Below are 139,851 nucleotides of genomic sequence, written 5' to 3' on the forward strand. Positions count from 1 at the left end.
GTTCTTAAGTTAATGCAAGTTTATGCGGTTTAATTAGTATTTAAGTATTTTTAATCAGCCCTGATTTAACGATCAATCCCAAAAGACCAGGAAGAAAGACCTAAGCGATAAAGTAAAAACGATTAGTAAAAACTATCTGTAGTTGCTCCATATGACACAGTATTACGAATGGATATATATATATATATATATATATATTATATATATATATATATATATATATATATATATATATATATATATATATATATATATACATTATCAAAAACATTTGAAGCATCATCACATTACTAATTCGACTTAAAGATCATAAGAGCAAATTTACTAGCCGCTTATCATCAGTAGGCATCAGGGTCATCCCAGGTTAGTGTTGACTCTTAACTGACAGCTGTCATTTGTTGCATCGTTAATCAAAGCGTGGATAATGCTGATTCGACAATCTGTCTGCGCGCGCAGAGGCAACAGAACAATATTCCCAACCCGTCGCGCTCTTTTAAGCTTTACAAAGCGTGCTGTTTTTGATAAATGGATGCCGTTTCAGTTTTTTTTTTGCGATTTTAGTGAAGAAAGCGCGCGCTCACGGGGAAATATTAGACTGCAATCAACAGAAGTTGAAGGCATTGCTAAATTTTCATGGTCTCCCCAACACTGAAAGAGAATTTCCTCCTAGGGAAACCCCATTAGCTCGTTACAGTAGAGTGATGCATCGCGCACCGAGGGTTATAGTAGGCTATATGAGGAAAGCTCACCTCACTCATGCTGGATGATGAGTATGATGATGAAGGGTGGATTCGGCAGAAGAGCAGCAGTGATGCAGTCCTTCAGTCCGCGCGCTGCGTGGGTTTGTGCGCCTGCTGGAGTTTTATACTTGGAGCTCCAACTCCCTTTCATGTCATCACGTTTGCACTAAACCAATGGAAAGCTGCCGGTGTCAACGCTTCTGATGTCACCGCTTTAATCTTCTGAATAATCACCGAAGCGCACAATTGCAGCCTTTACGAATCCTATAGAAATGTACAGCACGATAAATTACATATTTTGATGCAACTAAGTGCATTCAAAATAAAGCTTTTAGTATATATTTCTATCAAAATATTTCACTTCAGTTCACTTAACGCACACTCATTGCATATTATTTATATACGCCTTATACATGTGTATGTGCTTGTGGGTTAAAGGATTAAAAAAAATATTTATTAAAAAAAATTATCCAGCATGATAGCAAAAATGTTGAATTTCTACTACATAATAGTAAAAATATTAATTAAAAATATAATTAAAAATAAAAACAAGTATAATACTAATAATATAAATAAAATAATAGTAATATTCAAAATATGCTTGCAATACATTTACATATACAACCAAGTAGCTATGCCCACTAAATGTATTCAGTTTGCGTTACAATTAGCAGAAATTAGATTCTTTTAAGACTCCCTCCACAACCTGACCGCAAATGTGCTTGTACACCTCCTTCCTAGAGAGTCAGCATGCAGCCCTCGCCTCGCATAGATTCAGATGAATGCCAGTGCAAAAGCTTCACTGCAGCAGCGGTTCTTGGCATAAATGAAGTTTGGATCAATGTAATCTTTAAAACAGCAGCAGGGAGAAGCCTCACCAGCAAAAGACCCAGAGCCAGCCCCGTTGAAGAGAATGGTCCTTAATAGGGGGATATCTTAATAAATCATTTGCGTATTAGCATATACATTGATTGTGCAGTGGAGGGGGAAAATGTGCAGTTTTCTCCTTTGCTGCAGCATGTGAGCTTGGGGAGAATTCCTGTTTGCATGCTGCCACCCACAAACTAACACAATTTCAAATCGTTTTGGGGCTTGGTGCATCGGATTCACATACGGTCTTTATAATCGCTGAGCAGCGGGTTTGGTTATCGCAGATGTTATCATCTCTCTCAACAGATGAGCTCCATTAAACACGAGCTATTCCTCTGGTGCCGTGCAGGATAAAACCAGTTAGAGCGACGCAACTACAGCCAGATCAAGAATTGTGTGACATCTCTGTCTTTGTTCCTTGAATTCCCATTATATTTTTTTTATATGCTGGCTTGTTAAATGACAATCGATCGCCTTCCATTAATGCAAGTTGGAAGACCAGCTTTAACAGAGACATTTTAATGGAGAGTGGAAATTTAAAGGCAGTCTGTGGTGTTCTCTATTGACTCACACTTGGCCAAACAGGCCTTACAGGGCACTTGTCACCATGAATTTTCTGATGATCCCTGTATAAATGGAAGAAAACCATTTATAGAAAGAAAAGCCTTTTAACTTCTTGATTTTGCATTTCCAGCACTTTAAAGAAATAGCGTTCCCATAAATGAACATTTGCTGAAAGTGTACTCATCCTCAGGCCATCCAAGATGTAGATGATCATTTTAATCTTCGGAACAGATTTGGCTAAATTTAGCATTTAATCACTAGCTCATCAATTGCAGTGAATGGGTGCCGTCAGAATGAAAGTCTGAAAAGCTAATCCACAAGTAATCCACACCACACCAACCCGTCAATTAATGCAGTGTGAAGTGAAAAGCTGTGTTTGTATAAAACAAATCCATTATTAAAAATTTTACTGACTTCCAGCCATCACTACCAACTGAAATACAAGTTCAAAATCCATAATGCTTCTTTCAGTGAAAAGTCCATCCCCTGTTGACCTCACACATTCAAATCCACTGGCATGTTTGTTTGTAACTGTTTTGAAGTGTTTGTCACTTTTAACCGATGCTTGATCTGTGCATGTTTCTCTCTGGAATCAGACAAATCGACTTTTTCACTGGTCAAAGAAATATTATGGATAGGACTTGTACTTTGGTGGGAAGCAATGGTGTTTGACGTTCAAAAGACCTCAACGAAGGATTTGGTGATTGTTCGGACTTTCATTCTGACGGCACCCATACGCGTTGGTGATCAAGCAATGTAATGTTAAATCTGTCCAAATCCTTTCCAACAATAAACAAATTCATCTACATCTCGGATGACCTGAGGGTGTGTAAATTTCTACCAAACTGTAATGTTTGTCTGAACTATTTCTTTAATTCAAATCATAGCCCTGCAGAGGGTCACTGCTCTTTTCTTTACATAAGAGAATCGTGCTCGGGTCTCTGTATTTTTGGTCTTTCTTGAGTAAACAGTGCCGCAGACAGTCCCTGTTTAATGGCGCTGCCTGGTGTCATATAATGTCTCTGCTGCCCCCGAGCTCTGAATTTGATAATGACCCACACTGCAACACTTTAGTAAGATCCGCAGAAACAACCGACCGTGTTTTGCAGTCTCTAGAATTTTCCTGCTTGATGTTGAGTATTTGACGATCCGTAATCGTCACCCAGCCAAACCTGACAGCAATAGCACATTACTGTACATATTCAAGCAAATGCTTAATTAAAGTCTACTTCTCGTGATTACTTTTCAGCTATTCATTATACTGACAAGGCTTTGAGAATGGTTAAGCCTTAATTAAGGCCATTCCTGATAGACTATCAATGACCATTAGCAAAATCCTATGAATCATCTCCAATGCACTGCTGGCACAGAAACTGCCTACACTAAAGAGAGCACAGGAGATAACGGAGGAGGAGGAGGGGAAACGTTCATTGGCATTGATACGGCTTTGCTTATATTATAGTGAACCTACTTCCTGTAAGTACAGAGGAAACCCCTCTCAGATCTTCTGCACAGTGTTACGCTGTCATTGCTTGTGCATATGCAATCTTATGGCAGTTCATAACTGTAAACACATTTACGGTCAAAAACTGTAATTTACTGTAATTGTCATTAAACAACTGGAGATTGTACATAAAGGCCGAATGTATATAAACGATAACAAAAACTATTAAAAAACATGATGATTTAAGCTAAATACTTTCAAAAGTGGAGCGTCACGCAGGGAATTCTGGGAATATCACTTTACAGTTTTTATTTGTAAATTTTACATTTAATTTGTTCTAAATACTTCTAAAAACTGGAATTAACAACATTTTACATGAACACTGGCACATTTTAATTCTGTTGATAGGTATGTATTGTGGCGATTCAGAATTGTCGCTAAAAGCTAATAATTAATCGTGCCTCAAATATGTTCTTCACGAAATCCAACCCTAATCCCTAAACCGATAGCGCTGACAAAAGCAAAACCAATATAAAATACGCATTTGTTGATGCAACCGGGCCATTTTAACTTCCTTTTACACAGATTTGAACAGATTTTGTCAAACCGTAGTGATATGTACTTGTTGATACATATTTCATGTCTCGCTAAAAAGTGTATGTTTGTGCCATGATACCAGGTAGTTTCTAATGTGTATATACACTCTAAAAAAAAACTTATTTTTATATTTTTGTATGATCTGCTTACACCCCCAGAGACAGTTATGGTTAGAGGTGGATCTTCATAAATAGTCATAAATAGTTATGTTTTTAGACTTAATTCATGCAGTGCTGTTATGTGCGTATTTACATACTCTCTGCGTCTTTATCTTAACAACCAGCCTGCATAGCAATGCACTAAAAAGAACATGTTAGCAACCACATAACACCCTGGCATCATGATGGTGAGTTTTGCATTGCCAAACACACTTATTGTCTTCATAAAATATATCAATTTTGTTATGCCTTATAATTAATAATGATCCTATTCAGTGAAGACTCTATAGTGACCTCCGCACATATCATATTGTCTGTCATGCACCTCACTTTGACTTTCATTAGCTGTGTGCTGTAATGAAGTGTTCGATTCACTGCGGGCTCATTTGAAGTAAATGGCTCTCTGCCACTGAATCACACTGAATTATTACTGGCCTCCCGGAAAACCTGAACATTTAGTTGGAAAAGCAAGAATTTATCCTATTCCACGTTACTTCATAGAAACATGTCCAATACGGTTTTTAATAGGCACTTACCAGTGGTGCAAATTATTGATTGGGCAAAATGGTGGAGTTGTGTACATGGATGTTCAATGCTGGTGAGAGAAAGATCTTGATTACAGCATGCCTGTGTGTTTATTGGACTAGAAAATTTAGATTAAAACATAAGGGTTTACGTGATGCACTGCATGAATGCTAATCTCAGCCCAGTGAGATCAGTGCAATTCAGAAATGTATTTTTTTATACCTCAAATGAGCCAATAACATAAAAGCTGAAATCTACCTGACTTTTCATTTAATACATTTGGTTATATACCAAATGTCAATACACTAAACTAGAGCGAATAGAGCTTATAAAAATGGATGGCGGGCTGTAGGATGATTTAGTGAATTATAGGATGAGAGCCCACCATTATGGGTCAAATCCCAGCTACATAAGGCTTAGCATTAAACCTTAAAGGAAAATTTCAATGTGAAGAATTTGTAAAATTATGCATTGTATCACTTGCTCATCAATGGATCCTCTGCAGTGAATGGGTAACATCAGAATGAATTATTCAGATTTTTTTATCAGCTGTTTGGACTGCAAAGGATCAATTATAGAGATTATACAAAAGGCATAATGCTAAATTCCACCAAATCTGTTCATATGAAGAAACAAATTCATTCACCTACATTCCTACCTGTATTCTTTTAAGGTATACTATGAAAAAATTTGTCATTGACATAATTTCTCGAACTGCATTGGTCTGCTGATCAGCATTGCTTTTCCTAAATATAGGCAGAAAGAAATGGGTCTCAAGCCAGTATGCACCATGCAACCACAACAGAAGCATTTCCATCGACTTGTTGGGGTATATATAAAGAGAACAGAAAGTTTTGCTACTCTCTGGAGGTTTTATTGTGAGAAAGTGATACATCTTTAAGAGCAAGGTTGTGAGCAAAGGTGATAATATTTCCTTTTCAATCATTAGCTCCTAAATTTTGCCTTCTAGCAAGACCACCCTGGTGTATCAGTTTTAGACATGCTGCATTTCTGTCTGGTTTTTCAGAAACACAACAGTGGTTCATTAACTCTCGGAAGCGCCTTTAGCAAAAGATCCAACTAGATTGTGTGGACAAATAAACTGTGGAGTCTGGCTGACCTTTACGCTTTTCACATCCATGATCATTTGCTTAAGGAGAAGACAGTCATTCAGACCAACTGAATTAAGCAGCTATTCTGAGAGGTTGTTAATAGTGAGCCAAGATCTATGGAGAACTTTACAGCTGCTCACTCTCTGAATATTTCATAACAGTAACTTTGAAGGTCCATGTTCTTGAATTGAAAATGCTTTGGGGAAAAAAGTTAGACTTTAATGGCCATTTTATGACTGAACAAGACGATTTCTGACAGTTATTTTAGTGCACGGCGAATTAAGTGTAGAAAATTCATGAGAAACTCTAAATGCAAGAAAAAAAATCATTTTATTAATCACTTAATATATTTAAAATTAATTATTAATTATCCGATAGACTCACAAATTATGCCGTACCCGATGTACCAAAAAGTAAATTTTCATGTGGTAGCTAAATAAAAGTAGTGGCCTTGAAGAAAAAGCAAATGAAAGCTACCATGAATTCCAGACCTTCAGCTATCAATTTGAAGCAAGGCTACTTAAAATGCATTTATTATAGCAAAGAGTCAATAACAATGGGTTAAAATAAAGCACCAAAAGCAAGTAATCATATGGTTTTATCACATTTTTATTAAAATACATAATGCGTCGTAGAACTAATGTACATTATGCATTATACAGTCTAATGCCTGTTCAATATTTACTTTTAATTCAAATGTCCACTGCAGTCTAATGACAGTTCTAATCCAAAACATTAACCTAAACAAGGCATTAAACCTTTAGAAATGTTGAGAAATATATATATATTGTGTTTAATTTTGTTCATAATTATTAGGTTTATACAGATTGGATGAAGGTTTCCAGATGAATCAAACGCAGAGATGCAGTTGGAGATGCTCCACACATATAAATTATATAAATGATAACAGTTTATGTGGAGCAGCATTTACTGTGAACAGAGCCGCACTGACACGGATGTGCTATAGCTTATCTGAAAAAATACCTTGGCGTATCATAAATATCATGCTATATAGCATGGTACAGTATATATCGCAGTATTCTTTGACATTACCAACTGATACCATCACTAGAGCAGCGCTTCACCACAGGGTTGTCCATGATATTTTGCTTCACATTAGAATGAAACTGGAAATACTCCTTATCTGTGTCTTGGAGGTACACAGTGCTGGTTACATAACAGGAAGTTTCTTTGGTGTGGTTGTAATGAGTGGGAGAATATCAGCTGCTCGGCCAGCTCAGAGCTGGGTGGAGTGAGGCGTGAGGAAGAGGAAGACTCCGCAGCTCATAACAAGCCACGGGGGAATAGATGCCAGCCTACAGCTGGCCATTAACCCAGCTTTATTTATTTATTTATAAGCATTCATTATTTTTTAAGGGAAAAGATGAAAGAGGGCTAATATTCACACACACTGACTGCAGAGCGCTTGGATGAGAATGTCAGATGCACACTGCAGCGAGATGTTCTGTTATCTATATGTCCGTTCTTTGATTTAAAAATTTCTCCAGCTTTGCGGCTTCTGAAAGCATTTTTGGAATATCTTGAAAACGGAATAATAAGGTCAACCACGACGGTTGGATGGATTAAAAAAAAAAGAGAGATTTGTACAAAAAGTACAAGTAGCTAGATAAATATCCTTGCCTATCTGACAAAAAAAAAAAAAAGAAAATTCTCTTTTTTTCCCAAATTGAAATACATAGAAACATTCTTAAAATGCCAAATTGAATTGAGTAGCAAAATAAAATATATGAGGAATTAGAAGTATTGAAATAAGAAGAAGTATAATACATTCTTCTTATTTCACTGGCATATTTTTCTTGTTTTAAACATAAAAAATGAGGTTCGTACTTGAAAAAAATGTACAAAACATTTAATAAAGATGCAAAGAAAAATAAAAAGCCAATTTTGCTATAATACACAGTTTTAAAAACATTTGTTCAAACTTCTTATAATCCATTTTATGGATTTTAGTGCCATTAAGTGAGAACTACACACAAGGACTTTATAAGTTTAATATTAATGATTAAGTGATTGATTGATGTATCAATAAGGATCACATAATTCCAGTTCATTTCATGACACTTTACTCTATAATGTAATTTTGGTATACTATAATCTTATTCCTTTCATCATTTTTAAACAAGATGCATTTAAAAAAGTCTGAGACCACCAAGAAAATCCTTCTGTGCTTCAATAAATAATCCAGTGGAGGTGAAACAGACCGGCATAAGTGCTAATATGAAGTCCTTCAAGTTATCTTTCTTCTGTAATTAAACCTAAAATCATGAATGTATGTACAAGAGAGAAGAAGAGAACCAGAAAACCTGCTATTTGTCCAGCATCTAGTCAGTCTCTAGACGATGGTCATGTGCCTGTGGTTTCTGTGACCATCATCAAAAAAGCCATCAGGCATCTGAAAAACCAAAGATCTGCATTAGATCTGGAGTCTTAAATCCAAGTTTCTGCAGACAAATATCCAAGCTTTTGAAGTGTATTGAAATATTAAGTTCAACATGAAAAGTGCTCCCAACCCATTTTACTTCCATTATGAAACATCTGACACGAGTGAAAAAAAAACATCTTAGTGTTGGCTGTAAGCTTGATTTGAGGCATCACCTGATTTTTGTTCGAGTGGTTTATGTACCAGACTCCATTGCTGTGTCCTGCAGTAAAGAGAAGCACATGATAGTTAATAGTACAAAGTTCATTTATGCTTTCCTCAATCATTACATTAGAATAGATGTCAGTAAAAAAAAGAAAAATTTAGCTTCTCTTATAAAAAAAACAGATTTTTGACACAGATGTTTATATATTTGAAGTTTTGGCATATCTATGTCGCTATTATCCTCAAGTACAGCTTAGGACAAAAAAAAAAAAAAAAAAAAAAAAATATATATATATATATATATATATATATATATATATATATATATATATATATATATATAAAAATTTATACATTTCAGTAGTAACATTTGCTTATGCATACACACCATCATGCGTGTCTCTAGTATATCCTCGGTTGTCCCGTCCTCGCACATTTTCTGTGGCAGGCGTCCTGCTATGGGACTGGGCTCGGGCCCTGAAACAGATTTTTAAAGAAATGTTTCCTCACTTTCACGTTGCAATGACTCTAAAAAGTAAAAGACACACTAGAGCTCATTTCTCACCTCCTGATCTCCTCCTGGTAGCTTGACTCTGTAGAAAAGAGACAATGAAAAGAGCAGTTTACAATTTAACACCAGAAATACATCAATAATTTAAGAAGCTTGGCTAGTTAGCAAGGTCCAGTACTCTCAACAACACAATCTGGCCGCGAAAAGCACTTTTTGTGAGATGCACAAATGCAAATAATGTGGTTTGCAATAAGAAAATTAGGGTACACCCCCACAATTACTTACTTTTCTTCCTTCTCTTGCAGAAGAAAATAATGCCATAGATAATTAGAAACAACAGAGCTGCAGCACTGAAGGCCACAGTGACAGCGATCAACACCGTCTGGTCTCTTTTAGCGAGCTTTTCTTGAACAGAAAGAGATAAGGGAATCATGCACGCTCTTCATCTTGTGCCAAACAGGACAGAAAAGTTACATGGTTAGCTTTGATGATAAAATGAATCTTCATGTGGCTGGATTGGTGCTTGCAACGCCCTCTAGCTGCTGCTGAAACCAATTAAAAATGAACCCATTTATATCGCTGTGCTATGTTTAGAATTCCGGTATTCTGTTTGTGTTTATCTTAAAACAGACATTTGAATTTGCGATCTTCTGTATTTGCTGATCACTTAAAGCACGTTTAATATACTTACCAACGGTCAGGAAGACCGTGCTGCTGTCCGCAGCGCTCAGAGCTGGTATCTTGACCAGACACTGGACAGAAGAGTTTTTGACGGCGGAGACCGCCAGCACGCAGCTGGAGTTAAACAGGTTTCCCTGTGTTACAGAGCTCGTGTTGCAGAAATACGCCACTCCGTTAACAGACCAGGATATATTGGGTTCAGGAAACCAGCCCACGGCCCGGCACTGGAACGTCGTCTGAGCTCCTTCCGTTTTGGTCTGATTCCCACCTACGATCTCCACGCTGCCACGTTCTGGAAAAGAACAGAGAGGAATTATCTCTTCGAACACACACGCACAACACACCGAACTAATCACTATGGATTCGAGAGTTTGCTTTAATGACGGCCGGGCCTGTCGTGAAACACGGGCCCGCTTTAATTAAGAAGTAGATTATTATTGATTATCTGCACTTTGAGATGTAATCTGATCATTTCCCACGGGATGGCAGGACAGGTGAAAGCAGTGACTCACAGGTGTGACTGATAACATCTCGGCTTTGTTTTGCTTTGTGTTGCACTTTGTACTTTTTGTGGGCCATCATAAAAGCACTCACAGATCTTGTAAGGTAAAACTCCATTCACTTACAATGCATCAAAGAACGAAGAAAACATTTAAATATACGCTACTCTGCTATCTGTGGTTATTTTGGCCTTCTGCTGATACATTTTCAAGCTGAAATGTTTGAATATGTATATTAAAAAGTATATATTTAAGATTTTTTTAAGTTAAACAAGCAGTATTCACAATATAATCTCTCGCAGTTACAGTAAACCTTGTGAAAGGGTGTAAAGATTTGAAGAAAACATGGCTCATCATGCATCAGAAATAAATTAGCAAAATCAAATAAAATTACTTGTTTTATTTAGAAATTAATTTAAGGATAAATATACATATATTTTAAATATATATTTAAATGTAGGTATCAAATGATTAATCACATCCAAAATAAAAGTTTTTGTTTACAAAATATGTGTGCGTGCTGTGTATGTTTATAATGTACATATAAAAACAAACGCATGCATGTATATATTTAAGAACAAAAATTAGATATTAAATATAATATTTTCAAAATATAAAATGTATGTGTTTGTATTTATATATACATAATAAGTATACACAGTATATACACATATATTATGTAAACAAAAACTTTTATTTTGGATGCAATTAATCATTTGACAGCACTATATATATATATATATATATATATATATATATATATATATATATATATATATATATAAAAAAATCAAAGATAGAAATAATAAAAAGAAATACAAATATAATTTTAAATGTACATTTGATTTTAGAATGAAATTAATATAAAGATATAAAGGAACTTAGTTTTGTTTTATTTAGGAATCGATTTAAGGAGAAACAGAAATAAATATACATATAGAGCTATAAAATAATACTGAATTGGGAAGAATTTGCTGAGAAATATTTACACTCCTTTTGAGATCTTTATTTATTTTGGCAAATCTGAGCACAGTTTGCGACATTGTTGAGATCTTCTGAAACGTGAAATTACTAGAGAGTGTGTATTTTGTATTTGTCTTGTTTTAATTTCATTGTTGTCTAGGAGGAACAATGACTTCTGTTATTTAGCTGATAGATGCTTATTTGATCCACAAAAGGTTATTTTAGTGCTGATGAGGGCATTAGTGCAGATGTATTTAAGGAGACAGTGCCTGGGAATGTTCTAGCTGAATTTTACGCTCTGTCGTGCATAAAATTGCTGAGTAATGCTTAAAGGTTGTAAAACAGATCAGCATATGGATGTAGGTGCTGGAACTCACTTAGGCTCAAAGATAAAGCCTGAAGCAAAAAGGTAGGCGCTGTTGAAAAGTGTAATTTAACATTCAAACTATGACAAAAATCATTAAGAATGCAGCTTTGCATCGGAGAAGCAGTAGTTTCAACACAGAGCCTTTTAATAAACTGACTGTAAACCCAAAGGCAACCTGTATAAAATGCAACCCAAGAATAAACAAGAGTTGAACTGAGAGTAAAAAAAACCCTTAAAGGAATGGCTCACTCAAAAATGAAAATTATGGCATATTTTATGACTTTCTTCTTTCAGGCGAACACAGTTTTTTCTTTTTAAATGTATCAATAATTCTAGTCGTGAATTAGAATGTAAATAACAGACTTCCATTTTTATCGGCGAGAGCGTTTAGTTCCAGCTTCTTGGCTGACTTCTGACTCGACGTACGTAGGTCAAAGGTCAGCCAAGAAGAAGGTAAAGGAAAGAAAGGAAATCAGGTATTTACATTCTAATGTGAAAACTAGAATTATTTTTGTTGGAAAGCTCACGAGCTCTGCTTTAAATTAAATCGACCAATCAGAACAAATTGTTTGGGAGTTATTAAACAAATAAGGTCAAGTGTTTTTTTAAAACCTTGCTTGCTTGTCAACCTGTTGTTTGGCACGTTATGAACATTTCATAATCCATAACGTGGGCGCTTTAATTTGTTAGCTTTGATGACTTTCTTCTCATGCACTCTCACGATCAGTCCAAACGTTTTACGTCATGCGGCATGAATCACGGTTGAACTTCAAACAACGCTCACCTTGCACAGACAGACTGGCCATTATAGGCGCTCCACCCAAAACCTGACAGGTGACTTCACCCGCATCGCTTCTCTGCACGTTGCTAATTACAAACTCCCATCTGTAATCTCCAGGCGTGGTGAAATTTGTGGCAGAAAAGCGATCCGTGCTGTTCAGCACCCCAGATGATTCCAGAATGGTGATAACCAAGCGTCCGTTGACCATCACGGTCATGACGGATGGGGGCTGAGTTGTGCTGCAGTTGAACCGGGCCTTGGACCCACGGAGCACCGCTGCATTCAGAGGCTGGAGCTGCACCTGAGCGGACACCACTGCAGTCAACAAGTAACAAATGATTCCAAACAGCTGCTTTACGTACAGTTTTTTAAAGCACGTTTTCTAGCTTTTTGTTATAATGATCACATGTCAGCATTATTTTATTTAAAATTAATATAGTATAATATATCTGTATTATACGCGTATAGTATATTTTTCCTCCTTTTTTGAAATAAAGCAAAAAAGCATTAACAGAGCTGAGCAAAACTATATAAATACAGAGGGGCTAGTTGTCACAGAAATTGGAAAATAATTAAAGCTAAAAAAAATATAATTATATTTTCGTACCGTTCTTAAATGAAAAGTCGCCCACATTAAATGTTACAAATGTGCACAATTAATTAATTACAACTTTTTTGTGTGGCAATCAAATATAAAACTGAGAAATACTGACTGTGACAACTTGCCCCGATCTAAAACCCCATAAAAATGTCTATTACTTTAAGTGACTTTTCCAAGCCTGCAAATCACAACTTTAAAATTCTCTGATACTTCCACACGCCAAAAAAATTTTTTTACTTTAATTTACTTTTAGAATACATTAGGTTAATTATTAAAGAAAAAGACCAAATAATTTGTCAGCGGTTGAAAAAGTCAAAACTAAAATGCTAAAAACGCTCTTTTGATTTGTGCGGATGCTGTGGGCACCCACCCTGAAAAAGTGAATATGAAAATTTACCCGTAGTGATCAGAAGAAAAAGACCCAGTCTAAAAACATGCATGTTTCCTCAGTTGCCGTCACTCCAGCATCTACAGAAAATAAATGCACATCAATGTGAAACAGGCAGGGCAACTGATGGGACACAGCCCTGAAATGATCAGTATGCTCACACAATTGTCTTCAAGCATCAGGAATTTCTCTTTTGTTTTTGTAGGTGTGTTTTTGACATGAAAACTATCTTATTCTCTTGGTAAACACTCATTTTTAACATCTTTCCAGACATTCCAGTCATTCAGTCATGAGTCATTCAAACTTTTTCTATTTGATAATCAAACTTATTATTAGGCTTTTCTAACATTACTAATCTTACCCCAAATAGAAAATATTAATTCAAAATCTGAATACAATATACAGTAATATATTATTATAATATTATTAAGTTAGAGGAACTTAATGTATCTACTTTATTTATTTTGAATCAATATTCTAATTTAAATGATATATTATTAGAACATTTATAAATTTCTTATTATGTTATGTTCTACAAAACATTAAACATTAATCCAGATAAAAAACTAATTAATCGTTTTTTGGACCAATAAATCCATATGTTAGCATGATTTCTGAAAGTTTATGTGACTATGCTATTTCATTGTAACTATATTATCTATACGTATACACGGCTTGTTTAATACACAGCTGGTAAGATAGGAGCTGACTTTCAGATTTTAACACGTATGTTCATTTTTTATCTTTAACGTTATTATAATAAGAGCCTGAGCAACAACATACCTCATAACACTTCATTGATTCAGTCAAATCCAGAAACTCTTCCAGTCTTCCTTCGCGTTAACCTACAGAGAGGCCAAAGTTCAGCTGGCTTCCGGTCATGTTATCAAAGCGAGAGAGCCATCTATTACATCTCCGCGCAGTCGAAACCCATCGAGCCTGTCTGCTTTGCATCTGCAGATCTCGTGAGGATCTGACGTCACACTAACATGTCAAAAAAAAGTGGCCTGTCTATCCGAAAGATTCATTTTGATGCATGTAACCCATGATCCATCTGTTAAGGTTAATGCAAGGCTGTGCTTGAACGGAGCTGATTCAAATCTGAAAGACACACCCAGTTTCACTGAAAAAAAAAAAGAGAGTGGCAGTGTCAACAAAAGTCATTCAGCTGATCTGTATATAAAATCTTTATCGCTGTATCGTTACAAAGATACTTCTACAGGTGAAGTTTGCTTACCTTCAGGTGTACCGACATAAAAAAAGCCTTCGAGAAAATGCAGGTTATTGAGCAACTCTGTCTGCTTAGTTATCTATTGTTGCCAGGGCATCAACTGCAGGTATACTGTACACAGAAGGACATATGCAAACAGGTTACGATGACGTCAGGCCTGAAACACATTCTGTTTATATACAACACTGCATGCCCTGTGGCTCCTGGAGACTCTGTATTTGGTTTCTTTTCATACTGCAAAGGAGACAACTGTTAATAAATCAGCTTTGACATGACAGGGTTTGTGCTACCAGCTACTCAATCACGGGAGTAAAAACAAACCGAACCTTTAAATGGAATGCACAAATGTGAGGAAAATGTACACGTTTGACAAAGGCTTTATTCAGAGTAACTTGCAAAGAGAATCCAACGTTACAGATTGCCTTATGTTTAAAAAATGCATTTGTGCAAATGAAAATAAAGAAAGTAGCATCTAAAGGATACATGGAAGCAAAACTGGGTAAAACATACAACTTAAATATCAGGATGCAACAAAATGTATGCTTAAAACAAGAACATTTGCTGGTGAGTTAAATCGGGTAAATATAAGGACCATTTATATTTGCGGTGCCAAAATCAATGACATGGACAAAACAGATTAATGTTATGATATTTTTAAGATATCGTGTGTTTACCTTGTCAGATTCGGTGGCCCTGCTGTGTCTGCTCGAGTCAGATGAAACTGGTTTCTAGAGAGTTAAAAAACATCATCGGAGTGAAGTAATTCTGTGCAAAAACAAGGAGGATAAAAGATTTCTGTAACCTTTAATGCTGTGTTCTCGTGTTTGGTGACACTGCTGTCTGTTCGCATCAGGCCTAAATGCATTGTAAGATATAAAACACAAAAAGTTAGAAATCACCAGAGGGAGTGTGGGTAATATTAAAGCCATTCTGAGGCAAAACAGAGGAATGCAACAGATTTTGGTGCCCTCTAATGCCATGTTGTTGGATTTGTTGACCCTGCTCTATAACTGCAGCCGTTCACATCAGACCAAAATATTTTCTATATTAAGTAGACGCGGATAGACATTACCAGAGTGAATCAGGGTAACGTTAAAGCCGTTCATTGTGAAACAGAGAGCGAGAACAGATATGGTATGCTCCCCTGCTGTATATTTGTGTCTGTTCATCAGACCAAATGTTTTTTAGAATATACAAGAGGTAGTCAGACATCACCACCAGAGCGAATCTGGGTAACATTAAAGCCATTGCGCGTGGTTAAACAGATGTAGGTAACAGATTCTGCTATCCATAATGCCGTGTCAAAGGCTGCAGGACATCTGCGTCTGTTCACATGACAGACCAGAATATTTTCTAGGACACGAAATAGAAGTTGCAATACATCGCAAGAGTGAATCTACATTACAACCATTATCTGTGTCAAATAGAGGAGGGGTAATAGATTTCAGTAACCTTTAATGCTGCGTTGTTGGATTTGGTGACCTGTTGTATCTATGTCTGTTGACATCAGACGAAAATGCTTTATAGAGCATGAAATAGAGGAGGTTAGACATCGCCAGAGTGAATTTGGGTAACATTACAACCAATCTTTGTGAAATAGAGTGGCGTAACGAACTTTGGTAACCTGTTATGCTGCCTTGACGGATTCGGTGACACGTCTGTATGTATGCAGCTGTTTACATCAGGCCAAAATACGCTCCTTTGTCTGATTTGGTGACCCTGCTGCAGATATCTGCTGCTGTTCGTGTGTCCCCTAAGATGAAAGGAAGTTAGACATCACAGGAGTGAATGTGGGTAACATTCAAGCCATTCTGTGTGAAAATACATGATAAAAAAATGATGTAACGCTGCCTCGATGGCTCTGCTGTATCAGACCAAAACGCTTTCTAGGATATAATATAGAGGTACGACATCCCCAGAAAGAATATGGTTAACATTACAGCCATTATGAATGAAATACAGGGGCGGTTTGTCTAAAAAGATTAAGTGAATGAACCTGTTCTACAGCACCGCTTACTTAACGAGGCCGTTTCTCCGCAGCACTTCAGCGATAATATCAAAGTATTCGATCAGATGAACACCAAACGCGTTTTAGCACGAACATTTAAAGGAAAACTACTTGTAGTCGCAGATTTAGGCACAATAGCTGCGATTCTGAATTATCACAAAATAAGTCTATATGACTCTTGTTCTATATTACGCCTCATTGGAAGCCACACGATAGCTTTGTGAGAAGAACAGAAACTGGATGATTCAACACATTAAATAAGACGTGATGTTTCCGCGGAACAGTTTTATTATTATGTCGCGAGAAGATTTACTGTATGTGGTGATGCAGAGTCTGAGGCAACATGCAGGGGGCGGGAGTGAGTTAATGCGGAGGGGGCAGGTGCGCGTCCGCCAGCAGGGGGCAGGGCTGAGACTCTTTCTTTATTAGTATTGAGTGTGAACTGCACCTGTGGAGAGCCAGAGATGGCAGGTCACACATTTGATTAGAGTCAATGGGAGGGAGAGAAACTGCACAAAGTCAAAGACAAAGGTGCACAACTGGCAGACAAGGGACTATAATGGCGACATGGATTTATCATTTTTTTAGACATTTCCCATTAGTTCTCTTTAGTTTTAGAAAGAATATAATGCAACCTGAATGTAACGCTTTGCACACTTAATTGCTTTTTTCAATTAAATTATACTTAAAATGTATATTTAATACAGTTAGTTGAACTTGAGAACTTTTGGCCCATGTAGAACTAAAGTAGGCCTAGCTATATCTTTAGCCTATATTTAATTTAGCTTCTTTTGTCTCTGAAATATGGCTGAAGTGTAATGCTGACAACATGAAGTAGCCTAAAAACATTTAGAACATTTAAAATGTTAAATTATATTAAATCTAATGTTAAATCTAATATCAAATAACTAACACCGCTGAAATTATAATCCGGTACACATGCTTTAGTGCATACTTCTTGAAAGTGTGACAAAATATTAAAACATGGCGTAAAATGTAAAATTTTTAATTTTAAGTGTGTTTAAGGAACTCAAGTTAAAGTGTGTTAATGGTCATTAAAATTTACTCTCTTTAAGTACACTTAAGTGGTCTTTTATTTGATTATATAGCATTATAAAGTATTATGTTATCTGCAAGTACAGTCTAGTACACAAGTACGCTAAGTGCATATTCAATTCAGTTAAGTGTACTTAATTTTCCACAAGAGATGGTAATGCCAAGTATCCCTTGTTATTGTACATTATATATATTACATTGAAGCATGGTTTTAATTGTATTATATTTGGAAACGGTGGGAAAATAATTTTACATGGTATATGCATTTGATACCATCACATGCCACATTGCAAAATATATTTGATCACATAATGATTTTTTCAGGAAGCTGCGTAATAAGAAAACTAAATAGTGAACTGCGAAACCTTGCTGTTGCACTGCAGATTTTCCTCTTGAGCTCCTCGGTTTTCCTGCACCAGTGAATTGAGCTGCTTCATTCAGCAAAACAGAAGCAGTTTTGGCACAGGGACCCCAGTGGAGGTGTCATGGGGTTTGAGGTGTTACAGGTCTGGGAAACTGTGACCTTCAAAAAAAAACTTCTCAAAAAACTTCTGGATTGCAAATTTTGTTTTTCTCCTGCATGTGATCTTTAGCCTAGGAATTCATTTGTATTTAAAAATATAAAAGTATTTATTTTGATGTTATATTAGTGTTGTTGTTGTTGTCAACTGATTTTGCTTGACTTATTTGCATTATTTTAAGATCTACACTAATATTAAATGCCCATAATGCTCACTTGGTGTGTTGATTAAATGAAAGGCAACATAATATCAAATAAAATAATATATTTTTAATTTCCATTTTAATTGTCCATTTTCATGAACTTTCTGAAGAAATAAATATTAATGATAATAATATTTTGGCATATAACAACATACACAGGGCATGTCTTAGATTGTGACATAGTGCTTTTTATATGAGATTACTTGAATATTTTAAATGTTTTTTCATGACTATTTTTATGTTTATCACCAGAATTTTAAACCAACCTACAGTTTTAGATCATCACCAGAAAGTTTTTTTTTTAATGCATGTGGATATTTTTAATGCAATTTTTTTTGGTCGAATACAATCTCAGTTACTAAATCCTGTAACGTTACTTAGAATTGCATCAATCTTTCAAATTAACACGTAAAGTCCAAACACAAAGTTCCTTGCAAAATATTTACCTTTGTCGCCTTCTAGTGGTGGAATGCGCCAATGCGTGTAAAAAAAATGAGTAAATAAAACATTAGAAAATGGCGCTTTTCTGTGCCTTTCGGGCAAAAGGCAGTTTTAATTAAGCACTAGGGCAATGAAATTCAAAATAAAAAAAAGGAAGGAGAAATAACGAAGTCAGTTCAAGGGGTCTTCGTGAGATTTGCCCTTCATGACTGTCGTCTGTATTTGAGGATTATTGTGAAATTAGCCGTATATTTATTAGGATATATAATTAAATCACTTTTGTATGTCGACTGGGGGATGCTGCGGGGTCTAATAAACAAACAGCAGCATTGTAAGCAATAAAGACCCTGCAACCAGGAAATATTGTATGGGATGGGGAAGGGGACTGAGCCCTCTAGACTCTCTCTGGCCCTGACCATGTTTTAAGACCACTACCGGGTCTTTAAATCCACTGCGCTGTACCTCATTATCATCTAAAGTTAGTGACTTTAAAAAGTCCCATGGTAATCACTTTACTTCACCCTTGATTAAACCAATTGTGTTTTCACTGCAGCTTGAGACAATAAGCTTCATCACAAAAGAAAAGTTGTTCAGCCATGATGTCATTGTCTAAGACGTACCGCTAGGAAATCTGTTAAGCGAGTCAGCCGGTCAGTTAAAGCGATACTTGGTCGCAGCAGGTTCCTGGGCTTCACTGTACATCAATCTCCAACACGTGGCCTCTGTTGACAACAGTAGTATTATGTGTAGTGTGATGTGTTTTCGTATGATTTTTAACTGACTGTATTATATGCATAGAAAGATTACTAATAAACTGTGTGTTTTATAAGCTTACTCATATGAGCATTTGTGAGGTTTATTTCCAATAAAGAATGCACTGCAGGAAAGCATCTGCTAAATGTGCTGTATACTAAACATTAGTGTTCCATTGAAAGTATAATGTAGTATTCCACTAGAAAATTTAATATATATATATATATGAAGGTGCATATACAGAAAAAAACAACACTTTGATCCCAAAATATCAATGAAACACATTGTCTATTTCCAGATAACAAGTCCGTACCAGACTGGCGAGCAGCTCTGTCTGCTCCCCTCTCACTGACCCCTGCTGCATCACCATTACTCTGTGTAATCTGGGCTTTACGTGCACGTCCAGATGGGCAGGCAGCCATTCGCTCGAGGAGAAATCCACTTACTGATCCATATAGTCACTGGGTTACACTTGCACTTCCAAAATGAGTCAGTTCACTAGAGCCGTCTGTGCTTGTAGCCAATCCTGCAAGAGCACATCAGTGAAGCTTTTCTCAACCAGTTTAATCTCGATGTCCGCATAATAACATCGCTGTATGTTTTATCAAGCCTGATCACATCGCATCAACCCCTGCTAAAACCTTTCTTAGTCAACTATGGCAGGATTTTAGATTGCACCACAATTATTATGTTTTACATTTTTAGCATTCACCATCAGCATCTTCTGCGTGCCTGTGCAGGTCTGGGTTTGACTGGAGCCCAACAGATATGTTCAAACCAAATCAAAGCTGAAGTCTGGTAGATTTACTATGAAATGGGTCTTAATTAAATGACTGTGCACAGATTATATAATGATCGAGAGGGTAAAATGAAGGCGGTCGAGTGAGTAAGATGTTGTGGCAGATGGTTGGATAGAACCACAGGAAGTGCTGCCCCTCAAAGAGGCTTTTGTTCAAGCTACTGGAAATACCTCAAGGTGACCTGGGTATCTTAATCTCACTCATCAAACGCATCCCACTGTAAACCTATTCATGCTGATCCTTGCAATGCATCTTTCAACTTTACAGAATAACAAATGACTTCCTTGCAAAAATGTAAAGTACCATGAAAACATTTTTTTTTTTACAAAACATAGTTATGTGGTGATGTAGCACTGGTCACCACAACATCATTTAAAATGAAAGAAAGAAAGAGAAAGGAGAGACCCAACTGACTTGGGCGTCAACTCTTTTGACTTGGGTTTGTCTGCAACCACTGAAAAACACCCTAGCAAGCACATAGCAATGCGCACAAGCACACACACACACACACACACAAAACACCTTAGAAAACACCTTATTAAATAAATAGCAATACCCTAAAAATCACATCGCAAAACACTTAACCCACAAGCAAATGCGTAACAACGCCACAGTAACTGCATAGAAACACAAAACATTCAGAATATTTCAAATGCATAGCAAAACCATTGAACCACCCAGAACATCATAAAAGCCACATAACAACATGATATACTGAACTCATTCTGAATGCAAACAATGCCCTAGCAGCCAGCCAAACCACCCTAGCAACCACAGAGCAACACATTAAAAATGACTTAGAATAGCAGTGCTCAAAAAAATCACGGAAAACACCTTAGCAAATGTATAGTAACAACCTAGAGGACATGCAGAACACCCTAGAAACCACTCAGAGCATCTTAGCTAGCACATAGCAACCCACTGAGAAAATCTATGAATCTATGAATCTATATGAACCACCCAAAACATGATATCAACTGCATAGCAGTGCACTACAGCTACTCAGAATGCCCTACCAAAGCCATAGCAATAAATCACATAGAAACATAGTAAACTCAAACCCAAAAATGCAAAGCACTCAAACTCTAGCAAATGCATAGTGGCGCCCTAAACCACCCAGAACACATCGGCAACCACACAGCAACACACTAAAAACACTCACACCCTAGAAAATACGTAGTGACAACCTAGACACCACTAAGAACATCTCAACAACCACATAACACACTAAAAACACTCACACTGGCAAATGTATAGCAACACCCAACAACCACACATCAACTAGCAAATGCATAGCAACACACTAGAAACCACCCAACAACCACTTAACACACTAAAAACACTCAAACTCTAGCAATTGCATAGCAACACCCTAGAAACCATTGAGAGCACCTCACAAACTTCATATCAAGACACTAAAAACACTCAAACTCTTGCAAATGCTTAGCAACACCCTAGAAACCGACCAGAACACTCTACATACCACACAGAAAAATCCATTCAGAATACCACTGTGAATGCACAACAACATCATGCAGCATTTTCAGTTATGTACACATATAATAAGCTATAAAAAGTCTATAGTTTATTGTCTTTAGAAACATTACAATCTTCTAGAATTCTTTGCAAACAAATGCAAAGATTTGCAGTATGTAGGTGTTTAGCACGTGAACTAAACCAAACACTGAGGACATTTAGATGAGTTGTAAGGAGCTTATTGTACACTTGTGTTGTTTGTTTTCTCAGTGACGTGATCACACATGCACAATGATCTCACTCCCACATGTATGTTTGGTTAGTGGTTTTGTAATCATGTGCGGCACAGATGACTTCAGTGCCCCTTTCCTTCCTGTCTCAACTGAAGTTTAGGATTGCAACAGTCCTCAAATGTGACTCATTATCTGAAACTCGGCAGCCACACCTACTACACCCATCCCCAGCCCAGTCCTGCAGGAACATACGGACGCGGGAGAACTTCACGAGCACGACTTTCCCACCTGAAGGAGCTGCCCGTAGAAGGGGGTTTAATGTTTTTATGGGGGAGGGGACCAGCGAGGAGGGACTTTCTATGATCTGGTTGTGAAATTGCAAGGGTCTGGATAAGGAGATAACAGTGCGGTTGAAGATATGGCTGATTTTCATAATGGGGACCAGGAACTGCTGGAGCCTTTGAGACGAGGACCTGAGACGTAACATTCCACTTGTAACTGAAAAGGGTTAATAGACTAATGCCATAGGAGCACTTTTTATGGTTCACAAACCCCTTTTTTATACTATATTTACTAACTATTTATGTACTGGTGCTGTAGAGAAACCAGGTCTTCACAAGACGATCCTGTAGCGTGACATAGACCTTTTTTTAAGCTTAAAAGAATTGTGAAGAACATCGTACAGCCAGTGTGCTTCATGGAACCATTTTTTTTAAGTGTATGATGCCGCCAAGCTGTTTAACACATGTTTTAGGTCATACGGTATGACAAATTTCACAACACCTTTTATTGAAAGGTGTCACCTTGGTTACGTGGGTGTTACACACACATCTCTCTCAAAGGAATTATTATATATGCACTGAGGTGTTTTGAACTGCATCTGTGTGTATGTTGGTAAACACGTTCTGCGCATTGCTATGCCCAAGTTACAGCAAAACATAACATCTGCATGTGATATTCACAATATGAATTTGTTTCAAACTAATCTACTTAATATGTAACTTATTAAATATACTACTACTACTTTATAATTAGCATGGCACTTAATAAATCTACACAGAAGTCAAATTAAATGTGACCTTTTTAAAACATTAACTATAGAAATATCCACAGATTTTTACAATTTACTACATTTCCATCACTTTCTAGTTTATGTATATGCGAATATTATTGCTGTTCTCCATATTTCATGTCAAAGCGATGTGTTCTGATTCTTTTATTCACTATTTAAGTTAGCTTTTTAAATTGGTTGTTTATTTCCACTTATCACTCATATTTAATATATATATATATATATCATATTATTTATCATATTATAATCATATTATTATATATTTAATCACACTTAAAGCAATAACAAAACACCTAAACAAAATATCCAAAAAATTATTAAAGGTTTTTTTTTCACTATTTTGCGCTGTCGATTAGGAAACGGTTACATTTTTTTTTTTTTTTTTTTGGTGAGACAGTGAAATGTTTTCTGAGCGCAGTCGCCATTTTCTCCTGCAAAACCTTCGCAAGCACACGGGGGCTTTAAAAGCCCAGCAGCTCCGAGGTCCGTTTCAAATCCGGCTCCTAAAATAACTCGCGCACATCTGGAAACCATAGAAGAAGAAAAAACTACAAAGCCTTAGATTGCGCAATATTTATGATATAACAGCATGGAAATTAAACATAGGAAATCCAAAGTCAGATTCCCAACATTTTAAATCGACAACAGAACCAACAAAATCTTCGCCAGCTCTAAGTCATTGCAAAAACAAATAATATTCCGACTGATTGGCATGCAAAAGTGTCCACACGGATATCTTGCTATGATTTGAAAATGTGCAGTGAGCCTCCGCAGGCCAATCACCGGGAGCAGGGGGCGGAGAGACGGATTTGATAATCCTACTATGGCGAAAACGTGGCTTATGTATATTAAATTACCAAAAGTGCGTTCACTCTGATTGGCTCACGGGCAGTCGTTGGCAAGGGGACGCTAGTCTGCTGGCCAATCAACGAGTCCTACTATCGCTATGGCATGGCTCATGAATATTAATCAATGTATGTGACTGGGCGCTCGAGGAAGGTTACCAAGGAACGTCATCGATGTCTAATTATTATTCATGAGATGCGGCTTCACCATAGTAGGAATCGAAAATTCGCTGTCAGGTCGGCCTGTGATGAATTGAATAGGGAAGAAGAAGGAGGAGGAGGAGAATCCAATCCGGTTTGAGCAGGTTTTTGTTTCGGACGAGCGTTAACGTCTTCCTATACTGTGCTCAAACCTACTGTGTGAATCTTTAACCGAGCTCAACACACAGAGTCGACTGTTTTTCAGCGTTAAATCAGTGCGCCTTTGCATTTTAAACCGCTTTTATTTTTGCGCGTTGTTCAAACCCACAGCCATGCCTAAAAGGAGCAAAGTAAGTAACGCACTGGTTTCCTAATTTATCGAGGCACCATCTTTAATATAACATGCAGTATTAAAAAAAAAGCAAAAGAGAAATGAAAAAATAGTGCATGTGCAATAGTGCACTTTGCATGCAAATGTACTTATTTTCATCCAATTGCAGCAGTATTCGTGCATTTTTCTGTTTGCATACTCGTGCGTTTTATTAAACCAGTGTTTTGATTTCAGAGCGCGCGGCTGAGATTTTTCCCCCCATCAGAGTTAATTAAACCCAAAAAATAATTGCATGAGCGGATGTGGAATATAAGTTGTGCAAAAAATATGTGTCGTGTTTTTGTTTACAAATAGATGAAGTCTCTGTCGACATGCATCAGACAAAGGGGGTGTAACGATATTAGTTTTCATTTATGTGCAGCTTATACAGTCGCGCGACCTAAAGGCTTTCCTGCGCAGGACATCAAATCAAATTGTTGCATGGGATATTTATGTATTGATCTATCACGTGCAGTTTTTATTTTAAGCGGGGTTTGCAATAATTGCACGTAAACGTCTTTGTAAATGCTCGGGGTTTTTAGTGTCATGGCTGCCCTTACAACCCCGATGATTTAAACTCACTGTCGGTCTGAAAACAGAGTGACAGACGGCGCAATATTTTATCCTGCAGCTCATCGTCGTGCATTAGGGATTTAATTCGTGCATTAGGGCTTTAGTGCACGATTGCGTCTCGATATATTTGATCGTGCAAGTGCCAGATTATGCAATGGCGGTATTCTTGCACATCATAGCGCCACTGTTTGGTGTTTCCTATTATTCTGGTATATTCTGTAGTGTTTTTTTCCCTCTCGGCTGTGCACCTCGGGATGTTGTGTTTGAAAGCGAATGGCGGGAATGTCATGGAGAGGGGTCGGTGGGGCGAGTGCAAATCTCCATTAATCAGCGCTGAATGAGTCGGTGTGCATGAAGGGGGCGGTGCGCGCGAGAGTGTAATAAAACGGACCGAGCTGCACAGCGTTGAAGAACGAAGACGGGACGTAAACATTGATGAATTGCTGGCTGTATGTTTAGGAATCGTTTTTTAAAGAAATAATCCACACACGGTACGAAACGTAGTTCAACCATGTCCGAATCCAGAGCGAATGACTCCTGATGATTCGAATCTTTACTGCAAACCGGGCTACGCTTATTTCCAGACTGAAGTGATCCGATTCTTTTTAATGTGTAGTCCAGTTCTCGAACAAATGATTCTACTGAACCGGATCTTTTTTCTTTTCTTTTTTTTTTAGTAAATCAATAATACACAGCTCTATTATTACAGTTCCCTAAGGAATGTTTTTTATTATACCCTTTTAATAAATCATATGAATCAGTTAAAGCCTTTACTAAATTAGCTGAAAATAAATCAAGAACTGTTTCTGCGGTATGGCGTTTAAAATTACTGACTGGGTTATTCGTGCCAACGTGGCTTTATTCACATTATCGCGTGATTTTTAATAAGTAATGTTTTATTAAAATAAATAAGTGAAGGAGATCTGTTACCACGTGTTTTGTTTGTTTTGGTATTTTAACCAATTACTGGCTAGCCTCTAAAGCTATAGGAGGTGATTAAAAAGTCTGTAAACATGTTATGCAGTTGTACTTAATTGATTTCTGTTTTGTTAAAATCTGAAATTAACACATTTGGAGATTTTTTTCCCCCTCAAAATATGTCAAAAGTAATTAAAGAATCGTTAAAGAGGAATCAGAACCAAAATATATTAAATGTGTATTTTTATGAACTAGACTGTTTTAGCTAATACTAATACCGACATTTTCTACATACAACATTGTAAAGATGCATCTGTTATAAATTACACTGATGGACTTGATAATAATACTTTTCTTTTCCCCCGTAGGCGAACAATGATGCTGAAGTCACTGAGGTAAGCAGATCCTTATTGCACATAAATAATGTTTAATAATACAATATGCATTTATTGCATCAAAATAAGGTGCGTGTTGTAAACTTGTTATTACTTTGCAGCCTAAAAGAAGGTCGGAGAGGTTGGTAAACGTGAGTATTCATGTTCTGCTATTATATACAGTACTCATTCTTTCAACAAATATGTAAATTATTTATATTCTCTGTTTATTAATTTATGTATTGTAACTTTTTCATTTTTAGAAACCTGCACCCCCAAAGGCAGAGCCCAAGCCAAAGGTGATAAAATAAGAAGAATGATAAAAACCTACATTCAATTCTAAATTATAACTTACCAATAATCAATTTGCCACATTGCAGAAGGCGGCTGCCAAACCTAAGAAAACAAAGGAACCCAAGGAGCCCAAGGAGGAGGAGAAGAAAGAGGAGGTGCCCGCAGAAAACGGAGAAACAAAAGCTGACGAAGAGGTAACAAAGTCATATACTGGCAGATCTTACATATAACACCCTAAAACGATTTGTGGTCTGTATATGTAATCTAATGTCCGTGATGATGTTTTATCAGGCATCGGCAACGGAAGACGCCGACAAGAAGGGAGAAGACGGGGAATAACTTTGCTGAGGTCTCATCTTTTACCAGCACTCCCTGTACCTCTTTTCTTGTACAATTCAGGGGAATATTTTTATCTACTATTTTCTAAAGGCAGGTTTTTTAGTAGTTTGATTGTAGAGACACATTTTTTATGGAAGAAAAGAAACATTTTGAAAGTGATCTCATCATATCCAGCATTTTTACATTGGGCAGAAAAAACTACCGTCATCGTAAATGTCATCAGGCGTTTTTTTTTTTGTTGTTTTTATTCCCCCCCCTCTCTCTGCTCTCGCTTTCAAAGCGTGAGGTAGAGGGGAAGGTTGTGGGCATGTCGTTTACACAGACAGCTGGACATCTTACTGAGCTTGTCCGAATGACTAACATTCCATTGGCTCTATGAGGGATTTTTTTTTTTTTTTTTTTTTTTTTTTGGTTTTGTTTTTTGTGTGTGTGTGTGTGTAACCTGTATTGTGTGTTTGGGGAGGGAGGGGTGGGCAAACAATTCATGGTTTATTGTTTATAATGCGAAAGATTACTTGTAGAACGTTTGTAAGCTGTGTTCCATATGTTAACTGCAGTTCTCCATAACCATTTCTGCTAAATAAACATATTCTCTAGTACTGGAGTTCATGTCAGGCCTGTGCTTCGTGTGTATTGATTTTGTCTCTTCTGTGATAGTACCGCAATAAATTTGTTGAAACTGCTGTGAAAAAGATTTTTGGGGTTTTAAGTCAAGTTTGTGTTATGGTACGGATGGCGGACGTGGGGTGAATATCTCTGCAAAGCCAGCGAATCTTTAATATCCAAACTGATTATTCAAATGGAAAATTTGAGACACAAGTCATTACGTGTAAAATCTCTTTAGTTGTAAAGCGTTCTGACCAGCAGTAGCATTATTTTTGTGGGACTTAGATATCGAGTATAAATGTACAGTTTCTTTTGATCATTGTTTATAGATGTATCTCTGTGTTATGGTTCGATAAAACAAGCCAATAAAAAATCAGTTGTGATACCCTGTTCTCCCATTGATTTTGAAGTTATATTCATTACTGTATGTTTAGTTGTGCCTGCAATATTTTAAAAGATTGGTACTGTATGATTATATGCTGTTATATTTCAAAATACCATTCTAGTAAGACTGTTACAGACACTGAAACTAAAACCATAAAGTTCTTGAATACACACATAGAACAGAAAACATACAAATATTAAAAAAATTACATGTTTAATTGATATTTAAATTATATTGGTATTATGGTACGTGTTGAAATATAAAACATGTTAACACTACACAACTTTCATTTCTTTTTTGTGCATAAATTGCATGCGTTTCTTCTTTTTCATGAGTAGATGTTTTAGTGGTTTCAGGTAAAATGTTTATTCAGCTGTGTGTAGCCTATAAACTCCAAAAGTAATGTTATTTTATGTCAAAAAAATTGAGTTAATCATTCCACAAGTAGGCCTGTTTGAAGATCGTTTTGTCAGTTCCTTTCAAGAACATTTCAGGTTGTTTTGATGGGTCTGACAGTTCTTATTATCAAGTAAAAGTAGTAAATGTGTAAAGATATAAATGCAGTGGCAGCAAGTATGACTGGTCTATTTCTTATCATTTAATATGACCTAAATATGGACACGTATAAACCCATTTACATGTTATTACTTGTACAGCCTTGTACTAACGTGAGTATGTTAAATTACCGAATTGGATGTGGGGCAGATGGAATCAAGCTCATAAACAGCACCTGTTGGCACAGGAAGTGACATCACCAGTCATTCTGTTCCCACACGAAAACAGAGAAACTGCCTAATAAGATAAAAGGATAAGCAGTTGCCCACCATATGTGATCTTAACCCCAGACCCCAGCCTAACTTTCTCTGATTGTGATGACTTGGAAAACGTTTGCCACAAATTTTATGTTTAAATCGTAACACATTTCAGTTTAAGGCAAGGGAGCTTTGTTTTTAGCGCCATATTCCTGCCATTTCTAATGATGGTTTGTGAAGTTAATGCTTTTGGCAAGGTTCCCTTATGAAAATTTGTCAAAGAGATTAAAAGCAAGTTTATCCGATCCATACGACTTGCAAAACAAAAAACATGAACAACTGAGGGAACTTGTTTGTTCTTGTTTGAATAATTTAATCGATGTTGTTTGTCCAGTACATGTGATGCATGTGATCATATTCAGATTTGAACCAACATCAAATCCACAGATGACCTTAGAAACCGGTCATTAACTTATTATTACCGGTTATTAAATAACAAAGCTTAATCTTCGTGTGAAACATTTTCGCCAGTGTATTACTGGAGAACAAGGCCAAGGCGACCTTTTGTTTGGTTCTTTAGATGGATTTACTTGCTCTGAGCTTTACGTCACACATCATTTACCCACTCTCCGCGTACTTTCGTTAATGTATGAAAAAAAAAAATCCCGAATTAACCATACCATTGCTAAACACAACATAACACATTTCTGAAATACAGAAATATTTAAAAGGTTCTGGGTAATATTTCCTTAACGCAGAATGTCGCGTTTTCATTGTTGATTAGAGAAAGTGCTGAAGTGAAACCCAACCGCGGTTTTCGCACGAGAGATGGAATCCCGAGCAGCTGATCTTCGCAGATTTACAAGCTGGGAAACTTTAGTTAGGCTAATTACTTATGTGTGCGCAATGCTTTGAAAGAGCCGGCCCGGTTGTTTCTCAGGAGCTTATGCTGTAATGTTAAATAGTGTTGCGTGTGATGGTGTTCAGTGATGCTCGGCTCGCGGCTCTTGCTGCAGCGCTCGCACGCGCTCTACGGACGCAGCGTCAACACATGGTCTGCTGTCGGAGCGGCGTTCAATGTTCAGCACCAACGATCTGAACATTTACAGAAAAATGTGGTGAGACTTTTATATCATATTGTTCAAGTGCTTTTGCTATAGTTTATAATAGATACATGTTTAACAGTAAAGTAATTTACGTCTATTTTTATTCGTTGTTGTTTTTAAAAAGCAATAATTTTATAAAGTGTTTTCATTTAAGTTTATAATTTTGTATATTTATTATTGTTTGTTGTATATGTTAATAATACATAATTTTGTACTGGCATGACAAATGCATGGTGGTGATTGCGACTTTTTAACTTACAATTCTGAATTCTTACCTTTTTATTTTACAGTTTACAGTACATTTTACAGTTAATATTTTAACATTTTTACTTTTTTTTTTTTTTTTTTTTTTTTTTTTTTTACGAAAACTGAGAATTGCTGAATATCAACTTTGTGAATTGTGAGATAAACTTGAAAATACAACTGGAAAATATATACTCGCAAGTCAGAATTCTGACATCGAAAAGTGACTTCCTTCACATTTTTTTTTTCACAAACTCTGAATTGTGAGGAAAAAAAAATCAGAGTACGGAGTTTGTATCTTGCACTATCTGACTTTTTCCTCAGCATTTGGGTTTATACCTGAAATATAAGATCAGCTTTTTAGATATAAACCCTGACTTCTGAGTTAATTCAATTAATTAAACAGTGACCTTTTTATTTTGTAAACTTTGGCGGAATCAAAAAAAGATGTAAAAACTAAGAATGATGTAAACTCAGAGTGATTAAAAATTTAATCTGAATTGCGAGATGCAAACTCAGAATTACAAAAAATGAATTCAATTTTGCAAGTTTATTTCTTACAGATTCAACATTTTTTCTCAGAATTGCAAGTGCATATCTCTAAATTGTGAAATATGAGCTCAGAGTTGTGAGATTATAAAAATAGTCTTTTTATTCCTCGGCGGAAACAGACTTCCATACAAATGACTACAGTTGCATTGATCTTGTCCTTTTGTGTAAAAAGAGTCTTTCCTCTCTGTTCTCAGGGTCTGTTTGGAGTATCAGAGCTCAGCAGTCCTGCCGGCTTCCAGATGGCTCAGCATCAGGCTCTCAGGGAAGCAGAGTTTCTGGTCCGCAAGGCTCGCACACATCCTCCTGGCGCCGTCACCGTGGAAACATTTGATCAGCTGTCCGACAGCTTATGCAGAGTCGCGGACCTGGTAATTGTGTTGGCGTAGCATAAACCGCGATTCTTTTTAAGGGTCCGTTAAATCTCACAAGTGTTTACTTACAGGCAGATTTCATCAAAGTGGCTCACCCGGATGCTGCGTTCCGGGAGGCGGCGGAAAGGACCTGCGTTGAAATCGGAACTGTTGTGGAAAAGTGCGTATCTGTCATCTGGTTATTCTGGCGGTACTAAAAAAATATTTGTGATTTATTTTTATTTGTTCGTGTTTATTACAGGCTCAATACAAATGTCGATTTGTGTCAGAGCCTGAAGAATTTACTGGAAAACGAGGCAGTTTTGGCCACTCTGGACTCAGACACAAGGTGGGTGGACTTTGAAATGGGATGACTGCATTCAGAACTGTTTGTTTAAACTGAGTTTAAAAATTTTGAATTGGTAGGAATTATCAGTAACACTTATTCACTATTAGCTGTGACTTTTTCTTCAATAAATATCTAATTTGCTGCCTAATAATTAGTAAGGTCAATTTAGGTATTGGGTAAGATTAGGAATGTAGAATAAGGCAATAATATGTGCTGAAATACTATTAATAAATGGCTAATATTCTAGTAATACCCATGATAATAAGCAACTAGGAAGTCTAAAATAAAGTGTGACTGAATTGTCAGTGTTTTTTGAAAGAATTGTCTTATGTTCTCAAAGGCTGCATTTATTGGATCAAAAGTACCTTAATAATGTCAAATTTTATTACAATTTAATATATTTCATCACTTAATTTGTACCTGTAATGATAGAGATCTTGCTGATTTGCTGCTTAAGAAACACTTTTTGTTATCGATGTTGAAAACAGTTGTGTAGCTACAAACATTAATATACAACGGTGATAATTATTTTGATTATTTGATGAATAGAAAGCTCAAAGGAATGGCATTTATTTCAGATAAAAAGCTTTGAAACTGTGTGAATGCCTTTACTGTCACTTTTGATTAATCAGCATCCTTTCTGAATAAACATATCTCTTTCACGTGGTTCCGTTTCTGATATAGGAGAGTGGCAGAGCTCTTCATGTTCGATTTTGAGATCAGCGGAATACATCTGGATGAATCCAAGGTGAGAAGAATACAAAATACAAAGCACTTTTTAAGCGTGCTGATTTCATATATATATATATATATTTCTTTATGAATCCTCTCAGAGGAGCAAAGCGGTTTCTCTGAATGTGAAGCTGCTGGATCTTTACCACGAGTTTCTGAGTGGCTCTCACCTTCCAAATGCCATAGATAAGCAAGTTCTTCCCGAACACATCCGCAACTGCTTTTCCATCGATGGGAACCGCATTCAGATCGCCGGGTTGCATGCTGACTCTCCGAACGAGCTGGTGCGTGATTCTGTTTATGTAGTTACCGTCTCCCTGTGTGTTGCTCGAGCTTAAAGGTGCACATACGTCCATTTAGACACGCTATTGGCTGCTTATGCAAGCTAGCTGGCGAGGTTCGCTTTCATCCGCATATTCCATAAGCGTCTTTTTTTTTCCTTCCCTCTGGTAGGTGCGGGAAGCTGCGTATAAAATCTTTCTGTACCCCAACTCTAGTCTCTTGCTTTGTCTGGATGAGCTTTTGGCTTGTAGACACGAGCTGGCAGCGTTAGTGGGCTATGAGTCGTTTGCACACAGGGCTTTGAAAGGAACGATGGCTAAAACCCCAGGTAAAAACAATCAGAGCATCAGTCGCTGCGAATGGAGTTGAAACGAACGCACTCGCGAACTAATTTGTTTGCTTTACAGAAACGGTGATGAAGTTTTTGAAGCTGCTTACCGAAAAGCTATCTGATAGGTAGGTCTCGCGCTAACCGATGTTTTTGAATGGGAGTTTTTGACGTGTTGTGAAGCTCACTCTGTTTGTTTGTCATGATGCAGAACATTAAGAGACTTCAAGATGATGAAGGAAATGAAGAAGAAAACGCACTCGACAAATCCTGTAAATGTTTGTTTTGTGAAGTCTGCTTTTTTTTCAGTTCGCGTCACAAATGCACAGATATCATAAACATTGTTTTTCGCACGTCAGGAAGTGATGGCGTGGGATCATGCGTACCTCAGCGGTGCCATACGAACGGAAAAGTAAGGTTTTCGTGTATATATCCCTCTGAATGTGCCGTCCACTTCCTGTTTATCCTCATCCACATTAATGTACTTGTAGGTTTAACATTGATCCCAGCGTCTACAGCCCATACTTCTCTCTGGGTGCCTGCATGGAGGGACTCAACCGTCTCTTCATACAGCTTCTGGGCGTTTCTTTTCAAGCGGAGCAGCCGAAGATGGGCGAACTGTGGAGCGAAGATGTCCGAAAGCTTGTGAGATTCTCTCCTCCATCTTTGTTTGCTTAGTTTTCAAGACCAACTGTCTGTTGATCACTCACAGATGTATTAATGCAGATGGGCAGCTGTGTTTACTGTTTCTTGTGCTGCCAACAGGCTGTGGTCCATGAAACAGAGGGGCTGCTGGGATACATCTACTGTGATTTCTTCCGCAGACCTGATAAACCTCACCAGGTATAGCTGTCCGTTCTTGATTGGTTCTGTACAATGCTAATATGTATTTAAATTGTGAAATTAAATGAACACATATAAGATAGAGGTTTGGGAACAGAAATTAATAGCTGTGTTCAGTAAAGATGCATGAAATGTATCAACAGTGACAGCAAACTGTTTTCAACAGTGATAAAATAAGAAAATATTTTGGGGTGGAAAATTAGCATATTTGAAGGATCCTGTGACACTCAGGTAATTACTTCTGAAAATTCGGCTTTGCATCACATGAATAAATTACATTGTAAAATATAGTACAACAGGAAACAGTTATTTTCACAATATTACTGTTTTATGTATATATTTATAAGAATGGAAGCAAATTGGGATATTTTATCTTAATTCTCACACGTTGTTCTAGCGATTCTGAGGAAAAAAACTATGAATTGTGAGACTTGCAGATATGAGTTTATATCTTACTATTGTGACTTTTTATTGGAATTGTTTTTGGAAAAATTGTATTGAAAAGTTATGAAGTATGAATTGTGAAAGTGAAAAAGTCGCTTAAAAAAAAAAAATCTAGGGAGTCCATATTTAAGAAACTTCTCTTTTAAACTTTGATGGATCATGTGTGTACATATATAGTTTGAAATGTTTATATATTTTGGGCAAATAAAAAAAAAAATGCTTTATTAATATCTTTTTTTATACATGGCAGGACTGTCACTTCACCATCCGCGGTGGGCGGCTGAGGGAAGATGGTGTTTACCAGCTTCCTGTTGTGGTGCTGATGCTGAGTTTACCTCCACCCAGCAGCAAAACCCCATCTCTGCTTACCCCCTCTATGGTGGAGAACCTCTTCCATGAGATGGGACATGCCATGCACTCCATGTTAGGCAGGACACAATATCAGCATGTCACAGGTCAGAACCCAATACTGATGGTTACTTGGTGTTTAAATTGAAATTACATGACCGATAACTGATCTGAATTTGATGCATCTATACAGGAACCAGGTGCTCCACAGACTTTGCTGAAGTCCCGTCTATTCTGATGGAGTATTTCGCCTCAGATTATCGAGTTGTGAGCCAGTTTGCAAAACATTATCAGACTGGAGAGGTGGGTTTGTACACATGCCTGCTTTAGAGATCACCGTCTGTGTATCTGAAACACCATTAAAAGGTGTCTTTTGTCCTCTATAGCCTCTTCCAGAGAGCCTAGTGTCCCGTTTATGTGAATCTAAGAGGGTTTGTAGTGCTGCTGACACTCAACTACAGGTACTAAAACACATATCTCTCATATTTCTCAGTAAAGAATTCACAGTAAAAAGATTGAGCCATGACCTGTTAAATAACATAACTATGTAACAAATAGGATACAGTAGACTTTGTATATATTAAGTTTACTTTAGATTTTTTGTGCATCTCTTCTCTTTACAGATATTCTATGCAGCTTTGGACCAGGTTTATCATGGAATACCACAAAACAGATCAACTACTGACATCCTCAGAGAAATACAGGCAAAATTTTACGGGTTACCATATGTTAATGACACGGTGAGTGGCAACATTGTAAACGCATCTAAGATTGTGCACTAAATATATATATACTTTTTCCTATGTTAATTTTACTTTTAATCTTATATACTCTCTGATGATGTAGGCTTGGCAGCTGAGATTTAGTCACCTGGTCGGCTATGGTGCTAAATATTACTCCTACCTCATGTCCAGGGCAGTTGCCTCGATGGTGTGGAGGCAGTGCTTTCTACAGGACCCCTTCAGCAGGTCAGTGAGGAGTTTAACTCAACTCTTGGCTATGTAGGACAGCTTTTAATGCATTTGCCGTTTTATCATGGAAAGTGCACAGATAATGGTACACAATGACTGGAAATTCTTTTTTTTTTTTATGCACTTTTTTTTGTATGTCTCAAAAAAAAAAACCCTGATAAAACCCATGTCATTTGCAGGGAGATGGGAGAGCGTTACTGCAGAGAGATGCTCGCTCATGGAGGCAGTAAAGAGCCTATGCTGATGGTCCAAGGTAAAAAAAATAAAAAATAAAATAAAATGCAGTACATTAACATTTACTGCAAGACCTCATTAACTGTTAAGTGTCAATTTTCTGAGTTTCTTATTTTTGATCCACAGGAATGCTGCAGAAAACCCCTACCATTGAAGACTTTGTTGATGCACTAGTGTTAGATCTTGATACAAATGTCAAATCCCATGCTTAGGTGAAACGAAAGATTATTATTCATTAAATCTCATACAGAGTGTAACCTCACTCTTTCCTTGAATTGCCGAATTTTAGCCTAATTAAAATGTGAAGACAACATGAAAATATTACTTGTCTTTTCTGTTGTTTCACATTTAGTACGTTGTCATAAGTTTCAGCACACTGAACTTCAATTACAGTAAGTGCTGATTTGAAGAGGTTTATCGAGGTGATATTTTTGCAATGATAATCTTGCTTAAACATCCTATCCCTTGTATTTCCACTTGTTTAAAAAAAAAAAAATAGCATGCAGAAAAGCTTTGGCATACATGCATCACTGTACAGTTTAAAAATGGCGTGCTTGTTTAAAATGACCATTTTAAATGAAACCATTTTTTCTTTGAAAAGCTCACAAAAAAGCAGTATGCTAAAGATTATGAACCGGTATATTTATTAATGAGTTGGGTTCTAAAGGTGTCAACCAACAGTCAAAACACAATATACATTCTCAATTGTGTGATGATGCGACAACATGGACACATTCACTTTGAAGAAAAGCAAAAACGCAAGTTTCATTTTGTGGTTGTTTATTTACCTATACAAAAGACCATAACTCAAGCCAAGGTGGGATCTAAAAGAAAGAGAGTAAACATTCAATACTGCAGAACCGAAGACAAAACAAGATTAGAAAAATTTGCTATTATGAGTTGATAATCACCATGTTATGCCTCCTTCTCTGGCGCTGCCTCATCTGAGCCCTTGGTGTTTCTGGTGTAGATCACCTGAGCTCTGTGTTTGGACACCAGCTTGATCAGACCTGACAACGAAAAACGTAAAATGTCACTCCATCACAGTCTCTAAATAAAATTCGAGGCCTTTCTGAATGTGTTAACCTAAACTGAAAGTTTACTGGAAGCTCTGTCATGCGAGATTTACACGAACACTTCAAAAAAAAAAATCGATCATAACTGTCAGAGCATCATATGATCACCTTTGCCAAGCAGCTCCAGCAGGGCAGCCCTGGCCAGCGAGCCCCTGATCTTCAGCCTCTCAGAGACCACAGCGGGTGTGATGAGCTTGTAGTTGGGAACTTCTTTGTACAGTTTGTCATATGTGGCCTTGTCAAAGAGGACCAGGTTGTTCAGCTTGTCCCTCACCTTTCCTTTGGACCACTTCTACTCAAGACCAAATACACGGAAAATTAAAACGCATGCATTTACAGCATTAAAACGACAGCTGGTGTTTGACAGGTATCTTAAATTATGTAAAACACGTATAAAGAGTTCCATGTACCTTCTTCTTTGCTTTGCCTCCGGATTTGTTAACGGGATCCTTGTCCTTTTTGGACTTGCCCGCATCTTTCTTCTGCTTAGTATCCTTGGGCGGCTAGACAGTTACAGGAAACTCATTTCAATCATATGCACAAATAAAAGCGTATTTTTAACAACTACGTGGCAAGAGTTTTAATCAAATGTGTGGTAATACGGTGCGCGTGCGTTCAGGCCTCGCGCACGATGCGACAACGCTTCATACAAAATAATCATACACAAACGCGGAAATGGCCCGCTAAAAATACATTATGTTATTCATCGTGCTTATAAACGTAAGGCAGGGTTGTTACATTACGGCTATTTTACGTAAAAGGTGGGTAAAAAGTGATATTTTCAAACATTACGGAACGGCTCGAGCACTCACCATGCTGAGGCGTTGCGAGCTGCGGAAGAGAAAGGAAGTAGCACACGCGCACGTCCGCTTTGTCCGCGTGCACTTCGACGTGCGCGGCGCGGGCTCTCTTTGAGCTCAGTAATTCAGGGTCGCCACCTTCAGGACTGGCGCAAGTGCGTCTCTCATGTAAAAACGCGAGGAACGTTTAGATAACTACTTTCCTCTAAATATAAAAATTGTGATTATTTACATGTTTTAAACATGTAGACCTGCCAAATATGTTGAGGTGTGGCTCAGTAACCTGTGCATGTGCTCTCTTTTTGTTTGTTTGGCAATTGTCTACAGATGAACCTCATCAAGGAAGTGTGCTACAGACGTTAAAAGAGCAGTGTGAACTTTATGATGTGATGTGATGTTAAGTTTTACTTTTACCTGGTTAGGTTATTTAGAATGCCCCCTGTTAGTTAGATGCTGTTTTGTTTGTTATTTTGGCCTGGCTCTCCCCTGCTTTTTGGGGCAGAAGACTGGAGTGATCTTTACACATTTTTTCCTTAAGTTTTAAGTTACTTTGTTACTCCCACTCCCACCTCTAGAATTGGGGAATGGGAACGTAACAAGTGGGGGCTCGTCCACTTGTCTGTTCGTCCGCTCATCTCTTAATTGGCTGGTGGTAAGTACTCTTTTCTCTCAATTGTTTGACTGTAGGTGGAGATGAAAGTATTGTAGACGTAGGCATTTCTTCCATATTGATTTTAAAAAAGATGTTACAAAGCAAGTGCTTAAGGAAGACCTGTTTAGGAAATTGATAGATGCAGGTATTCTGCCTGAAGAATCAGAGGGTGGCATTGAGGGTCAGTCTGAAGTTGCAGCTGATGTAAATCTTAGCTCCGTTACATCTCATGATCCTAGGATTGCCTTAAAATTAAAAGCAATGGATCTTTTGATTAAAAAAACAGGAATGTGAGGCAGAGATAAGACTTTGTGTAGTAGAGACACAAGCTGACAGATATCCAAATACGTAAACTGGATCTTGAATCAAAGCGTTTAGCTCAAAAGCCAGTTCCCTCACCACATACTAGGCCCCCATCAGTATCATCACCCTTAATTTCTGCTGGTAGTACTCGTACGCAGGATTTCTCGCTTGCCTTCTAGACTGTTTTGATGTTAGCAAATATATAAGACACCTCTGTTCAGAGAGACAGAGGTTGATTCTTATTTTGTTGCATTTGAAAGCATAGCGGGTAAGCTAAGGCCAAAAGATATGTGGGCTCCGTTACTCCAATGTAGTCTTACAGGGAAGGCACAGGAAGTTTGCTCTGCTCTCTCTATAGAAAGCTCTCTAGACTATGACATTGTTAAATCTGCAGTCTTGCGAGCATATGAACTTGTCCCAGAGGCCTATAGACAAAAATTCTGCACTCACTCGAAAACAGTCAACCAAACGTATGTTGAATTTGTGAGAGAGAAAAGAGTCCTTTTTGAAAAATGGTGCCTTTCTAGCAAGTTTACTTCCTTGGAGGACTTGCAGGAACTGATCTTGTTAGAGGACTTGTAATGACCTACAGAGATTGTTGTTCACCTAAACGAACAAAAAGTGATGTAATTCGCTAGTGCTTCAGTTTTGGCAGATGAGTTTAACGCAGAGAAATGTCTTCTCCCTCTGCCAAACCTCTATTGATAAATGTGGAAAGCATGGTAACTTCGCATACCGTGCACTCGTCTAAAAGTGAGACTCCCATCTAAATTTAGTTGCAAGTCTGTGAACAGTAGGGAAAAGCGAGTTTGTTTACTGTCTTTATCCAAATCATCTGATTGGAGACTGTAAGGCTTGGAAACAGAAAAGACTAGCTTCTAAGCTCAAAAATGTAGCGCTAGTAGACTCGGTGTACAAACCCTCTGAGTGATGAGTTACCAGCCTTTTATGTTTGAAGGTGCTGCTTCTCTATCTTCTGATTCCATTTTTTAAATTGGTAAGGATCACACGTGACACTGGGTCAGCCCAGTCCTTTTTATTGGCAAATGTTTTGCCCTTTTCATCCAACTCGTTTACAGGTAACAACGTTTTAATTTGTGGGATTAATATGCACTGTGTGAATATACCACTTCACATTGTGTATCTGAAATCTGACATTGTGAGCAGCCCGGTTAACTTAACTGTGCGCCCAGAGTTACCTATTGGGGGGTTGATCTGACCTAGCAGGTGGCACAGTCTTTCCTAGGCCAATTGTATCGTGCAAACCTAGAACTAAATGTAGACCTGATTTGGCAGAGAATTACCCATCTACATTTCCTGCTTGTGCAGTCACCCGTGCCCAGTCAAAGAAATTTGAGGAGGTGGTGGATCTCTCAAACTCCTTTTTGGCTAATAATTCTGACTCTGTGGAGTGCGTCCTGTCTGTAACTCCTGACCCTGCTGAGAGTGCAGATCCAACTGAGCTTTCCCAACTACCTTCCTCTGGTTTCACTGTGGAGGTAGTAGCAAACTACTCTTTAGAGGATGATGGTTTGGTGAACAAAAATAAGGTAAATTGGTTATTTTTTTTAATCTGGCCATAATTTGTATTGAAATATTTGTGTGCAGTGATTTTTGCTTTGTGCTGAGTTATGGTGACTGGAGTGATGCTGCTGAAAATTCAGTTTTGTCACCACAGGATTAAATTATATTTTAAAGACGACTTATTTTAAGTTGTAATAACACTATTCACAAAATGTCAGAACATTACAATATTATCATAACTTATCAGTTATCATTCTCAATGGTAAAAAAGTGACCCGGTATAACTGAATTCACATTTACTTTTAATTTAATGCAAATTAAATGTATAAAAACAAGGTATCTCACAGCACATGTAAAACTATACTAAAAAGATGAAATAGGCCAAATAAATGAAGCTCACAAAAATAAATAAAATAATAATGAAGATAGTAAAAAATATCAAGACCAATGTTTAAAATTATATAAAATGACACGTATGCAACAACTTGGTTACAATAAATTTTTATACTACATTTTGACACCTTTTGTACATCATAAAGGATACTGTTATTTTCATTAAGTATGAACTAGGTACAAATTTGCTGTAACACTGAAGGCAAAAGTACAGGTATTTAAAGTGCAAAAAAACAATATGTGTCTATGTAAGTCTGTAGACTGGAAAAAGATGATCCTCAATTCAGCACGTAACTTAAGCTCTAGTTGTTACTCAAAAAAAAAATTAACAAGCTGAAAAAGCTTGTGATAAGTTAAACCGTATTCATGTTAGTATTTACTAAGTAAACATACTAGTGTGTAAACATTTCTGTTCTTATAGTAATACAAATTCTGTTCTTAAAGATGTACAGTGGAGACGCTTAATCTCTGAAGTGTGTGAATGTTGTGATTATTGCAGATGAATAAGCTTAACAGACAACTCTAAAAATGTATATATAAAAAAAGGTATAACAGTAACACTGACATTACAGAAGTTAAAGACTGTCCAAAGAAAAAAAAAATCTTATGATTTACTCGCCCTTCCAAAACAAAAAATACAATGAAAACCAAAACTGTTTGATTATGACAAATTAATTTGTGTTTCACATGTTTCGAATGACATGAGGGTTGAGTAAATAATGACAGAAGGATTCATTTTGGGTGGGCTATCTGTGCTGTCACATTGGCTGGGCTGTCTGTTGTGATCACATTTAACTGGAGGTTTAATCCATCTTTTTAGCCACGTGGCCCATTTTTGTGCGCATGTTACGCACAAAGAAGAAACAAACTGTTGTTACAGCGCAGGTGATCTCTGCTACCCAGAATGCAGTGTCCCAGCTGTACCGCTTGGCAATGGTGCTGAACGGCAGGCCAGCAATAAATGCACCAACTGGAAAAAGAAAAGCAACAATGGGAATTTATGTTTACATAGAGCATTTTATCTCAATGCATTTTGTCATGAAACAGTTCCTGCAGATGTACCATTTGCCATCAGAGCTACAATGGCATGTGATGTCCCACAGAAATTGGAAGGGGCGCTTTCACTCGCAATCACCCCAAACAAGGCAATTGGTCCGTATGAGGAAAATCCAAATGCAGCACCAAGAATCAAAATCCAAAGCTGTAGAACACAAAATGTATTAGACACCATTACGGCAAACAAATGAAAAAAAAAAAAAGACAGTGAAGATGGCTAGTTAGGTTAAAATATCATTGTGTTAAATTTTTGGATATACCTCTTTCTCTGAGACGCCAGTGAGGACAGAAACTGGATGGAGTGCCAAAAGCCATAGAGGTGCTTCCTGAGAAACCACACATGATGATTCAACCAACACAATTAAGCAAAAATTGATGCAGGTATAAAAACAAAAAAATCACCTCTGGGGTTTCTACTGTGATGGTAACCCGGAAGAGATACATGGACACAGCCATGCCTGCCATCATCATCAGGAGTAGCCCATGGCGAGGATTACCATATGTACCCAGCCCTTGCTGTAAAACAGGAAGTCACTGTTTTAAAAGATGGCATGATCTCAATCATAAATTGCAAATGTATCCTATAATGTATATGTACCAATGCATCAATTAAGGGTGATTAGTTTGCCTATATGCAAGTATGAAGATTTGCTGAAGATAGAACCTGCTCACCGTCAGGCTATCCAAGATGTAGATGAGTTTGTTACAAAATGTAGCTTTTAACTGCACAAGACTGGACTGGAGGCGTATTACTGTGATGTTTTTAATCCGCTGTTTAGACACTTATTCTGACGGCACCCATTGACTGCTGAGGATCCATTGGTGAGCAAGTGATGTTATGCTAAACTTCTCCAAATATGTTCCCATGAAGAAACAAACTCATCTTCATCTCTGGCCTGAGAGTGAGTACATTTTCACTTTTAAGCGAACTATTTCTTCAATTTGTTTTACTGTAAACTGAACCCACCCTAGCCACAGCCCTGTCAGACAGATAGCCAGCTCCAATGCTTCCAAAAAACCCACCGACTTCCAGGGCACTCATGTACGAACTGCCTGTAGAAAACAAACAAGTTAACAACCTCACACAGGCCATAAACAACGCAGGAAACCAACAGAGAGTATCAGACTCACCCATCATCGCAGACTGGCCTTTTTCCTGCATGAGGAACAGCTGACCCCAGTCAGTGCAGGCGATCTTTACTCCAAACACAACCAGGTAGCTGGCAGACAGCACCCAAAGATAAGGAGACAGCAGGAACTCTTTTAGACTGCTTTCATCATTAGGGCCTGCAAATAGAGTGAAGCCAGTAAAAACATAAATAATTTAAATTGCATAATTGGAGAAATCTTACCAAGGTTGCACACGGTAAAAGCAGTAATATTTTTAAAGGATATGGCAATTTAAAACAACAGCTTTGCATTCCAATATATTTTAAAATGTAATGTATTACTGTGAAGTCTCTCTCCAGCCACAGACTAGAAAACAACTAGATGAAAAAAGACTGTCCAAATACTAGATGATACTCCGCTTTCTTACCTCCCTTTTTCCCTTTGCCCTTTTTAGAGCCAGGCTCAATATTGGGTAACCCCACATCGCTGGGTTCGTTCTTCACCGTCAGAAGGCAAGCGACAGCAACAGTCATGCAGATCACCCCAGACACGGACATGATGATTCTCCAATTATAGTACTGAACCAACACCGTAGTGATGATGGGTCCCAGACTACCTGCCAGGTTCATACTGCAGCACAGGATGGCCCACCACGTCCCAAACTGAGATGGTTCAAACCACTGAAACAAGGCCAGTACAAGGACATTTTAATAAAACGTTTCATGGAAAACCAAGAGCACAACGTCAATATAGGATCAAATGTAAAAAGGGTTATTTAGAAATGATCATTTACTGTTGTTTACTAGATTTCTAGAAAATGTTTTTAGTTTGTTTTATAAAATCCAGATTTCATGAACAAATTAGCTTGGTCAAAATTGCTTAATGTCGTAGAAAGCAAATAAAATCACCTTTTGGGAAGTTTGTGAAGGGAAAATAAAATGACATTTTAAAAAATTCTAAAATGCAAGGTTTTTCTTAGGGGTTTCTTCTAGGGTTTGGTGTAATCTACAATAATAATTACTAGTGTGGTCAAACAATTATGTATATTATAAATACAAACATGCAGCATATATTAAAAAAAATTTACATGTGTATATAGTTACATAAGCTTAATGTACAATTGTATTTTGCTTAAATGCATGCGTTTATATATAATATACACAGTACACACACATATATTGTGTAAATAAAACTTTATTTTGAATGAGATTAATGTGATTAATCTTTGACAGCGCTACTAATTACATTTTATTTTTCATTTAAAAAAAAGACAAAATATATTTTGTCCACAAATATATTTAAATCATACTTAATCTGAAATGCTAGTAAATGACATTTAGATCTTTAAAGCAACTTAAGAGCATTGCCTGTTAATGACAATTACGTATTTATATCAGCCACTGAAATTTATGTAATACTAAATGACATTTTTACTGCAGACCAACAAGTGCTTCCAGGTACCGGCACAGATAACTACTGCTGGCTGCTTTAATTAGATTTAAGTGTATCGTAATGCTCCCAGCTTGACTCCACAAGTATGTGGCCGGCATCAGCTGCTGCGTCTAGAACACAAGCTGCAATCCATCAGCGCGAGCCGTGAGGTCAGCAGTTAGTCTGCCTGTCACATTGCCAACCCTGGAAGACAGGTGCATATTTATACATTTAAAGGTAAAGGGTAAGCCTTACCTTCCGAAGCACCTTTCCACACGGTGGCCAGCCGAAACCCTGACCAAACCCGTTCACAAACCAAAACACGGTAAACAGCATGACGGTGGATGACCAGGAGAAGGCGATGTTTATTGCGCCTACAATGAAGAGCCCGATGGAGAAGAGCCAGCGTGCGCTGATCTGGTCCGAGAGCACTCCACTGATAAACTTACTGATGGCGTAGGCCAGAGTCTGGCTGCTGGTGATCAGCCCTGAATCACAAGAAACGGGAAAAAAACCGAGGCTGAAATCCCCTGGATGCTTTAAAGATTATTGAGAATCATACAGCAACCAAATAAATGCTGCATTGCATTTTACAAGATTTATAAAAAAGATTCGATAAAGATATACAGTTAAACCGTTATATTGTGAACTCTTTTTCTGTGTAATTTATTCCCGTGGTGCAAAGCTGTCACATGATCCTTTAGAAATGATTCTAATATGCTGTTTTGGTGGTCAAAAACATTTCTTTTTAATATCAATGTAAAAAAACTGCTTTTATATTTTTGTGGAAACTACGAAACATTTTTCAAGATTCTATGGTGAACAGGAAGTCCAAATGTTTTTTTAATTTTAACTTACTGTTCCCAAACGCTTGTTATACCTGCAGCACACGGCACTCACCAAGCTCTTCTTTATCCAGATCGATCTCCTCCATCACTGATGGCATCAGAAAGGAGAAAGTCTTCCGATTGAAGTAATATAGCATGTATCCCACAAACATTGAGATGAATATAACTGTGCGGTAATATCCATAACTTGCTGCTCCCATGATTGCAATAATATAATTATTTATAAATAAGCAAAAATGTGAGTTAAAAGGAGATTAAAAAGGAAAAAAAGCTAGACTATCAAGGCAAAAAAAAGCGTGCTGGATGAAAATCTTTCAGTTCTGATAGCCAGTTTCCTCCTGGTAAAACTTAAAAAAACTGATCCAAAGCTCTAATTCATTTTACTGGACTTCTAAGGAGGGTATTTTCAGCTTCTCTCCAGGTTGCTTAGACTTGAATGGGGGACAGACAGTGCCTCTTCAACCTGTATTCACTGATGATCCGCCTGGAAAACATCTCAGAGTCAGTTCACCTTAGTCTCTGTGCTTAGTATCTTGCTGTGAAATTGGCCTGCATCCAAACACATGTGAGAAAAATCAAAGCATGAACGCTATTGCGACTTTCAAAAAAAAAAAAAAAAAAAAAAAAAAACCTCAAAACAAAATCACCCCAGACTGGAGTTTCATGAAAAGGTTATCCACACTGTCCACAGACCTTGTGAAGTTGAAATGCTGAAGCAGCGATACAAATTTGAAACATGATGCAGGTGTCAAGGGAACATCTCTTGCAGGAATGCCAAGACACCAGATAAAAATAACACATGCTACACATGCATGCTTCACCTAACCCCGTGCACGCATGCGCTCTTTTTGTAAGAGCTGATTAAACCGATGACTGTTGTTAAATAATAATAATAATAATAATAATAATGAAGCTGGTGTAAATGAACTGGATGTGTTTGACCTGCCCAGCGCCTTGTGCTTGCGTTTAGAACGCCCTTGACATCGCGAGCGCACGCGGACACCCGCACGAGATCATAAAAACGCAAAACCGCGCGCTGACGTCACCGCATCAAAACAACGAATGTAGTAACAACACTGATTCAGACCTCTATAAACAAGCGACCTCAGTGCCAGCGTGCAGACTAGACGTATTGAGTTATTCTAAAACACACAGCGGTTATTCCCTGCACGTATATATGGTTTAGGCAGTTTAATGTTACTTTACTGTTTCGTGAATAAGGATAAGTGAATAAAATATACCTCCAACGGTCCGGGGTTTCGCGTTCAGGACACACGGTATTGCAGGAGCTCCTTCTCTAATCTCTTTTCTGATTGGCTACCAACCTGTCATTTATGGCGATGTGGGCGGGCCTTTTGGCTTTTCGCTGTCCTCAGTGACATATCTGCATTTACTCCAGCTGTAATATTGTGAATTATATTGCATTTGTGGAGTAGATTTAAATTTACCCGAAGTTACAGCGTTTCAAGAGAAGCATCAGAGAAGTACCAGCCGTATAGGGGTTTAATTATCTGACTTTTTTTGCGTTTGGGATAAGTAGGAGTTGGAACATTTGTGTTAATTTTCCGAATATTTTAGGAACAAGACATATATGTCCAGTGGTGCTAGGCGATAGAGCAAAGATGTGGCCCATCATTGCAATTCAACCACTAGATGGCGCACTTCGAATGCATTATGCCGTGTTTTGTCTTCATATTATAATGCATATATGGGCAGTTAATATGTTACGCTGATATATTTATTATTCTCTTTCAAACAATGGAAAAACTGATTAAAATCTTCAGAGACCATCCAGTTCAGAATAGATTAAATAATTAAAATCGTATATCGTAATATTGCACTATTTCCCATTTCTGTTCCATTTCTATTATTGAGTCAAATGATTGTCTTATGTTGCACAACTGCTTCACAGTGTACATTTCTGCTGAAAAGCGTATACTAAATAATTTAGTCATCTTAAATTATAATTAATTTAAATTTATTATAACCAGAAGCCAGAAGCTTCCCGTGTGCAGGGGTAAGGGGAATGTGAAAACAGTGGTTAGAAATCTATGTAAAGAATTTTTTTACCAAGATTTGGGTTGCTAAATATGATTAAAGGTAATTGAACACATTTTACCTCAAAGGTAACAGTGTTTGGCAAAAAAAAAAAAATTCTGCTTGGGTGAGATGGAGATGATCCTGGACCGGTCCTGATTTAAAGGTTTCATTCTACTAATGGTGATATTTTTCTTTCAGAAAACCCAATGAATCCATTTGTGCCCAAACCAACTGATCAGGGGACAGAAACCAGTGAAGGTAGGACAGCTGAAATATCTTGGTCCGGCAGCAGTGATAACAATTCTATCATGACAAGTCTCAGAAGATTTTAGCATAAGAAAGCTGTATTTTCCTAATTAAATTAATCTGATCCTTAAAGGGATAGCATCACGAAGCAACTATAATACTTTTTGTCCTATGTATTCGGGCCGTCGAGGATGAGTTAAGGGGTCGTAAGGTGTTTTTGCTAAATGATTTTGCTTATATCTTTATCAAGCTTGCTAATATTGCAAGGGTTCTGTCCCCTTGAAAACGACCTCAGCATATTATAGAGCGAATCTCATTCGTAAATGATTCAAGTGGCCATTGTTAATATCTCCTAACTATTAATCAGTACACACTTGTTTCTGATCAGTGGTTCTTAGTCCTGGTCCTCACGACCCCCGCTCTGCATATTTTGCATGCCTCTCCAGTTTAATTCAACTGATTCAAATTACCAGCCTGTCAGAAGAGAGCTCCAGGAATAGAATGTGTTCAGATTGACAACGTCGCTTCATAATGTCCCCTGCTCTCTACTTGTGCTACACCGCTACCTGCATTGTCTTTACACGAATACAAAACTTAGTACAGAAGTGTCAAGGGTTAACTAACTGTCTCATGCAAACTGACGCTTACACAGTCATGTCTCATGCACTTTAATGTCCTATACGTTTCCAGCCATTTCCAGCTGGAATCATGGCGGAATATTCTTTCTAGAATAATTACTTCTCAGGGCACTTGCAGTCGAACTGAACAAACATCTGAGGCGATAAGAGCAGGGGCCAGGATTAAGAACCGCTGCTCTAGATTAGGTTCACGTTGTATTTAAACCCTCACTTTCCCTCAGTTTCTTGTCAGGTATTGTTTGTATTGTTATCGGTTTCCTTTTACAGTTTCTCCCTGGATTTATTACGTTCAAACTTTTTTTTTCCATACTACTTGCATTAAATCAGGGTTTCCTTAATAAGGGTTAATGTAAGAAACAAAGTGGACAAAAAGCTAATTAATTAAGTCAGAAACTGTTAAATAAAAACATAGTGTTAAAACATAGAACTATCACAATAAGACATTTGAACACAAATTAAAACGTGTTTATCTGTAAGTCAATGTGAACATTAAATGATATTGAAGAATTGTTAATGAATATACGAATGTCTTATTATTAACTCAAAAAAATATTGTCATGGGGTTTAACTGAATTTTTTTGGGGAATCCCTGCATTGCATGAAACAATAAACATTAATAAACATAATCTTCTGGGTTCTGGATATAGTGTTTCACAGTTATAGTATTGTAATGATTGTTGTGTACATGGCCATTTTATTTTGTGAAAAAAAGACAAAGCTAAATTATATGACAGTAAGATTTTTTGATAAGAAATCATTAAAGTAATAGTTCACCCAAAAAGTGAAAATTCTGTCATCATTTACTCACCCAGTCTTTCTAATTCTTTTCATATTTAAAGAAAAAAAGAAGAATTTATGGAAAATGTATTATTATATAACCCAAAAATAAGTAACTAATCTGAGCATTTTAAAATGTAATATAATCCAGTTACGAGTGCTCAGTTTTTTGGAAACTGATTACATAATTAAATATAATAGCCAACATTAAAAATAAATGTATTTTAAAAGTTTCAGCAGTTATGTTTCAAAGGTTGTTAAATAACCCTCACTTCGCAGCACAAAGTTCACCAGCCTTTTGACATGGCAGATTTTCACAGTTAAATGTCATAGAAAATTGCATTTGACGTGACGGTATAATGCCTAATGTCTCTATAACGGCTCTGTCTACCCATGGAAATGTTCAGAAATCGACTTCTCCATGGTTCGACTCATTACGCATGTTTGTGCATGTGTGTGTAAGTGAGACAGACAGAGTGAGACAGACAGAGAGAGAAACGGAGAGAAGCAGCGCAGGATGCTTTACTCCTTGTCAGATGAGGTTATGTTAGAGTGTCCGTCTTGTTTGTGCCGAAACAAAATATTAGATTAGATTAAAGCGAACGACTACAGTTTAGTTCTTTTGCGTTCTCAGAAAGCATTTGCAGGAGCCACAGACTGGGAAAAAAAAAAAGAAACGAGTGAAGAGTCTGTACAGAGCGGGACTCGGAACACTTGACAGGCATTCAGGTACGATAATCTCTTTTTCAGCAATCGATAGACTGAACTATTATTAATTGATGCTCTATTCTCCTGCTATTTCTAATTACAGAATTACAGTAACATGGAAGTGCTGTGCTACAAGGCTGTTTTGATATGTCGTTCTGGGTTTCTTTTCTGGGTTTAATCTTTACAGCTCAGAAACTGTGATCACTGCAGCACGTGGACGTGACCGTGCCGTGTTATCTGTCTGCTTCACTCTGGTGCTGCAGGCTGAAGGCTTCGATTAGTACAGTTTTTAGAGGGTTTTTTTAAAACTAAACTGTGTCATATGCATGGACGGCAGCCAAAGCACCCCAGGAGCTCACAGCACTGTCCCGTGAAGTAAGGACTGCATTAACAGCTTGTTAATGACATGATTAAATTATTTTGAGGCAGATGCCTCTTAAAATGAACTCTCTAAAAGGGCTGGCGTTCTCTGCGCGATTTGTCAGTGAATTTTCAGCTTTGGTATTTGGCCATCTTTCAAAGCAGATTGGAGTAGGTAGAAAATCTCATATTGAAACAATACACATCAGTATGATGGAGAGAGGGAGAACAGTGCGAGCAAGAACTGCCTGTCGTTCGTACCAGCAATCTACTGCCAGATTTGTTCCCCCTGTTGCCATAGCAACAGTCATTATGCATAATTTTAAGATTGTAGAGTTAATATTTAGGAACTGGCACTGTGGCATCTGTTCCTGTATCATTGTAAACAATGGTTCACAATTATTCTTTATTTGTTTTTTTTGAATGGGACTATAATCTGGAAAGTGCAGGTATTCAAGGAAAATCTCACAGTCTTCTTTCCATCTTTGTTTATTTTCAGTGATTTTAACCTCAGTCTGATTTCACGCATTGGTTTCCATTCCAGTCTGATTTCACTTTCTGATATCCAGATTATTTATTTATATTGTCTGACAGTCTGATTTATGTCTTATCTCCAAGTATGATATTAGTATCTGATTTCCAGCCCAGTTTGACTTTACTCTCTGATATCAGTCTGTGTTCACTTGCAGTCTGATTTCAGCTTTTAAATTCCTTCTCAGTCTAATCGCCACATATGTTGGATTCTGTTGGATGATATCCAACTCACTTTGAGTCTTCTTTACATATTGGTCTGATTTCAGTGTTTTTTCTCCATTTTAGTTTGATTTGAATATCTTACTTCCCCCTCATTCTAATAACTCACTATGATCTACATCCCAGTCTGATTTCACCACCCGATCTTCCCTTCAGAAATTTAAATGTCGGATTTCCAGCTCAATTTGATTTTCCCTCTAATCTCCATCTCAGTCTGATTTTGCAGTCTGATCTCCTCTCATTTTGATTTTTACATTCAGACAGCCTGACTTCCCACTTTAATATCCACCCAGTTTGATTTCATTTGTCTGATTTGCATGTCAGTTTGATTTCACCGTCTGACAGTCTGATTTCATTGTGTCATCTCCATCTGAGTCTTATTTCACTTTCCCATCTCCACCGGACTCAGATTTCAATAATTTGTCTTCACCTTGAGCTGATAGCTAACTCTGATGTACACAGAAGTCTGTTTTGCTATGTGATATCCAGCTATAAAAGTTCATTGTCTACAGTTTGATTTCATGATCTGATCTCCATCTTGGTCTGATTTTATCGTCTGAATTCAAGCTCAATTCGAACTTGCTGTCTGATGTCAACCCTGAGTCTGATTTCACTTTCTGATATCCACCTCAGTCTTGTTTCACTCCCTTATTTCCACATAAGTCTGATTTCTTCACATGATCCCCAACCCCACCACCATCCATCTTAAGCCCGAATTTACTTACAAACAGTCTGACTCTACACCTTAATGTCCACGCTAGTTAGATTTCATTGTCATCTCAGTTTGACTTCTTGGCTGTCTGATATCTACCTCAGTCTGATTTCACTTGCTTATTTCCACCATTGTCTTGTCTTCACCTCGGTCTTAAATCTCACTCTGATCCACAGCCCAGTCTGATTCTGCTTTCTGAAGAGTTCACTGTCTAAAGTCTTACTTCACTATCTCAATCTCAGTCTGATTCTAATGCCCGATTTCCAGTTCAGTTTTACCTTACTGTCTGATATCAAACGGAGTCTGATTTCAGTCTCTGATATCCACTTCAATTTGATTTCACTGTCCGATTTCCACCTCTGTCTGATTTAACTCCAGTTCAGTCAGACTTTGCTGTCTCATAGCTGTGCCGTCTTTTAAACTCAGCCTCTCCACGGAGATTGAGACAGACGATCGCAGCTTTTCTCATATGGGATGAGAATTAAACAGGACAGACATTGTTGTGGAGGAAAACCCACACTTCACAGCATCTCAGAACGGTCTTAGAACACCAGTGGATGAAACAAAGCCTCATTCTTAAGGTAATATTATTGTATTGCTCATGTTTTGAGAATTTCAGTTGGTGACGTTGTTGATGAGTGCCCTTTGTCTCCGCTGCCATCTCCCATCAGCATCCACAATTGCAGTCTTTGTTGTCTGAATGAGAGGACACATTCTTCCAGAGGGATGACCTCTCTTCTCCCTACTGGCCCTGGCACTGCTGACACCAGCCCAGCAGCCTCTCTCTCCATCTCTTATTGTCTTTTCTTTCACGAAGGCCACCAGAAAGATATTTGACTGATAAACAGGGTGTCAAGGCAAGGAAGGAAAAATGGAAAAATGTAAGTATAGCTGGCTTTAAATCTTTTTCATTTGCTACAGAGCCGATGCTGATATGCTTTCCTCTTAAATGCGAAAAGGGTGAGATTTATGGTGTTTCATTATTAAACCGTCCCAAAAACTGGGAAGGATTCGGTTGCTTTTCATGCACACTTGAGTCTGTGCTGAATATATGGAGCTTCAGCTTCTCCGTCAGCCAATTTTAGCAACACAAAATATCTCCCTCTGGGACACACGCTCAATAAACAAGCTGAGACAAGTGCGAGGCACCAAGCAGCGCTGCCTTTTTATTGGTTGTTTAAATGTTTGTCTAAACAGTCAGAAGTTAATCTGGGGTGCCTTCGTAAGACACAGGGACAGACAAGCGAGTAGGGTGCTTAAGAAGATTCTTCAGAAAGACTGAATCATTGACCTTGAAGATAAAGTAAAGGATTCATCAATGTCTGTCTTGGTGTTTCTGTTATGTGGAGAAGAGTACGAATGAATCTCATTATAACATTTTGTATTTATTTATTATTTAAGATTAATAATTTCAAAAGCACATTCACCCACGCATTGATTTTGAATTAGTTTCATTTATATTCTATATTATTATTGATATAAAACTGTCCCAAACAAGCAAGCATATTATAATTTGTTAAATATTTTATATGTCATGCTGCTGATTTGGTGACTTAAGGGCAGATAAAATGCTTCACCTCGATTCGGTGGCTTATTTGGAATCCAGTCTAAATCCCTGGTGGTGCTCATTATTTTGTGACTTATTGAGGCACACAATGGTTTGACCTAAATCTAACAATCTGTGTGTGTGTGTTTATGTCTGGGTTTTCTGTTCATCTTCCTATTTGATGCACTGTATATCTTTAATGCCTGAAATCCTCATGGGCAGAATGACCTGCCAAACCAGAGATAATGTTCTGCATGAGTTGTCATGGAGTGATATGCTGACCAGGATTACATGCTTAATATAATATATTTGCTGTCCCTCCATAAACAGCAACGCAGCTGACATGATCAAGGACTGGAAGCGCAGAGACCGGTGAAATAGTCCGGATACGAGAATACTTTGTGTGCAAAGAAATCAAAAATAATGTTTTTATTGAACAATGATTCTCATCTTAGTCACCATCCTTCACCAATAAAGAGAGTACCAAGAAGCATGCGTATGCTTTTATGTGCATACCTGTTCTATGTCGATAACATGAAGAGAAGAACTGTTGAATAAAGTCGTTATTTTTGTGTTCTTTGTGAACAAAAAATATTCTCGTAGCTTCTAAGAGTTTCCACTGAACCGCTGACGTCACGTGAACCGCGTTTCTTTTGCTCGATCATGTCAGTTCATGTCAGTTAAGCATAATCATGTCTTTTTCTGTTCTTTCTATTTCAAAGTATTTCATTTTAGAGTTATTTAAGACACCCACAGCAAAAACATGTGAAAAAAGTATGTAAATATTACATCTAAGAACACTAGCAATTAAACTAGCAAAAAAACAACAATAAAAAGGACATAAACGAATATTATTTAGTTATTTAAAGTGCTTTTTAAATGTACCTCGTCCTCTTGTCTGATGTCTTTGTACTGTGGTTGACAATTGCCATTGTTGAGGTGCAGAAAAGTATGAAAGACGTCGTGTAAATGCTCAATCGGTGGTTCAACCATAATATTATGAAGTTATGAGAATATTTTTTGTACAGAAAGAAAACAAAAATAAGGAATTTATTCAAAATGTATGGAAAACTGCATTTAAACTGTTCATCCACTAATCAAACGTTTATGACTATGGCCTTGAAAAGATAAAATCTGCACAAAAATATGGCTTTCATGTCATTGTTCTTCAGGCAGTAACACTGTCATGATTTCCTGATGGCAAAGACAAAAAGTCTTTCTGTCTTTGAGTATGGCAGGATTGTTGATTGCCGAGGTTGAACTCCGTAAAACAATTATTCCACAATTCCTAAAAGATCCTGAGAGTGATGGGGCAAATCACTCATCAGGCGGTTGTTGTGAACTACAGTGTTGTTTTGTTGAAAGACTCATTCATTACTGCTCCGACAAGGTCCTCAGTCGAGAGCGATGTCCACATACTCCACCGGAACGATCTGTCACAGAAGCCGTCTTAGGGTTATTGGGCTGCAGTCAGCATCAGTGAGGGCCTTAATTTGGGTCAAGGATCAGCCTGTGTCTTCACAGACAGCCTGTTAGATCCTCCGGTGCAGAGCAGGTGATTTTAGGGGGGTCTACCACTTGACTTTTTTTGTCCCATAACTCTCAGAATCTTGTGAACTCGGCAGTGTCTTTGCCATCAGCAAATCATGACAGTGTTACTAAAGAACAATGACATGAAAGACACATTTTTGTGCAGATTTTAACATTTTAAGGCTATGGTCTTAAACTTTTGATCAGCTAATGAACAGACTGTTGGAGTTTAAATGCAGATTTTTCATAAATTGCTTATTTTCCATTTTTTGTCTTTCGGCCCTTTTCTTCTCTTGGCATTTTGAAACGGTGCTTACAACCTGGTTACCATCCGCCATTGTGAAAAATACTTGTAAAGTTTCCCCTGGTCTTAAGATTTTGTTCAGGAGTGTATTATACATCAATCTGGGTGAAAGACGTTGAAAAACTTGACTCATTGCTGTACATGATATCGGAATATAAATGTGATTATGTGTCTCAAATAATGATATTTTGCAGATCCTGTTACTCCTGTTACTCACTGACAGCTGAGGGGTTATGATGACAGAGGGATAAACACAGGTGAGCTCATTTTTAACATGCATTGAGTGTTGACTGAAGATATGAAACACAATGTTTTTTTCTGCTGTGCAACATATAAGACAGAATTTTTATTTTGGGGTAGACTATCTCTTTAAAGCTCATGCTGACCTATTTTCTGGAGAAAGAAGCTGGAGAGAATATCTTTTTTTTCAGTCACTTTTTCAAGCATGACTTAGTTCATCCTATATGCTACACATCATGCTGCAGTGTGTCCAGTAATAACACTACTTGTTGTCTGCTCGACTATGGCAAAAAACATCATAATTTATTTACAATCATATTTAATATTTGGTTTAATTTATTTTAATTTGGTACTGAGATCATGATTATTTAAGAGCTTACGTGCATTTGTTAACCTTTTTTTTACTTTGTCTTTTTAAAAGTGGATTTCCTTGAACTTTAAATATTCAACTGAAAAACATAAAAATAATATATTTTATTTATAATAATAAATAAAAATAAATGAGATCAACTAAAAGATGTGTAGAGCTGTCCAAAATAAAAAAGAAAACATCTTTCATTTTTCTCTCTCTCTCTTCTACTTTCATTTCCAAAATTATTATTATAAAATTATCTTTGACAATTCTATTCAACAGCCCAGAAGAGGGCGCAACTAATAAACACAAAGCAAAGAGCACCATGTTATTTCTTTTATTACAAAGAACGAACCTGTCTATTTATTTTGTTCATTTCTATCTTTGTTCATTATCTAAAATTTATTAAAATCTAAAATAAAAAGTTCTCAGGCCTGTTCTACTGGTAAATCTTAAATAATTGTGTCTTTTGACAAAAACTTTGGAAAAATTAAATTTCGGATGTCTTTTGTTATGTCAGGTGTATTCAGTTTTACTCTTAAAATGCCATTGAATATTTGCCAAACTTCTCTTGGGTTAAATTCAGTATTGCATTTATTAAAATCCACTTGTGTGAACTTATACGAGTATCATTAATATTTTAAAAAGATGCGAAGTAATCATTTTTAACTGAAAAATGTAAAAATAAGTTCGCGGGTATGACCTTGCTAAGAAACTAGTAGATATATGTATATTTATTAAAGAGCCATACAGGTAAACCATGGCATTACAAATATTATTCTTTTTAAAATTTTGCTCCTTTAAATTTAACACTTCTCTATATTTTAACCTTAAATACTACTTTAATTGTATTAAAAATAATAGTAATATTAGAAAAAACACACATAGCACAAATAGTATTTAGGACCTCAAAACTATCACTCTCCAGAATAAAATCAGACTGTAAATGTTGTAATAATCAATGCATGCTGTGCTGTAATGTTTACCAAATGTTGCTGCAAATACGTGAACGGAGAAGCGGCCATCTATTCTGCTTAAAAAATGTATAGACAGCACTGATTTGCTTGGAACTATTGACAAATCGCACCCTGACTACCAGCAACCACTCGTGAAACGCTTCATTTTACTGGTGTTCATTCAGTTACTATTATTTTACTTTATTCATAATTTTTTTGCCACAGGTAAGACATGCCGAAAAGAAGGGACATCCTGGCACTCTTTTTGATTCTGTTACCGTGGACTTTATTGATCACATTTTGGCACCAGCGCGCTGGCAGCTCCTTGATTCCAGTTCCTAAAGGTAAATAATCATTCATATCTTTAAATAGAATTTGTGCATTTAGTGAAATGCTACTTTTTGTGCCACTGGCACATGACATTAGTGGCACATCCGGTTGTTTATCTGGTTGAGACGGAAGCATGGCTTTATTACATTTCATTGTAAAGTTGCATAGAAGAAACAGCAATGTAGAATGCCACTTTTGTGCAATAATGGCACTGTATGCGCCACAAAAATATAAAAAACTAAATAAAAGTGCATAATAAATTGCATCCAATATGCACCAAAACTATAATGGTACAGATATACTGTTGGTCCCTGCTCTAAACTCTTGCAGAAATCTTTTTTGATGGACAGAGAACAGAACTAGAGCCAGTAAAGCTCACCAAAGAGGCTTTGGACTTCACGAGTCCTGTGTCACAGAGAAGAAGCGCAACCAGATGAAGTCCATCTACCATCGACCTCCACCCTGGTCTGACACACTGCCAACTCTTTACATAATAACACCAACCTACAGCAGACCCGTCCAGAAGGCCGAGTTGACCCGCCTCACTAACACCTTCCTACACGTCCCCAACCTTCACTGGCTGTTGGTGGAGGACTCTACGCAGAAGACGGCGCTGGTGTCCAAACTGCTGGAGAACACGGGAATGAATTACACCCACTTGAACGTAGAGACGCCTGAGAATCTCAAAACGCAAAAAAAGCCCAGAAACGTACGAATCCCTCGAGGCACCATGCAGAGGAACCTGGCTCTCCGCTGGCTCAGGGAGAACATCAACCCAAACTCCAGTCATAAAGGAGTCGTGTATTTTGCAGATGATGACAATACTTACAGCCTGGAGCTGTTCGAGGAGGTACGGTACGTTTGGTCCACCCTTCACAGTGTCCTTACGCTTAACCGATTCCATCTTCCTCATACTGCAGATGCGTTGGACTCGTAAAGCGTCTGTTTGGCCGGTCGCCTTCGTCGGAGGTCTCCGGTACGAATCGCCCAAAATCAACTCTCAAGGCAAAGTATTCGGCTGGAGGACGGTGTTTGACCCTCGTCGACCTTTCGCCATTGACATGGCCGGGTTTGCTGTGAACCTTCAGCTCATCCTCAGCAAACCTGAAGCCTACTTTAAGTTAAAAGGGGTAAAAGGTGGATACCAGGAAAGCAGTCTGCTACAGGATCTGGTCACCCTCAGTGATCTGGAACCCAAAGCCGCTAACTGTACAAAGGTCAGTCGTGAACGCGAATCTTCATACTTGATTTCTGGCAATCAAAAGGCTCTGCAATGTAAACAGAAAAATGTGTTCTTCGTCTTTTTCTCAGATACTGGTTTGGCACACCCGGACAGAAAGACCCTTGCTTGTGAACGAAGGAAAAAAGGGATTCACGAGTGGCAGCATGGAAGTATGATGAACTGCTTTTATGCTATTTTTGAAGTCGAGCAAAGCCTAAGTATCTGGAACAGTAACATATTGATTACTGCATTGAATGTAGACAATCAGAGACACAGTGATCTGACTTAAAGCTGGAATACACTACTTGACTATTGCCCAGATTTTTACCTTGATTTGCATTCTGGAGGAGTTGATGCAAGTCACAATCTAGATACTCTAGATACTAGATAAAAAAAAATATGAATTTATCTCTAAGATTTATGGAAAAAAACATCAGCTGAAGTTGCTAGAACCTTATTGCAAAAAATATAGTAAAGGTTTTACAAATTGAACTAATTTAGATAAATATTGCCATTGTTTTATAACGACAGTCTTGCAGTGTATTTCAGACTTAAAGACACTCTCATTGAAGAACAATTCTTAGTTAGAAAAGGATTTAAATGAAAATCCCACAGCGATTAATTCCAGAAAATGCTCTGGAAAATGTTGATTCTAAAAGAAGTTTACAAATTTTACAAATCAAAGTTGAGTTTTAGATACAGTTTGGATGGAAATAGTGTTTGGTGAAAGCCTGATTGCTGTCACACGATCACTAGTCTAACCATAGGTATGGCTCAGGTTGGATTTTTTTATTGTCTGCAACTGTTTTATTGTCCGCAAGATGAAATTTAGGCCAAAGTCTAAACATGTACAACGTGAGGTATCATGTATGTCTGTAGCGCAAACAGTGCTACAAATTCAATTTTACAGTTTACGTAATTTGTACAGTTTTTCTCAGTGACATGACGGCTGCCTGTGGAAATTACTGAAAGAAAAATCGGTAACATCCTGTTGCTTACATGGCCAATGCAACATTTACTTTTTCACATAAAAATAAGCAAAATATTGCACTAATATAATCAATTTCAGCCAGTAAACGGCACGAGACAATCTTGCTCAAATAATTGCTGTCATTCAATCACACACACATCCTCAACTGTGTTATAATATGCAGTTCCTCTCAAACATTTTCCATCTGAACACAAGTTTAATTCAAAATTGCACAGTCCCCAAAGAAACTGAACGTTTTCGTGAAAAAACTGAATGTTTAAATATTTCAGAAATATCATGGAATGCAAAGCCATGCTCTTAATACAAATATGCTATTAATGTTTTAACAAGCCAACAGTGACATACAACTTTTCATTGTATGTTTCATTTCTGTTCAGGTACATGGATGGTACAGTCCTGTCTTTAGCATTTTTTTAATTTTATTTATTAAATGTCAACTGTCATTCCCAGATCAGGAGACTCTTCAAACTGGATTTTAAAATCCGCTTCTGCTTCTTCAAACAAAATCACCTGTTGGATCAAAGAAAAACCGATTTGAACAGATTTAATTTGTTAATGGTCAGAATGTTCTTTGATTTGTTGCCATGGAAACAAATTCCACCACCAAAAATCCTAATATTTCGTTCAAGATTCTAATATTATATGTATATAAAAATGTACGTAGCATGTAAACTGACCTGGTTCATTCCACTGTTAAGAAAGGGTCCCGGTAGAAACAGAGCTTGTTGTGGTCCAGCATCCCAGTACCGTCCAATGTTTTGGCCGTTAATAAAGACTACACCCTTACTCCAACCCTGCATGGGGACATAATACTTTTAACCAAATTTTAAAGAATAGCTCACCCTAAAATGCACTCAGCCTCGGGGCATCTAAGATGTAGCGGAGTTCTTCATTGGAACAGATTTGGAAAAATGTAGGGTGCTGTCAGAATGAGAGTCTAAGCAGCTGATAAAAACATCATAATAATCCATAAGGAATCCACACCACTTTGTGCCACCAATTAATGTCTTGTAAAGAAAAAGCTGCATGTTGCATTAAACAAATTCATTATCAAATGTTTTCAAGCTATTGCTTTTCGGCAAAATACAATCAAACACCATTTTAAGAGAAAACAGGAGATATTAAAGCAATAGTTTGCTTTTTTTTACTACTGACTTATTCTCAAGTAGTTCCAAAGCTGTATGAATTTCTTTGTTCTGCCAAGCACAAAAGAAGATATTTTGAAAAAGGTTTGTAACCAGGCTGTTTTGGGTCACCATTGACTTAGTAGCAAACAAAAAAAGTCAATGGTGACCAAGCAGCCTGGTTACAAACTGAAGGATATGAGGATCCTGAAAGCCTGTGTGTGTTTTGCTTTAAGAGAGCAACCATACATTTGGGTTGTCGTTAATTTTCTTTGTTTTGTATTCATTTATTCATTAATTTATTCAATTTTAATAATTTATTTTTATAAATCAAAATAATTTATTATAGCAGCCATTTATATACTGGTCACCCTAGGCATGAATCTTTCTTCAAAGTATCTTTCTTTGTGTTCGTTAGAACAAAGAAACTCTTATAGTTTTGGAGCTACTGATAAATGAACAATTTCATTGTTGGGTGAACTATTCCTTTAAGATGAGGGATGAATGTTTTCACTGGAGGAAGTGCAAAGTGAAAACTTTGATGAATTAGTTTCTTACAAACTTTCACATCACAAGGACCGGAGGTGTGTGAGTTACTGGTGGATTGTTGTGATATTTTTATCAGCTGTTCGGGCTCTCGTTCTGACGGCACCCATTCACTTCAGAGATCACTTTTTTGAGCAAGTGATGTAACGCTAAATTTCTCCAAAATTGTTTGATGAAGAAACCTCAAACTCTTCTATATAGTGAATGGCCTGAGAGTGAGTAAATTGTCAGCAATTTTTTATATTTGGGCGAACTGCACCTTTAAGCGTTCTTATCCTAATTCATTAAACTCACTGGTAGCTTCATGAAGGTGTCACTGGGATATCCATTTACAAATAACCTTCCCTGGAAAAATCCTGGGAAGCTAGGTTTGTTAGGGACGGTCTTCCAAGGTGCTCTGTACAAGCTGAAATAAAAGAATCGATGATTACTCCGTTGTGTGTTTTTTTTTAATGGCCTGTCACATAGTAATATTTTACTGACCTGTCAATAAAGTCAGGAGTCATATCAAGGCTATATATTGTGAAGTCTCTAAGAGGTGTATGATTTAATAAAATATTCCCAACAATACCTGAAAACAGATTTGAAATAGATTAACGATAGTTATGATATGTTTTACAGAGAACACAAATCATTGGTTGTCATTAACTGTACCTTTGCGCTGGTTGTCCATGTCTTTACCGTAATGCACACGTCCACAGTTCTCCACCAGCAGACTCAAAGTGCGTTTCTCCTACAGATAATCAATAGTTCATTCATTTATTTGATCAAAAACACAGTCAAAACTGCAATGTTTTGAAATATTAAAATAACTATTTTCTAATTATATATTGTAGTGTAGTTTTATCCTATTTAAGTTCAATCATTACTACAGTTTTCAGTGTCACATGATCCTTCAGAAATCATTCTAATATGCTGATTTGCTGCTTAAGTAACAATGTTTATTATTAACAATATTGAAAACAGCTGAGCTGGTCTTTTTTGTGGATTAAAAAGATTAAATGTCTTTACTGTCGCTTTTGATCAATTAAATGCTTCCTTGCTTTTCTTGCTTTCAAAGAAAAATCTTACTGAACCTAAGCATTTTAAAGTGTAGTGTTTTTATGTTATGTTAATAGATAGAAAATTGGACAGATATCATTACAATTACAATGTTTTTTAATTGACCGGCTCAAAGTTAACGGAACAAAAATAAGACATAAAGATGTCAAAAATCGAATCATACCTTTCCATCAGGAACTGCTAATTCTACATTTCTTTGGTGAAAAATGCCAATGAAACTTTGGTTCACAAAAACCTAGGGGGAAAATCCTGATTAAAATTAAATTAGAGCAGATGCGTATTCATATCAAACGGCCTAGCTTAACTGTTTACCAGCACTAACCAGGGCTCTGTCTTGGATGTTGTGTCCTGATTTTAAAAAGCCTCCTTTGATGATGGTGGTCTCATAGAGTGTGTATCCATATGCCTGACCGTTACCGTTGTTCACAGGCAGATTCTCCATGTTGACCGGGAATTGAGATTTGAAAGACTTAAGTGTAAAGAAGTTGGATTTTGAGATTCAATTCTCAGAGTAAAGGTTTCTGTTTCTCAGGATAAATCATGGTCAAGTAGACTTCTTACCTCATGTGTGTATGGCAGAGCATCCCACAATGACAGGTGCTGGAACAATATGGCCGCCTCGTAATCTTCTTTCCAGCGGACACCAGGCATCTCAGGATGGATTTCACCTGAAGAGCATCATAGAAATCAGCACAGCTCAGAAAATATTGAACACAATGTAGTAACTTTTCAAAAAGGCTACATAGGTAAAATGAAAAAAATAAAAACTGATTTGTTGTAGAGTATCCAAAATGTTGAAAGAATCCAAGATGAATGGCTTGAGGTGCAAACAGGATATTTACATTTTTTTTAAACAAATTTGTTGGTGGATTTTGATGTGTGGGGACAATAGGGGATGGATTTTTACATTTGAGGAAGCATTATTATTTATCAGTTGTTTGGACTCATTCTGACGGCACCCATTCACTGCAATTGGTGACCGAGTGATGTAATGCAAAATTTCTCCAAATCAATTTTGACAAAGAAACAAACATGGATGGCCTGAGGGTGAGTACATTTGCAGCACATTTTCGTTTTTGGTTGACCATTATTTAAAGGATGTGATCACAGACCGTTGAAATTGCTGAGAAGATCTCTGAGAAGATGGTACTTTGGTGTGTAATCTCCTGCTTCTGACAGAGGTGCATCATAATCTAAAAGAAAGAGAGAAAGAAAGGCACATATTGTGAAGTACAACATCAGTTCACCAAAAATGAAGATTGCAATCATCAACACTCAACCGCATGTTGTTCCAAACCTGATGTCCTTTTTTTTCTAATATGATATTGTTTCTCTGTGCATTTATCATTACAGCTGTGGTGTGGGCTATGCTGTTCTTTAATATTAAGAGCGATTTTTACAACTATACGTTTATGATTTTTATAGTTATCGTCCTTGGTGTGAATGGGCCTTAACACAAACCATAGCTTGTAACCAGAGCTTTGTACGACGGGTTGGCCAACGCTCCATTCATGAAGCCAAAGTTTGTCCCTCCATGGAACATGTAGAGGTTGATGGACATTCCTCTTCTCAGTGTCTCTCTCACCACGGCAACCAAGTCTACATTAGAAAGGAAATTCCACATCGGTGCTTTGGCCCTTTGTGTTTATCATGTTCAACGGCAATAATTCATATAAATAACTACTAAATAAATGAAACATAATTTAAATTAATAATGTTTTAACTTTCTAGCATTCATTTACAAATATCAAAATATTATTTGTTTTATTCAAACTCATTTTTGTGTCATATGACATCATCTTACCCTCCGCAGGTAAACTATGGTGTAAACCGCCCCATCCATCAGACCTCCCTGTCCAGAGCTCCGTCACCAGCACAGGACTATTAGGCTTTATGCACATGCAAAGAAAGTAATGTTATACATTTCAAAGAACACTATTATTATTTTTAGATGCTAAAATACCTACCTGTACTGTTTCCAGATACTTGATGTCTTCATGATTCATTTTCTGTAGATTTAGAGTTCTTAAAGCTGCGATGGAGGGATGTTCAGTGATTCATGTGTTTTATGGCATATGTATTTTTTCTATGCAAAGAGGCTGGTCTAATAAGGTTGTTTTGAATTCTTTTTCAAAAAAACATAGCGTTACAGCAAATAATCATAGAATTTCTAGTTTAATTCTTGTGTTTTGTTTGTACCTCCTTGGACTCCACCATATTTTAGGCCATCATGATCGTCTGACGTGAGCAGAACTTCACTGATGCCTCTTTCTTGGAGAGCCTGGAAGACAACAAATTAAAATCCGGAAAAGAGCTTGACATCCGGGTTTGGAATGCTTATTCATACTTTACCTCTTTGATAAATGACAAGTAGTTTCCGTCTCTTGCATGTGATCCATATTTGTTCTCCACTTGAACGGCAATAATAGGCCCACCTTTCTTAAACTGACACCATATGAGGCCAACATCAAAGATCACTCAAGAGAATGTTTTTAGCACTTGTGTTTTAAAAAGAACTCTACCTGGAAAGGCACCACTTTGGGAATTAGCTTATTGAAGTACATGTTTACAGCCGCTATGAATCCTGGGTAAGTTGTACGCAGCATCATCTCTCTATCACGCAAAAGCCAGCTGTAGAAGGAAGTGGTTTGTTTGTGGTGAGAGGAACTGAACAAATTTCTCTTTCTATGTCATGTTATACTATACAAAAACAGTGAACTTTAAATATCCTGTGTGCGACTTTGTGATTAGATTAATAGTAGACTGGTAAATTAAAGTTAATAGAATAAGCTGACATGCACTCGTAAACTGAGTAGACTACTAACACTCTGGTAGTTCATATGTATTATGAATTATGTGTTTCAAATGTACAATGCCTAACGTGAACTACCAAAATAAAGTGTTACCCAGTTTAAAGACATGCCAGATACTTTATCTATGCTTTTTGGGTTTTTTTCATTCCCCTCATGACATGCATTACCAAAAAGTGCGGCACGTCGTTTCGGTTTGATGAAACCCTGCCTTTGCTTGCCGCCTCACAGCTTAATCACATTTTCTCTGGAATTTGCAGGGTTGCGACTTAAAAGTAATGCTACAGAAGAGCCGTTAAGATTTCATTTAATGGCACAAATCACCTGGGCAGTCCTCCAAGATCAAGATCGGAGCCTATGTACGGTCCTGGACGTAAAATTACCCAGAGTCCCACCTCTACAGCCAAGTGAAGGAAACTTCTGTGAAATGGATGGGCAAAAAAAATTAGATACCTAAAATGATCAGACAGAAGAAATTTGGTATTTTAATAATTAAAGCATTTAACAAAACAAATGAATACACAAATAAAATGTTTTTAATGAAAGTATTTTAAATAAATTATGTAAATATTGAATGAACATCTAAAATAAATAAATATGTGAAAGTTGGAATTTGCAAAGAACCACAGTTAATTATTAAAAAAATTACTTATTGCCATTTTAATAATTAAAGTATTTTATTAAATAAATCAGTCAATACTTGAAAGCTGGAATTTGTAAAGAAGCATGGTTATTTTTTTTTTTTTAATAAATTAATTATTGCCCTTTTAACAATTAAAGAATATATCTAACTAACTATCTAAAGAAATACATATTTGAAAATTGGAATTCGTAAAGAAGCACAGTTAACTACTTGGATGGATTGCTATGATTTTAATAGTTAAAGTATTTAACAAAAATAAATAAATCAATGCTTGAAAGTTAGGATTTGTAAAGAAGCATAATTCATTATTTAGAACTGAATTATTGTCATTTATTAATTTAAGCATTTAACATAAACGTCTTTAATTTTTGCAGTGATATTAGTCTTATTTGCCAGTAGAAGGGTTGTTTTGTTATGAAAGAGTGAGGATCTACATTAATGATGTATTCCCAGTGCTGTGCAGAGCCCAGATAATGATGCAGACCAGGATGAAACAAGAGCGAGAACAAAGTCCCTCCTGACAACAGCAGGCCGACAGTATTGTCAGAGGACCGGCAACAGGAGCTCTCGGAGATGTTTGTCTAACTACCGTAAGTGAAAGTCCAACAAGGCATTAAATAGAGGTGAGATCAAAATACGCCGATCACACATTATTTATTAGGTGATTAGGGAAAGGATTTCTTACTCTATGTCAAGGCCTCCCTGGAAACGTAGTTCTCCTTTCTCTGGCTGATGGAGAGACCATGGCACATCACTGCAAGATAAACACAGTCTGATTAGCGAATGCTTCTCAGCATCACTGGGATTCGCTGGGATTGTCCATTTCAGACCTACACCGTGAGAGTGTTGAGACCACAGGCTTTCATTTTCAACATCCGATCCTTCCAGTAAGCTCTGGGCAGGCGGAAGTAGTGTAAAGAGCCCCCCAGAATACGAAATGGCTTTCCTCCAAGAGTGAACTGGGACGAGTTCACCCTCAGACCCATCGATCGATTTATCTTTATCTTTACTGTCGGACCTCTGGACACACAACAGAAATAAATCAGCCTCCTCAGGAAATTTACATTGCCATTTCAGCAGCTCAATCACTGGGCAAAACAAATAAATACTTGCAAGTTGTTAAGAAGCACCGTTAATCGTTTCGAAGTTGTTTTTTTCCCGTTAATATTAATTCAGAATCGAATAATTATAAATAATTTCTCAAAAGAAAGAAGCACGGTTAGCTATTTTGAAATGCACTATTGCCATTTTAAAAAAGTATTTAACATAAGTAAATACATACACACTTGAAATCGTTAATAACTAATTAAATTATTTAAGGTAAACAAAGAAAAATAAATATTTGAAAACTGAAATTGGTAAAGCACAGGTCGGCCTAGTTATTTTGAAATAATACCATTTTAACAAACAAAGCATTTAACGTAAATAAATAAAAAATAAAAGAGATAAATAAAAAATAGAAGAGATAAACAGAAAATATGGAAAGTGAATTTAAATTTGATTACTGTCATTTTAATAATTAAAGCTTTCAAAATGTTAGAACAACTGAATTATAATGAATAATATGTCGATTTCAAAGAGAGGTTAAACACTACATGTCTCCTGTAAATACACTTCTGCAATATTGGTAACATTTTATTTTACAGTGTCCTTTTTCTACACGAAGGCCTACATGCTGTGCTGTGTAAACAGTGAACTGGTACTAAAGTGGAAATTATGCTACATCATAGTTAGTTAGCTAGCTTACATCAACTGTTCATGAACCTAGTACTCATCCTAAACATACAGAAAGTAGACTATTGGTAATTAATATTACTTAGCACTTAAATATACAAGTGCACTGCAAGGACACATTAAAATACAGTGAAACTAAATAATAATAATTATAATAAAAACCCTGCTAATACTGAGATGACTAGAGAATTACGCGTTTATTTTTATGCACCCTATTCATTCTGCGCAACTGCATGCAAAAGATTTTAAATATATAAAAAATAAACATTAAAGACTTTTTGGCTTATTAGAAACGTTGCCTTACCTGAAGTGTCGGTAAATAAGAAAGCACGCGAGACTCAAAAACAGAATAACATATCGCCTCCTATGATTATTTCTTACACTAAAAACAGCCATGTGTTCCTGATTTAAGAAAATGTTTCAAAAATATTCTGAAATAAAGTACCCAGCAGTATCTAGTAAAAGGCAGTGACATTTAGGCGGTAAGTTTCTAGCAACAAACAGAAAGCTTCTCTTGGGTATCTGCTTTGTAGTTCCTGTCAATGAGCCTGTCTAAAAACTACAAATCCCGTCATGTGTCAGACTGAACCGAGCATGCGCAGCTGCGCTGGCCTGATGCTGTTTTGTTGAGAGCTTGAGAAAAGAGAGTGAAACTTCAAGGCTTCAGGTGAAGAGAAGATTTTAGCCTAAATAGGCACATGAGGTACGATGTGCTGGATTGATATATTGACATGTTTTCTATGGTTATAGGTGCGCGGTAATATCTGTTAAAGTTGCTTTTGCTGTAGTTAGCTGCTCAGCTAATGATCTACTGGCTAATGCTGCTGTTTTTGTTGTTTACTAGAGAACTGGTTCATTAAACTGCTTCGTGACACTTTTTTTTTTTGATAATCGAAATGATGATGATAATCTTATTTGGGACGAAATAATGAAATTCGTTCTTTTTGAGATATAGAGTGTTTCATTTTATACACCAAGCTTTAGTTCTGGTCAAAATAACTTGCAAAAACATGATTGTTATTATATAACAATGGTCACATTGAGTTCCATTAGGGCATGAATTCAACAAGCACGTCAAGTCATTTCAGTTGTGGGCTTTTAAGTTCCCTTAAATAAAATTGAAGACCCATTATTAAATTTATTCCAGTTCATGAGTAATGTTTTTCAGTGTTGTTGTTTTGAAAGCTGCTGTATCAAATGGCTTAACGCAATAATTAAAGCATAGAAAAGTTCTAAAGAGTTGTCTTTCTCTGGACAGTTTGCAGGCGTGTCCTCCTCCTGTCATGAGATCTTGCCTGGCCCCTGGCTGTCCCTCCTGCAGTTGATGACTCTGCAGCCGGTGTGGAGATGACGGACAGTGTCAGAGCGTTTGTCCGCAATGTTGCGACGGTCAGGACCTAATTTTAATCTAATAAAACTTATGATTTAAGGTCTTATGACATGAAATCACATCTACATATCCTGCATTTTCTTGGTGTTGAGTCCTAACTGGAAACACAAGCTTGCCTTTTGATGTTTTTAATGCGTATCAGCATGTTAGAATGATTTCCGAAGAATCACGTGACACTGAGGACTGGAGTCACTATGTTGAAAATTCAGCTTTGCATCACAGGAATAAATATCTGTCTACAGTCAATTTGTAACGTCATTAACACAAATGGGCCTCAATCTCAATCTTCCGGTTTCATTTTAGGGGATCAAGGACTCCATCCTGGGCATTGGAACTATCTCCAAGCTCGATGCCCGAATTCAGCAGAAGAGGGAGGAGCAGAGAAGGCGCAGAACGAGCGGTGCTCTGGCGATGAGACGGGCTCAGAGCGAGGAACGGAAACAGGACAGGTATACGTGCCATCGGAATTCATTTATTCAGTTTATTATAATACTTCCAGCCATGATAAAATATTTCTTTGCTGCTTTTTTTTTAAATTTTTTTTTACAGTGAACCAAAACTAGCAAGTCGAATTTTTCAGTGCTGTGCCTGGAATGGAGGTGTATTTTGGGTACGTTTCTCAACCTATTCTAAATTATTCTTTGGCTAAACTATTATAATAACAAATCTCCTTTGTCTTCTCTCACAGCTAAGCCTGTTCCTGTTTTATCGGGTGTTCATCCCATTGCTGCAGTCCCTCACTGCTAGGATCATAGGTATGTGGTGCCTTTAAGGAACTTTCATGTCATATAGTCCAGATAAGTCTTTGTATTTATGCTTGTTCTGCTGATCTGGTTCCAGGTGACCCTTCGCTGCATGGTAACGTGTGGTCCTGGCTGGAGTTCATCCTCACATCTGTATTCAGCGCTCTCTGGGTTCTGCCTCTCTTTGTGCTTAGCAAGATAGTCAATGCCATTTGGTTCCAGGTGAGACTTTTTGTTGTACAGATCTTACAAATGGCTTGTTGCTGGTTTTATCGTGAAATCAGCATATAATTAATTGGAGCAAAAAAGCTTGTTTATTTCAGAAGCCTCTTATGCTCACCAAAACTGCGTTTAATTGATCAAAAAAATTGTTAAAGCATATGCGTACATTTATTGAGGGATTAAATAATTGTTTTCTATTTTTAATCTATTTTAGAATATCATATTATAATATATTCTTATGATGTCAGAGCTTATTTTTTATCAGCCCTTACTCCAGTCTTCACTGTCGCACGATCCTTCTTAAATGTTGATTTGGTGCTCAAGAGCGTCATGAGCTATATCTGTTTTGTAATATTTTAAATCTAAAGTTGTACGTTTTGTTCTGTCTTGCTGGGCAGGACATTGCTGATCTGGCGTTTGAAGTGTCTGGACGTAAAGCTCAGCCTTTTCCCAGCGTCAGCAAGATCATTGCAGACATGCTCTTCAATCTTTTGCTCCAGGCCCTCTTCCTCATTCAGGTAGCAGATTGCTGAAATCTTTACATCTCCGCTCAGCTTCTTCAACTCATCTTTTCAAACACGCCTAGTGTTTGTTTGTTCATGTCTGTTGTTTCTTTTCAGGGATGGATTGTGAGCCTCTTTCCCATTGATGCTATTGGCCAGTTGGTCAGTCTCCTGCACATGTCTCTGCTCTACTCACTTTACTGCTTTGAATATCGCTGGTTTAATCATGGTAAGAGTGTGACTCCTCTCATCAGTCAGTGTCAGAGTATCTTTCTTTTTTTTTTTAACTTTTCTTGATTGACATTGTGTCTCTTCTGAAGGGATTGAAATGCACCAAAGGCTGTCAAACATCGAGAGAAACTGGCCGTATTACTTTGGCTTCGGTTTGCCCATGGCACTACTGACTGCGCTGCCCTCGTCATACATCATTAGGTAGAATCTGTGTTTTTTTTTTTTATTAACTCTTACCACCTTTTGGTCTGATTGTTCTAAATAGAATGAAAATTGGTGACAACGACAGCAAAAGTTGTCATCATCATCTACTTGCTCTCAGTTCAAACCTGTTCTTTCTTGCTCTGAATGCATAAGATATTTTGTCCTTTTTTGTCCATAAATGGAAAGTTTATATTGAAAATGGGAATTAAAATTTCTTAATTCATAATTGGTGTTCCACTAAAGAAAGTCAGGTTTGGAGTGACAATAAGGGTTGAATTATTTTAATCTGACGCTGATGCATTCCTTATGTTTTCCTAGGCATATTTCAGCAGCGTTTATGATGATTAATTTATGTGTGACTGCTCTAATCTTGTACTCTTTCCTCCAGCGGCTGTTTATTCTCTATTCTCTTCCCGCTTTTCATCATCAGTGCTAATGAAGCAAAGACCCCAGTCAAACTCTAGTAAGTGTTTTTTTTTTTTTGTTATTTGTTAAATCTTAAAAGAGATTTTACGGCTGATAATATTGCTGTTTTTTTCCAATGTTGCAGTCACTTCCAGCTCCGCCTCTTTTCCCTGGTCGTCCTCATCAGTAACAAACTATTCCACAAGACGGTGCACCTTCAGAGCTCCCTCACGACCTCCACCTCCACAGAGAAGCTGCCTTCGCCTCACGTGTCCCCGACCCGCCAGCGACCTATGCCCCCCCAGTGACCTCTTTCAGGATTCCCACTTCGGTTCGGTTTGAAAGAGTCAGGTGGATTGGGAGAAAAAAGCGTTCTTCTGAGGGATGGATGAGATGGATTAGTAATGTGAATGGCCGGTGTTTTGGACAGGATCGTCCTGTTCCGATACACAAGGTTATGATTCTCTGTGTGATTTTTGTTGGACTATTTTTGTACCCATTATGTGCCATTTGGGTGATTTGTAGAGACAGCACAAAGACCTCAGCGTGCACATTTTTTGTGATCTGGCTTGCCTCCACTCTTAGGATCCGTAGTTTCCATCTGAACTCGTTTTATCTATTCATGGCCTTCTTTTTAATTTTACGTAATGGCTTTTTCTGCCTTCTGAGGCCCAGACATGTGACAGTTTGTTTCTCAGTTAACACTAAGCTCTGTGACATGACTTAAGGAATGGATGAGTAGGAAAAGGCCCCAGTGGTTTGTTTTTCTGCACTGGAATCTGAAATCAAATTGAAATGGCTCTTCGTGCAAGGGATGTTTCTTGACCTAAAATGTTGCGAATTGTCTGCTAGACTTTTTAAACTCATTGTTTTATTGGCTGCACATCGTCTTAAAGAAATATATTGGCTGAAAGTCATTTATTCGCCCTCAGGGTTTCTTTCATCTGTGGAACACAAAAGTAGAGATTTTGCAGAACGTTAAGTCCCTATACCCTTATATTTTATGAAAAACAGCAGTGTGGATATTTTTTAGAAATGTATCCTTTTGTGTTCTTTAGAAGAAATTCATGTTGGGAACGATTAAATGATGGCAGGATTTTCTAGAAGTTCTAGAAGTAACAACGTAAAAGTCAAAAGGGAGCTGCTTTTATTTGTCTCTTTTATAAATTTGTTTTTATTTTTGGAAATACCATGTCAACATGATCCAGTGTCATCTGTAATGGTTTGGGGATGATTTCCAACAGTATGCACAAGCTTTATAAATCTGCTGCTGTCAGGTGACACTGCCAAACTCTGTGACACGTGTGAAACTGTTCTTTAAATGATCATGGATCCAGTTTCCGGTGAATGCTGGCATGTCAAGTGGATGTCTACTGTGGTGTGTGTTCCTGGAGTACAGTCCCTGGAACGTGTTTAGAAACATTTGAAAATGAAGCACATATAATGTCATTGTATCCGTCGGTAGGGGGGGTTGTGTGTTATTTTAAAAAGGGGTTGTAATTATCGTCAGGAGTCAATAGTGTTACACCTGCAGATGGAAATTTGTGAGTGACATTTTGTAAAAGTATTACATTATTTCAATAAATTTGGTCTGTGTACAGTATTTGATCAGAATGGTCTTATTTTATGTTTACATTTATGTATTTGGCAAATCCAAAACCAACCAACGTTTCACTGAAGGTACGTTTTTGGGAAACACTAGTTAGTATGCGTTTTTACAAAATGTTGTTATTTTACTGCGACTCATTGACTATATTAAATAGTATTATTATGTATTGTAATATATATAGAACTAAATTAGCATATTTGAATGGTTTCTGAAGGAGCAGGTGACATTGAAGACTGGAGTAATAGCTTTGCCATTACTTATTATATTTTACACTATTACTGTTTTTATTGAATTTCAATTTCAATCAAATTAAGGCAGCCTTGGTGAGCATAGGAGACGACTTTCAAAAACAACTTTTTTTTTTTTTTTTTAAATCTACAGTATTTAAATTTCTTAATTATTTGACCTACAGTGTATGCATGTTTGTTTTTAAATCATGTGTATAATCATTTTATAGTATTATATATTAGCCATTATACATTAAATGACTCAAACTACTTTTTGGTGGAAAACAAAGCGGACAACTCTCCCAAATTAATACTTTGCTTTATAAATATATAATCCTTCACCAAAATATTATTTTCCTTCTTGACTTAAAAATTCCCTTACACGTTCATAATTATCATCTAACAATTAAAATGATATATAAATGATGTGATATTTAATAGTTAAAGTTTTAAAGTCGACTTCTGCATGGACTCAACAGTGCTGACTGTCTTTCTCCCTTTAGGACACGTCATATCTGGAGCGCCATGCGGAACTAGTCTTGACACGCTTGAATGACATCTCGAAAACCAATCAGCGAAGGCCGTTCTCACAGAGTCACGACGCTGAGCCAATTAGCGCCCTACCTACGTGGATGGGCGGGGCTTGATTCGCAGAGAGGGTTGTGTGTGAAAGTGTGGAAGGGCTGGAGTGGGTGAACCGCCGATGAATAAGACTGGTAATTTTGCACATTTATAATTTCTAATCTCATTTAATGCAACTGTACGGATTCGCTGTCATTACATTTGCTCCGGTGCGTTGAATAACACATTTACGTTTAATGAAAAAGCCTAGGAAGGTGTGAGATAGGGGTGATATTAGCTAGCAGCTAAGGAGCTAATCAAGACTTAAATAGTTTATTATCACGAATAGTGTTTTTTAGAAGAACACATAATTTATGTGCGTGTTTATAATTTCTGAAGTGATTTATCTGTAATGAGATATTAATGAGTATTGTTTTGTAAAGGAATTGTGCACAAACTGGCTCTTCCTGATTTTATAAAGAGTTGACTCTTCAACAGATGACATAAGATGCAGATTTATGCATTTCTTAACCTTTTTTTACCCTTTACAATTCAGATTTGATGATTAATTGATTTGAAAAACCCCTTTTAAACAAATCCAAAATAAATTATAGGGTTGCACAATCATGTTTAGAAGTTTAAATCTGCCAAAATTTGCTTACTTCTTATGCATAGTTTGTTGTTAAAGAAGCCCTGTCCTACATTTCTCTAACATTTAATTTTTTCCCCTAAAGCATGTGTATAGTTTAAATTGTATTCCAGTTGCAGTAACATGCTGTTGTTGTCCATTTTGTCAGGTATCAAGAGTTAGTCCTGCCTCTTGTGTGTAAAGATGACCAAGCTGGGCTTCCTGCGTCTGTCCTATGAGAAACAGGACACCCTGCTGAAGCTGCTCATCCTGTCTATGGCAGCCGTCCTGTGTGAGTGGATAAACATCCCTTTAAGTCAGACTCCCTGCGTGTCAACTGCCCTCTAAATCTGTCTGTCTTGTCATTTTCCTCCAGCGTTCTCCACCAGACTGTTTTCTGTGCTTCGATTCGAGAGCGTCATCCATGAGTTCGATCCGTAAGTGCAGCTTTCTCATCGTTATTGCAGTCCACCAGCATCCAGACGCCTGTTTAAATGGGTTTCTTGTTTGTTGTTGTTTCAGGTATTTCAATTACAGAACCACTCGCTTCTTGGCAGAAGAGGGCTTTTACAAATTCCATAACTGGTTTGATGATCGTGCTTGGTATCCACTTGGCAGGATTATAGGAGGCACCATCTACCCGGGTACATATTAATGACACTAATAACAATATTGTGGCTTTTTTTTTTTTTTTTTTTGCCACTTTTGGTCTGAAACCAAGCACAGAGGTTTGACATTATCATCTGATGGTTGATAGAACTGGCAGAGGTCTAAATGCAAACCATATTTAAAGACTACTTTCAGGCAAAACAGTATAGCAACCATCTGTTGTTGTTTTTTTTCCCGCTACAGGGTTAATGATCACATCTGCGGCTCTATATCATGTGCTACATTTCTTCCACATAACCATTGACATCCGCAATGTTTGTGTGTTCCTCGCTCCTCTCTTCTCGTCCTTCACTGCAATCGTCACCTACCACTTTACCAAAGAGCTCAAGGTGAGATGAACCTCAGCACTCATCCATCACTCGCACACGCTCATTATTTGTCTAGTTATCTTTCAGAACTGAAGTGACAATGCATGTTGCAGGATGCGGGCGCGGGGCTTCTGGCCGCTGCCATGATTGCAGTCGTCCCTGGATACATCTCCCGTTCTGTGGCAGGCTCTTATGATAATGAAGGTACAGTCTTGTCTCAAAGATGCGTGTTCATGATTGATATGGCAAAGGTTTTGATGCATTTAAAAAGGTCTCGTTAGGAAAAGTTTTAGAATTTGTCAAATATCAGATTTAAAAGGTATACACCTACTGATCAAAAAAAAATTTTTCTTTCTTTTGACAAAATAATTTTAATTCAGAGAGGACACTGAAAATTGCTGAAAAGTTTCAAATGAGCAAAGAATTATGTGAGAATTCTCAGCTTTTATTAAAAAAAAAACCTTTTCCACATTGATGGTTAATAAGATATAAAAAAATATTTAAAAAATATGTATTTATTTACATTTACTTTAAATCAAATTTTTTGAATGGTAGTGTGGATAAAAAAAATTATTCATGATATAGGCCTAGTTACTTCTATGTTGTTGTTTTTTTAAAATATGTGTTATGTATTTTTAAAATATGTAAAATTTTATTCATTGTTTTTTTTTGTGTGTGATTTAAAGGAATTGCCATTTTCTGCATGCTGTTGACGTACTACATGTGGATCAAAGCAGTGAAGACCGGCTCCATTTATTGGTCGTCCATGTGCGCCCTTGCATATTTTTACATGGTGAGCCACATTTGAGACACATTATCCCAGCAAAACAATAAATTATGTCATTTAAATGCACAAAATAGCGTAGTGTAAAATACATGGTTTCATTAACACATTAACTTTGTGTGTTGGCATCAGGTGTCCTCCTGGGGCGGTTACGTGTTTCTGATTAACCTCATTCCCCTGCACGTGCTGGTGTTGATGCTCACCGGCCGTTTCTCTCATCGCATCTATGTGGCGTACTGCACAGTCTACTGCCTGGGCACCATCCTCTCCATGCAGATCTCTTTTGTTGGATTCCAGGTAAGTAGCTGAACATCAGTTCCCAAATATGAGTAAATAACAACACGCATTTCTGAATGGACCTCTTTTCATTTTCTCTTCTTGTAGCCTGTCCAGTCCTCTGAACACATGGCTGCATTTGGGGTGTTTGGGCTGTGTCAGATTCATGCCTTTGTGGATTACCTGCGGAGCAAACTGAACGCGCAGCAGTTTGAAGTGTTGTTCAAGAGCGTCATTTCGCTGGTCGGTATCGTCCTGCTCTCTGTAGGTGCAGTTCTCATGCTGACAGGTGAGAGGAGATGCTCCCATTCCAATTAATTTAGGAAAAAAAAATTAAATAAAAATAGCATTTTATATAATATTTTTTCAAATATTATATATTTTTGTTCTTAAAATTTTAAGCATTCATTTCTTGTTTAAAATATGATTTTTAAAAAAATATATATTTCTAAACAGTTTTTCTTGTATTTGCAAATGTTAGGGAAAATCTCACCTTGGACTGGCCGTTTTTACTCTCTGCTGGATCCATCATATGCCAAAAACAACATCCCCATCATTGCCTCTGTGTCTGAGCACCAGCCCACCACCTGGTCCTCCTACTACTTTGACCTCCAGCTTCTGGTCTTCATGTTTCCAGGTACAGCGCCTTTTGTCTTTCAACCATCAGAGCATTTTCGTTATTATTAACTAAAATGATCTTTTCTTGAGTTCTCAGAAGTGGGAGCCGTCTTTGTTGTTTAAATGTCTAGAAGTGGTGAAAGGAACCTAAAATATATTTTTTGTGTTGTCATTTGCCTTAATAGCAAAAAAAAATCGAATTACTAAGTTAAGTAGTTTTATGTTTAAAATGTACGTAAAATTTTAAACTATAAAATGAAAATATATAAAACGTTGCTTGATTTATGATGAAAACATAAAACTGAAATAAAGCAAAAAATATATATATTTTCAGTTAAACCTAAATGAAAATTAGGAATAACAACTTGGGTACTAACTGAGATACAAGAATGCTACACTGAAGTAATAAATTGACTGAAACGGAAATAAAAATAAAAGCTTAAAGAAAAATGACAAGTACATAACGCAATCACTAAAACTTTAAATTAAAAAGATAAAAAAAAGTATATAAAAAATGATACAACAATTACAGTGCATCATGTGTAATAAATCTGCCATATCTTGTTTCTCCAGTTGGTCTTTATTACTGCTTCAACAACCTCTCCGATGCTACAATTTTCATCATCATGTATGGCGTCACCAGCATGTACTTCTCAGCTGTGATGGTAAAACTTTATATCACTCAATATTTGAAGTCAATCTATTAGCATTTCTTGTAAGAAAAGAATCTCTGACTCTTGTTTTCTCTGTTCTGCTCAGGTGCGTCTCATGCTGGTCCTGGCTCCCGTCATGTGCATCCTGTCTGGCATCGGTGTTTCTCAGGTCCTCACCACATACATGAAGAACCTGGATGTCAGCCGACAGGACAAAAAGTCCAAGAAGCAGCAGGACTCTACTTACCCAATCAAAAACGAGGTACGGTCAATGTTCTTGATGTTTCTTGGCTGTCCTTACATCGTTGGTTCCCTCTGTGATGCTGGGCTCTGATTGGTCCGTAGGTGGCGAGTGGGATGATTCTGGTTATGGCGTTCTTCCTCATCACGTACACCTTCCACTCCACCTGGGTGACCAGTGAGGCGTACTCCTCTCCGTCCATCGTGCTCTCCGCCCGCGGTGGTGACGGCAGCCGCATCATCTTCGATGACTTCAGAGAGGCGTATTACTGGCTCAGACACAACACACCAGAGGTCAGTGATGCTGACCTTCATGAACTTCCTGCTTCTTTTGATTTCAAGCGTATTTGCTCGTCTCACCTTACTTTTGTGTGTACAGGATGCTAAGGTCATGTCGTGGTGGGATTATGGGTATCAGATAACAGCAATGGCCAATCGAACGATTCTGGTTGACAACAACACTTGGAATAACACTCACATCTCCAGAGTGGGTCAGGTGAGGATGTGGTTTTCTATAGTTGTTTTGCTGTTAACAGTTTTAAACTTTGGACAATACTAAAAATTCCTCTTGTTCTTCACAGGCTATGGCCTCCACTGAGGAGAAAGCCTATGAGATTATGCGAGAACTTGATGTTAGTTACGTTCTGGTGATCTTTGGTGGACTGACGGGATATTCATCAGATGGTACGGGCTCAGATGCATTTTGACCCCCGGAAACAGCTTTGTGGCTCTGAATGTTTGAGTGCTAGTATATGGTTCGGATGGAACCTAAGTAACGTGTAAAGAATGAATACATTCATATGGATTTGTTTGTTTAGATATTAATAAGTTCCTGTGGATGGTCCGTATCGGGGGCAGCACAGACACAGGGAGGCACATAAAGGAACACGACTACTACACACCCACCGGAGAGTTCCGTGTAGACCGCGAGGGCTCCCCCGTCTTGCTCAACTGCCTCATGTACAAGATGTGTTACTATCGCTTCGGACAGGTCTACACCGAAGCCAGTAAGTATCTTCTGTGCTTTCTTTCTTTAAATGTTTACCCTTCTTGATCAGTTAGATGTATGTACCGTTAATGTAGTTTTACAATTTTTTTTTCTTTCATTTCTTATGAATATATTTTCTGTTTCTTTTTTTAAATAGAGACATATTACTTCTTCATATTCTAATTAAGGGATTTGATCTAGTTTAATTAAGAGTGATTTATATAATAAAAATATAATACTAAAATATTTTAGACATAAAATTACTCAGTTAATTAGATGATGAAAAATAGATATTTTCAGAAAATATTAGATTTTAATTTTAGTTTTGGCTATTTTTTTTTTTGTGATTTTGGTACTGTTATAACTGACATTTATGGAAAGTTAATTGAGTTGCAAATACGGTTTTATGTTGAGTTTAAGGGTTTAAACAAAAAGATGTTGTGTCTAGAATTAAACGCTACATTTACTTTTCTTTCCAGAGCGTCCTCCTGGTTACGACAGAGTTCGCAACGCTGAGATCGGCAACAAGGACTTTGAGCTGGATGTGCTGGAGGAAGCATATACAACAGAGCACTGGCTCGTCAGGATATACAAGGTACATCTGAACTCACCTGTGCATCTTTAACTCTTATTGTTCCTCTAAACTATTTTAACTTCCACTGATGATCTCCTGTTTTACCTCCAGGTCAAAGACCTTGACAACCGTGGCCTCTCAAGAACGTAAAACCCAGAATCTCAAAACCCCCCCCTCTGTCCTGAACACACAGCACTGAACGTCTGCAGCCCCCACACCATGATCTGAGGAGAAAGCGTGAAGATTTTTATACTTTTGTTGTAATTGCTGAAAGAGATTTTCTTTTCGTACCTTTTTTTTTTTTTCTTGGTTTGTTTTTTAAATTTGATTGTCAAATGTGATGTTTACTGGGGGCAGAAGGTGTTAAAGTCATTTCTGCAATCAACTGGCCAGATAACTGTTTGATTTGTCTTTCAATGGGTGAATAAAGGAGTGACTGGGATTCAGTTGATCTGTGTCTTTCTTTTTAACTATTAAAATCATATCCAGATCAGACCCACTACGATATAGACCCATGATCATCACTTGTTAGTCCAAAAACAAGCCACAGAGTTGTTTTTGTACATTAAAAAAATTATTTTGTGTACGATCAGAATTTACATGTTTTTTTTATATTCAGATTATTCTGTTTTTTCGTTCATTAATGAAATTAATCTTATATTGAACTGCGTACAGTTTATGTAACGGCTGGGCAAAATGACAATACGCATAATGCAAGTGGAAGTTAGTACATTTAAGCTTGCATGCCCTCTGCAGGACTCTAATGTAACTACAGCTGTGGGCTGGTCCTAGTGCAGCGTCATTGTGAGCATGCGCACTGTGTCAAACGAGCGTATGCTTCACAGTGAGCGGCGTGTCAGTGAGGAAGGTGATAAGAGTGGCTTCTTCTGCACACATAACTATAACTAATAGCAATGTGGCGCAAGCTGTTTACCTCCGTCCCTGCTTTCATAGCCCCGAAAGTGCCCTGTCGGAGCTTTAAAATCAGCAGCAGGGCAGCTGAAAAGGACTTCTTTAAAGGTACGACGACTCACTTAATATACGTTTATATATACGTTTAATATACGTGTATCCGTACGTTTATGTTAATGTGGGAGTCGAACCAACCAGGGTAAACTGTAAAGTCATCAAAGTCATCTTTGCCTTTCATTTCTCGCATTTCGAATACTACTATGACAGAAAGGTCAGCTCATTAATATCTATTTGTCCATGTTAGCTTTGTTTTGTAAACTTCCTTGGAGCGTCGAGGCGCGTAATCTAATTAATATTCATGAACCATGCCTTTCTCGCGGTAGCTGTTAGTTCATTCGCGTATCTGCGAAACACCCGCTTGATTTTCAGCAAATCGGTGAGCTCTACTGGTCGAACACAGTAAAGCGATGTATAATTAATATTCATAAGTGTTGCCTTTTCACTATAGTAGGATTTGAAAATTCCTTATGAAGTACGGTCTTTCGAAACTGCGTAGTTTATGCTTGGGGTTATCCCCTCCTTCCTAAACTTTACCGGCCAATGACACTCAAGCGTTCGAACTATGGGCGGAGCCACCTTCTATATAGGACGCCGTCATTACCCCCCGAATCTTCTTCACGAGGTAGAACAATAACTAGAAACCCACAAGGCCTTCAAAAATGGCCCAAAAGATGTGCATAGATTAAAAAGTAAAGGCTTGTAAATGTCTGCACACTGACAAACAAGAAATAAAAAAGCACACAAGTGAGATGGAAGTAATTTACTGCATTGAAAAAAAGGCAAACGTTTGTGGTCACATATTGACCCTTTTCAGTTGTTAAGGCCAACATGTGACCGGCCGGGCCCGCACAGAGGCTGTGCTGGATGGTCCTGACTGTCCTTTGTGCAAGCAAAGGACAGTCAAAGCCCTCTCCACAAGGATCTCCGTGATCCTAAACTGTGCACCTCAAAATCCATTGCTTTCGCCACCCGTGGCCATGATGCCACAGGAGAAAAGGCAGAGGCAGCCACATGCAATCGGCCCCTCTGATGAACGCATGTCAACTCTGCATGGCTCGAGCCCCACGCGTTTTCTCATTCTAAGAATGAATGTTCCCCTGGCTCATGTTGGTGGTCCAACTGGGGCAGGAGACATCTACGATGTTTCTCAGGTGACAGGCAGCTCCCCGTCATCAGATGATGAGCAATCTCAGATGCATTATGGAGCACTTCAATCCATCTCTCATTGTTTGGACCCGTGGCGCATGCTTCCAGGAGTGTCAGAGTGGGTGCTGAACATGGTCTTGAATAGGTATACACTTTAGTTTGCTGGCAGACCACCCCTCTTCAGTGACGTGATGATGTCAGATGTGCGGCACAGCGATGAACCAGTTTTACAAGAAGAAATTTGTTCTCTCCTTGCAAAACATGGAATAGAAGAAGTTTCCCTGGAAAATATGGAGTGTGGTCTTTACAGTCGCTACTTCCTTGTTCCCAAAAAAGGCGGAGGTCTTTGCCCTATTCTAGATTGCAGTGAAACATATCCTCGCGCACATTCAGCCTGGGTACTAGGGTAACCCAGAGCCTGGGTTTTCACATCCAAATAGCCCCTTGTATCAGGCACTTTCGAAGAATCGCATTAGAGGGCAAAGCTTACCAATTCAAGATTCTCCCATTTGGCTTGGACCTCGCCCCCAAGGACCTTTGCAAAGTGTATCAATGCAGCTCTGTCCCCTTTTAGGCAGAGTGGAATTTTCATTCTAAATTATCTGGATGACTGGCTTATTATCGTGGAATACACTAGAAAACCACTGATGTCAACTTCTAGACCATCTGAAGCATCTAGGACGGAAAATTAATGTGCAGAAGAGCAAGCTTCGCCCCATGCAGGTTATCACATTGTTAGGAATGGATTTGGACTTTTGCAATTGATGAGAGCACGTCTCTCCCGAGAACGAACACAGTCTTTGATCAGTGCCCTCATCTCGTTCAAACCAGGCAGAGTAGTGATTCTGAAATGTTTTCAAAGCCAGTTAGGGTGGATGGCAGTAGCAGCTGTAGTGTGTCAACTTTGGCTGAAATCCTGAGAGGCAAGCAACACATGGAAAAAAAGGTCAGTGGTGAGTCTTAATGACCCCACAAATGCATGCAGACGCTTGCCCCCTGGTCCAACATGAGGACATGAGCAAGCAAGTCTCGATGTGCAGAGTAGTTAGCAGAAAAATTGTCCCTTTGGATGTGTCATTGACTGGCTGGGGAACCCTTTTCGATGGCAGAACTGCTTATGACACTTGAATGAACGCATAAATTACCTAGAGCTAAAGGCTGGTAAAGGATCAACAAGTCCTGATTTGAACGGAAATCACAACTGTGGTATCCTATATCAATCATTTGTTTGCACTCACTTCAAAAGCTGGCTGAGTGCTTTCTCCTTTGGGCGGATAAAAACCTCCTTTGATTTGAGCAGTTAATATTCCCAGCAGTCAGAACTGAGGCACTGACATGCTGTCCAGGGCTGGTCCAGTCCACAGGGAGTGGAGGCTGCACCCTCAAACCATTCAGATGATTTGGAGCCTGTTCAGGAAGGCAAAGATTGATTTGTTTTACTCAGAGGAGAACACGCATTGTCGGTTGTTCTTCTTGATGACAAACCAGCCGTGGTTCCCGAAGTTGGTAGAGCTTCTGACAGCTCCCCCTGTGGTCAATCCTGTTACAAAGATCTCGTTTGGCAGGTCAGCGCAGAGGACAGACGCTAAATATATCTCAGCAACATTTGAATATGATTGCAGAAGCCAGATTTCCATCTACCAGGCATTTGTACAGTCTAAAACGGAAAGTATTTGTTTCAAGGTGCATGACAAAGAATGAGGGCCCAACCAGCTGTAATGTGTCTGTTATTTGGTGTTTTCTGCAAGACTATTTGGAGGCTGGAATCACGTCATCTACCCTAAAAGTGTATGTGGCCGCTGTTTCAGCTTTTCAGCTTGTCGGTAGCAAGCTTTTTAAGAGGCATGTGGAGGTTATGCCCCTTTCACCCAAATATGGTACCAAATATGGTTTGGTATCTGTCTTTGGTGCTAAGTGCACTTTCTGAGCCACCCTTTCAGCAGAGTTAAAGGTGGTCTTGTGCAAAATTGCGCTCTTGCTTGCTTTGGAATATGGTAAAAGAGTGGGACATTTACATGCACTGTCTAGGAATACTGTGTGTATGGAGTTTGGTAGGGATGACTGTATATTCAGACTACAAACCTAGATGGGGTATGCACCTTAAGTGCTTTACACGCAATTTTTGAAGCGCATGTCATCACGCTCCAGGCGTTTACACCTCATCGACACACCCACTGGGCAAAATGTATGTCGATTCAGGATATTTGTCTGGCAGCAGGCTGGTCTTCACACGAGGGAATGAGACACTACGCATAATGCTGTGTTGTAACCCTCAGAGTCTTGAACCATTATAAAATCATTATAAAGATTCTGAGGTAATGACACTGAGCACTGTCCTAGATAGAAGGTGGCTCTGCCCATAGTTTGAATGCTGAAGGATCATTGGCCAGTAAAGTTTACCGCCGCAATCCACTCAGGCTAACAGTCTAAACTGGGACGCCCAGACTTCCCTCTCTCCAGACACTTCCTCCTAGCTCTTCCGGGGGAACACCGAGGTGCTCCCAGGCCAGCCGAGAGACATTGTCCCTCCAGCGTGTCCTAGGTCTTCCCCGGGGCCTCCTCCCGCTTGTCACCTAGGACCTGTTTTCCTTGGCAGACCCTACCAGGGACATATAGTCCCAGACAACCTAGCTCCTAGGGTCATTCAGGCACTCAAACCCCTACACCATGTTAAGGTGGCGATTCTAGGAGGGGCTAGATTTAACAGTATTTCAGTAATTCATTTCAGTTCAAAAGTATTTATAGTTATAATAAATAACAGTTTGTATTCTTTTTTTATTACATTTGCTCCCTGAATAATCATAGTCTGTTTCTGTTTTTCTTTTGGGGGATAAACTACAATAACCAAATAAAAAAATGTTTTTTTTCTTTTAATATTTGTATGTATAAATTAGAAATTTACCACAAACCTGCATTACATTAACAAAATTACAAACAAAATATGGTTTCAAGAAAATGCAATTAATGATAAAACTTCTGCTGATAAAATATATACTTTCATATGTCATCTGTAACTCATTGCAGATCTGGACGCTCAGCTCAAGGCGTTTTGGGACAAAGCGTCCAAAGCGTTGCCCGGCAATGACTGGAGCCCGATTGAGTTGACCCCAGGCCTGCCTCCAGAGAGGGCTGATGTGGTGATTGTAGGAGGGGGAGTTGTAGGATGGTCCATCGCATACTGGCTAAAGATGAAGGCGCGATCAAGGGATGGTCTGAGGGTGCTGGTGGTGGAGAAAGACTCTACTGTAAGTTAATTCAAGGGCACTTGGGAGTATGTCTTAAAAACTAGTGAACACGATGCTACAAAGGAGATGTCTAGGTAGGGGCTCAATAAGTTTTGAGACACAGTGTTTGCTATATACTGTGTAATGCTAATAATCATGTATTGAGCCTGTTTTTTAAGGCCACTCACAAAAAGAAAAACTTCTTATGTTGTTCTGCTCCCGCCAGAGATCATATCAATGTCTCTGGGAAACAATTACATTTAGTAAAATTAAATTACAAGCGGCTGTCTGAATAAATTCAATTCAATTTGAAAGTTTGAGTGAATAAACAAAATGATCCTAGTATAATAATGATATCACCATTATGGTAACACAATCCTCTGTTCAGAAAATGCAAAGAAATAATTCATTTAAATATATATATAAAAAAATTGATTGTACCCATTTTGTCAGTATCATAATTTTTTTTAAATGATGAAACTAAATTAGATTTTCAATGGAAAGGTTTAATTCAGATGAAATTTAACTGACAGTCTACCCGACTGTTCTCCGATGAGAGAACAATCATGTTTGCTTGTAAACTATCCCATTTGCTCAACAAAAAACTTTTCTTACTTCTACACTTTTCTTATTTATTTATTTTTTTTTTAAAGGGGTCATATGATGCCAATTTCAGTTGTTACAGTTTCAGTTGCTATAAGCTCTTGGTGCATAAAGAAGATTTATAAACTAATGTCTTAAAACCAAAGAGATATTCTTTCTAAATGTTATGACTTACAGAACGGCTCATTTAAACATGCCCCCACTTTGTGATATCACAAGTTGGGGGCGTGTTTTCATAACACTGCCCAAATGCTTACACAAAGAAAGAAGGCGGAGCTATTATTTTAGCTGTAGTGCTGGATGTGTCATTGTGAAAGTGAAAATGCTTTTTTTGTGCTTCCAAAAGAAGACACAACTAGAAATCAGTGGTTAAGTTGTATTTACAGCACAGTTCCAGAACAGTTCAATACAAATATTAGAGTTTTATGGAGTTAATGCTGAACCTGGGAGCAGGCTGTGCTAGCTGTGCACAGAGACTATGGGGCAATTCTAGCTGTCCGGCATTTCTGACTTATAATCTTTCACGTTAAGTTACGTTTTTTATTAAAATAATGTACTTACTATTCAAATGCAAGTTTTGAGCAGTGAATGTTAGTGCTGTTGTCGCTTATCATTTCTCTGGACAGAAATGCAGACATGGTGTCATGTTTACGAGGCATGATGCAACGTGATTCGTAAAAAGACAGTACTAAGTCATAATAATTAGTTATTATGTCCCTACTGGATGCAACAAATGCCTCCTTTTGTAATGTGTTTTTTTGTTTTGTCATAGTGCTGGTACACATCATGTTATGATAAAGGGGCGTAACATTTCCACCAAACACTTCAACACAACACAATCACAACGCACTGGATACCTGGCCAATCAGAGCACCCCCTCACCTTTTAAAACTATGAGCTTTGTACAAATTGATCCGTTCGGTAGGTGGAGCTTAGGTGAGAAACAATAATATACAGTATCTGAATTTTTTTTTAAAGATAAATCACATAAATACATTGCATTACACCAAATACACACACAATGTTCTTTTTAGCAACATCATATGACCCCTTTAAAACAAACAAGACTTCTTCTTCTTTCATGTTCAACAAAAGATAAAGTTTTAGAAGACTTAAAACAGAGTAAATGATCTTGTTTTTTAGTGAACTATCCGTTTAATGGTTAAGATATTAAAATCATAACATCAAGTATTGCCCCAATATATAATAATATAATGAAGTTAAATTATATATGAACTGTTTATTTATCATTTTTTACATTTTGTAAGAATGTAATGCTAATATATTTTATGTACCTCTTTCTGCAGTATTCCCAGGCGTCGACTGTGCTGTCATGTGGTGGAATTCGGCAGCAGTTCTCTTTGAAAGAAAACATCCAGCTGTCACTGTTTTCTGCTCATTTCATGAAGAACATTAATGTAAAATCTTCTATATTGCAATATTAAAAGCTTTCTGAAATATTGTCCGCGATACAAATGCACTATAACATACATAAATTGTGATGTGAAGTCTAAATATCAGCTCATTTCTATAGACTTTAAATATTTAGTTGTAAATCTTTCTAAATGTTTTTCCCCAGGATCATTTAGGTGGGTATAGAGTTTAAGAATAAATGTTTGTAAACTAGTAATTCTGTTTTAATGCAACAGAATTATCTCGGTGTTATAAACGAAGACCCCGTTGATCTGCAGTTTAATCATTCCGGATATCTCTTCCTCGCCAGTGAAAAATCAGCTCATATTATGGAGGAAAACTACAATACTCAAAGGTAATACCAGACAGTTTATATTTCTTTTAGCTATACTAGGCGGTTTTATTATCAGGACTTTGTGTTAACTAAACCTTTCATAGTAGCTGATAAGCATCATCACAATGCAGAGTTAAAGATTAATAAAACTTTTTTTTTTTTTTTTTGTAGATGCTTGGGTGCAAAGGTCGCCCTCCTCTCACCGTCCCAGCTGAAGGAGCGATTCCCCTGGATGAACACAGAGGGGGTCGCTCTGGCTTCTCTTGGTTTGTGCCCATTTTCACGATCTTTGATACATGTCACATCCGAACTTCATTACTGAGTGACATTTATTCTTCACTAAGGACTGGAGAACGAGGGCTGGTTTGACCCCTGGTCTCTTCTGAACGCTTTCAGACGTAAAGCCGTGTCTATGGGTGTCTATGAGTGCTTTGGAGAGGTCACAGGTCAGAACTACAATTTGTTAAAGTTACTGAATTATCAACAAATTAACGCTTGTTGTCCTACATTTGGTACATCTTTAAACTAGCTTTTTTTTGTTAATATTGCATTCTTACTTTTAAAACGTAACTCAAGTTGATTCTCTTGAATTTTTTTTCAGCATTTAAATGCGCTGCAGATTTGGCCATAACCCCAGATGGAGATGTTGTTAATATCAAAAGGATAAAATATGTTAATGTAAGTTCATATGCGTTCTTAAAATGTCTCAGAACACGCCGGCTGTACAGCACACTGCTTTGAAATTAGTTTTCATTGTCTTGATTAATAGGTGCAGATGCCCAACAGTCTGGAGTATCAGCCCGTGGAGTGTACCATTGTGATAAATGCAGCAGGTGCAAACTCAGGAAAGATCGCCTCCATGCTAGGCATCGGATTAGACCCAAAAGAGTCCGTGTTTAATGCTGCGCTACCTGTGGAGCCTAGAAAGAGGTTAACACTCATGATCTTTCATATTTTGTGACTTTGTGTAGTAAATTTTAGATACTGTAATTTGAAATAATTTCTTATCTACTTAGAAAAATAAACAGTGCCACATATCCTAAAACAATGAATATTATATTATATTATTACCTTATGGTTTAATGAAATGTTATGATATTGATTTTTATAATAGTAGATTTTTACAATAATTAGCATTAGAATTCAATAAATATTAACCATTTATTGAATTCAACTATTCTAAAATAACTAATATATATATATATATATATATATATATATATATATATATATATATATATATATATCAAGATGATCTAGTCTAATTATTATTATTTAAAAAATATATGTAATATAATATAATGTTACATTATATTATATAATACAATATATAATATAATGTTTTTGCAAATAAACTCTTCATATTGTGATTAAATAATTTAAGTATGATTAGTATTTAATGTCAAATTTCTCATTATCTTCATCATCCCTATCACCTCCAGGTTTGTTTATGTGGTTCATTGTCCAGATGGACCAGGGCTGGACACTCCATTTCTGATTGACTACACAGGGGTTTACTGTAGACGAGAGGGACTGGGAGGAAATTACATCACAGGAATGTCGCCAGAAGAGGCATGGACACATCTTGACTTGCTCTCATATTAGCTTTATTATCTGCATGAATTTATACTTTTTTTCTTTATTATTTCTACCCTGTGCAGACAGAAGAACCAGATATCAGTAACCTTGATGTGGACCACGAGTTCTTTCAAGAGAAGGTCTGGCATCGTCTGGCCCACCGTGTTCCTGCATTCGAGCAACTGAAGGTGATTTTTATAATGTAGAATTGTTCTTCAAGTTAGCCACTGTGTAAAGAGGAGGCTTCTTGAGTTAAGACCTGGGACTAGTTTCTGATGGCAGTGTATTATATGGGTTTTTTGTCTACTAGATATTCTACCACTCTGTTTTCTCCAAATAAACCACATTGCTCTTGTCTCCGTCAGGTTTCGAGTGCGTGGGCTGGCTTTTACGACTACAACACTTTCGATCAGAACGGCATTGTTGGACTGCACCCTCTTGTGAACAACATGTACTTTGCCACAGGCTTCAGCGGTCACGGCCTGCAGCAGTCTCCTGCTGTCGGACTCGCCGTGGCTGAGCTTATTCTGGACGGAAGCTATAAGACCATCGACCTCCGAGCTTTTGACCTCAAACGGATCCTCCTGCAGGAGCCCATAATGGAGAGTAACATTGTGTGAGGAGCACAAAAACATACAGGGAAATGATGTATGCGTCCTCGAACGGATGCACTTGACATCGTAGTTCAGACTGGACACAGAGTTCAGTTTGGAAACAAAACGTGCTCAGATTATTAAGACATGAAAGACAAAAGTGATCAGTGCTGCTGGATTCAACAAAACATACTGTGCAAGATCAGGAAATTATGGTACAGATCAGGAAATTCAGATGTTTTGTTTATTTGTAATTGCATATATTTAAGTATGCTTATCAAACGGATCATGATATACAGTATATATACTATTTTTTATTATTATTATTATTATTTTTAAGTGTTTTTCTAGATCGTCACATTCATACTGTTTCAGAAATGAATACCAAAAATAAACATAAACTTTAAAAGTTTGTTTCTAAATCAGACACGATGGACTGAATTTTATAAAGGTGTACACCTTTAAATGTCTTAATATGGATATGAATACACATGCATATTGTGAAAGACAGAAATGTAGTGTTTTATTTTAATTCTGTATTTTTTTTTAAGTTAATTTCTGTATCTGTAAAAACTTTCACAAACACATTCATTTACAGACAGACACACAATGTCTCTATTATAAGTTAAATAGAAAACTGCACATTTTCGTACAGTCAGGTCCATAAATATTAGGACATCGACACAATTTTAGCATTTTTGGCTCTATGCACCACCACAATGGATTTGAAATTAAACAAACAAGATAGGCTTTAACTGCAGACTGTCAGCTTTAATTTGAGGGTATTTACATCCAAATCAGGTGAACAGTGTAGAAAAGCACACTTGAAATGAACTCTGGACCTTTTATCTGCTTATTGTAATTGGGATAATGAGGGAATAACACACCTGGCCATGGAATAGCTGAGAAACCAATTGTCCCATTACTTTTGGTCCCTTAACAAGTGGGAGGCACATATGCAAACTGTTGTAATTCCTACACCGTTCACTTAATTTGGATGTAAATACCCTCAAATTAAAGCTGACAGTCTGCAGTTAAAGCACATCTTGTTCGTTTCATTTCAAATCCATTGTGGTGGTGTATAGAACCAAAAATGATATAATTGTATCAATGTCCCAATATTTATGGACCTGACTGTACATCCAAGATGCTGTTGAAATTTAAAATGCTCTCTATTTAGCTTTTGAACTAATGAACAGGTTACTTTACTGCAAAACCATGATAGCTAAAAAATCCCAGCTAAAAATGAATACAAAAATGTACTGTATTATAAACACATTTATCAATGGTGTAAAGAAATGTGAAAAACCAAAACTGACCCATAGACAAACACAGTAGAAAAACAGTTTGAGAGAGAAAAACTATGCCTTTGCCTTCTTCTCTAACATATTCATTGTAGATGTTGCTTTGCGTTTTACACCTGGACAGGGAAAACAATCAATGGCCCGTCAAGAACTTCATAAGAATATATATTTTTCTGCATATATAAGTAATATTTTTAAGGTCTAAATAGTTACCTTTGGTGATGTGTTTTTCACCTTTGTCCTCTGGAGAGCGCTTTGCATATGCTGCTTTCATTCTCTGAATATTCTTTTTATGGACAACATCATGCTCCACAATAGGACAAGGGTAATCTCTTCCCACAATGCACCCTGCTCTCTCCTGAATGCTCCGAGGAGCTTTCCAGGGCTCATATATGTACTCGGCAGGGAATTTTTTCAGCACTGGAAGGTATTTCCTGAAAGACAAGTAAGCATTTTGTAAGTCCTTCTATCACAGATGCTGAACAGAATATTAAAAAAAAAACTAACTTAATGTAATCTCCATATTTGTCGGTTTTCTTTCCAAAGGCAATAGGAGAGTACACTCTGAAGTACTGATGGAAGAACGTGCTGGCTGAGAGCCACTGCCAGTTTCCTGCATTTAGCGACCAATCAGCATCAAGCAGCAGCTCCTCAAACACCTTCAGATGATCGTGAGCAGAAACGCAGCAGGTCAGTAATTATATCTCGAAACTGTCTGTAGTGTAGCATGTAAGTGGGCAAACCTTTTGGCCCTCCTCCCAGCTTATCCACAGATCTCCTCGGGTCAGAAAACAGGCGACTGCATGCCGAGCCAGATGATGGATCCAGCCCTCCTGACGTAATTGTGTCATGATGGCATCGATGAACGGAAATCCGGTCCGAGCCTGAATTCACACATGTACGTATTCTCTATTATTCTCATTTTAATATATTTAAAAAACACACAAACAAATGTACTTTACCTCTCTCCATGCAGCCAGGTGCTGGGGATTGTTGTCCCAGTCCACTTGCACACAGCGAGGGTTGCCCTCCATTCTGTTGAAGTTTGGGATCCCGACAGCAGCGGTGTAGAAGAACTCTCTCCACAGCAGCTGGCCATGCAGGGAGACCGGGGGATCAGAGTGCTTCTTCTGCAAAAGATCACACAGCTGTCAGCCACACCAGGATCTTGCACTGTTAGCAAACTGCTCGTGGCTCAAGTGATGAGTACCCCTCGATACACGTCTGTGAGCCTCCACCAGAAGGTGCGTGCAGACAAGCAGCCGAATCGGACGTAGGGGCTCAGGACGGTGGTGCTGGGGATAATGGAGTTGGGGGACGTCTGTGGTTTCTCAAACCTGCACACCCATGCCTGCAAAAAGAAAAAAAATGAAATATTTTCAGATAAAGAATAATGTTTTTGATTTAAACTAGTTAAATTTAGGCATTCAATTTATTGATGTAAAAATGGTGGAAAATGCATACAGCATGTATTAGCATATATTTTTATTTGCACCCATAGTATGCATTTTATGATGTATTGTGGCCACCTCAATTAAAATGATCAAATAATTGAATCTTTAAATTAATTAAAAACTGAAACAGCATTATACTAAGATATATTTAGAGTGAGAACATTTATTAATATGTAAATATATAACAGTAATACATTCATATAATAATTAGTGCTAGGCAGAAATTAATCACATCCAAAATAAGTTATAAGTAATAATATTTTTGTTTATGAATATATAGACAAACACTGTATATATTTAGAACACATTTTTTGTTTTTACATGTATATATTTACATGTAAAATTGTATTTATATTATGTATAAATATATTCAATATGCTTCTTAATATGGGTGTATTTATATATATACATAATAAATATACACTGTACAGACACATAAAATGTTCACCAAAACTTTTATTCTAGATCAGATCAGCACTAATAAATTTTTTTTTTAGAAAATGATATATATTGGGGCATGTACCGTTCTCTGCATGTGCTCATCCAGTCTGTGCAGAGCTTCCTGTTCACCACCTGGAAACAGATCTGGTCCTAAAGATGACGTATCCAGTCCAAGATCTTCAAGAACTGGAATCCCGAACTCCTCTTCATGATCCTCAGAAAGTGGAGTGGACACACCTTCCAAAGAAACAGAAAACATTATAATCTCATCTCATCTAGCATGTTGTCCAAAAAGATGCCTGGATACCTTTCATGTCCTCTTTGGTTGGAGCAGGAATAGGTTTTTTAGGAGGACCGATGTCCTTCAGCACACTCTGGAAGTGAACGTACGTCATGGGAGGCTTGCCGTTGTTCTCTTCGATAATCCTGTTTGAAAATGCAGGTGAGTATTTCTTTGTGTATATATTTATGAAAACATGATTTTCAAATGACCTGTGAATGTTGTGGAGAGTGTGAGAAATCTTCGGAATAACTTCCACACCATGTTCCTTGGCCAACTTCATGACCTCCTTGTCTCTGCTCTGACTGTACGGCTCTGTATCGACCTCGAAAGTCAACCGAGTGATCTTCCATTTCTCAAACAGCTTTGGAAGGACCTCTGTGGGCGGTCCGCTGACAACAAACAGCCTAGAGGTACAAGAAACAAAATATTACATAAAACATGTTGCATTAAGAACTAAATTTGACTCTTAGTACCCTCAGATCAAATCTCTGCATCATCTTCAGTTTCCATCTATACCTGGAGTTGAGTTTCTTCAGACTGGAGTCCAGGTCTCTGAGAGCTTCTATCAGAAATCTCCATCGATTAATGCCTATGCAGGTGTTGTTGGAGAACCAAGGGTCCAGCAGGAAGAGGGGGTAGATGTGTCTACAGTCTTTCAGGGCAGCGATCAGAGCAGGATTATCATGCAAACGCAGACCCTTGCGGAACCAGTGAATGGAGTTATGGCTCATTGTCCTTTTCGGTATAAGCAGACCTCCGTACGGTTGGACAGGAAAAAATGGCACTGGAAAAATGAGTATAAATAGTTTTTGCTGGCAGAGGTTTGGCATGATTGTGCCTAACCTGATTTAGAATCCATTTTCAAATTAATATCAATAATTTACTTTCTGCTTTATGTTTTGTTACAAATGTCTTTCTTTTTGTTGCATTTTTTAAAAATAGTTTTTGACAGTTTAAACTTAACTTTGTATAAAAAGTCATTATTTGATTCAAATAAATATCAAACTTAAATATCAAATTATTATCCGTCATTTCTCAAATTGGTATCTATAATTTTCACGTCAAAATCATCACACTTGTTTTTCAATTTATTCTGAAATATAATTCACTTAAAATGCTATTTCAGCTGCATTAATAGAGTTGGGATTCATTATAATCTAGAAACTGAATATTCGGAACTGCAACAAGTTACTAGAAATAATAAATGTAGTTTTAAAAGTGTAGCAATACATTTAAATAAACTTGAGTCTAATGTGCCTCATATTGTTGGTAAATTATGATGATGATGATGATTATTATTATTATTATTATTATTATTATTATTATTATTATTATACAATCATTCGGATGCAAAGCTTTGCCAATACGAAGAGTTTATACGAATATTCGTACCTCTGGTTGCAGCTAAAATCTCTGCAATCAAATACACACATTCTGAGATACTAGTGCAATATAATATAAATACTTTATGGGTATTTTAATCAATGAAATAATGATCAGTACTTACGGGTTTTCTGATTAAGTGTGTTCGGTCTTGTGTTTTGTAACAATTTCCCCAGCGTTACAAAAGATGAGCCATTCAGCAGCACGTGTCTTACAAGCTCAGCCAATCAGCGACTGTTTACATGCTACAGACTAGCCAATCAGGATGCGGCCGCCGAGACATGCGCAGTTTTTTTATCCCATGTGTCCAGCTCGGCGCATCCTGATTGGTTGTCGTTCAGCGGCTGAAACATGGCGGAAAACGAGAACGGGGGATCTGCGAAACGACTGAAAACCGACGCGGAGAATGATCGCGGAGACACGGGAGAGCCGTCGTGCGACAGCCTGGTCTCGGACTTCGAAGTCAGCCGAATTCTGCGCGACTGTGCGCGGGAGAAGAACATCTTCATCCATGGGAAGGTCCGTGTCCAGGAGAGAGCAGAAATCAGCTACTTACACCAAAGACCGTATAATATCCTTAAAGGAATTTTGCGTATATTCACTTGTATTATCAGTTTTTTTAAAATGTAATTCTTATAGGTAAATCAGTGACCATTGATATGTAACCCTGATCCAAGAAATCAGTCATAAGGGTCAATTTTGTAAAATTGAGATTTATAAATCACCAGAAAGTTGTATGAATAAGCTTTCCATTGATGTGTGGTGTGTTAGGACCGGATAATATTTGTCCAAGATACAACAATTAGAAAATCTGGAATCTAAAAGTGCAAAAAAATTTAATTATTGCAAAAGTCTCTTTAAAAGTTATCCAAATTAAGTTCTTAGCAATGCGTATTGCTGATCCAAACTAGATTTTGAGATATTTACCTTAGAAAATTTACAAAATATCTGCTTAATATCCTAATGATATTTTGAATGATATTGTTGGCTATTGCTACAAATATGCCTGAGCTGATTGTGACTGGCTTTGTGGCCCATGGTCACGTATGGAGTCATTTTGTGAAGTAAATGGTCCAGTTTTTCTAGTATCGCTAGTAAGATGACCTACTATTAATTAAAAGTCAGTACTATTATCATTTAAAAAAATATACAACTTTGTAGGAATACGTTACACAGTGACCTGTGATCGCTGATTTTTGCTATGTTTCCAGGTGAAGGATCAAGATGCTGTTGTGATCCTGGAGAAAACTCCCATCAGACAGGACACGCTGTCTGAGTTGCTGAAGAGCAGTCAAGTCAAGCTGGAGATGAAGAACGACGTGTACAGCACATACCAGCTGCGGGCACCTGCACACCTGAACGGTAGGATCGCAACACAGCCAGTTTTTCACCAGTTTCTCTCTCTATCCCGTTTGATAACATATACAGGACGAGTGGCTTGCTTGTACTACCATGCTCTATATATTATTTAATATGGCAGCATAATACATTATCTTTTGATATTTCATCACTGTACATTTTGATATATTATGTATGCTACTACTCAATGGTTTGGTGTTTTTTTTTTTTTTTTTTTTTTTAAGTCTCTTTAAGCTCAGCAAGACTGCATTTATTTATTATATTTTTTAAAAATCTGTGAAATATGAGTGAAATTTACAGTAGCTGTTTTGTATTGTATTATATACCTTATCTTTGTGACGTCAAAGCTGAATTTTCAGCATCACTACTATAGCCTTTAGTGTCACATGATCCTTCAGAAATCATTCTAATATGCAGATTTGCGGCTCAAGAAAAAAACATTTATAATATACATTATTAAAAACAATGCTGCCTCATGTATTTTAATATACAACAGTTGTGCTTTTTAGAAAATTCTAAAGAACAGCATTTACTTAAAATATTAATTGGTTTCCATTTGCCATTTAACATATGTTCCTAATTTTTACAATGATTTTAAAGACTTCTTTTAAGCATTCTAGGTTTAAATGTCATTGTCATTTTTAAGAGTGACATAGAAAAGTCTTCTATAATTTTTTGTGTGTGTGTGAAACTGTATTTGGAACTTTTTTTCCAATGAATCCTACGCGTCACAGAATACACAATTTCTCACTTTTGTAATAAAGAATCACTTCAATCCCCAGTACTGCTGTCATTACCTTCACAGCAAGTTTCTTCAAAAACGTTTACCGTTTGATTATTAAAAAACTTGCACAGCTGCTTATTGAAAGTCTGTTTCCTTATATGCACCATACAAAATCCACACCATCACACATCAAACCAAAAATAAAAAAACGTTTTTCATAACAGAAATCAAAACGACAGTGGTGTGCCCTGCGACAGAGAAACATGTTAAAAAGTATTTGCATCAGGAGGTTTTTCTAGTTGAAGAATCAGGAGAGGATTATCGTAAGCTCACCCTACCGTACATCAGCGGTCAGAGCTTCAGTGTGCAGGTGAGCCTTCAGCCTTCACGTTCCTGCCCCATCTGCCTCATTTCTGAATGAAGAATATAACCGTTCTGCCCATTTGGTTTCAGTGGGTGCACAACATATTGGAGAAGAAAGCGGAGGCTGATCGGATTGTTTTTGAGGATCCAGACCCTGATACTGGTTTTGTTCTGTTGCCTGATTTCAAGTGGGATCAAAAGCAGGTGAATCTTAGGTGAATCTTAATATTTAGGAGTGAATGAAAGGCCAGTGTAAAACTAGGAATATTTTCCTTTTCTCTCTAGCTACAAGACCTGTATTTGATTGCTATCGTCCACCGGAGAGATGTTAAAAGTTTAAGGGATCTTACGTCAGAGCACTTGCCATTACTGAAGAACATTCGCAGTAAAGGACAGGTGAGTTATGGATCATCTAAGTTCATCTATAAAATAATTAAAACGTGTAAAACAGGATTTTTCTAAGATGTAAATACAGCAGCCGACATTTGAAGTGGATCAGATTCTTTTATCAAAGTTGTCCTAAAGCCTAAAGCCAAAATATCTTTTTATCTTTGCACAACTTTTAAAAAATGTATTTTAAGTGTATACTATAGATTAAAGGTTTGTTCCACCACAAAAGAAAAATTGCTGTCATTTGTGTCATGTGCCATTTCTTGGAAGAATATGTACTGTCCGTTTCTGACTAAGAATAGTTTCTACATAATTTTTCTTTCACAATGAATAGTTGTGGTTCTGATGTCCACTAGATGTCACTATTGATCTGAGCAAGTGAACCACTTTTTTTGCACGTCCTCTGTGTCTGCTTTTTAAAAGCAGGCGTCGCAGTGGTTAACACATATGAACTAGATGTGTTGAACTGTGATCCTGTGGAAGACACCGGTTTGATTCCAGCCTGCGACATCTCAAAAGCCCTAAAGCACCATGACAATTGCAAAAAAAAAAGTACATTTGTGTGATGGAGCGTGGCTGCGTGCATCAAATTTAAATTCAAGTCTCGTCTATATCCACAGGACGCCATTCAGCGGCAGTACAGTGTCTCTCCGAGCAAACTGCGCGTGTATCTCCACTATCAGCCGTCGTACTATCACCTCCACATCCATTTTACCTCTGTGGAGTATGATGCTCCAGGTTGCAGAGTGGAAAGAGCCCACTTGCTTTCCGATGTCATTCAGAACTTGCAGGCAGATTCCAGTTACTATCAGAATCGCAGTCTGGCGTTTCCGCTGCGGGCCGATGATGGTTTGCTCCTCAAGTTCAAAGAGGCTGGGAAAGTCTAGAGACCAGATTTTTGGGAACCTTTTTTTATTTTTTTACTTAAGTATCTGCACTCTGCTTTTAAAAGATGCATTATTACAGTATCGTATTGTTAAAATGTCATGTTTTCACCTTTTTATTAGTTGTTTTATGTCAGTTCGATTTTGTCATCATCTGCATTTTTATTAAAGTACTCATTGTTTTTAAATTGTACTGTTTTTTTTTTTTCATGCTGTGGTGGATCGTGTGGACACAACCCAAATTGATCACCCAAAAACCCCATTGTTTTGTCATTCTGTGCACCTTTCTGTGCTGCGACCTGGAATTTTATTTTAAAGCAGAATTTGAGCCAGTGGGGCCCCAAGCCTTGTTCTTTGAGGTTTTAGGGGTCCTTTGAAGAGATTTGGCTGTGACTGACAGAGCAGCGGGCCTCAATGAAGCTCCTGTGCTGTTTTTAAACCTTTTGAAGAAATGAACAAAAACTACTGGTTTAATATTAGTCCAAAATGCGTTAGGAGTGAAATATTGTGAGTGCACACAACCGATGCTGAAACTTCCGCTGCAGTGAGGTGTATAGATTTTCTTAACAAACATAGTTCTACGGTTCAGAGCTCGTTGTAAATCCAGGGCTAGAGAGGCAGAAAAAAACCCAAAACTCCCCTGAAGAAAAAATATTGTTTCAAAGTTTGTTTGTGCCGTTTGTTTGTGTGGTTCTACAGTTTTTAAAGAAGATTTCACTGCTTTACCCAATCAAAGTCTTACAATGCCCTCTGTTCACAGGGAATCACAAAACACAATAGAACTGTTTTTGCTGGTCAGGTATATCTTCAGTTTTTTTTTTTTTAAGCAGTTCACTGCCAATTAAAAAATGTCTTAAGCTACTTGTCTTAATCTGACTTTTTTTCTTACAAAAATCCATTGTGTGGCTTCATAGACGACTTGGAATATAGCATTCAAATGGTATGGACTGGGTTTTTTTGGTCCATTTAGACCTCGACAGCCATTACTTACCAATCTTTTTTTTTTTTTTTAGTTATTTTTGTGTTCCACAGAAAGCTTTGCTTCTGACTCAAACGCGAGTCCTCTATCCTATTCCTTTCGCTAGTGAAAAAGTTGCCTCATTTGAATAAAATATTATGGAAAAATATTCACAGATCAAGCACCGTTTACAAGAGAAAACGGCTGTAAACAAAAGATGGGTTTTTTCACTACAGGAAGCGTTGTTATGGATTATGGACACATATCTTGGCCATAAGCAATAGTTTAAAGATAAATCACCTCGATGGATTTGTTTCCAACAAACTCTTGGATGGCTTGATAGTAAATTCATTTTCAGTTTGGATGAACTGTTCCTTTTAAAGCGTCACATTCACATCGACCTGCTTGATTTATATTGAGAGATGTCAAAGATGTAATCTTTGTGTTTTTCCTCATTAGCACCTGAAGCCAGTGGCAACAAATCCTTTAGAAATGGCACTGGTACAATAACTAATTGCTTTCTTTCCTTAAGGGTTTTATTGCATCTGGCCACTGCTAATTTCAGTGTTGTCACTATGACTAAATCACTTGTGTGCTCCTACTCATGTGGCTCCAGCTCATTGTTATATGTTCATTAATTCCAAGTAATTACCAGGTCTTATTACTTATCTGCTGTGACATGTTTGGCAGCAGGATTCAATATTTAGACAGAAAATTCCAGAGAAGAATGTAAAAGTCCTTAAGAGCTTTTAAAAAGCCTTACTGAGGCTCTCCAGAACAATTACATAATTATGCCAGACAAGTGCTGCTGTCAGACAGAGCCGCTCCATCTCCATATATCACTCCGCTCTGCTCTCCAGTTTGCTCTTTTTTTTTGTACTATTTTTTTTTATGTACTTTCTGAGTGCATTAAATGACTATATAATGTAATTGAAGTGTAATGATAATGTATGTTATATATATATATATATTTATGCATCAATGTGATGGAGCCTTACAACCTTTACAATGTTTAAAAGTTTAAGACCATTAGTGAAAAACTGCGTTCACACACACACACACACACACAGACACACAGACAGACAGACAGACAGACAGTACTGTACAAAAGGCAGGTGTGAAAATATGCTGTAAGCAAACAAAAAATGCTGTCAGAAATATAAATAATTATTAGCTTATAACCTTTTGCCAGCAGCTCAGAACTGGCAGAAACCAGTGGGACCGAAGTACACCCATCTACTGTCCGTCCACAAACATGCGCACATAAACAATCCTAGAGTTAAACAATTTTGAATTTTATGATATGTCATGCAAGCTTTTTTACAAATAAAAACGTATGGAATTACACAGGGGGTAATTGACAGAAGATATGATTCAAATGATCGACCATCTGATGTGTTTGTGAGAAATATCTTACTGCTACAGAAGCTTTAAGATGTTAAGTATCTGTAAAAGTAGTTGAAAAATCAAATTCCTTCGCTTTCATGAGGACTTAACGGCCACACTCCAGGGTTTTGTGTCCTGAGACAAATGAAAATGGAATGAATGAAAGACTTTTTGTCTATTGACAGATATGTAATGACAAACTAATTGCTTTAGATTAAAAGGTTTACAGTAACAGGTGAGGACACGAGTAGAAGTACATGAACTCATAATTTAGTGATTCTATGATATTAATCAAATTGACCGCAGTGAACTCTTCTTATCACTTTTTAAATGTTGAAAAACCGTATTGGTTTGTTATGCTTGTAGTTTGTAGTTATTCACAGCTTTCTCAGACCCCACACACTGCCAACAACATTCTTACATTTATTTGATCGTTTAGCCAGCTGAAATGCGGTAATGGAATTATTTTATACATTTTTTTTTCTCAGGACACAAAAAACCTGTGAGTGTGACCATTAATCCTTTATGAAAGCTAAAAAAGGTTAGTTTCAAACAGTTTTTTACAGATACTTAACATCTTAAAGCTTCTGTAGCGGTAAGATACAGACTTATCGATTATTTGGGTAATTTATTGAGTCAATTATTCGCTCAAATACCTATGTACTGTGGAAAAATAAATGTAAACACCGTGGTTAATCATCATTTTTTTTTAAGTGATCCTGTGAGACTTTTGCAGTACTTTAAGAACTACTTTTGTTGTAAACCACTCGTGACAACTAATTTACAGTCTTAAGATCTCTGTTTGAAAGACCTGGTTTTAACTCTACATGTTTAACTTTAGGTGTGTGTGTGTGTGTGTGTGTGTGTGTGTGTGTGTGTGTGTGCGCACATTGATAATGTACATTGATGTTTAGCCTGAACTTTTGGCAGAAAAGTTCACCGCCACCCGATGCATTCGCAGGTGCATGTTGTAAAAGAAAAAAAATGTAACTTTCTATCTAACACCTCGCCAGATCCCTCAAAACTCACTACATTACAAAACAGTCCCCAAAGCATCCCTAGATGTTTTATTTATTACATCCTTCGTCGATCTGATATCAACACGTTACAGTTCTGCATCCACGTTTAAACCATCTCTCTTTTCATTGTGGTGCATGCATTTTGTTTTAATATTGTAAAAGGTTAGACGTTTTAGTTCTGTTTTAACCGATAGATAGCACTAGTGCAACATTTACGTGAAAATCAAAGAGTTCTAAAAACTTCTGATTTCGTTCGTGTTTGATCTTTGTGCACTCCTTTGTATGTTTTAACTACCAAACCTAACAAGTTTTAAGATGTGAATAACTAAGTAAAATAAAATAACATTTTCTTGTGGACGTGTTTTGTGTGACGAGATAATGGATATCTAATAAGATATCTTTAAAATGAAAAGTTTTATTTTCTATTTTATTTAACTTTGTATCTGCAACAGACTCTACCTTTTTTTTAAATTGTTGTGTTAGACTACAACTATCTTATGCTGATGTTGTTTTAAAACATCTGGTACTATACTTTTTTTTTTGTTTTAGGATTTTTGGTTTATTTAACTTTTGTGTCCGTAACAAACTCTAACGTAGCATAGATTCATGTACAGTCATGTATCTTGCCGGTTAAACAAGCGTAGATGATACTTTGCTTTGGATGTTTCAGTCTCTTTTTATAAAATTGGTTAACACTTAAAAAATGTAAATATTTCATTCGCTGTTTAACAATTACATTACAATACATAGTTTCACATTTTGAAGTTTAAAGCACTTTTCGACGGGCCCCACACACAACAAAAAAACAAATTCCCAAACAGTCATAAATTCCTTACGATCACTAGAGTAAATAAACACCTGGCATATTAGATAGGTGGGAGGACATTTTTATGACCGGCTGTGAATCAAATTTTTTGACACAAAGGACGTGGGACTCTCTCTTATACGTATATGCACTATAACAAATTGCTGTAGTTTTTACACAGAAATTTACTGTATTTCCATTTTGCAATCTATTACTGTAATTTGCAATGATGGGTTTTACAAGTGTTAACTATAGTTCACTGTTAGCTGTAATTAATTTACAGGTCGGAGGTGCTTTCGTTGTAACTTGAATGTTTTTACAAGAACATACTGTGCTGTTGCTTTACGGTATTGCGCGGGATGATAAGGTTTGAAATATTATGGACTGAAACAGGACAACAGCTGAAGATAAACGGCATTATTCGATCGATTTTCACTTAAATTTCCGCCTATAATTATTGATTGTTTAATTTAATGTTGTTTAATTCATATTTTGAACATATAAGCCTATGCGTTTTATCAGGACATTTATCCAAATCGGAATCGCCCAACATTTTTCTTTCGTAAATCCTTGTTTTGTGCGTCTAATTCATGAATGCCGTTTTTTTTGGTTTTGTTCTCTCTATGCACTCTTCACTAATCATGCGACCCACACATGATCCATCATCCACTCTATCGGCTTCCGGATTCAACTGTCAGCAGAAGCAAGAAATATGGATATTTATCTTACAAAAACTCATGCATTTGCTACAGGAGGCCTTTATTCACCCCCAGCATGAGGGACATTTTTATTATGAATACGTGCACTAAATTTCAGGTCTTTTGAACTGTTGACGTGAAACAGCCGCTGTGGACCACTGAAAGGCTTAGAATATAATGTCATGAATTCCGACTGGATTCATCTGCTAGAAAGTCACTTAAATATTTGTTTCAATGCATTCATGTCAGAATAATGGTAAAGCGCACAGTGCAATTTACAGTTAAAGTAGTTATTTACAGGAATTTCATAGTAAAATGTTACAGCAACATCTTGGCTTTGTTGAATTTACAGATTTTATCTGCAATTTGTTGCCAGATTACCTGTAATTTAGAACTTTATTTTATTTTTAAAAGAAGTCCAAGATGATTGGGTGAATGAAAAATGTATTTTTACAAGTTTAATTTTGTAATCCTGTAATAAAAACTAAAAAATAAATAAAAAAAAATAAATATATATATACACACACACACACACACACACACACACACACACACACACACACACACACACACACAGTTTTAGTTAAAGTGCTGCATCTGACATTTTCATATTCCTGAAACTTGTTTCTGGGTTCGAGTATGTTTTTATCTGGATATATTCAAAAAGCTCATGAGTGTGGTTTGACACCATTTGTTAATCTGAGGTTTATCTAACTGCAGTGTTACAGAGGAAGTTAATGTGGTTGTGTGTGATACGTGGTATTTGTGTAGCCCGCTACCAGCGGCTCTACCTGAGTGGCTCTACGCGTTTGACTGCGGCATTTTAATTTTTGATTGCAGCTGAATTTGTGTTATTGTACTTGAGTTTACTGAAAACGTTCATATAATTTGTTCAGATTAACGCTAAGTAGGCAAAGAACATCCTGTGTGTTTTCCTGCTTTCTTTCGTAAATTCCCTGCAGTGTGGCTTTTGTTTACATTTAGCACTTGAACTAAATCTCCAATCCTACATTTCACTTAACAGAAACATAGAGATGCAAACTTCGCGAGGTGGACGTTTGCCCAAAAAACGTAGGAGTTAAACTTTGACCTTAACTGTAAATTTATTATCCAGCTCTCATTCACGTGGGTTTATTTAAATGCAAATGCGAGATGTGGGGAGTCAGAGGGGGTGAGGGGGCAAGGATCGGCGCGACGGGAAATGTGATTCAACTATTTCTTTGTGTTGTTCTTTGCAAAGCCTTTGCGTTCCCATGGGTACAAGCAGCGAGGAGCTCCACAGCTGAAGTTCCTCCTTTCAGATGGGGTTCCCTGATTACTGTGGAGGATCTGAAAAGGAATTTGGATAACTAGAACACTGACCCTCAATGCAAACCCATCCCGTATGCTGGAGTGCTGTCTCTTTAATTACTTTTCATGCGGTTTGCGTTGGTGTACGAACATGTGTACACTGATGTGAGGTTAGTTTTGGAACCATTTTCTAAGCTGTCTTTGCTTTATAGTGTGTAAACTGTGGCATGTGCCTGGGATTAGGACATTTCATTGAGGATTTTAGCAGCACCCCGATGGTTATATGCTTGGAAAGAGAACTTCATGGCCTGAACTTCGAGCAACACTTTGTTCGCTGGGACGTTTTCAGTTTGCAGGTATGAGGTGAATAATTTTTCACATTTATAGGCGATAAAGAAAGCAATCAGTGCTTTATTGGTTTGGTTTGTTGTTTGAGTGGATTATGAGCTGCAATAAATGCAATATTTATCTTTTATTGCCTACAGAGGTTTGGGTTTGTAAGTTTGTAAGCAACTTATGAATTTTAATGTGCTTTTCTTACAGAAGAAAAATGTGTTTTTTTTTGTTTTTTTACTTCGTGTAGAGCATCAAATTACTATTGCTCTATTCTACATTATTAAGAGGAGACAACGGGAAAATATATATATATATATATATATATATATATATATATATATATATATATATATATGTATATATATATATATATATGTATATATATATATATGTATATATATATATATATATATATAATATATACACATATATGTTTACATGATATGTGTGTACATATTTGTGTATATATAAATACACACACACACACACACACATATATATATATATAAGAAAAACATTTCTGTTAAGTACATTTATATAGAATATAAATTCTATAGATATATTTACATTTTTTCAAAATATACTCTTTTAGTGTGTTTTTATATATACATAATAAATATACACACTACACACACGTCATGCACACAAAAACCTTTATTTTAGATGTGACTAATCGTTTGACAGCACTATACATTGTGCATCTAAAATATATTTGTGTAGAAATGATATATTCTTTTTTTTCTGCTAGCTGAAAGATGTTCCAGTTCATCCGGAAACAAATTCACAATCACCTTGTGGAGCGGAAAATTAGGAAAACACGACTTGTTACAAAGGATGGCCACTGCAACATTAAATTTGGGACTAATGAGTATCACAACCATTTTGCTTTCCTCGTGGACTTCTGGACTACGTTTGTTGAGATTCGTTGGTGCTTTGTCATTTTTTTATTTGCCGCTGCCTTCACAGGAAGCTGGTTCATTTTCGGCTTGCTTTGGTATTCGCTTGCCAAAAGTAACGGAGACTTAGATGTTCTCCAGAACTCGTCCGAATCGCAGAGGATGAAATGTATAGATAACATTAATAGTCTCACGACCGCCTTCTTGTACTCTTTAGAAACCCAGACGACTATTGGCTATGGCGGTCGGGCTCTCACGGGTCACTGCCCGGGCACAGTCGCCCTGTTGATCATCCAGTCCCTCATGGGCGCCATCATAAACTGCTTTATGTGTGGACTCATTTTGGCAAAGATCTCTCTCCCGAAGAGAAGAGCAAAGACGGTAACCTTCAGCGAAACAGCGGTCATTTGTCTTTGGAAGGGGAATCTGTGCCTCCAGATACGTGTGGCCAACCTGCGAAAAACACTTCTTATTGGCAGCCACATTTACGGGAAGCTTCTCCGAACCACCATCACTCCAGAGGGAGAAACCATCATACTGGATCAGGTGAATATTGACTTTCTGGTGGATGCTGGGAAGGACAACCTGTTCTTCGTTTGTCCGCTCACCCTGTACCACGCGATTGACAAATCCAGCCCGTTTTCCGAAATGGCTGCGGACACTCTTCAGCAGCAGGACTTTGAGTTGGTAGTCTTCCTCGACGGTACGGCTGAATCAACCAGCTTGTCCTGCCAAGTCCGAACTTCCTACCTGCCTCGGGAGATCAAATGGGGTTACAACTTCCTGCCCGTCATATCTCGCACCAAGGGTGGAAAATACCGCGTCGACCTATCCAACTTTTCCAAAACAGAGCCAGCGGTGACCCCGCACTGCGCTTGCTGTTTCCGCAATGAAGAAAACAAGGAACTCATTCTCCACCGACACACACGTGAAGGCATCGATAATCTGGGATTTGATGTTATTGACCTTCAAGACTCTGTTGATGTAACCGAGAAGAGCGATTAAGAGTTTGCTGCATCAGCGACCGATTAAATACGCATTAAACATCCTGTGATATGGTGGCACTTTGTACTGTAAAAGTTAGATGCCACATAAAAGAGGAGAGAGGAAGAGGAGGACTCGCTGTGTTAAGTACCCTGACAGACGCATTGGCTGTGTTCCAGAACCTAGTGAGCTGCCTGTGTAGGCAGACTTTAAAGGAATCAGGCGTTTCTTACACAAAGCCTATTCCATAAGGTAGCGATTGTAAAAACAAGATGCCTTGTTTTGATCAAACTGTAATACCTGTCGAAAAGAAGACAACCAAGACGGTGGATTTTATCAGGATTCTTTGAATAGAAAGGTCAGAAAGGCAATAGAAATCTCGTGTAACATTAAAGAAGTATCTATCGGCATTCTTTTAAAAAACAAAGCAAAACTGACCAGTCACATTTGTATGTGTGTTTGTTTGTTTGTGTGCGTACATACATATATATGTATCATGTCAGTGGCAAACTACGCAGTACCATTTTCATGATGCAGACTTAGTGTCTATAAATACAGTTGCATTACCTGTGGGTAAAAACAAGCCCCGGTTACCATAGTGACCCATTCGCTTCTAAGGGGAAAATGAAGACAAATGCTGAAGACATGCACATTTTCAGATGTTTGATTGCATGTGCAGCTCACATCCTGTCGATGAATTGCTTTTAATCAGTTGCCTTTTACGCCATTTTAGTTATCTTGGAAAAAATAAGCATGTTTTTTCTAAATCGCATATTGATAGAGAAATCCATTGGATGTTTTTCCTTTGTTCCACACTTTCAGTGTATAACTCTAAACCCCCCCAGAGAGCGTTTCAAAACATTACTTAAGAGGTTTCTTTTGTTAAAATCCAACCTTAAAATGCAGATGTTTTTTAAGACATCAAGACAGCTCACTAGGTTTTGGAATAGGGCCAATATTTGCATATACGTATAAAATATTACTACATTTTCATTCTGTTACATAAAGATCTAACTTCAAACAGAATCAATTGAGAACAGTTTGGGGAGCTCTATTAGAAAAACTTCTTTAAATGCTCTTTGATTGCAGACATTGACAAGAGTCGCCTGCTGAGTGTTCATTGGAGGATTAGAGCACCAGCCAGATTAGATTAAGGAGAAGCACAACGAGGAGGAAGTGGAACCCAGTTCCCCTACTCCAACATATGTTACTAAATAATTAATATGATAACGTTATTAATGTATTGAAGCATTAAAATAATTCAGGACCAGAGAGAGTTCTTCATGTTGTGAACACAAGTAATTTCACGTAACTTTTAAGAATAGATGTGATTTTTTCTAATTGCCTTGTAAACATTTTTGCTGTGCAGATTAAAAAGGACTGACCTATAAAAGACTCGTTCACTCTGAACCGAGTGACTTTTAGAAGGTCATAACATTTTAGAGAGGCTGTAAAGGTTCGATTCCGCATAAATGCCACACGTTTTTTATCTTTATTCACTAACCGATCTCAATATTATTAATACAGTAAAGCTTCTTTTAATTAAACATTAAAGTGTTTTATTGCCATAATGTCCATTAAATTTTTCAGGAGGGTTATATATTTTGTCTTCCAGTGTATCTGACCTCTCCAGATGACCTACTGTAGTACAAAAAAAAACAAACAAACGTAAAACGAAAGAAAACTTAACATTTTACGGCAACCCGTTTAAGCAAATTTTTGAGTTTTCTCAACTAGTTACGACAAATTTCTTCATATTTTACACGGTGGCTAATTCATACAAATTCATACAGTGATATTTTTTTTTTTTTAATTTGTCTACCAGTGATGTGTAGGTGTAGGGGCGGGGTTTGGTGTAAGTAATTCGTACAAAATTGACACGTATAGGCAACTCATAAATTGTGTAAAATTTAAATACTTTACCTTACCTCGCAGATCGCATCTGAGCTTGTGTTCAGTTTTTGTTCTCCGTTGACATGCCACAACTGATATTTTTCTTTTAATTATTTATTTTAAACAAACATGAGATAGTTCAGGACTGACCAAGCAGCTCGCAGTCAGCCGTCTCGCTCAGAAAGATGATAACAGTCATATTTTCAAACTTAAAAAGGCACACGCAGTTTCATTGGCCAATTTCCTGGATGACCGATGGATTAGCCAATCATAATCAAGATTTAAGGCAGAAAAAATTTAACATTTAAATTTTAAAATGGGTTTCATAACCAAAATATTGCTAATAAAATGAAGATTATAATATAACTTGCAAAGCAGAAATTTCTTTTGTGTGCTGTTGAGGACAACATAAAGATCTTGTACAAAAAAGTTGATTCATAAATGTTTTTGTTAACCTTTTTCAATCCTTTAACATTATTGCAACACTGTTTTAACCGTATTTTGACTAAGCTTATAGGTGATATTCCAACTGTGCCCTATCTGTAAGGGCTTTTATCAGGCATAACATCATTTTAACCCAAACTGACAAGCATGGAAGAATAGCAAAAGTATTATTAAATGAAAAATTATTTCATATGTAATACATTCAAAACATTTTTGTAGTGATCTTAATAAACATCAGTTATTTATAATCACATTAAAACATTTGCCATTAAAAAAAAAATGTAAACATGAGTTGAAATAAATTATGCTTGCATGCAATTTTTTTTTTTTTTTTTTTTTTTAGACAAAAATCATTTTCCCTTTTTAAATCATTGTTGGTTCTAGTCCAGCCACCCTAAAACTATAATCAGCTCCCTGAAGGATCTTTTTCCTCAAGAAAGTTTATCATTCTCGCTCGTTTATCGATCTCACGAGCTGTAATAGAACGTTAATGTGCTCATGCATTTAAATGAAGCACACACGCAAGGCACCACACGGGCCGCGCACAAGCAGAAACAGAAAATCCTGCCGTTGAAACGCACTTTCAGGAGATCGGGTCATCCACTTCCCCAACATAATGCTGTCACAATGGCTGTCTTTAAGAGTAGGCCTAAAACAAACACTTATGAAAATATTGTATGTGTCTGTATGACGGATCCGTGCATTTCTTATATTAGGCTTATAATAATATACAATATTGCCAGAGCTTCTTGCTGTGGGAACGTTTGAATGAAGGCAGTAACTCACTAATCCTGCAACACCCATCCGCTTTTTTAGCTTTAACAGCATCAACACCTCAGTGTAAATGAGAGAGATGTTGGTAAAATCATCTCGAGTTTCATCTCAGATGTGCGACATGCTGGGGAACTAGATCAAGCTGTGTGCTTGGGGTTTTTTTTTTGCAAATGAACCGTCTCTGGTGAAAGTGCGTGTAAGTCTCGTCTCAGGATAGAGGTTTTATTTTTTCCTTCTTGAGTGATAATTGGGCACAAACTTTGATGTGCTCATTAGTGAACTTTGAGGTAGGATATTGTGAAGCGTTTCAGTGTAATTTCCCATGAACATTTTCAAGATAAATTGCTGTTTTGTTTACCACATTTAGCCATTACAACGGCACACAATTTGACATATGTCATTGTTTGATTTGTCCGCAATCTGGAACTCGGAAGCAGATTTAGTCCTTCTTTTTCTTTAATGATTGAAAGAGCAAGTGAACAAAACCATGCCGTCTGTTTAATTTAAGTGCATCTTTTGCTTCAGTGGAAGCGAAAAACATTGACTTATCTGATAAATATTACGTGATTCAGTTTTACGTCCTATTTTGTTTTCTTTTTAAATCTCTGAAAAATGTTTAAATGGAAAACAAATACAGATTTTTGCCTAGAAGTCTCAGACTTGGGGTTAGTTTGAGAGTTTAGTAATGGACATTTTACGAACCTTCGGTGAAGCGCATGTGACATTTAAAGCAAAATAAATAAATAAATGACAATAAAAAAACACCATTGCTCAATCCAAGTATTCATGCAAACTTTTGTTTAAAATGTAATTCAATATGTGTGCAAATGCAAAACCAGCTTTGAAAGAATAACACTGAATATAATATGGCAGAAGAATTTCAGAAAGTTAAAAAAGGGAGCAATTCTCTTTATCGATCTGGCGGCACTTCAACAGTTTGAGGAAAGTCTGCATCTTGTGCGCATCTTTCCTGAAGCAGTAGATAACACTGTAATCTCTTCTCACCGCTTCAAGCGTATTAGAAGACAAAAAGCGTTCAGATGTCTCTGCAGTTACCTCCAGTGCCAAACCATCTTCACCCATTATCTTGACCGAGAGAAAGAGAGGGAGAGATTTTCAAACACATCGGAACTTTCCAGATGAAATAAAAAAAAGGGTTTGAATAAGAGTTCGCACTCATCATTTTCAACAATTCATATTCACCTGTCTAATGAGAACCATTATACCCTGTTCAAGGCTCGTTAGTTTGGTAGACATCCATTTGCTTCTGGTAAGCAGGGCGCTTGGGACGTTCTCATAATTCTCAAGAGAAGCCTGTACTTCTACCAGAGGATCAATCCAGAACTGGGCAAGAATCAGGAGTGAGTGAAGGATCCATTTGTCCTGGAGGATAAAACAAAAAAAAAAGGGTTAGTTTATCTTAGCAGTTCTTCGCAGAAAGTTACTCTGTTACAATGAATTTCATCAGATGCCATTTAGAGAACTCACAGAAATCTGTTGGATTTCACTTTTAGACATAGGAACCGGCACCGTTTTCGGAGCACACATAGTCCCTTCGGGAACATGCAGATTCACGCCGTATGAAATGAGCATCTCATCCTGAAAAAGATTTAGGAATCTTTTTATACCGCTAGACTGTTTACCTGTTTTCATCAGGCATTTAGTGAGATTGAAATCTTGGTCAAATCTCTGAATCTTTGATGAGCTTAGCTTTAGATTTATTTCTCCGTTACTCACAAACAGCATCTTGGACTCCTCTGAGACGCGGTAAATGAGCTCTGCGTGTTGAACGGCTCGTTCCAGGAGCTTCTCTAGTGAGATGGTGCAGGACGTTCCTGCCGTATCTTGGTCTGGACAGTCCACGGGAGATCCTGTCCCGGCCTGTGGTGAGCACAGCACAAACACCACGCAGATCTGTAGAACTTCAGAACGGTAAAGGGACAAAAGGAAAGATTAGTTAGCGGATACATTCAATAACGTTGGCATTGGTTTTATAGCTTTATGTTTATTGTCAAAGCAACTTTATCGCATGCTGTAATTATTCCTTAGTGAGACTATACGCTATAAACATTTCTTATTAAGCGTTTCCTTTTTTATTTAATTTTCCATTCAGTCTCAGAGAGATTTGCTTCAGTTAGCCATCAAGTCTTTTGTGCAAAGACCACTCCGTAGGCTACCTGTAGTTTTCTTCATTTTTGTAGAACAAAAGAATAGCCTCGTTGGACTCTCTGACTGTAGCTGTCTCACAGTTATGTATACCTTATATGCTCTCCTAGATTCATGAATTAACCACGAAAACACTCGACCACGTGTGAATTTGTTTTTATGCATAATTTCAACTGAAAAGACACTTGAGATGCAACATTCGGCGTCCTGTTTTTGTTCTCCACTGTTTGTAATATTATATCCTCCATCTGACATGCAATATTTCATTTAAAAGTACTTTAAACAGCATTTCCATATAATAAAATGTATTAGTATGAATTATTATTTAAAAAAATTCCACGTCATATTAAACAAGAAACATTTAGACTAAACGGATATATCAATATTACTAACAGGCCTATTAAAGTGCAAAATTACTTGCAGAGCTCCAAACAAAAGTAAAAACCTCAACTTTAGCACTAGAAAATATTTTGCTCTTCTATTCTATGCATTCACACACACACAAATTACACTCTATATTATGTATTTAAAAAACACATCTGTTGTCTCTGGATATATCTGACTATCTAAAACCTTGTGCTTTTATTACTAAAGAATGGAAAGTGCTGAGCAAATATGACAAATAGTCCTGCCTTCTGAATAAAAAAGCCAAGCGCTAATTGCTAAAGACTTTGTGTCACACTTAGAAGCTCCGGTTGGCTTAGAAACAGCGTTCTATAGCAAACAGTAGTAAATCCACGGTAGTAAATTAACGGTTGTAAATCCAAAATTTAGTTGTAAAGTTGGTAATCAGTCCGGGAGAATTTTATGGAGGCAAAGTGCTTATATCACACAGCGAACGGGCGCTGTTGATTCAGAAAAAGAAACGATTTCCTTCCGTAAGAGGAGTTCACCATTAATATGTATTAGTATTTATTGCAGTGTTCGTCTTATTTCTTGGCTGCATGTTTTTTAGCCTATAGTTTATAATATAAAGGTAAAACTTATCTAAACCAAAATAACAGTGCAGTGATGTTTATGTATGAAGTGAAAAAAAAAAGGTTTTGTAAGAGTAGCACACCCTGTCTTTCACTGGTGACGAAGTCTGCAACTCCATCTTTTTATTATTCATAGTTTTCCATTTTCATGAGAGTGTCCAATGAGCGGTAAGATAAGCATAGAGAAAGTCTTAAGGTCTGTCCAGGGATCAGATGTCAGACTTGTGACGTTCTTCGAGCCAGAAGTATGTCAGCTTTACATCTTCATGACGTAAGTGGACCAAAACATATGTTTTACATCCAGCCAGCATAACATCCGATTTGGTGAGTTGTTTGCCCATACAGACATAAAAAAAAGAAAAATCCATTGTAGTGTGTTCCAGGATGTTGCAATGTGCTTAGGTTGTTTTGGGTGGTTGTTCAGTGGTTACCCCTAGCAACTGGTCTCTTTGATATTCCGGGTTTCTGCTGGTCAACCATGAAAAGTAGTTGAAGATGGCCGTTCTGGATTTTGTGGGAAAATAAGGACTTATTTACATTTGTCAGACCACGTATTGGAAACGTGCTTTGCTGTTATTTGCTTAGTCATTCAATACACATGGGAACAGTCGTGACAGCACATGGTGGTTTGAGCTTGCCAGAGGTTTGATGAGGTGGCAGGGGGCTGTGTTAATCACTAATTACCTACTGTTTAGCAAATGCATTTCACACAAATCAACTTACAGGGGTCTAATTGCAGTGCTAGAGCCAGTTCAAAACCTCAAGGGCATAACAGCGACAGAAGTTTCAACAAGAGTTTGATTTCAGCAACTTGCCGACTGGAGGAAAGTGACGTTCAGATAATAACTGTACACTGCGGTTTTATTTTTTTTGGCTCCGGTTCTCTTCTAGGACATTTGCGCAACAAATTGATGCATTTTTAAGATGCGCATAATCAAATTAATCGTAGACGTGGGCTGTAATTGCACTGGTCTTAAAATGAAACGCTTTTATAAACGCCGGTTTTAACAGAAATTGAATTTTTCATCTCTAACTCTCACCTCAGAAACACGTCTAGGAAAGAGAGGAAGTAAAGCAAGATTTCTCACATTTCAGTTCTGCAGGTGTCAGCGTGTTTGTTAATGGGAAAAATTATTCGAGATTAAATAAGCTTTGAATGGTGTGAATTAAAGCAAATGATTTTGATGAATGTGGTTATCGCAGGCCTATTTGCCGATTTACTTTATGTTGGTAAACATCGCATTAATGAAAAGTTAATGCTAAATGTAGTAAAATCATTTGCGAGCAGCGGGTTTGTGTTCAGAAAAGCTTTGTGCACTTAAGGAATAGTTCATCTAAACGTTATAATTTTCAGAAACGCTTATTTACCGCAGGTCCTCCCAGATGTAGCTTCATCGGAAGAGACTTGGTGAAATTTAGCATTACATCACCTGCTCACCAATGGATCCTCTGCAGTGAACGAGAGTCCAAACAGCTGATAACAGCATCCCAATAATCCGCAAGAGTCCAGTCCGTCAATAAAAGCCTTTTGATGCAAAAAGCTGCATGTTTGCAAGGTGCAAATCCATCAGCAATTTGCTTTAAAACATTAAAACATTGCTTCCGGACCAAAATATGAGTCCAGTCAAAAAGAGAGAGATTGAAGTTAAAAACCGAAATCTTGATGGATTTATTAAAAACATGCAGCTTTTCACTATTGTAAGAAAAAGTGCTGAGGACATTGAAGATCTTGATCAAGAATAACTTTTGTTAGCACAGCAGTTACAAAGCACAGGCAGCACTTTGGATTCTGCCGAGTCAGAGTGGACCCAGAACATCCTAAGTTCAAACCTTTTATACAGACGCAGTTTACTACCCTTAATGTAAATGAATTTGCTCCCGTTGTAAACAGCTGCGGTCTGTATGTTAATTCAATTCTGACACCTCTTTGTCTGAGATGGTTCTTGGTGTCACACACCCGTTCTCATTCAGCAACTGGTCACCATTTTCTCAGGATGTGACCCCAAAGGGTCTACAGAACAAACATAGCTGTTGACTTTCTTCTTCTCTGCTAAGCCATTTTGTAAAATGAGCATGATCAAACATATCGTGAAGTGAAAATATTACCGTCAGTGTGAAGGAAACTCATGGTTCTTTTGTGTTGGTGAGATTGATCAGATCAGACTGAACAAAAACATTTATTGGCACAGGTTTTGAAACAAATTTGTAAGTGTAAAGTACCATTTACTATAGTGGATTCCTGCTTGGTTACTGTCAGGTGTGTTTAGTTAATATGACTTTTTACATTTTTTTTGTGTATTTATATAACTCTCTGTCACCCATGGGGGTTTTTGTCTGTTTTTCGCTGCGATGTGTTGTGAGATTTAGTCTGTGGACATTCTTGTTTCAGAATTTTTGTAACTTAACCTCTGTATTTTAAGTTGTAATTTACATAAATGCATTTGGCAGACAATTTTCCAAAGTATCGCAAAAAAAAATAGAGTGCACTTAAAAAATGCTTAAATACAAGCAAGTACATTTGTAGTGCATTCTTATTTTTTGCTGTTAAATACAATAGTAAACGTTATAAGCCACAAATACACTATTTAAAGGTATATTCCTACCTCAGTAGTGCTTAAGTTTAATTGCAAAAGTATATTAAATACAACTGCTATTTAAATGTATTCTTAGTGCATTGAAAAAAGTATACTACTACAAAAATGTATGCAACTATTAATTATTGCTTTAAAAAGTCAAATTCATTGTGATTTATTATTAGTACACATTTTTATCTTAAGTTTAAATAGATTGTATTTAAAATATATTAGTAATGTAATAGTTAAATAGACTTACATAAATCTTCTCAACTGCTAAATACTAATTAGCACTAATACTTAAATTGATTTAATACAGTACAAATTTATTACCCAAGTAGAACCATATGGGTTACTGCACTTAGGCTACTATAAATGCACTAACAGCGCATGATTGGATTATTCACTCATATGCGTTTAGATGCATACACAAATCAATTAAACATACTTTTAGCATTTAAAGTACTTGATGCGCTATAGTTTTTAATGTGGAAAAACGACTTAGTTCTAGTGTACTTAGTACTATTTAAAGACACCATAAACATATCATATAGAGCAGGGTTCCTCGGATCTTATCCTGGAGGTCCAATGCACTTCAGAGTTTAGTCCCAACCCTGATAAATATCACCTGGCTGTGATTTTCTGATGATCCTGAAGACACTGATTAGTATATAGGTGTGTTTGATTAGGATTAAAGCTAAACTTTGCAGAAAAATGGATCTCGATTTCTACAAAAAACACACATTTTCATGGTTTCACTTTAAGTATAGTGGTGTACTGAAATGAAGTGTTTTGTTGTACTTTTGTTCAACTGGGATGCAATGCAAGTCACATGTCTATCTACCCCTTATCTCATCAAGTGGCCACAATAGCATACTTATATAAAGCAAAAATATAAAATGTATTTATGTGGTTTTGCTATATGGTTTCTGTGATGTTCTGTTCAGATCCTGAACCCATTTCAATTTCATTGCTTTTGCATTTACAAAGCAAATAAACTGCCTGATTACTTAGAAAAGTTATAGCACAGCTCTCTATCGCAAGCAGTACTATATATATTTAAAAAAAAAATCAATAAAGAAGAAATAACACTATTGCCAAGGCTGCTATATCCTATTGCCATCCCAGAGGTCCGGACCTCTGTATTTTTCCAATTACAGGAGTTATAAAATAATTACCCTTATATTAATTCTGCTTTGGTGCTGCAAGGATAAAAAGCAAAGATAACTGGTCTTTTCATCCGAGATGACTCAGCGGTAGGGGTGTGCGAAATATATAGTCTGTGATAACATGATCGAGTATTTTGCAAAAAAACCCCATTCAATACACCTCTACAGAGCGCAAGTCTAGTGCACACGCATTTATAGTGAGTTCACTGCATGATTCAGTCTATTAAAATGCATTTAGAATGATCACAAAGCACAGGGGACAGAAAATGTATAGCTTATATTTATACCACTTCATACAGTTAACCAATTTCACACAATTTCAAAAGGACAGTGTTTTCTGAACGAGTCCATTTTAAATGCAACGATTCGCTTATTAAGAATGATTTCCTTTACAATATCAGTATTTAACGTTTTGTTCAATATATCAAAACGCTATTTATGCATTTGCAATAGCAGTTAAATGCACTCATGTCTTGCATTAAACAGTGTGTAAAAACATTTACGTGCCACTTCAGATGCAACTTCTGTGTTGATTTCATTTGCCTGGTAACAGCCCAAACGTCTTATCATTCTAATTCACTCATTAAGAGTAAGAATTTGACTCAATGTTATGGACACTTCTTAGCTGAAACTTATTATAAAAGATAAATTTTTGTCAGAAGGAATTATAAATATATATTTAAAAATAAATTGTGTGTACGATATGTATGTGTGTATATATATATATATATATATATATATATATATATATATATATATAATTATAACAACTATATGATTTTACTGAAGGCTAACAGGATCATTATAACCTGAGTTTATTAAATTCATAATCAAACTATATTCTCACTATTTCCAGTTCATTGCATGGATCATTCATTGCGACATTTAATCTGATTTTTATGCTACTACTACTTGATTTAAACCTATATTACTATATATTTATGAGCCTTTAAACATCTTAAAATCCCGGGGTAGTGTGCCCCCGTACCCCCATATCAATTTTCATTTTGGGACCTCAGTACTTATAAAAAAACTTGCATACAGCCATGCCACCAACAGACTCTCTTCCACCCACTAGGTGTCAGTAAAGGTCTGGGAGCCTCTGACAGATGGACTCTATTCATCAGTTCCAGCACCGAGGGGCTTGGGTTCATTTGTGCAGAGGAGAGATGTCACGATAACAAAGACAGATTGTGAAATGATATACTCTATCAATCAGATGTGGAAAGAAGGAAAACAAATCAACTGCAGTTTAATGAAGAATGAAACGGAGGAAAATGAAAGCGCGAATGGAAATGTGTGATTACCTGTTGTACTCTCGTCTGCTCTTGCTCTCTTTTAATTGAAGGAAGGGAATGAGCTTTACAAATTCATTACTTTCAGTGCATCTCACACACTCACAGACGAGCGCGCCGGATCTATTTGCCATCGATGAGAGTTCATTTGTTTGCCAAATCAAATCAGACTCATTTGTGGTTTGCGCGAGACCTCGGAGTTTTTGATTGGCGGCGGGCCTCGGAACAACACAAACGTTGGTTAACATGGCCGCTGGTTTTGTGTGCATTAGACTGCATTCACGAAGCCAGTGGGAGGTTGCTCCTTCCCTTCGGTTTGTGCTTCAGATATTTCAGAAGCATGAATGGCGATAATCTGTTTCCCTCTCGCAGGTTAATTTCCCGGCGCCGCTCTCGCTCGGCCCGTACTCACGCGGTTTTCAAATAACACGCAGGTGAATGAAAGCCACGAGACGGATAATGACGGCGGAACAATTTGAGAGAGTAATGCTCACAACTCCCCGAGAAGGCCCGGAAAAGGCCTGCGGAAAACTCAACGAGCACCTCTCGAAATAATTGGTCATCTCGAAAGAGTAATCTAACGCCCCCCGGCCCGGTTTTTCCTTTACCGAGTTGGGAGATTTTATAGCTCTGCCATACTCATGAGCTATCTGCCTCTGATCAGTATTTGCTCGGCGGCGCTGTCAGATAAAGGACTCGCTGGCAAACAGCTTGAAGCCGGCTCTGACATGATCTAGTCGTTTCATTCTCGACTAATGCCAACGCCACACTGTTCCCAACCGAGACCGCGCCCTTAAGAACGCGCGTCGGGCGGAAAACGATCGCCATCTCGTTATCGTCAGGCACATAAAAAAAAAAACTAGAACAAATACGCTCTCTGCTGTCCGACAGCACCGCTGGAAGGCGGCTTCATTGTTTTTTCAGCGGCTCGGAGGTCATCGCCTGAGGAGACCAAAGGCTTCAGCAGTCGAGTGCCTGGGTTTCCGGAGAGACTCCATTCTCTCTGAAAATCGCATGGCTTCTCGCTAACTGAACCCTGATGGTCTGCCGCCAGCTGGCTAATAGTGAACTTTATTCATTCAAATGTGTGACTCATAATTAAATCATGAGCGCGAGTATGGATTCATAGCGCCGCTTATGAGAATGGAAATAAACAGCTGTAAATTCTGCTCTCGTCGGCCCTCCAGGAGCCCCTGGCGAAGCGCTCGAAAGAACCTGTGAAGTAAACAGTTAAATATTCACCGCACACCTGACAGCACAAAAGCCACATAGAGAAATATCCATTAATTATCGCAATTCATCAAGTTAATAGGCTGTGTTTGAATAATAGTCTGAGTATAAAAAAGAGCAATGGTTTTCCCTCATTAGGCTCTTTAATACTCTCCTACACAAAGAGAACATCAGCACGCAGCAGCCATTATTACACGCGCGCGCGCACGCGTTTATGATGGAATATGCTCCCCCCCCCCTTTCGCTGCCTATGAAAATATAGCATTAAAAAGACAGGCAAAGATCAAGAACGTCGAGATCAAGAGATAGAAGCCGGCTTCCGTTACTGATCATCTGTGGTTTTTCTTGACCCCCTCCCTGAACTAATTTCAAACTCTGCTTTTAAATGCAAAGGCTAGAAGCGGAACCATTTGAGTGGACAGAACTGAAACAGTAGAGAGCAATCTGTTGGAAACTTCCACAGTAAAAAAAAAAGAAAAGAAAGAAAGAGTTGATTAAAAGGTCTTTCAATAATAACACATTTGAGAAATCTCACCTGTACCCCTGAGTGCCCGTGCCCTGCGTGTTTCAGCAAATGTAATAATTGGTTTTGGTCCAGAAAGCTCTTCACTGCCATGCTTAAAATAATACTGGTGTATTTTTGATGATTGTTGGAAGGGGGGAGGTAGCCTAATGGCAGAAGAACAGTTCTGCGTTGCATGCATTTCGTAGCATGCAGACGAGCGTACGAATGCAAAGTCCAAATTTAGATTGGGCTGATTTGGGATGCACCTGCGCATGCATATGGTAACTTTAAAGTTTGAATTTACCTCCACGTCAGTCTTGGCTGTCGTTTTTGCATTGTGTAGTCTTGGTAACACTGTATCTGTTGTCCGATATAGTCCCAATTAAATCTGTCGATGATCCGCTGGTCCATGTGTTGTGTCTCGGATCAAGTTGATCAGAGGCCTTTGCTGTGTTTATTTTCAAGGTTATCATGCGTGCACATTGCTTTTTCCATTAGCGTTTAGTTTTTATCCACTGCCTGTCACGTAATAGTGCTTTATCCAAACTCTCCAGCTGGCATCTGAAAAATAAGATCAAGGTAAAGTGGTTTTGAACATCATAGAACACAATTTGTCTCTTATGATGGTAGATAAAATCTAAACAATAATTTTGCAAACTAAAATATTCAGCAGCCTCAATAAGTGTTTGGATATTAAGTCATGTTTAAAAATGTATGAATAGAATATGACTTTTGGTTGACCTTTTTTAAGCACAGCGTTCGGGATTCAGTATTTTTGAATTGATCTATTAGGCAGACTAGTTACCTCTGCATCTTTCTTTCCCTATTTTAATTAATATACATGTGTGCTGTAACGTTTGTATACCCCTTGTAGAATGTGTCAAATATTAGTAACTAAAATAAGAGAGATCATGAAAAACGGCATGTTATTTTTGTATTTAGTAATGTTCTGAATACCGCTGTTTGCATAGTCCACATACAAAATAATAACTGAATTTATTAAAATGACCCAATTCAAAAGTTTACATACCCTAGAATCTTATACATTGGGTTTTTGATAGTTGTTTTTGAGTCTCCCATTGACCCTGAGCAGTTCAACTGCCTAATGTTCTCCAGAAATGTCCTTGACCTCTTGCAAATTCTTTGTTTTTAAATGGCAGTTCGCTATGTTCATTCAAATTTCCTGGTTGTAAAACGTTAGCAGAACATATGACACACACCAGTTTAAATGGTGAACGATATCTAACAAAGGTGAAAGTTTATACAGTTCATTGTCCTGACCATGGTGATCATATGTTGTTGCAAGCCATATTTTTTGTCAGTTAAGCATAAAAATACTGAGAAAACTGTGAAAAAAACTGAGCAGTGATAGCCTATTATTTCCCTAAATAAGAGCAGGCCCCTGTACTGCAGGATAAAGCTGAATGTGTCAGTGCATGACAGGTTTTTAATGGTTTTCAGTTGAACAAGGAGACCCCGACATCATACAGAGTGGTCTCCAGAGTGTTTGACATGCCTCGTTCCACTGTCCACCGCACTGTGCTTCGAGGCGCTGAGGAGGTGCTGACCATTCACCAAGAGAATCACCTCCTGAAGACCCCAGAACGTATACAACGTACCATAGCATTTTAACCTACATCATAAACTACAGAAATTAGGTTGTTACATTGACAATACGACATGAAAAAGACGCTGAAAGTTTTGTCAGAATGAAAAAAGGGTTAATGAATGATTTATTGTCTCTCCATTCTCTTCCTGTCGTCCCTGCTCTTCTGTCCCCTGTCTCTGGAATCTGATGTCCTCTCTGAGGAGCTCCACCAGCTTCCACTCGCTCCCTCACATGTCCCAGGGCACTTTCAGTCCTAAGGCAGACAACAACAGCATAATGAATTTCAGCAAAAATGTGTCTATTAACTTGCTTACTTTTGTATTTTTAAGTCCTTCCCCGGCAGTCTCATTTTCTCCAAGAATAGTCCTAAGACAATCTTAGAAAATATGCATTTACACACATGTATTTTTATGTACAAATTGGTGCAACGTTAGAAAATATGTCATCTTGCAAATGGAAAGTCTATTGCCTCATGTAGTTGTTGTCTTATAGTTTTTGTGGGCTTTTAACACTTGTTTCGCTAATGCAATATTTACATTTCAGTTTGAATTCCCAACAGATTCCGCCTTGTTCTTTGCACCGATCATCTGTGCGTTATGATTTCTGGGGGGATAGGGTGCAAGTGTCCATCAGATATAGACTTCATTTTCCTGAGAAATGAAGAGCGCATTGGACTTTGCTTTCAAATTACTTTGCGGGGACAAACAATTATATAATTAATTACTCTTGTCGTTCCAAACCTGTAAGACCTTAGTTCGTCTTTAGAACACAAATTGAAATCGGAGAGCTATCTGACCCTCCATAGACACAACTGAAAAGTTCCCAGATCGAGAAACGTAGAAAATACATCGGCAAAACAGTCCATGTGACATCATTGGCTCAACTTCGAGACGCTACGAGAATATTTTTTTTGGCCCCACTTTATATCAAATGGCCTTAACTACAGTGTACTTACATTTAAATTAATAATTTGGTACAATGCACTTACTGTGTACATGCATGTTTTTACATTGTACTCATATTTTTTTCAAATACCTTTTAATTACATATGTAAATAATTACATTTTTAATTACACCGTTGACCCATGTCTTACCTTAGCCCATCCTTAAACCTACCCATACCACCAAACCTGTCTCTAATATTACCAGTATCCCACCTCAATTGCAGCGAAAGTGTTTGCAATACAATACAAACACATTGTTTTTTGATGCAAGCAATAAAACAGAAATATATATTTTTTCTTAATGAGGAGTAAGTGCAACCTATCTCAGAACATCTTCTTCAGCTTAACTATTCACATAATAAGTGAAGTAAACCTTTTAATCTCCAGCAAAACAAAAAAACGCCCAAAAAACAAATCTGTCTGCTCAGGTTTACACCTTTCTTGCTAAATCAGTTTCTCAGTTTTTCTCACTTTCTTTGGTGGGTTTTTCTTGTCATGGTAGTTTTGCCATTTTCTGTGATTTGCATCTGTTCTCTGTGCTGTACCACATGCTTCTCTGCTGCTCTCATTAGAAAAAACCCTACTGTGAGTGACGCACTGTGAATCAGTGTCTAAAGTGATCCACAGCATTTAACTTCGGCTAGCCGCAGCACTGCATGTCACGCTGTGACTCCATAGATCGGCGCACACAGAACAACAGAATGATTGACAAACAGGAAAGCACACCAGAAAAGGTCATCCAATTTATATGGACACTTCATTCCAGTTACTTTTAAAAGGGGGGAACGACTAGAATTGTGTGTTACTATAGCTGACTGCACAGGAGATTTGAAGCTTTAAAATCGAATGCATATGACACACTTATCTGGAAACACTTCAGGACTTTCGAAGTTGTCGTCGGATTTGTTCAATTATACAGGATTTCCGGGTGTCACGATTTGCCATCAGTTTTACACAACGCTGTGTTATTGTGGTGACATTTCCACACCCCGAAACGTACCGCAGAACGAAACAAACTGTGATTGGTTGTTTGACATGCTAGTCAAATGGTCATACGGGTGGGCCTTGGCCAATGAAACCTGCCATAGATTCCAGATTTTCAGTCGTCTAGTAATAGCCAAAATCTTAATATAGTCTTAACAACAATAGCAGCAAGTAATTAATAATTATACAAATCCATGAATAAACTATGAATTATGTTAAAATTGGCATCCCGAGTTCGAGTCCCAGCACCATGGACCTATGAACGAACACTCGTAACGATGATTTTACGAGCGTTTTGGCATGTTTCTAAGCCATATTTAGAATTGGTGCTCTGCATTTAACCCATCCACACATACTGTGAACGCAGCTCATGCATAGGAGCCAGGAGCAGTGGGCAGTCAGTTTCTCCAGCAGCACTAGAGCTGTTTGGGGTTCAGTGCATTGCTCAAGGGCACCTCAGTCATGGTATTGAGGGTGGAAGAGAGTGCTGCTTATTCTTACTCCCGCACCTACAATCCCTGCTAGAACTGAGCCTTGAACCCTTGATCTTCAGGTTACATTCTAACCATAGGAGATACAACCACACACATACTTGAGTGTGAGTGTGTGTGTGTGTGTGTGTGTGTGTGTGTGTGTGTGTGTGTGTGTGTGTGTGTGTATATATATATATATATATATATATATATATATATATATATATATATATATATATATATATATGCTTTAGTGCACATTTTAGAGTATGTTCTTTCACTATATGATTCAGTATTCAGGGACAGTGCTAATGCTGAAATCAACTTTTTCATACTTAAGTCATTGAAGGTTGTGTCTTAAAGTGATTTTAGCTTAATTAATTAGATTAATAAATGATTTGTACCTGGGGAATTTTAATCAGCTCACTGTAAAAAATGACTGTGATTTTAACTTTAAAAACAGTGAAAATGCTATGGTAAAAGCCTGTTAAATGGTTAATGGTAAATTCCTGTAATATTTACAGGGGAAAACCATAAACTAAAATTCCCAGAATTCCCTGCATTGCATTTCAAATTTCATTTTTAATTTCTTCTTTAGTTTTTTTCGTATCAGTTATGTTTATTAGAGTAGTATGATTTTTTTTTTATTTTTTTTACTGGTGTTGTAATTAAATTAATGTTTATTGCATATTTCAGTTTAATGAGTCTCACCATGATAGTGTTTAGTGCTTGTGTGAAGGACACTGAGCACCTTCTATACATGTTAAAAGCTGCCTGTGATGGGCTTTGGTTTTTGATATCCTTCATATTCTGTAAGGTCAGTTAACAGCAGTGATAGAAATTCATCTTTTCCAATAAGTTTTAATTGATTTTTATGGTCACTTTTACCTATATAAGCATAATTGTTTTAGTCAAATTCATACATTCAATTAGTAAATTCTAATAATAATACATTTAGGCTGTTACTAAGCAAATTAAATCAGTATCAATAAAATGAATCTTTGCAAAAAGTTGCACGGACCTTATGTAGTGGTATTTACACGCATTTACAATTTAATGCAGATCAGAGGGACAAGAAATGCTTTGACCTGCAGTTACAAATGCATAAATAATGCTATGATATTTGAAACATGAACATGTTTCTTCTTGATATGCACTTGTATAAAATCAATATCACATTTGTATCCATGCTGATTTCTAAGAAAAAGATCTTTGTATGATGTTTTTTTTCACTGACTAATAGTAGACGGAAGGATACCTGTTTGAAACCAGTCATTATTTGAATGATTTTATTTGAAGAATAAGAAATGACCCACTTTGCCTTTAAGTGGATAAAAGAGTGACGTCAGTGCATTATTCAAGCTTTTTCGGAGCTTTCAGCATCAACACAACAACAGAAGCCTGCGTCATGGAATCGGCCACCGTCTGACTTTTCGATCACATCTGAGCCTTTCCGAAGGGCTGCAGAGATGGAGCGGCTCTTCAATTCCAACTCCGCTTTCCTCTCAGCTTTCAAGCCGCTCAGCTAATTCCTTCACTAAGCTGCACCTACCCTGAGGAGGCACTGAAGTATTCAATACTCAGTCAATCCATTAGGAACTGAAGCAGCTGCCTCAGCTCCAGCCGAGAAGAGATTCAATTTCCATGGAGCTGAAGAGAAGCCTGAAACCTCTGAATGAATACAATAACAAATTCCATGAAATTAATAATTAAAGACAGAGAAAGACTGCGGGGACCAGGGTGAGTCGATAGGAAGAATAAAACCATATCCCCGTTTCAGATATACACAGAAGCCTGCAGCCCTTAGAAAAACCTGAACGGGGAAAAGAAAACCCCATTTGAAAGCCTTGTGGCATTTTCTGTTCCTAGGGCCTCCCTTCATCTATATCCGTGCTGTTCCTCTCATCGCCTGTTTGAAATTCAACCGTAAATATAAGAGTTTAAACTCAAATGTCCATTATTCACCTGTCTGACTGTCAGTCATGGGGCCTGTGTTTTTCTGTCAGATTAACTAGATTTTGAATTTTTATTCTCTATGCAGGGTCATCATATACCATTATTTTTGAGAAGACAGTTCTAGGGTCACTGGTGCTCTAGGTGGCAATAAATCCCATTTAAAAAAAAAAAAGTGTATATCAAAAAAAATAAGTACTTCAAATTAAAATATAATAAATGAAAGAGGATCAGATGATGTTTTTTGGTATATTTAATGTGTTTGAAAAACAAAAACCTAAAATATATAACCTAAAAATAACGATAATTCAGATAAAAAATCTGTGTGAATGTCTACAAAACTGTCAGACTTTATATAAGCATATTTAAATGTATAAATTTATTGACAATGTGTAAATAATATGTAATCTGTAGCTGTAGTCTGATTATGTAATTATGTAATTAATCTAATTACAAGTACAAAAAAAAGGTAATCCATATTACATGTAATCAGTTGCTACTCAGATCTGTATATGTATGACATTCATGATGTTTCAATAAGTTTTACTCTTTTAGAATAATAAATTGACAGCAGGTAAAGCAGTAAAATAGGATGGTAAGCCACAACCTATTTATAACAGGCTGTTCCAGGTAAATTACAGGCAAGTTCCAAACAGAATCTGTCTGTGTTCAAATGAGAAGGTGAAAAAAAAAAACCCCACCACAGCGGCATGATCCTGGTACAAAAGCTCGTTGTCTCGGTCTCTGCTCTCAGGGTCTAGACACACAGGAATATTTTCTTCAGATGGAAAAGGGGCTTGTTACCCCGCCAGTACCGGCAACAATGTGGGTGTCGCTCTCACACAGAGGATAGAGTTCCTAAATGCGAGCGGTAAAAGGACAAGCAGCCATAGGAGCACAGAGCCAATTAAAGCCGACAATAGAACAATACAGAAAGCCTCAAACTGCTCCAAATAGGCACAGGCCTCAAATTTAAACCCCTTGCTTTTGGTGAAACCAGTGTCATCTTCTTCAAGCAGAAGTTGGAGAAGAAGTAGGAGAAGCTTTTTATTATCATTCAAACAGAGAGGAATCCGACTGGTTGCAAAGCATCAAGTTGAATATAATTAGAACCGAGGCTACATCCTTCAAGAGTTTTATTTTTGTGCCATGAATGAGATGCGAGCGCACAAACACCGTCACAATTTAGTGATCGCCAGCAGGAATCAAGAGGATGTCAATTTAAGAATCAGGATAATTGGTGTTGATCATAATCAAATATTGTTGGAAGTGTGAATGCTGAAAGTTGTGAACAAAAGAAGTGTTGATGAAGACAGCTCATTTACCTGGTTTATAAGGCACATGGTTTGCCTGGCAAAAACTACATTTCCCATCGTACTCTGATATTGATAAATTGCCTTGATAGACCATAACGTGGTTATACCTAATGTGCTTCATTTCGCATTAACTTTGTGGTCCTAGAAAATGTTAAATCTGGGATAAATCTTGCCCTAGTTGAAGATTTCAAAATGGGAGGGAGAAATAAAAAGTGCAACGCTTTATTATACACCAATCAAAATAATTTGTCCCTTGAAAGCAGCAAAATATAGGGCACAAAATATGTTTGTACAGCAGTGCAAACTACTGAAAGAACTACTGATACAATGTTTACAAAATATTACTATATGTTTTTGGTTTTCTACAGAACAGCAGATTTGCTTGGAGATCTGGCTAAATTAATCACAAGAGAGAGAGACTGAAAGCTACATAACTATACAGTAGCAATAGTAATGAGCGTTTTTATAAATGATGCCTTTCCCCAGTATGGAATCGATACCTGGGTTTTCAATATGAAAGACTTTAAGACATCAAGGCACAAATCAATACTGTATTAGTTAACTATATACACTATTCCCCGGTTTCACTGACAAGGCTTAAGCCTGGTCTTAGACTAAAATGTAAATCTGAGCAGTTTCAACTGAAAGAAACTTGCACTGATGGATCTTAAAACATGTTAGTGGCTCTGTTTTGTCTTAAGACGCACACCAGTAAAGTAAAACGACCTAAATGCCCTAATTGAACTATGACCTAATCCTGGTTTAGGCCTATATTTGTTTATTTTTCATTTCTATGAAATGTCGATTGTTAAATACTTTTGAAAGAAGTCTCTTTTGACCACGCTGAATTTATTTGATCAAACATGCAGTAAAATACTATTACAATTTTTAAATAATCACATAATCCTTCAGAAATCATTGCAATGTGCTGATACGGTTCTATGACCGTGCACATACTAGCTTGTAAAAATGAGTTTAGCCAGTCCTTAGTTGCATTACTAACACCGGAAAATGCCAACTCAATGAAATGAGAAGCATGCAAACGTGCACTGCAGATGAAATAAAAATGTGGCGAACATTTGAAGCTTGATTCGAAGTTGTGCGCGTGTCCTCTTTTAGAGCGTGTTGATTAATTCATGTATGTTTTGCACCAGGCCCAAGGCTGCAGGGAAAAGAGGCCACTGTCAGCCCTTCCTCCCCAAAAACACACTCACGCCGGAGAGCTGACAGTCATTTCTCTAGATGCGCGTCACGGGGATCAAAGGCTGGCCCTTGTCACCGTCGCGTTGCTCGTGACAGTCGTCACACAGAAGAATAATTCAGGGGACGAAGCCCACCGAGGGAGAAGGGCATCGGCTCACGTGTGTGTGTGTGTGATTCTTTTCGACGCGCAAACTCTGTGTTTCACTCCATCCCACCTGCGTTTGCCCCAGGCGCAGAGGCTTACAAAAACTCACCTCCCCTTCCAGCTCACATGATAAATATGAGAGGTTTGAAAACCCCGATCAGGGAGTGACAAACAGGATTACATGCTGTTTGCACCTGGTTGTCATAATTAGAGCACTGATGACAGGGGAGGAGTTAATTGAGATGAAGATCACACCGAGGCGGGTGCGATGCGCACACGGCTCTGCATGAACGCTCAACGGCTGTTTAGAGTGATAATTACTCCCTCGGTCACCTTAAACAGCATTAACAGGCTTTTCAACAGTTAAGACCTGAAACATAATCTATGGAAGGGCGTGAGACAGGTACGTGAGCTCGAATTTGAGATCTGAAAGGTGTCAGACCACCACAAGGGGTGCTATAGTATAAAAAAAAGAATTCATTCGTTTTGAAAGCATCCGCTTCGGTATCCACACTTGCTATTTTTGCACTCGTCCATTTGTCTAGTTACAAAGAGCGTTCTTTCTATATAAGCCGTGAATGTTTCGCATACCCGAATCTTTCAACGTTTAACGTCGATGCTAATATGTTGTCCAAAACCATCATCAGCTGAAGTTGATATTCGTTGTTTTTAGGTTGTGTAACCGAAGTCCTGCATTGAGTCAACGTCAAATTGGCATCAAATACCGATGTCGAGCCGATTTTAGCTCTCAAAATAAATGCAATGTCTGTCTGACGTCACGTCTAACATTGACCTGACGTTATATTGACGTCCTGTGGCTGCCGGAGGGGCCGTTTGACATATCATAGCCAGACGGGATAACACAGATCGCCACGGCTGAGTATCTCCAGCGAGCCAACGTGCAAACCGTTGCAAAGCAAGTCGAAGACGCTCACAATCATTTTCATTAAGATAATTAGTGAAGATCAATTAAAAGCTGCGCTCTCTCCTGTTGTGTGCTTTGATCTTGAAATTAGCTTATGATTAGTAAAATTCAGCGCATATTCAGTCGTTTTTGTTGAAGTGAACTTCATTAAGTTTGCATAGAGCGCTGGAATTGGAGATCGTATATATTTTCGTTTAATGAAGAAGCATTTATATAGTCAGGTGAAAAAAGGGACGGTTTTAAAACATTACATTTATATCTGACCAGAGAAAACGCAAAGTATGTTGAAGGCAGTTGGTATTAACTTGATAAAAGCTATTGAACGTCAAAATATCACTATATAGCTACAGACTTTTACAAACTTCTTTGTAATGCACGCGCTGTGACCAAGTGACCAAGAATATGGGTACTGATAAAGGCCCAGAATATGAATCATATTGGAATGACAGGAAGAAGAATCATTCTTTTTACCATAAGCCTTCAATTAAAAACAACTAAAATGGTTTCAAACTACTTTTTTTTTTTTTTTAAATCAAACTTATCTGCATTCCCATTTGCAATTAATTTTCATCTTCAATTTATATTCAATTCATTTCTGGATGGTGCACAAACCTGTCAGCTGCTTGTTGAGACGGTGCAAGTTGAAAGGGTTCAGCCAAAAAAAACCTGTCATCATTTATTCACCCTCATGTCATTCCAAACATGTATGAATTTCTTTCTTCTTCAGAAACCGAATAATTGAGAGGAATGTTGGAAACCAAACAACACCGAAGCACTGACCAAAAAACACCCACTGAGGTATTTCTCAAAATATCTATATTTTAAGTTTCATAAAAGAAAGTCAGTCTTGCATTCTGAATTAACATGTAGATGAGTAAATGATGACAGAATTAAAAATTTTTGGCAAAGCTGTATTTTTTAAGACATTTGAAGGTAACTCTTTATGCCCAGATTACTAATATAACCACCAGAGTAACACTTCTGGGCATCATTATGAGGTATATTTGTTACCTAAGACAGGCAAAAAAATTGTCTGGAAACAGTTCTAAGAAAGCATAAGTTAAAAACATAAAGATGTCACCGTGATATCTTCTTTGAAATTCGAAGGAGGTACTGATGTTTATCTCCAAACCTTTGTGTTTACTTTACCGAGCTCCTCGCAGTTTCTGTCTCATTGACGCACACATCAATACAGCCTTTCCCACAAAATTCCAAACCACATCAATATTAAACAGATCTAGTGAGTCGGGTAAATTATGTAGATTATGTTTTGAAAGACTGGGAACACTTTTCTCACATCAGTGCTGGTTGAGCCGCTCCACCTGGGTGCGTTTTGATGTAAACGTGGAAGGAGTGCTTCCATTAGCCGCGTTCACATTATTGATAGGCACCTTTTGAGGAGAGAGCGGGAACAGAGACTTTTCAGAGACGAATGAATCGCTGTTTGTACTGAGGAAAGGCTTTTGTTCCCGAGCTACACGCAGCGTCGCACCCCACAGTCAGAAACCCAGATGAAGAAATTGAAGAGAAAGTCTTATTTTACTAACCTAACACCTATAGTTTGCATCAATTTGATAAAAATAGTTTTAAATAAAGCAACTTCTTCAAGCAAACTGTGTCTGGGGTTTATCTCACAGGCTCATGGTGGCAAGATATTTTCTTCAACAAAGCTCTATTTTCTCGAACATATTAGCCTTTGATGTTATGTTATGTGTGAATCTTGCACCCAGCGTTTATTTGAGCTACTGTGAGAGAACTCGTACTGTAAAGATCTCACTATGGCATTTAGCTGCTTATCTTATCTATTCATTTCAAAAATAAATGCTGCAGTCAGGTTTTTGCCGTTTATTTAGCAACGATCAATGCATTTTAATGCGGTGCAATGGAGCTAAAAGACCTACTTAGGAGTAGTTCAGCCAAAAATAAACATTTTCTGAAAATCCAAGATAGGTTTGTTTCTTCATGGGAACAGATTTGGAGCGATTTGGCAAGACATTGCTTGCTCGCCAATGGATTCTCTGCAGTGAATAGGTGACGAATGAGAATCTGAACAGCTGATAAAAACATCACAATAATCCACAAGTAATGACTCGAGTCCATCAGTTAACACCTTGTGAAATGAAAAGCAGCATGTTTGCAACAAACAAACCCATCATTAAGATGTTTTTAACTTCAAACCATAGCTACTGGCTAAAGGGCACTATCCATAATATTGCTTTCTCCAGGGAACACTTTTAAGGAACAAAGTGCATTCTTTGTATTTCAACATCCTTTATTTTCACAGCACATTGTCTCTTACAGAGTTTCATAAAACTGCAATATTTTAGATCAAATTACGTGACAATCAGTCTTTTGTCATAGCACTCCATGACCTCATGGATCTGAAACGTTTTGTTGCGTTGCTGCTGTATGAAGTGTTTCAGGAGAAAATAAAATCAAAAGTGCCTTTTACCTCAGGGAGCCTTTAGCCCCTTGTACCCTACCCTCGATCAAAGCACTTAACCCCAGGTTACTCCATAGGGATAAACTGTGTACTTTATGTCACTTAGCAATTTCCACTGACCATGGCTGTGTGGAAATAAAAACTAAATTCTATACATCACTATGTGAGCGCTGTCTTCTCCTATACACACGGCAAAACACCTCTCCACCGAAACTGATATACCTACTGTTAAGGTACAAAAAACATGACATCATCTACAAGAGGGTCGGTGCAGTGTGGTCACTTTGATCCTGAGTTAAGTTTAGCGATTAGCTTTCACATTTAGTGACCTTTATAATTGGTAGGTTATTTTTGAGCTGCGCAGAGAAACGGTCTAATTCATACAATTTACTATATTTAGAGAGTAATTGCTAGTTAAGGTACGCTCTCATCAAGAGCCACAGGTGGTTGTTTATTTCTCTCCAGACGCCTGCGGATTTCTCTGAAAATGCTTTTTAAATAAGTTCAGATCAAAGACAACAACTTTAGGTCCTTGTTGTAAAATAGTCGGCTGTGTTCGGGCACGGCGGAAGTGTTTGAGGATAGTATTGCATACAGTGTGGCTGAAGGTAGGCTAGAATCTAGACGATACGTGTCTCTAATAGGCTTTCAATCATCGGACTATTGTGGTGTGATCCCTACTGATGTGCTTCCAGGTCTGCCTGTTTCACTTACGACTATGAATAAACGAGCAAAAGGCGAAAATTATGACATGTAATCTTCTGGCATTTTGGCAGTGCCATTTATATTTGCATTTGCACTTCTGTGTTTTGAAAATGGGATTTCTTTCAGGAGAAAATAGCATTTCTTTCTGATGCAAAATTGTCTGGAAGTCACACTGAGAAATCCAGTGAATGAGAATCAGGAGTTGAGAATCATATCTTCATCATATTTTCTGTCTTCAGTCATTTTGCGTTAACGGCGTATTCTGTCGAACATCCCCGCTGAATTCGCATCACGCACGCGGGCACGATCGAAAGCGCGCGCGCACGTACAGTTCAGCGCGGGAAGAGAATATCACAGCGCGCGGCGCAGTACTTCTGAGAAAATGATTTGTTTAATTTCAAATGAGACACGCGCAATTTGCATGATACTATTTCAAGCTCCATTGAAACTGAACCTTTGGTGCACTTTCGGCGTCTGATAGGAAAATAGTGTATCGGGTCTTGTCATTTCTCATCAAGCCTTGAGATTTTTTGATCTTTTATGAGAACGCACTGTCAGGAACAGTTTACATGACAAGAAGGTTTGAAAACACATCAATCATTCCGATGATAAACATGGCTCATGTCATCTCCTCTTCCTGTCTGCTCTCTCCATTTATCCCACTTGTGAACGTGTCCTTATTATGTCACGTTCAATTAGTGAAACGCCTTTGGAAAATGGAGACCTCTTGATTGGTGACAGAGAAGAAGAGCCTTGGCAAACGGCGGGAATGTTGGTGTATGGATTCTGACTCTGACACGCAGTGCTCCATGCCTTTGAATATTTTTTACAAAGCCAGCGCTCATAAATGTGTAAAATAGCCCTCTAAAATGTTATTAACTCAAGCCAGCCCAATGTAAACACTCTTGAATTATGGTGAGAGAAAATATATTTTTATTCCAAATCAGCCAGGAGTGTAAAAAGATAGAGGAGCACTCTGAAAATACGCATCAGTGACAATGTTATGAAATTGAGTCTGACACCTCTAAAATTACCCAAACCTTTTCAGTCTGACAGCTGTAGCAGACTGGCACTTTAAAATGAACAGCTCCTGTTTTCAAAACCCAACAGCGGCTCTATCAGCACGGCCACGGATAGTTTCGCAGAGGGCCGGTTCTAATCGTAAAGGTTCAGTGTTTTTGGCAGGAGAAGGCAGGTTCCAGATAAGGCGAGGATTTATGCACAGACAAGATTAGAAATCCGCGCGGCTCTGTCACAGCGCACTTCCTCCATGCAATGCAGTGATACTGAAACTAATCTCGCGGCAAACATATTGGAGATCCTGTAACACAAACCTAGATGGGAAGGAATGGGCTAATCTATCTGCATTCGCACCATCGGACTCCACAAAGGACGACGTTTGCCACGGCTGCCGGCTGAGGCGCTTCGCAGATGTGGCCTGTGAATGAACCTTTTTAAAAGAGAGATGATGCTCAGTCCGGTTCTATAGAGATACGAGTGCAGATCGATATCTCCCGCGCAGCCAATAGCAGCTCTCATGCTATTCAAAAAGGACAGGTGACACAAAGGAAAATGGCATTGCTTCAGCTCGAGACTCAATGGAGATGTTTCATTTAAGCCTCAAGATTTCTGCTGAAATAATTTATGAAAAATAAACACAAAGCAAAAAACACAGTTATTGATTTGTTTATGAAGGCAGATCATTTGGACTTGGGGGAAATATGCGCGTTGATATTGAAATATTCATCCTGTCAAACAATCAATGCCATTTTGGAGATGGGATAGGACACCCTAAAATTGCCATCATTTACTCGCCCTTAAGTTGTTCAAACCTGCAATGGCGCGTTAAAGGAGCAGTTCACCCAAAAATGAAAATGAAAACCATCTGGCTTAACACATGTCTTCTGAAGCAGATAAAATGTTTTTGAAAAAATATATATATTTTTAAATTACAAACTCAAATTACTGACTTCTGGCAATGGCCGTATGCACGCTCGTGAGAGAGTGGTGTTTTCATGACACCTGTTTTTTGGCTGACCTCTGACCATATGCGATTTATGGCGCTTCAAAATAATGGCCACTATCCATCATCATTACTTGGATACTTGGATATTTTTTTTAACTCTGTGTTCGTCTGAAAGAAGAAACTCATTTACACCTAGAATGACTGTGCTAATTTTAATTTTTGAGTGGACTATTCCTTTAAGCCTTTGTGGGAGATAATTCAGCCCCTCATGTCTAAAAATCATTTACATAAATTAAACATAAAATGTCATGCATGTTACACAAACCACTGAGTAAATTTCACCACTATGGAATTGACTGAACATAGTTGTAATAATTTAGGAGGTGGATACTGTGAAATGACATATAAACAATATGGCATAATATTTGAAAGCACAACTGAACATCTAAAAATTCTACATTTCATATTATACATCTTACATTTCATAAATAATGGCAATGAACATGAACATTTTCTTGAAACTCCACACAATGGACATTTTGGCGTCTGTGTGTGTATTTGACAATAGTTGTTTTTTTATAATTATTTATTAAATATTATTTTTAAATATTATGTTTTTAATATTATTTTTTTAAATAATTCAGGACATTAAAAATAGAACTGAAATACGAGACTGTGGTTTGCATAGTTTTAATGCATACCTGCAAGCCAATCAGAATCAAGTATTCAGAATTCAGAAAAACCACACACACACACACACACACACACACACACACACACACACACACATATATATATCTCCTGAATTCTTCAAAATATATTTGTTTTGTGTTCAACAGAAGAATGAAAATTAATAATCAGGTTTGAAACAGTTTTATGGCGATGACACAATTTTAATTTTGGGGGGGTAAACTATCTCTTTAAGTCTCTTTTGGACTAATTCAAGAGCCCATTCATTACCACTCTGAAAATCAAAAATATCAAAACCATCTTTTTGAAGTGAATTGCATTTATAGCACGATTATGTCACGTAATCTTTTTCTTAGATTTTTGTTGGTCTGTATAATGCTATGCATTTGATAACTCGGCTCCGCTCATTACTAGTCTGAATTATACCACTTTGCTTTAAAATATTTAACAACATGGGTTTAAGGGCTCATTAACAAATTGGTCAATTCAGCATCCAATAAAGAGGTCCATCTGTTTTACTGAAGGCCCCATGTGGGCCGCTCTGAGATTCACAGCAGCAGAAAATGATGTTTTGAAATCTAAATATTATTGGCAAAAGAGACATTTTCATTAGCCGACGCCACGTAACCTCTGTATCCAATAAAACGTTCGTTCAGATAAATATTGAGGGACGTTCACTGCTGAAAGGTGCGTCTAATCTTCTAAATGACACTGTAAAAATGGAAGCGGATTCTCTGCTGTTCAGCCCTCCATCTGGAAACCCATCTGTACCTCCTGTTTTATGGATCTGATTCCCACTGTATCCAATACTGCATGAAGGTTAATGACTGGACAAACTGTAGCATGCTAAGGTCATGCATTAACCACAAACAGGGTCAGGAAGGGTAACCAGAGCTGTTAGCATATGGGTAAATATTGAATACGAAACAGGATAAGCTTAGGGACAGATCTATTGACGATGCTTAATGCGGCCGTACATGCTAAAGACTACCCACTGGGATTATTTATTTATTTGTCATATCTATTCTAGGGCAAAGCTATTCTGTGACATGAAGCAATTAACACCGTAATAAGATAACGTCTTTGCGAGGGAATGCTTGATTCAAAGCAATTTAGAATGGCTTTGCTGCGGTCATAGTTAAAGATCCCTCATCATATAATGCATTCTACAAAGATACTGTCAAAAAGATATAGTGTCAATGACGCTCTGCTTCACATAAAATAAGAGGCACGACGATAAGAAAAGATTGATTACCCCTTGCTTTAGGAACTTTTGATATTTCGTGGAGTCCTGGGGTGGAAAAGAAGCATTAACCGCACCTGCTGTTGCATTACCATTACATCTGTTCATTATTACAGTGAAGCAAGACACATGCTTCCACACGAAGTGCCAGCTTGACGCATTAGCTCATCAGCGTTCCGGTTTGTTTGACGCTTTAATGGCAGATCAACGATCGCCCCATAATCGCACAATTATTGGACAAGTCGGCTGTTTAGATTTCACTGGGAAATCTTTAAACGCACTTTCATTATTTATGCGTAATTTCCATCAACATGTATGGGATTCGAATACGTTCAGGCCAATCTTTTTATTTATCAGATTGAATGAATGTGTGAAAACCAACTTTCTTCTTCTTCCTTTTTTTTTTTTTTTTTTTTTTTTAAATATTGGATTTATTTTTATGTTAATTAAGAACAACAAGAATCAGTCAACAGAGAAGATAAACTTTTTTTGTGTGTGTGGAAAGAGTTTAACATAAAATCTGTTTAATCTCGAGAGAGCAGAAGTCTGTGGAAGAAATAATTTATTTATTCTCTTTAAACTTCCCACTCTTCTAAGTCTTCGACAACAGTTACTGACTTTTCAACATGCGGTTGAACTCATGAGAAATAATTAGCTCACCGTGAGTTAATGTACTACAATCATTCTGTAGAGCTGGTTGTAGCGCAAGCTCCGTTTATACCAAAAACAAGCACAGTCAAACGAAAATGTGGTGATTTAAGTTTATGGTTTGATGGCTTATCTTGAATGAAATGACAATAGAAATAACTAGGCTACTCGAATATTTGAATAAAACAAAAAGCATTATCTTTTATCTTAAGCTTATGTTCAGAAGGCCATACAGTACTATGTTTTACTTCTTATATCTCATGTCTTATGCTGTAAGCAGAACTGGCCTAAAGGCTTAAATAAATCTCATCTTACTTGGAAGGTGCGGATCTTGGTTTTTCCAACATGGCGGACGGATCTCTCAAAGTAGGCTGAACTTGAGATAGGCTATGTTTTCACAGCGTTGTGCACGAAAGTAAAGAAATATGAGATATTAAGTGATATTTTGTTTTAGTATTGATAGGATCGTTTTAGTAAAAAAGCATCTGCTTTCTTGTCATTCAGAGTTTTATAGAAAGGAAATACATTTTCCTTTTAAATAAGCCTGATGAACAACTGAACAATTATCACTCTGTAGGTTATTCAACCCACTTATAAGTCTTTCAAAACATAAAAATGCATAAATTCACAAACCTCTGTCATCTGATTGTCTTGAATCTAATAAATCTACTCGAAATACATGTTCATGTTGTTAATAAGAACAAAAACTCTTTGTATTTTGTATGCCAATATTTTAATCAGTGTGATAAATGAGTTCAGGAGTTGTCTAAAAGTAGTCTGATTATATTACCAATGAATTAAAATTTTTGCCATGTCATTTGGGATGCGTATATATCTATCTAGCTAGCTAGCTTTATGGTTCCATTATCAAAAGCTCCACTATAATTTAATTATTGTCAAATTAATTAAGGCTACTTTGCAGATTGATGTCGAGAGTGCCATTAAATCGAGAGAGACAGCTTGTAAGCTGAGGTCAATCATTACAGCAAAAAGCCTGACAGGGTGATCATGACCCAGATATGAAATGCAGGGGTTTCGTTTTACCCTGAAGGATTTTATTTAGCAATAATGGCCAACTGAGTGTAGAATTAACCCACTTATTGCATGGCTAATAAATAAATGAGTACGAACTTATATAAGAAGAAAGACTATAGCATGATATATAGTCACTGAGCAATCAGAACGCCGCATAAATGTGGGGTACTAACAAGCTATTTTTTTTTTGATTTACCCGCTGTTCATTAGTATCAAAGCTCGTTTACCCATGAGCATGTTCATCAGCGTGTTTTCTGCGATGGTGGCTTTTGCATAAGGGATCGGTGGATCTGTTTCCGGCTGTGTTTAGAACGAACGCACATTTTCTGAAGGCGCAGGGAAGATCATTCATCAGGGGTTTTGAACAACAGTACACATGGACAGAGAGGAGGCATTTATCTCCCTGGAACAACACAAACACAGAGCTGCTGCCCTGGAGACTTCAGCTGCATGCTCAAATCACCATCCCTCTTCATATTCCACTGTGTCTAATTAGCCAATTCAGTCCAGACCACATTTATAGACCCGGTGGAACATACAGGCGCACACACTTATACACACATGCACACAAAGACTCTGTCCTGGAATTCACATGTAAATTAGATTGTAGTTCAGAGAGCCTTGTTCCTACGGTGTGGGTGTCTGCCTGTAGAGACTTCGAAGACGATTTAGCGGAAAGGACCTGGGCACATATTGGATTAAAAACATCAGACTCCGGGTTTGCTTGTTAATAAATGCAATAATGATATTCCAAACTCGTGCGATTCGAGACACAGTCAGCCATCCACCCGGCTAGTGATGCAGATTGGGCCAGTATGTTCTCTTGAGGAGGATCACACTGATGTCTTCTGACAAGCTTCATTCCACAGGAGAGAGGGGTCTGTCACCAGGACACCATCGCCCAAACGCTTGCCTGAGGCCGTCTTCCCCACTGACTCACATTCTACAAACAAGACACTAAAAATAACAGCTTAGAAAAGGTAGAAAAGCTGCATGAAATATCCATGAAAAAGTCCAATGTAAGGAGCTCTTTCTATTGAAATCATATTATTATTTTTTTGTATCGAAGGCATCACTGAGTTTATTTTAAACCAATTTGTTTCAGGTGAGAGGCTGGTGTAAATATATACAGAATTATAATACTTTTTAACAAAAAGCACAGGAACTCAACAGATGTGATTCTAAAACACTGACTGAAAAGCAATTTTTAGCATATATTCCATGCTTTAAAAGTTCACATTAATTTTTGTAAAAATTCTGGACATTTTTTTACAGAATCATTTAGTTATATCAACGGTTGCGACAACATTGCAACAAATGGATTATGGGAAATCCTGTCCATAATTTACCATGGAGAATTTGGTTTATTTCCACCAGATCTTTGATGTAAAAACTTACACAATACAGTAAAATGAACAGTAAAAATTGAGAAAACCTTTTATTAATCTATGCAATTATTTCTACTATCTCCATATTAGTTCATGATAGTGCACAAATAAAATGCGAATCTGTTTTGGTCTCATTAAAGGGTGAAGGCAATGATAAGGCCCGGTAAACTTGTACTCATCTGCCACCATATACTGAAATGTATGTCACAATACGAACTACTTCCTGATCAACGTGACTTTAATGTGGCTTTATAAAATATAAGGAAATAGTCCCTCAGTTTACAAGACCAACTTGCAGCCGGTAAGGCAGGGAGTTCACAGGTGACTTGCGGTGCTGGTGGTTGAAAGGAAACTGTAGGTGTGATTCATAGCCGGTGGCACCATGCCATCAAGACAAGCAGAGATCTGATCAGCCTCTGCTGGGGCACCTCATGATCATTTCTGATGATGAAAGTCTAAACACCCCAGGTTGCATCCTCTAATGATGTTCCAGAAAACTGCACTGAGCTTATTCATCTGCAGAGGTGAATGTTTTTGTGATATTTTTTTTCCCCCTTCATGCAAAAACCATGTTTATGCATTATGCATTTTATACTCAGGGGTCATACATTGAACTTGTCTTTTTCTACATTTTCGTGGCTGTCATTAATATTAAAACGAACGCTCGACTAATCTGATAATTACGTGGTAACTGTTTGTGGCACGAATGCAGCCTTATAGCAACACTGAAGACTACTTCACCATAAAATATAGATTCACCCTCATCTTTGAAAATTGTTATTCATTAATAAAACACAATGCAAGTTTATTGGGAACTTTCTGAGAACATCTCAGCGGAAATGTAAATTCAGATTTGCTAATCCTTATGAACATGGCGGCGAATTAAAAACTGAAATGTACTTCATATTTTTGATGCATTCAATAAAGAAATGAATAGCAAGCTTAAAACGTGTTTAAAATGAACCAGGCTGGATGTTAATCCAGTCATAGGAGCCTGGTTTATTTTAGATAGAAAGGCTCTGCCATTTTTAGATCACATGACCTTGATGTATATATGACTCGAAACATAGAAATAATAACAATGACTGTTTTCATGCAAGTTTCCCAAAAGCCCGTTCCATCTGCCACTGATTGTCACAACATTAATTGAGTCTAAGCTGCTGCAGTGTTTACAAAATGATTCTGGGGGAATCAGCATAAATGTCTCTGCATATTAGGAGCATAAAATATATTGCTTACTTCACCTTTAACCATATTTGGCCCACAAGGTTTCTCATAAACACTTCAGACAGCGCTGAGAATAATCCCCATTAGTGCCCGGCTCTCTTCTGTGAGAAACATCCTCAGGCAGGTGTATAAAATCTATTCCAATGGTGCCGTTACAAACACCTCTGTTCCATTTCTTACAGGAGCACCTGTTTAAAAGCTCTCTAGCTCTTTCAGAAACCGTTAGCGATTTGCTGATGACGAATGATGCTGAATTTGAGGCCATTAGTTAATTAGCAGATCATAACATCCCTGAGGACAAAAGAAGCCCCAGAGTGGCTTCCTCTATCAGAACCGTGTGTCATTAGATGAGAGAGAGACACTAATTAGGGGGCTGAAAGAGTCTAGATATTATATAAAGCCTCCCTGGGCTCGATGCTATACACACATTTAAATGTAATGTACAGGCCTGTTTTCTCCCCGCACAGAGAATGCCTAAATCTAATTTTGGGGTTTCAAAATCAATAACCTTTTGCTAAAAGCCCAGCTTGTTAGTGCGAGAGGTGCATCTGGGAAATGGAAGCCTTATGAAACCAAATTCTGAGGTGAGACTGAGATGTTGTCGATTTCAAACAGGCATCGTTACATGCGACGGCTCATGAGTAAAAACTATCACCAACTATCATGGTCTCGCATCCACTAAAGCTACACCTCATGAACGGAATAGATTAGGTTTATTTTTTAATTTAGCTCGAAATCAATATGAAATGGCATTCGCAACTCATTTTGATTTCATAATGTTTAATATGTACTGATATATTTCTGGTAAAACAGGATGTTGTATCAGGTGGGGCTTGATTTTATTTTTAAGCTGAAATTGATTGAATCGTGAAAAGCAGG

General features: G+C 37.5%; 15 protein-coding genes and 1 long non-coding RNA gene across 26 annotated transcripts in view; 9 read left to right on the forward strand and 7 right to left on the reverse strand.

Annotated features, from left to right (window-relative positions):
- pcp4a (Purkinje cell protein 4a) overlaps positions 1-894 on the reverse strand; it is a 16,321-nt gene extending 15,427 nt beyond the window's left edge. Inside the window, exon 1 of the mRNA XM_043229263.1 lies at positions 750-894. Coding sequence (XP_043085198.1) covers positions 750-758 — 9 coding nt within the window. The 5' untranslated portion in view covers positions 759-894. The remainder of the gene's footprint in view (positions 1-749) is intronic.
- A 7,114-nt stretch (positions 895-8,008) lies between these two features.
- On the reverse strand, positions 8,009-14,762 carry igsf5a (immunoglobulin superfamily, member 5a). Its single transcript, XM_043229253.1, has 10 exons — positions 14,645-14,762; positions 14,191-14,530; positions 13,417-13,487; positions 12,422-12,733; positions 9,818-10,099; positions 9,412-9,531; positions 9,181-9,208; positions 9,004-9,092; positions 8,627-8,673; positions 8,009-8,423 (listed from the first exon to the last, which is right to left on the reverse strand). The coding sequence occupies exons 3-10, from the start codon at positions 13,457-13,459 to the stop codon at positions 8,364-8,366; spliced, it is 981 nt and encodes a 326-aa protein (XP_043085188.1). The 5' UTR covers positions 13,460-13,487; positions 14,191-14,530; positions 14,645-14,762; the 3' UTR covers positions 8,009-8,363.
- Positions 14,763-24,314: 9,552 nt separating this feature from the next.
- Positions 24,315-28,045, forward strand: si:ch73-1a9.3 (non-histone chromosomal protein HMG-like). The gene is made up of 6 exons (XM_043229389.1): positions 24,315-24,536; positions 26,416-26,442; positions 26,544-26,573; positions 26,685-26,720; positions 26,802-26,909; positions 27,007-28,045. Exons 1-6 carry the CDS (start codon positions 24,519-24,521, stop codon positions 27,052-27,054), a joined length of 267 nt encoding a protein of 88 aa, XP_043085324.1. The 5' UTR covers positions 24,315-24,518; the 3' UTR covers positions 27,055-28,045.
- Positions 28,046-29,621: 1,576 nt separating this feature from the next.
- On the forward strand, positions 29,622-35,898 carry mipepb (mitochondrial intermediate peptidase b). Its single transcript, XM_043229330.1, has 19 exons — positions 29,622-29,915; positions 30,893-31,066; positions 31,141-31,229; positions 31,311-31,397; positions 32,082-32,145; positions 32,231-32,413; positions 32,583-32,739; positions 32,819-32,867; positions 32,951-33,011; positions 33,099-33,151; positions 33,231-33,384; positions 33,505-33,582; positions 34,277-34,481; positions 34,568-34,677; positions 34,761-34,835; positions 34,998-35,114; positions 35,221-35,342; positions 35,525-35,598; positions 35,706-35,898. Exons 1-19 carry the CDS (start codon positions 29,787-29,789, stop codon positions 35,789-35,791), a joined length of 2,067 nt encoding a protein of 688 aa, XP_043085265.1. The 5' UTR covers positions 29,622-29,786; the 3' UTR covers positions 35,792-35,898.
- Positions 35,899-36,342: 444 nt separating this feature from the next.
- On the reverse strand, positions 36,343-37,622 carry rps25 (ribosomal protein S25). Its single transcript, XM_043229334.1, has 5 exons — positions 37,468-37,622; positions 37,066-37,158; positions 36,764-36,947; positions 36,491-36,589; positions 36,343-36,403 (listed from the first exon to the last, which is right to left on the reverse strand). Exons 1-4 carry the CDS (start codon positions 37,468-37,470, stop codon positions 36,495-36,497), a joined length of 375 nt encoding a protein of 124 aa, XP_043085269.1. The 5' UTR covers positions 37,471-37,622; the 3' UTR covers positions 36,343-36,403; positions 36,491-36,494.
- Positions 37,623-37,871: 249 nt separating this feature from the next.
- Positions 37,872-43,081, forward strand: LOC122331809. Its single transcript, XR_006248292.1, has 3 exons — positions 37,872-38,107; positions 42,163-42,285; positions 42,948-43,081. It is a non-coding gene; the product is annotated as an uncharacterized LOC122331809 (long non-coding RNA).
- On the reverse strand, positions 40,224-46,088 carry slc37a4b (solute carrier family 37 member 4b). 3 transcript variants are annotated; one of them, XM_043229333.1, is made up of 10 exons: positions 46,014-46,088; positions 44,825-45,256; positions 44,180-44,412; positions 42,921-43,173; positions 42,515-42,670; positions 42,351-42,436; positions 41,786-41,899; positions 41,644-41,709; positions 41,390-41,528; positions 40,224-41,297 (listed from the first exon to the last, which is right to left on the reverse strand). In XM_043229333.1, exons 2-10 carry the CDS (start codon positions 44,970-44,972, stop codon positions 41,131-41,133), a joined length of 1,362 nt encoding a protein of 453 aa, XP_043085268.1. In that variant the 5' UTR covers positions 44,973-45,256; positions 46,014-46,088; the 3' UTR covers positions 40,224-41,130. The 3 variants fall into 3 exon arrangements, with proteins under 3 accessions (XP_043085268.1, XP_043085267.1, XP_043085266.1); XM_043229332.1 differs by having other exon boundaries at positions 44,825-45,321; positions 46,014-46,079; XM_043229331.1 differs by lacking the exon at positions 46,014-46,088 and having other exon boundaries at positions 44,825-45,769.
- Positions 46,089-48,945: 2,857 nt separating this feature from the next.
- b3gat1b (beta-1,3-glucuronyltransferase 1 (glucuronosyltransferase P) b) lies at positions 48,946-59,112 on the forward strand. 4 transcript variants are annotated; one of them, XM_043229357.1, is made up of 8 exons: positions 48,947-49,202; positions 51,433-51,587; positions 51,678-51,887; positions 54,581-54,643; positions 56,160-56,278; positions 56,615-57,114; positions 57,185-57,481; positions 57,576-59,112. In XM_043229357.1, exons 5-8 carry the CDS (start codon positions 56,167-56,169, stop codon positions 57,660-57,662), a joined length of 996 nt encoding a protein of 331 aa, XP_043085292.1. In that variant the 5' UTR covers positions 48,947-49,202; positions 51,433-51,587; positions 51,678-51,887; positions 54,581-54,643; positions 56,160-56,166; the 3' UTR covers positions 57,663-59,112. The 4 variants fall into 4 exon arrangements, with proteins under 4 accessions (XP_043085294.1, XP_043085292.1, XP_043085293.1 ...); XM_043229358.1 differs by lacking the exon at positions 48,947-49,202 and having other exon boundaries at positions 51,417-51,587; XM_043229359.1 differs by lacking the exons at positions 51,433-51,587; positions 51,678-51,887 and having other exon boundaries at positions 48,946-49,202.
- Positions 58,255-66,919, reverse strand: LOC122331826 (beta-galactosidase-1-like protein 2). 4 transcript variants are annotated; one of them, XM_043229354.1, is made up of 19 exons: positions 66,701-66,919; positions 65,497-65,682; positions 65,348-65,416; positions 64,344-64,439; positions 63,732-63,840; positions 63,562-63,654; positions 63,409-63,490; positions 63,177-63,241; positions 63,014-63,098; positions 62,671-62,808; positions 62,322-62,402; positions 61,771-61,877; positions 61,532-61,645; positions 61,373-61,444; positions 60,802-60,880; positions 60,631-60,718; positions 60,442-60,553; positions 59,155-59,271; positions 58,255-58,987 (listed from the first exon to the last, which is right to left on the reverse strand). In XM_043229354.1, exons 1-19 carry the CDS (start codon positions 66,790-66,792, stop codon positions 58,904-58,906), a joined length of 1,869 nt encoding a protein of 622 aa, XP_043085289.1. In that variant the 5' UTR covers positions 66,793-66,919; the 3' UTR covers positions 58,255-58,903. The 4 variants fall into 4 exon arrangements, with proteins under 4 accessions (XP_043085289.1, XP_043085288.1, XP_043085290.1 ...); XM_043229353.1 differs by having other exon boundaries at positions 61,532-61,678; XM_043229356.1 differs by lacking the exons at positions 58,255-58,987; positions 60,631-60,718 and having other exon boundaries at positions 61,532-61,678.
- Positions 66,920-66,973: 54 nt separating this feature from the next.
- Positions 66,974-71,702, forward strand: ei24 (EI24 autophagy associated transmembrane protein). 2 transcript variants are annotated; one of them, XM_043229361.1, is made up of 11 exons: positions 66,974-67,099; positions 67,655-67,785; positions 68,090-68,235; positions 68,336-68,396; positions 68,475-68,541; positions 68,627-68,751; positions 69,150-69,269; positions 69,372-69,483; positions 69,575-69,686; positions 70,078-70,152; positions 70,240-71,702. In XM_043229361.1, exons 2-11 carry the CDS (start codon positions 67,744-67,746, stop codon positions 70,400-70,402), a joined length of 1,023 nt encoding a protein of 340 aa, XP_043085296.1. In that variant the 5' UTR covers positions 66,974-67,099; positions 67,655-67,743; the 3' UTR covers positions 70,403-71,702. The 2 variants fall into 2 exon arrangements, with proteins under 2 accessions (XP_043085296.1, XP_043085298.1); XM_043229363.1 differs by having other exon boundaries at positions 66,999-67,063.
- An 845-nt stretch (positions 71,703-72,547) lies between these two features.
- stt3a (STT3 oligosaccharyltransferase complex catalytic subunit A) lies at positions 72,548-78,675 on the forward strand. Its single transcript, XM_043229352.1, has 18 exons — positions 72,548-72,646; positions 73,289-73,411; positions 73,496-73,556; positions 73,642-73,763; positions 73,972-74,117; positions 74,210-74,300; positions 74,783-74,889; positions 75,013-75,177; positions 75,265-75,445; positions 75,638-75,793; positions 76,348-76,439; positions 76,534-76,689; positions 76,773-76,961; positions 77,047-77,163; positions 77,249-77,351; positions 77,486-77,674; positions 78,135-78,250; positions 78,341-78,675. The coding sequence occupies exons 2-18, from the start codon at positions 73,324-73,326 to the stop codon at positions 78,377-78,379; spliced, it is 2,118 nt and encodes a 705-aa protein (XP_043085287.1). The 5' UTR covers positions 72,548-72,646; positions 73,289-73,323; the 3' UTR covers positions 78,380-78,675.
- Positions 78,676-79,060: 385 nt separating this feature from the next.
- foxred1 (FAD-dependent oxidoreductase domain containing 1) lies at positions 79,061-88,519 on the forward strand. Its single transcript, XM_043229337.1, has 11 exons — positions 79,061-79,249; positions 83,372-83,592; positions 85,482-85,592; positions 85,824-85,942; positions 86,093-86,187; positions 86,266-86,367; positions 86,523-86,599; positions 86,691-86,851; positions 87,364-87,493; positions 87,583-87,687; positions 87,865-88,519. Exons 1-11 carry the CDS (start codon positions 79,144-79,146, stop codon positions 88,117-88,119), a joined length of 1,482 nt encoding a protein of 493 aa, XP_043085272.1. The 5' UTR covers positions 79,061-79,143; the 3' UTR covers positions 88,120-88,519.
- Positions 88,396-93,174, reverse strand: cry5 (cryptochrome circadian regulator 5). Of its 2 annotated transcripts, XM_043229336.1 has the most exons (11): positions 93,082-93,174; positions 92,091-92,358; positions 91,784-91,978; positions 91,599-91,717; positions 91,374-91,528; positions 90,607-90,747; positions 90,359-90,526; positions 90,140-90,280; positions 89,904-90,055; positions 89,610-89,830; positions 88,396-89,512 (listed from the first exon to the last, which is right to left on the reverse strand). In XM_043229336.1, the coding sequence occupies exons 2-11, from the start codon at positions 92,303-92,305 to the stop codon at positions 89,454-89,456; spliced, it is 1,566 nt and encodes a 521-aa protein (XP_043085271.1). In that variant the 5' UTR covers positions 92,306-92,358; positions 93,082-93,174; the 3' UTR covers positions 88,396-89,453. The 2 variants fall into 2 exon arrangements, with proteins under 2 accessions (XP_043085271.1, XP_043085270.1); XM_043229335.1 differs by having other exon boundaries at positions 91,599-91,978.
- Positions 93,175-93,284: 110 nt separating this feature from the next.
- On the forward strand, positions 93,285-97,676 carry dcps (decapping enzyme, scavenger). The gene is made up of 6 exons (XM_043229251.1): positions 93,285-93,476; positions 94,169-94,319; positions 95,265-95,410; positions 95,494-95,607; positions 95,689-95,799; positions 96,414-97,676. Exons 1-6 carry the CDS (start codon positions 93,309-93,311, stop codon positions 96,678-96,680), a joined length of 957 nt encoding a protein of 318 aa, XP_043085186.1. The 5' UTR covers positions 93,285-93,308; the 3' UTR covers positions 96,681-97,676.
- A 5,194-nt stretch (positions 97,677-102,870) lies between these two features.
- kcnj1b (potassium inwardly rectifying channel subfamily J member 1b) lies at positions 102,871-106,699 on the forward strand. The gene is made up of 2 exons (XM_043229250.1): positions 102,871-103,189; positions 103,918-106,699. The coding sequence occupies exon 2, from the start codon at positions 103,925-103,927 to the stop codon at positions 105,068-105,070; it is 1,146 nt and encodes a 381-aa protein (XP_043085185.1). The 5' UTR covers positions 102,871-103,189; positions 103,918-103,924; the 3' UTR covers positions 105,071-106,699.
- Positions 106,700-109,048: 2,349 nt separating this feature from the next.
- Positions 109,049-110,353, reverse strand: LOC122331749 (somatolactin-like). The gene is made up of 5 exons (XM_043229252.1): positions 110,338-110,353; positions 109,898-110,082; positions 109,649-109,759; positions 109,364-109,543; positions 109,049-109,246 (listed from the first exon to the last, which is right to left on the reverse strand). Exons 1-5 carry the CDS (start codon positions 110,351-110,353, stop codon positions 109,049-109,051), a joined length of 690 nt encoding a protein of 229 aa, XP_043085187.1.
- Positions 110,354-139,851: the final 29,498 nt, after the last annotated feature.

This window comes from Puntigrus tetrazona, unplaced genomic scaffold, assembly GCF_018831695.1.
Source record: "Puntigrus tetrazona isolate hp1 unplaced genomic scaffold, ASM1883169v1 S000000002, whole genome shotgun sequence".
NCBI lineage: Eukaryota > Metazoa > Chordata > Actinopteri > Cypriniformes > Cyprinidae > Puntigrus > Puntigrus tetrazona.

What these genes read in the sequence shown, in the direction of transcription:
- igsf5a (XM_043229253.1), bottom strand. Translation starts at nt 13,459, where the DNA reads ATGCATGTTTTTAGACTGGGTCTTTTTCTTCTGATCACTACGG. An exon ending in TACTAGAGACACGCATGATG is followed by an intron (nt 8,674 to 9,003) that starts GTGTGTATGCAT and finishes TCTTTACTGCAG; the next exon opens with GACACAGCAATGGAGTCTGG. An exon ending in ACCACTCGAACAAAAATCAG is followed by an intron (nt 8,424 to 8,626) that starts GTGATGCCTCAA and finishes TTGGTTTTTCAG; the next exon opens with ATGCCTGATGGCTTTTTTGA.
- si:ch73-1a9.3 (XM_043229389.1), top strand. An exon ending in GGTCGGAGAGGTTGGTAAAC is followed by an intron (nt 26,574 to 26,684) that starts GTGAGTATTCAT and finishes TTTCATTTTTAG; the next exon opens with AAACCTGCACCCCCAAAGGC. An exon ending in AGGCAGAGCCCAAGCCAAAG is followed by an intron (nt 26,721 to 26,801) that starts GTGATAAAATAA and finishes GCCACATTGCAG; the next exon opens with AAGGCGGCTGCCAAACCTAA.
- mipepb (XM_043229330.1), top strand. Translation starts at nt 29,787, where the DNA reads ATGCTCGGCTCGCGGCTCTTGCTGCAGCGCTCGCACGCGCTCTACGGA. An exon ending in TATGCAGAGTCGCGGACCTG is followed by an intron (nt 31,067 to 31,140) that starts GTAATTGTGTTG and finishes GTTTACTTACAG; the next exon opens with GCAGATTTCATCAAAGTGGC. An exon ending in ACAATATCAGCATGTCACAG is followed by an intron (nt 34,482 to 34,567) that starts GTCAGAACCCAA and finishes GCATCTATACAG; the next exon opens with GAACCAGGTGCTCCACAGAC.
- rps25 (XM_043229334.1), bottom strand. An exon ending in GAGGCAAAGCAAAGAAGAAG is followed by an intron (nt 36,948 to 37,065) that starts GTACATGGAACT and finishes GGTCTTGAGTAG; the next exon opens with AAGTGGTCCAAAGGAAAGGT. An exon ending in GCTGGAGCTGCTTGGCAAAG is followed by an intron (nt 36,590 to 36,763) that starts GTGATCATATGA and finishes TTTCGTTGTCAG; the next exon opens with GTCTGATCAAGCTGGTGTCC.
- slc37a4b (XM_043229333.1), bottom strand. Translation starts at nt 44,972, where the DNA reads ATGGGAGCAGCAAGTTATGGATATTACCGCACAGTTATATTCATCTCA. An exon ending in GGGCAAAGGGAAAAAGGGAG is followed by an intron (nt 42,671 to 42,920) that starts GTAAGAAAGCGG and finishes CTCTATTTGCAG; the next exon opens with GCCCTAATGATGAAAGCAGT. An exon ending in CTGGCGTCTCAGAGAAAGAG is followed by an intron (nt 41,529 to 41,643) that starts GTATATCCAAAA and finishes TGTGTTCTACAG; the next exon opens with CTTTGGATTTTGATTCTTGG.
- b3gat1b (XM_043229359.1), top strand. Translation starts at nt 56,167, where the DNA reads ATGCCGAAAAGAAGGGACATCCTGGCACTCTTTTTGATTCTGTTACCG. An exon ending in CTTGATTCCAGTTCCTAAAG is followed by an intron (nt 56,279 to 56,614) that starts GTAAATAATCAT and finishes TTTGATGGACAG; the next exon opens with AGAACAGAACTAGAGCCAGT. An exon ending in GCCTGGAGCTGTTCGAGGAG is followed by an intron (nt 57,115 to 57,184) that starts GTACGGTACGTT and finishes CTCATACTGCAG; the next exon opens with ATGCGTTGGACTCGTAAAGC.
- LOC122331826 (XM_043229353.1), bottom strand. Translation starts at nt 66,792, where the DNA reads ATGGCTGTTTTTAGTGTAAGAAATAATCATAGGAGGCGATATGTTATT. An exon ending in ACTTGTCATTTATCAAAGAG is followed by an intron (nt 63,491 to 63,561) that starts GTAAAGTATGAA and finishes GTTGTCTTCCAG; the next exon opens with GCTCTCCAAGAAAGAGGCAT. An exon ending in CTCTGCCATACACACATGAG is followed by an intron (nt 61,679 to 61,770) that starts GTAAGAAGTCTA and finishes TTTACACTTAAG; the next exon opens with TCTTTCAAATCTCAATTCCC.
- ei24 (XM_043229361.1), top strand. Translation starts at nt 67,744, where the DNA reads ATGACGGACAGTGTCAGAGCGTTTGTCCGCAATGTTGCGACG. An exon ending in GGAATGGAGGTGTATTTTGG is followed by an intron (nt 68,397 to 68,474) that starts GTACGTTTCTCA and finishes CTTCTCTCACAG; the next exon opens with CTAAGCCTGTTCCTGTTTTA. An exon ending in AGGCCCTCTTCCTCATTCAG is followed by an intron (nt 69,270 to 69,371) that starts GTAGCAGATTGC and finishes GTTTCTTTTCAG; the next exon opens with GGATGGATTGTGAGCCTCTT.
- stt3a (XM_043229352.1), top strand. Translation starts at nt 73,324, where the DNA reads ATGACCAAGCTGGGCTTCCTGCGTCTGTCCTATGAGAAACAGGACACC. An exon ending in GTCTATGGCAGCCGTCCTGT is followed by an intron (nt 73,412 to 73,495) that starts GTGAGTGGATAA and finishes ATTTTCCTCCAG; the next exon opens with CGTTCTCCACCAGACTGTTT. An exon ending in GACGGGATATTCATCAGATG is followed by an intron (nt 77,352 to 77,485) that starts GTACGGGCTCAG and finishes TTGTTTGTTTAG; the next exon opens with ATATTAATAAGTTCCTGTGG.
- foxred1 (XM_043229337.1), top strand. Translation starts at nt 79,144, where the DNA reads ATGTGGCGCAAGCTGTTTACCTCCGTCCCTGCTTTCATAGCCCCGAAA. An exon ending in GAAAACTACAATACTCAAAG is followed by an intron (nt 85,943 to 86,092) that starts GTAATACCAGAC and finishes TTTTTTTTGTAG; the next exon opens with ATGCTTGGGTGCAAAGGTCG. An exon ending in CAGGAATGTCGCCAGAAGAG is followed by an intron (nt 87,494 to 87,582) that starts GCATGGACACAT and finishes TACCCTGTGCAG; the next exon opens with ACAGAAGAACCAGATATCAG.
- cry5 (XM_043229335.1), bottom strand. Translation starts at nt 92,305, where the DNA reads ATGAGCCATAACTCCATTCACTGGTTCCGCAAGGGTCTGCGTTTGCAT. An exon ending in CTGAAGAAACTCAACTCCAG is followed by an intron (nt 91,979 to 92,090) that starts GTATAGATGGAA and finishes TTGTACCTCTAG; the next exon opens with GCTGTTTGTTGTCAGCGGAC. An exon ending in GCTGGGAGGAGGGCCAAAAG is followed by an intron (nt 90,056 to 90,139) that starts GTTTGCCCACTT and finishes GATCATCTGAAG; the next exon opens with GTGTTTGAGGAGCTGCTGCT.
- dcps (XM_043229251.1), top strand. Translation starts at nt 93,309, where the DNA reads ATGGCGGAAAACGAGAACGGGGGATCTGCGAAACGACTGAAAACCGAC. An exon ending in GTCAGAGCTTCAGTGTGCAG is followed by an intron (nt 95,411 to 95,493) that starts GTGAGCCTTCAG and finishes ATTTGGTTTCAG; the next exon opens with TGGGTGCACAACATATTGGA. An exon ending in ACATTCGCAGTAAAGGACAG is followed by an intron (nt 95,800 to 96,413) that starts GTGAGTTATGGA and finishes CTATATCCACAG; the next exon opens with GACGCCATTCAGCGGCAGTA.
- kcnj1b (XM_043229250.1), top strand. Translation starts at nt 103,925, where the DNA reads ATGTTCCAGTTCATCCGGAAACAAATTCACAATCACCTTGTGGAGCGG.
- LOC122331749 (XM_043229252.1), bottom strand. An exon ending in GTGAAATCCAACAGATTTCT is followed by an intron (nt 109,544 to 109,648) that starts GTGAGTTCTCTA and finishes TTTATCCTCCAG; the next exon opens with GACAAATGGATCCTTCACTC. An exon ending in TAATGGTTCTCATTAGACAG is followed by an intron (nt 109,247 to 109,363) that starts GTGAATATGAAT and finishes CTCTCGGTCAAG; the next exon opens with ATAATGGGTGAAGATGGTTT.